Here is a 144,179-nt window from a genome sequence, read left to right as displayed (position 1 = left end):
CAAAGTAGGCCTAATAACAATTGATATCAGTTTCTATAAAGATATGAAGTAGATAGAAGTATAAATATAATTTGTTTTTCTTAGTAACAATTTGTTTATAAACAACGATCTAACTAGCTGACAGTGAAAGTATGGAAGAGAGAATACCTCCTGATTGTCCCTGGCTTTCTTGGCGTCATCCTCATCATATCTGTTGCAGTTGTACCTGGAGTAAGATATATGTCAATCTTAAGCATTGGTCCATTTAGAAATATTCAGAATCAATAGTCATGAAATCACATTCTTACAGCGTTTCTTTAGTTTTTAAATTTCTGTTTTTTTTCTTAACTCTCCTGTACAGTGAAACTTAAAGCAACAAACCACAAAGTTACTAATAAAATCCTGATGAATAAGGTGATTGAGATATTATGCTAAGCCTGTTACCATGAAGATCCATGAGGTTCCCAAGGGCCGAGACACACCCAGCAGAAGTCTGCTTTGCAGTTTTGATTCTTGCATATCATGTGGTTACACCCTCCATCCTTCTCTATCGTCACATGACACTTAGGACACTCCTGAAAAAAAGAGAATAAAGCATTGAACTTCATATGAAACTGGATATTTTGATTACTAACTTCTCTTTGATTAAGGAATCTGACCCACAGATAAGCTAGTTCTCCGATAGCTCCATTAATCCAAATTAAACATTTTGGATGCCCATATAAGTTTGGTATTGTTAGAAAAGAGTTTTGTAATACTTATATGTTAAATAAAACAACCAAAAGTACATAATACATTAAGTTATTACAGTGCATATATTTGTTTTATACTTCAAATAAAATCTGACGTAAAAGACCTATTTTGCAATCTTTGAAGGCCCCAAAGACTTTCGTAATATTTTTAGTATAATTTTGGTATAATATTTTGCTTCACACAGCATCCTTTCAAATGATACCAAATAAAGTGGGGTCACCAGGCATCCAAAACTGACATATTTGTGAATCAGATGTACTGACCTAGATCACATTTGCCAATATTGCATACACCCATACGGGTAAACAATATTACTATACAAGCTACAATCAAGTGATTATTATATACAACTGACAGGCTACATTGAACAGGAAATAAATGCAACAGTAACAATGACTTTACATATGAGGAAACATGCTTCACACTGAAGCTTATAAAAGTGTACACTTATAAGAGCTATAGTTTTCATAATAATTTTTCCAGCAGATACATGCACAAAATATTAAGCTTGAAGAGAGCCAGCTACAAAATATTCATTCAATAAAGTTTATGCAAAGTATGGCACAGCAATGGAATTAAGGGTTATTCCAGTAACACATAAAACGCTCGGAGGGAAAGCAATTATTTTCTTAGTATATGGGTGGGTGTGTGTCTTTCTTGCTAATTTGGACCCCAAAAGGGTTAATTTGCTTCTGTAGGGGTGTTGCACTATTTAAAGTGCCTTTTCCCTTGGGAGTAATATGTTTAGGGATTATTCTAGAGCGGAATAGCGGGGCGCTCCGCCCTGCCCTATTTCCGGTCCCCCACGCTGCCCCTGGCCTATTTAACCTAATTAGCGCCACGCTGTTTTAATCCCATCAACTGCCTTGATTGACACTCGATAATCAGCAATTATGCACAGCATGTGTCTGTCACACAGCACGCTATATGCTTTAAGCCTGGTTCCCGGTGTTAATGCTGTACTAATAGCGTATAGCGGTATAAGTGTGAACAACATGTCGGCATATATTGTTTGATGCCGTAGACAGAATTAAGAAGTTAGGAAAGTAATTATCGAAGCGGTATTTAATGATAGAGCTGGGGAGAGATGAAATAGATTTATAATGAGGTTAAATAACGATAATTAGACCGAATTACCTCGGCTACTTTTTAATGTTTTTAAATTACTTGAACTCGCTAAAAGACGAAAATGGAGTTGAGGAAAGGCAAGGAAAAGGTAAGAAAATGTGAATTACTGTCCCATATATTGGATTTAAGTCTGATAGATAACACTACTTGTACGTAATACGATATTAAGTTCTAGTGATGCTTTCCTCTAAACGGAAGCTTGTGCAAAAAGATCGTGATCTATCTAAAATAGCTAGGAATAATCGTTCGATTTCGGACTTTGTGAAAATGTGAACAATGTAGACTATGTTTTTCATAAGTTTTAGTACATGTCAGTCAGTACAATTATTTCCCACATTTTCACATAAAACACTACAGGCATGAATATTATGGGAATATGTGTGAAAGAATGGTACTGGCTGATGATTTGATAGCCAATAGATTGTCTTTTGATTAATGTTTTGAGGATTAATGCATCTACATGAATAAAATTCTTAATTATCAACAATTGCTTGTCAAGTTGTGTTTTGCTACTTTGATTTCTTGCCATTGTTTTAAAATGAGCATGTGGACATAACACTTAATATGTTTAACACTAAACACGTGTTGTATTTCTTAAACACTCTAACGACCGGCTGCCGCTACATATGCTACCCTGCCCTGATTTTGGTGTACCCTGCCCTTATTTTGGCCCCCCTGCCCCTTTTTGGTCTCTAGAATAATCCCTAATGTTTAAATGGAATAGTCTACCCACCTTTGTATTTGCAGCTATCCAGTTGGATGTTTCACTGTCATCATCACATTTCTTGATCCAGCATCTCAGCCATACACACTTTACTGGATCATGCCAGTTCTCTCCACACGCAAAACTGAAAACATGATCAAATCTAACTACCATATGTGTGAGAACAACCAGTCTTTACCAGCCTCAGCTAGCCTTTAAAGCAGCAGTTGTTCACGTACGTGCAAACTACAGAGATTATAGCCTCACTTTCAAACATGTATGTAGCCTAACTTAGCAAATCATACTTCTATTGAAAATTTAAGAGATTTGAGTTTTTTCTTAATTCATTGGCTAGATATAGTTTTTTAAACTTAGTTCAACGGCTTCTTCATTATAAATACCAGAATATGTGTCCACATGCACACTGAACCGGTTTCACATCAAAGTGCTGAACTTTGACTACATGACCACAGTCTGGGGCGGGGCACCACCTTAACATCCGGTTACACTAAAACATAGATCATCTTTTAACAACAAGTTTGCATATTCAAAGACAAGAAAATGAGTTAAGTTTAAATCCTGCAAAATGATCTTGAATATATCAAAATATTACATGAACAGCTGTACATTGAAATTTGTGTCAAAATTACTTGTACACAACTATCTTAAAATCAAAGATGCTTAAGCAGCAACAAATATCAAAGGATAAAAAATGAATTAAATGGAAAAAAATAAATATTACCTCAACAAAACTATTTGTGATAAGATGCTGGTACTTTAACCGAACCCTTGCATCAGTAATTAAATTCCTGAAATGAACAAAACATAAAGTAAAATCGACAGCGATGTTACCATTAATTAATCTGACAATAACAATTCATAAAAACTGTACTGAAAAATAACAAGAGCGGTCTTAGAACTGCGTGCTCGACTATACACCTGTTTGTCTAATAAATTTATACAATAATGATGTTATAATTATGTGCCTGTCAAAAGCAATAATAGAAAGTCAAATAAAGTTTAAACAAGAAACGCCATAATGCAACAAAACCAGGTTTTCAATTATTGACAGAACTTCAGCCTTGTTATGAGATTTAGTTTTAATTCGGTGCCGGAATGTGCCTGTCCTTTCATATCAATTCCAAGAAGACCAAAAATAAACAAGAGATGTTTGTCAAACATTATGCCCCCCTTGAGCGCCATGTTGTCAGGAATATTTGGACAATTGAATGAAATATGCATGGACCGAAATGAAAGATAATTTGAGGGCCATGGGTGCAGGTATTGTCAAGTTATCACCCGGACATCCTTTTCTCATTCAAGGTCTCTGTGACCTTGACCCGATGACCCCCAAAATCAATAGGGGTCATCTACTGGTCAGGCCCAACCTCCAAGTGAAGTCTGACACCATTGGCGCAGGCATTGTTGAGTTATCACTCGGACAAACTTTTATCATTCAAGGTCACTGTGACCTTAACCCTTGACCTAATGACCCCTAAAATCCAAAGGGGTCATCTACTAGTCAGGCCCAGCTTCCATGTCAGGTCTAATGACCAAAGGTCTAGGCATTGTTGAGCTATCACTCAGACAAGCTGTAAAACCCTTTACCATTGTGGCCTTGACCCGATGACCCCTAAAATCAGTAGGGGTCATCTACTAGTCAGGCCCAACCTTCATGTAAAATTTGATGACCATACATCAAGGAATTGTTGAAATATCACTCAGACAAGCTTTGGTCTACCGATGGACCGACATGTGCAAAGCAATAACAATAACATTTACAAACTGTTAAATCAAATCTGTTTGCTGGAAAATCCACTCACATGACAGTAACATCGTCCACGAGGATATCACAACCATAGGCTGCACAGGCAATAGTCTGTCCCATCCCCTCATCCACGATCTTTGAAGTGAGATAGTCAGTCCAGCAACCATGACAGAATTTGTGGCCACACTCAAGGCCAGTCATCTCCTGGTGGAAAAAAACAACACAGCAACTTGAGTCTGAGAACGGCTATGAGTAACAGTACTGTCATTAAACAAGATGCTAACAAGAACTGTTAACAAAAGTGTGTAACTTTGAGAAGATGTCCACAGGTTCCGGCTAATGGGTAGTTTGCACATTTGAATGATTTGATTGGGTTCATAATCATTATTAGATAAATATTGACCGATCAATTATCAACTCTGAGCATACTGAATAAATAACCATTTTTATTATTTACAAAAGTTTATAGAGATTTACCAGTGAAATAACAAGAGCTGTCACAGAGACAGCGCGCTCGACTATTCCGCCTCTTTTCAGTGTAAGGATTAAAAAGTCTAATAATAAAAAGCCATTATATGCAAAATACAGTTATCTTACTTGGTTATTCAGTTAGGTTGGGTGGTTGAATACCATTGTATAAAGTCTGAATGCAATACCTCAAGTAGTTGCTGAGATATAAACCTATGTGTGCTTGCACACAAAACCTTTACCAGAATTTCTAAGTCAAATAATAAAGGCCTATTATTTGCATTAAATGCAAACTAGAGGTATTTAACTTACTTATTTAAGTAGGTTGGATGGTTGAGTACCATTGTATTAAGTCTCAATGTAATACCTAATGTAGTTGCTGAGATATTAACCTATGTGTGCTTGCACGCAAAACCTTAACCAGAATTTCTAAGTCGAATAATAAAGGCCTATGATTTGCATTAAATTCAAATAAGTGCTATCTAACTTCATTAATTTAGTAGGTTATATATTTTGGAACACATACTGGGTATCTAAAGTTTCAATGCAATACATGATGTATTTACTAAGATATTGACTTAAAGGTGCTTGCATGCAAAACCTGAACCAAGGTGTGACGCCGACGCCAATGCTTCAGTGAGTAGTATAGCTCTCCTTATTCTTCGAATAGTCATGCTCAAAATGATATAAATGATATCTTCTTTCTAAATGAGAACCTACTGCTGATGGCTTAGTGAAGTAGCAGATCTCGCAGAGAATCTCACTGGATGAGGCCCCACCGCCTGATCCTCGGGTACTTCTCTATAAGGCAATATATCATTCCTTAATAATAAGACTGATAATTCGACAGCTACACATACATCATATGCACATACTGGGTGCGAATACATGGACATGTATTAATTAGTAAACCAATGTTTATTAATTAATTAATATATTGCTATATTGTTTTTTTTTAAATTTGTAATAAAATAGCAATTAATTTACATTTCTTATTTTTATTCACACTTAAGGCAATATGTTGCTTTATGATTTTTTATCTGTATGCGAACAAGTAATCAACAACGGTTGATTGAATCCTTGCTTGATATGATCACAGATAATTAACCTTGACAAAATTTAAATCAAGGTTAACTTTCCAATTAAGGATTGAAATTCATTGTGGTGCATTAATTCCATCTTAAATGCTCAGGGCCCAATTTCTCGTAACTTCTTAAGTCCCTTATCTAAGCTTGTTACTTTTGTTTTTCAATACTTTGCGTAATATTAACTTCTTGAAGAACTTTTATAATTTAGTTAGGAATTAATTTATGATTATCACAATAAACCATTTTCCTTTGATGAAAGTTCAATTTAAGCATGTATTTTAGCTAATTGAAATAAGGTACTTAAGCCTGTTAAGCTTAAGAAGTTTTGAGAAATCGAGGCCTGGTCAAAATGGCACTTCATCCAAGAAGTGCACCCCCAAAATGAATTTCAGCCTACATTTTTTCTCTGTCAATTTATGAATTAATGCTAAAATGTATTTTTATAATATTAAGAACCAAATTTATATTATGCATTTGAAAGTTGTGAAAAGGAATGGACGATATTCGACATGTTATTTACCCTCAGGCAAATGACGTCAGACTTGTCCAATCACAGTGCAGATGAGGTCCATACAAATTGAAAGATCATTTTTGCTCTATAGAAAAGGCTTTGGTAATGTAAATATCTCAATATAATCAAACCTTTTGTCTAGGGTCTTTCCTGTAAGGGCTTACAACATGTGCCTCAGAAAACAAACTATCCTGGTCACCATCGTAGTACCTATAAACACAAGACTAAAGTCCCACAAAAACCTAAATTGTTTTCCTAAATATCAAAGGCAGACACTTGCCCATTCTTTTTTTCAGTCATACAAGGGGTGTAACACAAGCTTTATTAAGGCCAATTTAGGGCTTCCTTATGCATGCTTATATTGTTTACAGTTACTTGTGTATCAAATTATATTTAAATAATGTTTTTTAGTCATGGCCAAATTTAAAGTTTATGTATGATGCTGATTAAAGAACCAAGGCCATCAAAATAGCCAGCCTTTTTTCTTTGTAAATAGACAAAACTATAAAAAATAAACCATGGAATTTTACATGTTTCAAACAAAGACCTTTTGTCAAAGCAGACATTAAATTGCAAGACAGTTTTTTTTCAAAAAGAATTATGTGCAAAGTTGGGATCTTGCCATATACTTTTATATACAAATATCAAAGGGCTTGAATTACCTTTCCATCAACTTTTCTTTGTCCCATCGGAAGTGGTTTAGAAGAATCCTGGTTATAGTTGATGGAATCTGAAAGAAAGTATTAAATTATAGCTAGTATTGTTTTCCATCAAGATGAAAAGGGCAAATTTTATCCAGCTGTAAAAAAAATTGAGGCATTATGAATTTGACAAAAAATGTTAGGGATTGTGTTTAATTAAACGTAAGTTATATTAGATTTTTAACTGCCAAATATTTGAAGTTTGAATGTATTTATAACCACATCATAAGTTTCAACGAAAACAAGAGAAAACAAGAGGGCCATATGGCCCTAAATCGCTCACCTGAGTAAAAGAGTTTAACCTTTGTAATCAATATAGCTTGATATTTGTTCTCAAAGAATATTGAAAAACATACTGATCAAACATGTTGCCTGAATGATCACTGACAGGACTTGTCAACGTTGCTTGCACACTGAAAGGACTTGTCACAGTTTCCTGCACACTGACAGGATTTTGTTCACTTGCCTGCACACTGACAGGACTTGATGATTGACTGCACACTGACATCTGTCATCACTTGGTACAGATACCTGCACACTGACAGGACTTTGTTCAATTGCCTACACACTGACAGAACTATGTGAAATTGCTTGCACACTGAAAGAACTTTTAGTATAGATACACTAACAACAAACAGTGCACCATCCAATAAAATCAATAAACTGCCTTAAGCTCTAAAAATCAAATATCAGAACACATTCAGCACCTTCCACTAATATCATTGCTTATTCCATCTAGGTAAACATCACCTTCCATCACATGTTCAAAATTTGATTTTCTTAAAAGACATTAAGCCTTATTCGCTATCCACACAGAAGATAAGATTGTAGCTTAGAATAATCTACATGAAGTTCAATGGAAGTCTGATTTTTAAATTTTTCATTAAGTAAAGATGAAATTTCTTCCAAAGGATTAAGTGTATAATAACTATATTAATCTATGAACCTATAAAAAGAACAATAATTACCTTTAAGTGTCTATGTTGAAGACTTTTAAACTAAGATTTAAAATCTATTCCTTTGTTACTAAAAATAGTGGAATCTCCAACAAAAAGGGAGACCATATAGCAAGACTTGCTGCCCTTGCTTCAAGAGTAAACTTCACATAACTATTAGATTTTAACATTTTGGCCATTTTGTTGTTGTTGTTGTTGATGTATTTTTGTAGAGGGTCACCCAATGAAGCTTTCTGTAATGTTTAATTGAATTTGGAGTGGTAGTTTTAGAGATGTGTTTTTTTTAAGCAAAATAGGAAGTTGGCCATTTTGTTGTTGTTGCTGTTGTTGTTTTTGTTGATCAATCGTGACCGCTTGTTGTATTTTTGTAGAGGGTCACCTAAGGAAGCTTCCTGCAAAGTTTCATTGAATTTGGAGTGGTAGTTCCAGAGGAGATGTTTTTTAAAGCAAAACAGGAAGTCAGCAATTTTGATGTTGTTGTTGTTGTTGTTGATCAATCGTGACTCCTTGTTGTATTTTTGTAGAGGGTCACCCAAGGAAGCTTCCTGTAAAGTTTCATTGAATTTGGACCGGTAGTTTCAGAGGAGAAGTTCTTTAAGCAATTGTTGACGGACGGAGGGACGGACAGACGGACGGACGGACTGACTGACTGACTGACGAACTGACTGACTGACGAACTGAAGGACAGATGCCGGACAAAGACCGATCACAATAAAAAATAAAAATAACAGATTAACATATTTAATTCTAAGAAGCCAGAAGAATACCCTTGCAGGCCGTGCTAATTTCCATGTGGGCAGAAAGGGTGCTTTCCAAAAAGGACAGGGTGCACCATTATTCGATAACTCTTAATTAAGATAAAACTTGAAAAAAAGACCTTTTTAACATTACAACACACGTCCATGGTCCACAAATGAATGCCTTCAATGGGCATTCTTTTTAGGCTATAATTAATCCAGGAAGTAGAACCACTGAACCTTTTAAGCTCTTTAAGTGTGTGCTTTTTTAATGTTAAATGTTCTTTAACGTGTTAATTGTTTTAACATTTTTCAGAATAAAAAAAAAAATAATACGCCTGCCATTCATTTTTGATAATTTGTACAAGGAATGTTGGCTAGCCAAGATTTGTCTGAATAACAGTTAAAATCTTGGCCATACTGGCTAAGGTCACAAATCTGAACACTTTGTGGAGTTTTTTTGCAATTATCTTAGGAAGCTTTAGTTGTAGTACGTAAAATTTAATATGAAACATCTTTGGTTAATGTGACAACATCCTTCAAAGTACAGATTCACAATCGCTCATTTTATGGACAGTAAATCACCCTCTAATTTAAGCTATGGAGGGCACAAATACCGAACACTTGAAAAGCGATAATACATGGTCATATAATTATAATTAATAAGTATGCTGTATTAAATAAATACTTAGCTTCAGTTATTTATTGTTTCAGCTGTTTTTCAAAAACATGCGATTTAAATGTATAGCGTGACTTCTTTTTATAAATATCTTGAACGTAGGTCAACATAACTGCAAGGCCTTAAAGATGTGCATGCGCCCTCTGACGTCATTCCCCCATGTGCTACATTTTGATATTTTATCATATTAGAACATTGAATGGCATTTCATGAAAAATACTCAATCTTCGCAAGTGTGTCCAAAGCAATCCTCTGTATTGATTTAGATCATTGAATAATCAATCTTGGTAAACCAACACATGTTTTAACAGGCGTTCAGGATTTGTGCCCTGTTTGGAAACATAGATTTATTATTGGTGGTTAAAAACAGCAACGACGAGCTGGGAATTTTCCACAGAAACTGAGGCAAGATTGCATTCAACCATGCACTGAGAACTTTGAACACATGTTTGACCTGGTGATTTTCCGAAAAAATGTAATTAGTAACCTAGCCTTTTTCGGGTGAAATGTGTTTATCAATGTACTCAGTCATTAGCAAAAAAATGTTTATAAAATTATGTGCAAGTAGTGAAATACGACTGCATTCTTGTGGTAAGCTAACATAGCAATTTACAGCAATTTGTAGCAGTCATAATCGGTAGAAAATTTTTGATAAAAATTTATAACTTTAGCATAGATTCTTATAAAATGTCAGCAGTTAACCCCTCTGAGAAACGCTGCATTGGTAATTCTTGGGTCGACTGATCACCTTCCGAGGGCCTTAAATGCAAACTTTGAGGAAAGCGGACAGTTAATAAATTCATTGTGTTGGCCACACTAGCGAAAATCCGCAGAGGGAAACAGAACGTGGGTTTAACTCGTCGTGAGAACTATATACCTTACATTCAATCTTAATTGATTAACATGTCCATGACTTTTAAATGAAAGGAATATTGGATAATGAGAAATATGTTATAGAATAGAATTAAGATTCACTTGAAATATATATATCAGGGCTCTCACTAGGCTGAAATTTTTGGGAGAAGTGACTTCTCTCTTCAGTCAATTTAGGGAGAAGTGGGGAGACTTTAGGGAGAAGTGATACTTTTCGTAACACCTGATACAAAAACTATGCCATACCACACACCTAAGTTTATATTCACATTCAAATTAATTGCTATAAGTATAACTATATAAAATGTTCACAAATAATGTATCATTTTTGGCTCAGCAAAAGTGTATTTGTCAATGTCACATAGTTTATCTCCAAATAGCATCTAAAATGAATCAAAAACCAAGACAGCTAAGGATTTGAAACAATCAAAATGACCTTATAAATGAACTGTCAATATAGTAGGGGGACGAATCTTATTTGGTACGTTCGGTATGGGTACGAATGTCACATTCAGCTATGCTGTTATATACTTGTCTCTGGCTAAATAATTTTCAATATGCTGACATTTAAGAACCAAATGACATTTAAATCACTGTTCTTGATGCAATTTTTACCAATACATAATGGGAGGTTGAGAAATTTACTTGGAAAATTGTTTTGACAAAATGGCGATCTAGCCGATTTTGTAGTCATAAACAGGAGAAAAATACTGTAAGTAAACACTACATAAAGCAAAAAAAGAAGATATTTTTGTGTTTACAAATCATTTTTTATCATTTCATTTTATCATGAACATTTCACTAAAACCAATCAAATATTTGTTGATACGTCATGTTATTGATTTTCTTAGCGCCACCTTGCCGATGGCCCGAGATGGCTATGACCGTCTGCTTCAAAACAACAATGTTTAAAATGTCTTGCATTGTTTGTTAATACATATATCAATTACTTTTTAACTTCTTTAATGCTTGACAATATTTTTCATAATTATGTCGCCTTTTCAATCCGATTAAGACGAACTTATATCATTTGATCAAGGACTTCTCAATGTACATTCTGATTGGACCATCAATAGCTCCGCCTACTGGCGATGTTTTGGTAATTGGATGGCACGGTCAAATTATCGGATTAGGAGATTACCTAATTTTATGAATGGCTAATTGCGGTGTTTTGACTAATGTGACAGTGGTCAAATACTCGCTGATTGACAGATTTACAATGTGCTATTTTTTTCGGCGAAGCCAATGTCGCTTTGATGATACAAATGGGCGAAGTCTGGGAAGTCGCCCCCTCGCGAGAGCCCTGATATATGCTGTAAGATATCTTTTTGGCGAGCACCATATCATGAGTTACCAAAAAAGATACGCTACATTTTCAATATACCTGAACAACTGCATTGACTTCTTTAATACATTCAACCATAACATGTACAATCCTGTCTGCAGTGAGAACTTCATATGGAAAGTGTTCTTGTTCCCTTGAATCAGCTGTTGTGGAAGGCTCTGGCTCCATAGCAATATCAACATAGTCGTCATCATTGCTGGCCTCCGCAGAGTCTTCGTCCTCTTCTTCATAGATCATATCATCTTCTTCACTATCCATACTTTAATTTAACAGATACTGCGCATAAAAATAAAAGTTATGTCACAATCTGTCAAAATCCGATGTCTCAACTCTTTATTTACGTTTGTGACGTCATATCTTTCACTTATACTTAGGTCTGTTCGTGGGCCATTTTCTGAAAAATATGACAGATATTAAACTTGAGATGTAACTGAAACAAATCTTAAATGGTTAATCTTTCACTCTGTTTCGCATTTAGTGTTTGATTCAAACGAATTAAGCTAGAAAATTACTTTTTTGTGGTCTATTTTTTTTCCTTCAACCTTGGAATTGTGGGATTTCTATTCATGTAACTGAATATGGTTTTCATTTGAAGAGCTATCTAAGTCATAACGTCCTGACAAACACGGCCATTGAGTCACACAATTTCATGCGAAGGCACGCTTTTACCATGGAATACCATGGTTTTATCTCGCAAAAGGCCGACATATATCATATTTTAAATATATTGTTTTCAATGGCATGTTAAACTATAGCGGGTGTCCTGGAACTTTCCAACCATCCCGAGTACTCCCACTGGCCGCGTCAACCCGGAACTTGACAGAGGTATAGTGCTTGGCTTTAGCTTTAAAATGTATACAGGAGTAGTTCAGACATAATAAATGATTGCCTGTATATCGTGACAGATGGTACATCATTTTTAAAAGGGTGTTCTTGCGATTAATTTATAAACGCTTGGGAAAGGTCTTGACAACAATCACATATCGAGTACATTGTAGCAAGTCAAAGCCGCAGTGTCCGGGTAAATATAACACTCAATTAAGTTCCACACACAGGACAAAACCATGGGTTGTATACAAGGGCGTGACAACGCAATTATTGTATTCCTTGAGAATGGAGGATTATATGACCCCGCCCCCCCCCTTCCTCTCTCTCACCGGCTCTCTCTCTCCGGGTCTCTCTCTCTCTCTCTCTCTCTCTCTCTCTCTCTCTCTCTCTCTCTCTCTCTCTCTCCGGCTCCCTCTCCGGCTCTCTCTCTCTCTCTCTCTCTCTCTCTCTCTCTCTCTCTCTCTCTCTCTCTCTCTCTCTCTCTCTCTCTCTCTCTCTCTCTCTCTCTCTCTCTCTCTCTCGCTCTCTCTTTGATTTTGTTTCTTCACCGTGGCGCTTGCTTCCTAAGTCCAAGGCGACGAAACACAATGCACTTAAGAAAGTAAAGAATAGGAACTGCATATACAACAATACGCTGCATCCATTCGTAGCCTGTGGGATCTGTCTGTCCATGCCATTGGCCAAACGATCTTACTCTGCCGGAAAATATTTTGAAAGAAAACATTACTCATGTTTGTCTCTACACATTATACTACAGATGTACGCAGACAATATTTGCCTTGTGATGTTAATATTCGTCGACGGCACCCGTCTGTTGTTATTCGCCAATGTCCAGCGCAATACTACAGAACATGTGAATAGTGAATCGTGTCCATCACTTCTGTCATGTTGAGTTGTGTCAGTTCCACTTGTTCACGGTTTATGCATATAGATGCAAATTTAAGCTTAAAGGCGATCAGTTCGTCGATCGTAAATGTTAAATACGAAAATCTTAGCTCATTGTTAAACTGCCGACCTTGATAAACGGCAAAGGACGCAAGCGTAGTGAAAAACGTTGTGGTTTGGTAATGGTTGCCTTCGACCAACAATGTTAGAATCTTTGCGAACGTACTGCAAAACAGTTTGAACAACATTTCAACTGCAAGGCAGTGAGTTCGGTATCCTGTGTTAAAGCACACCGGTGACAGCATACCTTGTGCGACCGCTAGCCTTAATTTGATCTAGTCGAGCATACTTTATATGGCATGCATATTTACAATGTTGCCTCACATAACTTGATTTAAAATAATATTCTAAAAGTGTCTTTGAAACAAAGCGTGTGCTCAAAGCATATTGATCAGCACATAACATAATTTTCTTGGTCAATATTTGAACAACTTCATTTAATAAGACGAGCACGAATATGCTAAGACAATATTTGATTTGTTTCCAGTTGTTCTCCTTATAAACATTTTAAGTTGCTTATTTCAGTGTTAATTTAGGGTCACAGATAAGTTATGAATACTACGAAGATAAGGTTGGAAAATATATTAAGATTTCAGCCGTTAATTCGTATCACGCTTACTCGGTAAAGGTGCACTCTTACTCCAAAATAAGATTAAACACAATTCATGATATTGTCTTAATATTAAAAAAAAAGATGAATAAATATCGAAAACAATGGTTCTTATGAAGGATACCGAGTTGAATTTGAAAGAAATGAACATAAAACACGGTATTTCTACCTTATAAAACTATAGAAGACCACAGTAAATCTTTTAGCATTCACCAATCATTTCATATTTCTGAGCTGTCTGCTATTAAATACACGGTTACACTCTTGCTATCAGTAATTATTTTTTTTCCATAAATGCATTATTTAGTAAGAAGTAAAAGGTTTATCAGTCAAATATTATGTTTGTTATACATCTGTATGTACGTATTGCCGGATTTTGAATAAGAGTGTCACTTTAAGATTAGTAGTGTTACAACAGACACGAGTTCATAATTTGGCTCCTCGCCTGTTTAAAAGATAATCATAAACGTTATCAGTGTGTGGGGAGTAGGACTTTTCAACCCCTTCTCAAAACGAAGACTTTCCAACCCCTATTTCAAAGACTCTTCAACCCCTACCTGTTTGGACTTTTCAACCCCTATATCAAAGACTTTTCAACCCCTAGTTGACATAATTTAATAGCAATATTGAAGACTTTTCAACCCCTAAATCAAAGAATTTCCAACCCCTATTATTTTTTGTCAGCCAGGTGTTGTCTTTTTCATTGTTTTTTTTTTGGCAAGAAAATTAACAAATTAACAAATTGTTTTTGAAAAACAATTAAAGATTTGTTCGTGTTATTTTTTACTCTTTACTACAAAGTATTGGATAAAATTTAGACAAAGGTGTTGCATTGACTAATCACTTGTTTTCTGAAGGCAAATGATACCATCGATTAAATATATGATTTTTTTAAACAGTGGATTTGCTTAACTAGAATATATATTACGCAAAATGGGCTCTAGCTTGCATCTAGCCATTAGTTGCAATACCTCACATGATGATGTGAGTATACATTTAAATACCAGAATTGAGAAAAACATTGCAAATGCATAGAAGGATTTACGGAGCAATCTTCATAATTTGCTAGTAGAACACCCATAAAAACCTCGACTTGAACATTTGTTAAACTTTTATTGCTTTTAAAAAAGGTCAGCGGTCAAAACATTTTGTTGTAGTACCATATTGCTATTTCAGTACAGTTCAATTTTAGTTGCTGATAATGAAATCAATAAAGTATTATCTAATAACTCTGGACACTGGGGGTAGGGTAAATAAGTTTAAATTATTTTTGTTCAGTTTTTAAATCCGGAAATCATACACAAAATTTAACAAGCTGCTCATAGTTTAAAATGATGGCCATCAGGGTATTACAACCTTAATTTGAACTGTCATTTTCAAGTCACTATAACCTAAATAAAAAGGTGTCATGAAGCCCCTTAATCCCTTAAGAATTTATGACCATGTCACACTTGCTGCCCATTAATGGATGTGCGACCTTCATCATAAGTATTCTTTAATTCCATAAAACAATACAATGCTTATAGCATTTTTTTTTACATATATACCACTTTAAGGTGCACTCTCACAGATATACCATTTTCACAACTTTTTTTTATTTTTTATATTAGAAATAGCAAATTTTTGCGTAAATATCTACAAACCAATAATAAAAAATTGCTGACAAAAGATCAGATCGCAGATTTACAAATTTCCGTTCGAAAATTAATATTTTGGACAAGCTAAAAAAAAAAATATTCTGTTTCAATAAATTGTGGGAGCAGTACCATGCACATACTATAATGTGTTAGAATTTCCTTAGGGAGAAAGAAGATTTATTGCTAAGCGACTAAACAGCTTTAAATGAACAGTCATTCTTTTTTATATTTATTTCCATGTAATATTTTATGAATTATTGTATGAGCATGGGTTCTTATGTATATTTTATATGTATTTCATATTTGTTATGTATTTTTTTTGAACTGTTTGTTGCATTTTTATTCTTACTATATTCTTGATTTTTAAAATAAATTTCAAAATAAATTCAAGGGCCATAATTTGTATTTAGGCATAACACGGAGTTATGTTTCTTGTTGTAAGATGGTCGTAAATAATTTTGAATTTTATTATGTGCATTTAATGAACGGTATAGAAGTTTTTTTTATTAAAATCCCAACTTGCCCTTAACTTTTACTTGCCTAAAACTTTAACCTAAGTCAATCAGGGGCCATAACTTGTATTAAGGATAATATGGAGTTATGTAACCTCATTGGGTGATGGTCCTGAACAATTGTGTGAAGTATTAAGTCAATTGAATGAAGGGTATAGAAGTTTTTAAACAATATCCCAACCTGCCCTAAAACTTTAACCTAAGTTCCATAGTCAATCAGGGGCCATAATTTGTATAAAAGATCATATGGAGTTATCTTACCTCATTATGTGATTGCTCTGAACATCTGTGTGAAGTATTACGTCAATTGAATGAATTGTATTGGAGTTTTAAGTGAAAATCCCAACTTGCCCTAAAACTTTAACCTAAGTCAATCAGGGGCCATAACTTGTATTTAGGATAATATGGAGTTATGTAACCTCATTGTGTGATGGTCCTGAACAACTGTGTGAAGTATTGAGTCAATTGAACAAAGGACATAGAAGTTATTAATAAATATTCCAACTTGCCGTAAAACTTTAACCTTAGTTCCATAGTCAATCAGGGGCCATTATCTGTGTAAAGAATAACATGAAGTTACCTAACCTCATCATGTGATGGCCCTTAACAACTGTGTGAAGTATTAAGTCAATTGAATGTAGGGTATTGGACTTATAAGTGAAAATCCCAACTTGCCCTAAAACTTTAACCGGACGCCGACGCTGGGGCGAGTAGTATAGCCCAACTATTCTTCGAATAGTCGAGCTAAAAAGGTGAGGATTTAAGGGGTTGAAAAGTCTTTGTTTATTAGGGGTTGAACAGTCTTTGTTTATTAGGGGTTGAAAAGTCTTTGTTTTGAGGGGGGTTGAAAAGTCTTAGCACTTTTAGGTGTTAAAATGACAAAGGGGTTGAAAAGTCTTTGATTTCACAAATCACAAAGGGGTTGAAAAGTCTTGGGGTTGAAAAGTCTGACAGCCAGTGTGTGTATATACCACGTGATGAATTACGTCATATATTCTACGTCGAAACGCAACGTTTTGCTTAAAATGAAGACTTAAAACGAAGACAATTTTCTTTTTTATCACAATTTTTAAATGGAAAAAGGGCAGTCTATGCCTCATAAAGAGCCCCGCCTTCGTTTCATTACCGGAGTTTAATAATGTGGTTACTTTACTCAAACACTTTGGGAAACCTAATTCCAAGCTAATGTTTTGACGGTGCGCCATCAGGCGGCGTTTTTTTTTGTTGAAAAGTTTGTCAAACTCTGGTTAAAGACAGAAGGCGGGGCTCTATAAGCGGTGTAGACTGCGCTATACTCCATTTAAAATGGTAAGGAAATAGTAGAGACACACACACACACACACACTGATATTACATCCTCGCGACTTGATTCGAGAAATAATAATAAAAAATAGTCCTTATGTTTAATCTACATTTATTTTGCTTTTGTTCATACATACTAAATGCAGTTACATCTTGATGTCAAGTTATCTGTCCCCCACCTCCTTCATACCTTTTCATCCTAAACATAATAATATATAGTATCTCTCTCTCTCTCTCTCTCTCTCTCTCTCTCTCTCTATATATATATATATATATATATATATATATATAGACCAGTTTATGTGCACAAACCTCACTCTTATCTCAACAATCCTTAATAAAGATAAAACGCAAAAGGTAAATCTCATCAAAAAGCCGAAACCAAGATATGACTCAACAAGTAAAGCTTTACAATAACGCGCATTTATTCTTATCGTGTTGTGGGTATTGATCTCACATTTAAATTTGCGAACTTGAAACAAGGTAACATGGAAAACATTTACGAAGGGAACGCACGTCACGCAGATCAACTTTTTAATATGACATAAAGTGTGATAGGAAAATATCTTTGAACTACAGAATGTATTCCCTGATAATCTGGAGTAGATATCTAAACAGAACCAATTCATCGACAATTTTTACAGAAGACATAAACTAGATCAAATATGAGTGTGGTTGTAACAGAAATCGTTTGTACACATTAGGAAACTAAAATACGGAAAAGGAAGTATGAATATCGAAGAGGAAAGGCGATTTTCTATGCATCTGTGCAGAGCACTGGAAGAAATATTGGGATCACTAACAAGATCATAGCAAGAAGAAGACAGATGGCCCGCACATTTGAAACAGTCCTTACACTCTATGACTCCATACATGGAAAGGAAACATACTGGTTCAATTTTGGGAGCCAAAGTGAAGGAACGACTACACTTGGCATGCGTTCCGATCTCGACACTGTACACTGCGAGTTCTTTGTCAACATCATGACCACAGCAGCGGACTGGGACACGGACAAAATTAATGCAACTATAGTGAAAACAGATAAATCCCCACCACAGTACTGCAGTCTTCAGCGATACAGTTCCGATGTATGTGAACCCGATACGGAATTAACAGAATACGATGCGTTTGATTTAGAGCGTAGAGTTTGTCTGAAAAATGATATTGCCGAGAAGTTCTTCAAAATTCCAAAATCCCGAATGAATGTCAATGGTCGCAATGATTCACATCAACAACGTGGACCCCACAGGCATGTGGACATCAGGATTATTCGTGCTGGACCATCGAGGAGCTCTTCAGATAATGTAGATCACGTGTTTGCAGTTCACTGTCGAGATCTGCCAGATGAATGCAAGTTTTTGTTTAACAGGCCTCGACCAGGTCACTGGCCTTCAGCAAGTTTGCTCGATGACGCAAGAGGTGTTGGCACGTTTGTCATTCCACAGGGACATCCAGAAAGTGACCAGGCTTCGATTGAATGGCGACTGTCCACTTCTGTCATTGAAAGAATGTTGATGTACAGTTTAAGTAAGTTGCAACTCAAGACTTTTGTAGTTCTCAAGCTAGTACGTAAGACCTTTTTCAAACCGTTAGTTGGGGATCGGCTGAGCACATTTCACTTTAAAACTTGCATAATGTACACGATAGAGGCGTATCCTTCTATGATTTGGAGAGAAGACAACATTATACAATGTATCAAGTACTGTCTAATGACGCTTCGTCGTTGGATGTGCTTAAAGTTGTGTCCAAACTTCACTACAAAAGGCGTCAATCTTTTTGTATGTAAAGTCAAAAACAATGAGTTTCCAAGGTTGATAAAAGAAATAGACAAACTTTTAGACACTGGTATGCGGCCTTTGTATTGCATACCCATGGACGGACTGGGTGAGAGACTTGTCAGATTAAACTCGCTTCGCGTTTCAGCTGGTGTCATCTCAAGGTACCAAACGCATTGCCAAACTGCAGCCTACCTGCTAAAGGTGTTCGGCTTGGGCTACCTCGAGATCCAGGCTACTTTGCAATATATTAACAATCTTCCTGCTGATAGAGCGCTTACCTTTTTGTTGAACGCATTAGTAAACCTTAAATTGGCGTTGTATCAGTCAAATGATGAAGATTGCGACAAGGCCGTCGTATCTGACATACTATCTACGGTTTCAACAACACTAATAGCAATAGTAATTTCGTCTGGCCTATTTTATGGCACGGAATTAATTGATCAATTTCCAAATGCATACGTAGACTTTGGATTTGATAAGCAGATCTCCCTCAAACTAAAGTTTGCCTCTTTGTGCATATGTAGCAACCGCCATGAAATAGGACTTCAGATTTTGGCACAAGTAGATCAACAGTTTCAAAGTACTCACATATTACAGAGTTGTAGTGGACATGGACGAAGACGCCGCTTTCCAAGCGAAGGGTTTTTGAGAATGGTTCTTGAGAATCGAAGCCATAATCTATTTCGTGATTATGTTGCTTCATGCGTGATCTTTACTCGTCACGAAAAACACTGTGTGCCACACCACCTCTGGCCGGAGGCAAATCGGATGGCAAATGCAGATGATCGACGGATCGGCAGGGAGTGGATGCAGCTGATCGTTGTAGACGCCGTTCCATTCCTATATTATCTTCACTGCTTAACACTTCATCGTCTGAACCTGCATGACCTAGCTGTTGGCAGTCGGGACATGATTAAACGCTATTTAGGACAGAACACACAGGGACCCTGCGGCCATATCGATACAACTTTAAACATGCTTGGTCATTGTTACGAGATGGAAGGCGACAGGCACCGAGCTCTACTATGCTACCAGCAATCTCTTCAACAGTTCCCGGATTGCAATGCAGCAAGTCACCACCTTGCAAGATTGGCTCAACTGCAGTGACGATAGACAAACAATGAGATGATAATTGTCTTTGACATACAATACATTATTAATTATTAAATGAACAGAAAATCAAGTTACCATTTTCAAAACACTCTCGTGTTTGACATTTGCAAGAGACTAGCGGACATCTTATGATATATGTTTTGATCATCCAGAAGTATTTGTATACCCTGTATTCAAGCTTTTGTGTCGAATGTATTTTTTTTATATCTAAAACCTGACGACTTTATTGTTTTCAATATTATTGCTTCTCTTTTTCAAAATGAAGAAATAAAATTAACAAATGCTTTAAGCTATTTTTGTGTATTTGCATGTACAAGAAAAGCGATTGAATGATAGTGAAATGTTGAGTGTTCTCAAAATCAAAGATACCAGTTAAAATCATTGCATATCATTTCATGACTTCAATGCTGTAAAAATGCCTTATGTCTAAAGACATTCAAAAGGAACATTTTACAACCTTACCACAGGTTTAAATAAATGAATATATCAATGTTTGATGCCAGACAGTGAAAGGTCTTCATTTAGGGATTGAATAAAAATTAATATCCGCTTAAATATGCGCGCAAGCGTCAGAATTTCGTTCGTAGATATTGCGTTCTAAGAGTATGACAGGCATAGTTTTGCCTTATAGCATACATCGTCAAAACAAATAAAATGTGTTTGGAAATATGTGAAGGTTTTCAGCCCGTAATAATGTCGTCTAACTTTTGTTATTTTAACAGAAATTTGGACTTCATTCTAATTGCATCCAGGAAAACGTGAATAATTTCTACATGGACGCATTGTATGATTTTGCAAAAGGTTATAAAGTACTTTACTTAATTTATCTCGGTAGAAACCAGTACCGATGTTCTTTTGGAAGGAACTGATAAAGAACCCTCGTGTGCGGATCGAACCAACATTAGGTGAAAGACATATTAAACACAAACAAATTCACCCAACGTAAAGGGTGGAATACCTTAAACGTCCAAACTTGCTTTAGGCCCAAACAAGTAATTTACTGACATCTTAGAATATCTCCGAATAGAGACATTTAATTAAATGTAAAGAAGCGACGCCAAAAAAAACATAAAAATAAAAATAGATAGTATCTATATATATATATATTCTAAGCCATTTATCGTGTGTTATTCAAATGTTTGTTTCGTGTATGCGACTATTCTTGTTTTCGTTGTTTGTTTTATATCAGCAGGAAGCAGTTAACCTTTTATAAGGACATAGGCTTGCAAACAACAACAGCCATTTGTTCACTTACAAAACGGACTGACGCCGGATTTCCTATATGTTATGTCCTGGAGGTGCTTTAATGTCGTTTGACCGGAATCGCTCCAATCTCGAGCAGAATAAGATCATCTTTCTCTCCTTCACTTAATAGTTCGGCGGAGTTGATATGTGCAGCGGCCGTAACGAAACTGATAACATGAGCGTGCATGACAATGTTTTCGTTTGTTTCTTCTAAAGATTAAGATGGGTGTTTTTTTTCGTCAGTGAAATTTTATCATTTAACGCGACACGAAACACAAATATGGACGAAGTTGCGTATATAATAACAAACGTTCAAAAGCAAGACGGAATAAAAAAAGAAAGAAACCGAATTGTTTATTCTACATTTATGTGGTTTCAATACGCTGATGCCTAAAACCAGTTGTTTCAGTAATCGCCGGACTCAAAAATCAAACCATTCGGATGCAGGGGCGGCTCCCGGGTTTGCCGTTAGAGGGGGTGTAACTTAGGGAGTGAGATCTTGTCCCCCCCCCCTCCTCAGAACAGAAATTGGTTTAAGTATGAGCATGGGGGCATGTCGGTACTCCCCCAAGAAAACTTTAACAGTATCTAGTCCGAAATGGTTCATTTTGGGCGTATTTTATTTGGAATGTGAATTCAAAGGCTGCAGTAGACGTTATCTCGATGGTAACTATCTCTTTGGAACGAGTTCGGTAAAGCCCTTCATTGGCAATGGTTACATACAAAACGCTGTGTAATTCTACTATAGCTGTTCCTTTGTAAATCTCTCCTCAAAAAAAGAAAATATTATTAAAGTGTTAATCAAATCAACTATTATCCGGCGACCGATTGAGAACAAACATACTCTGATCGATATGATTTCTGTCTCTGTCAAATAATCCCTTATGACTGAAACCAAGTTGTGGTAGGCATGAACTAATTCATCACCAAACCCTGGAGAGAGATTGGGGCCGCACATTATATGTGAGCCTAACGGTAAAAGGATTTCATAAAGAGGGCAATCGACAAGCTAAGATACTTTTTTATTTTGTCCAGTTTTCATGTCAAATAAGTACTTTCGAAAATAAAATTACGAAATGAAATGACCACATGTCGAAACTCCTTTTATGGTCATCACGCAATTAACTCCTTTGTTAAAGACCTTCGCATCTAGCACCATGAATACTTTGCCTTGTAGAGTTATGTATATCCAAATAAATATGTTCTCGATTCAAATTACATCAAAAGGTTTTCACGCTGCAGTCAAGAATAATGCTGAACTCTCTTTAGAACTATTTAGTAACAATTTTTCTATTTACATATTTTGAATCACTGCGCGCATGTTAACCATACATATTATCACATATCTATACGCGAATTATTTTCAATACGCACAAAAGAGTTCCAGCGAAAAAATACATTTTAAATTTACTTTGTTTAACTGAGGTGGGAGAAAAAGGTATACCATGGCCGCCCGTGTAAGATATGTTCATTTCAACCCTTGCGCAGGGTGTTTCTGCGGAAACTCGGCAAATCTCGTTTCCGCAAAATATCCTACGCTCGGGTTTGGATGAATACGAATCTTAAACGAGCAGCTATTATAGATAACGAAAAGAAAGAAAAGAATTTTCAATATCCAATAACAATACTCAAGACTTGTCCATGATACATAGCCTGTACAGCAAACACTAAGTGAATAGTTGCAATTTTATCAAAATGTTAAAGTCATAAACAAACTTGGATAAAACATTTGTTTTATGCCTTGTGAAATATTTGCACAGATTGTAACTGGTTACAAAGATATGAAAAACAACAACACAGTGAAACGCATTCTTACGCAACCACAATTGTATAAGTACGACTGATGTATTATCTAAATTGTTTATCTTTTTTGGTAAATGTCCCTTATAACATAAAATATGCATATTATAAATCTAGTGGAATGGAGAATAAAAACCAAAGGCAAGATAGGATCGAGTCATGCATTCTTTTAGGGTAATGCAATTTGATAAGATTGATACAGATGCGGACGTATCAAATTATTGAATATATCTTTGAAATACTATGATGAACCTAGCATCATCTCATATATGTATTTTGCTAAAAAATCAATTATAAATGAATTCTTAAATGCACACGTTGAATTACTCACACGTAATGCTTCCAACAACTCCTTCAATAATGAAAACACATGTATTTGTACAATGGAAATGAACGACCTTTAATTGGTTAGGTGATCGATTTCAGCTCAAAGAAGATACCATGTACGGACACTTGGTGACGGGATTTCATCTGCGTTACTCCTTAGGCAAATGATAGAGCAGTGATGTACCTTGTCAGACGTTCTTTTCTGATGACATATGAATTTCCGTAAATCAAAGATGATGTGATATTCACCATCTTAATCTTGCTTCAGAACTTACCATTCTACTGTTTTCACAGCATGCATACACATTCTGGTTAATTGAAAGCGAGTCTATTAAAATGAAATATAGTCCACTGGTGATAATTCGGGGTCGCTTATGGACCACCATGGGTCCATATCCACTAATTTCATGAATCTCAGACTCAAGACTAAGAATCTTAATTCCATTGCCAATTTCTATGAGAGAGTCATTGGTGGTGAAATTCGTTGAATATGTTATAAAGATATTGTTTTACATTTTGTCATTAAACCCTATCAAACATACTCCGCAAAATGTAAGGTTTTTGGTTTTCCGAGTGTAAGTCATACTCAACAGCCGTGTAAGCTCGAGTTACCCGATGGTAAGTGTAGCACCGAATACATATTTTTAAAAAGCCATGCATTAATGGTCCTGTTTTCAGTATATGTCACTGTGCAGAACTATCCCTCAACTGATCTAGGAATGGTTTAAATAATTAAAGTATACTATCTTAGATCGTCTCATCCTGGGATTGTATAATTCACATAATTAAACTTTAAAGAATGTTATGGAATATGTAATTGTCCTCCTGCCCATTTATTTTCCGTCTACACGTCAACCCTATTCATTTGAATTGTAAGCCGAAACCAAGATATGATTGAACAAGTATAGCTTTACAATAACGCGCATTTATTCTTATTGCGTTGTGGGTACTGATCTCACATTGAATTTAAATTTGCGATCTTTAAACATGGTAACATGGAAAACATTTACGAACGGAACGCACATCACGCAGATCAGCTTTTTAATATGACATAAAGTGTGATAGGAAAATATCTTTGAACTACAGAATGTATTCCCTGATAATCTGGAGTAGATATCTAAACAGAACCAATTCATCGACAATTTTTACAGAAGACATAAACTAGATCAAATATGAGTGTGGTTGTAACAGAAATCGTTTGTATACATTAGGAAACTAAAATACGGAAAAGGAAGTATGAATATGGACGAGGAAAGGAGATTTTCTATGCATCTGTGCAGAGCACTGGAAGATATTGGGATCACTAACAAGATCATAGCAAGAAGAAGACAGATGGCTCGCACATTTGAAAAAGTCCTTACAATCATTGACCACATATATGGAAAGGAAACAAACTGGTTCAATTTTGGAAGCCAAAGTGAAGGAACGACTACACTTGGCATGCGTTCCGATCTCGACGCTGTACACTGCGAGTTCCTTTTTAAAATCATGACCACAGCAGCGGACTGGGACACGGACAAAGTTAATGCAACTATAGTGAAAACAGATAAATCCCCACCACAGTACTGCAGTCTTCAGCGATACAGTTCCGATGTATGTGAACCCGATACGGAATTAACAGAATATGATGCGTTTGATTCAGAGGGTAGAGTTTGTCTGAAAAATGATATTGCCGAGAAGTTCTTCAAATTTCGAAATCCCCGGATTGATAACAATGGTCGCAATGATTTACATCAACAACGTGGACCCCACAGGTATGTGGATTTGAGAATTATTCGTGCTGGACCATCAAGGAGCACTTCAGATGTTGTGGATAACGTGTTTGCAGTTCACTGTCGAGATCCGCCAGAGGAATGCAAGTTTTTGTTTAACAGGCCCCGACCAGGTCACTGGCCTTCAGCAAGTGTGCTTGATGACGCAAGAGGTGTTGGCACGTTTCTCATTCCACAGGGACATCCAGAAAGCGATCAGGCTTTGATTGAATGGCGATTGTCCACTTCTGTAATTGAACGAATGTTGATGTACAGTTTAAGTAAGTTGCAACTGAAGGCATTTGTAGTTCTCAAGCTAGTACGTAAGACCTTTTTCAAACCGTTAGTTGGGGATCGGCTGAGCACATTTCACTTAAAAACTTGCCTGATGTACACAATAGAGGCGTATCCTTCTATGATTTGGAGAGAAGACAACATTATACAATGTATCAAGTACTGTCTACTTACCCTTCGTCGTTGGATGTGCTTAAAGTTTTGTCCAAACTTCACTACAAAAGGCGTCAATCTTTTTGTATGTAAAGTCAAAAACAGTGAGTTTCCAAGGTTGATAAAAGAAATAGACAAACTTCTTGACACTGGTTTGCGGCCTTTGTATTGCATACGCATGGACGAACTGGGTGAGAGACTTGTCAGATTAAACTCGCTTCAGGTTCCAGCTGGTGGCATCTCAAGGTACCAAACGCATTGCCAAACTGCAGCATACCTGCTTAAGTTGTTCGCAAGTGGCTACCTCGAGATCCAGGCTACTTTGCAAGAAATTAACAAACTTTCTGCTGAAAGTGCGCTCACTTTTTTGTTGAACGCATTTGTAAACCTAAAATGGGCGTTGCATCAATCAAATGATGAAGATTGCGACAAGGCCGTCGTATCTGACATACTATCTACGGTTTCAACAACACTAATAGCAATAGTAATTTCTTCTGGCCTATTTTATGGCACGGAATTAATTGATCAATTTCCAAATGCATACGTAGATTTTGGTTTTGATAAGCAGATCTCCCTCAAACTAAAGTTTGCCTCTTTGTGCATATGTAGCAACCGCCATGAAATAGGACTTCAGATTTTGGCGCAAGTAGATCAACAGTTTCAAAGTACTCACATATTACAGAGTTGTAGTGGACATGGACGAAGACGCCGCTTTCCAAGCGAAGGTTTTTTGAGAATGGTTCTTGAGAATCGAAGCCATAATCTATTTCGTGATTATGTTGCTACATGCGTGATCTTTACTCGTCACGAAAAACACTGTGTGCCACACCACCTCTGGCCGGAGGCAAATCGGATGGCAAATGCAGATGATCGACAGATCGGCAGGGAGTGGATGCAGCTGATAGTTGTAGACGCCGTTCCATTCCTATATTATCTTCACTGCTTTACACTTCATCGTCTGAATCGTCAGGACCTAGCCGTTGACAGTCGAGACATGATTAAACGCTATTTAGGACAGAACACACAGGGACCCTGTGGACATATCGATACAACTTTAAACATGCTTGGTCATTGTTACGAGATGGAAGGCGACAGACACCGAGCTCTACTATGCTACCAGCAATCTCTTCAACAGTACCCGGATTGCAATGCAGCAAGTCACCACCTTGCAAGGTTGGCTCAACAGCAGTGACGATAGACAAACAATGAGATGATAATTGTCTTTGACATACAATACAGTATTAATTATTAAATGAACAGAAAATCAAGTTACCATTTTCAAAACACTCTCGTGTTTGACATTTGCAAGAGACTAGCGGACATCTTATGATATATGTTTTGATCATCCAGAAGTATTTGTATACCCTGTATTCAAGCTTTTGTGTCGAATGTATTGTTTTATATCTAAAAACTGACGACTTTATTGTTTTCAATATTACTTTTCCAAAATGAAGAAATAAAATTGTTGTTAATTTGCATGTACAAGAAAAGCGATTGAATGATAGTGAAATGTTGAGTGTTCTCAAAATCAAAGATACCAGTTAAAATCATTGCATATCATTTCATGACTTCAATGCTGTAAAAATGCCTTATGTCTAAAGACATTCAAAAGGAACCTTTTACAACCTTACCACATGTTTAATTAAATGAATATATCAATGTTTGATGCCAGACAGTGAAAGGTTTTCATTTAGGGATTGATCAAAATTCATATCCGCCATGCGCGCACGCGTCAGAATTTCGTTCGTAAATATTGCGTTCTAAGACTATGATAGGCATAGTTTTGCCTTAAAGCATACATCGTCAAAACAAATAAAATGTGTTTGGAAATATGTAAAGGATTTCAGCCCGTAATGATGTCGCATAACTTTGGTTATTTTAATAAAAATTTGGACTTCTTTCGGATTGCATCCAAGAAAACGTGAATAATTTCTACATGGACGCATTGAATGATTTTGCAAAAGGTTATATAGTACTTTATTTTATCGCGATTATGAAAATACAAATCCCACTCGGCTCCAGTTTCTCGGTAGAAACCAGTACCGATGTTCTTTTGGAAGGAATTGATAAAGAACCCTCGGGTGCGGATCGAACCAGATTCTCTTAGGTGAGAGACACATAAAAAACTCAAACAATCTCACCCAACGTAAAGGGTGGAATACCTTAAACGTCCTAACGTGCTTTAGGTCCAAACAAGTAATTTACTGACATCTTAGAATATCTCCGAATAGAGACATCTTAATAAATGTAAAGAAGCGACGCCAAAAAACATGACCAGTCATCAAAATATGAGATACAAACCGCCAGAACTAAGGGGCCGAGAACACGCTGCCAGTAGATAGGACGAAAACAAACAGAACAAGATGTCGAAACAAGCTTACAGATCAAGGGGTCAAGAAAAATTGGTTGTGATCAAGAGACAAGGGTCAAGAACAAGCTGCCAGACAAGGGTCGAAAACAAGCTGCCAGACAAGGGTCAAGAACAAGCTGCCAGACAAGGGTCAAGAACAAGCTGCCAGACAAGGATCATGAACAAGCTGCCAGACAATGGTCAAGAACAAGCTGCCAGACAAGGGTCAAGAACAAGCTGCCAGACAAGGGTCAAGAACAAGCTGCCAGACAAGGGTCAAGAACAAGCTGCCAGACAAGGGTCAAGAACAAGCTGCCAGACAAGGGTCAAGAACAAGCTGCCAGACAAGGGTCGAAAACAAGCTGCCAGACAAGGGTCAAGAACAAGCTGCCAGACAAGGGTCAAGAACAAGCTGCCAGACAAGGGTCAAGAACAAGCTGCCAGACAAGGGTCGAAAACAAGCTGCCAGACAAGAGTCAAGAACAAGCTGCCAGACAAGGGTCAAGAACAAGCTGCCAGACAAGAGTCAAGAACAAGCTGCCAGACAAGGGTCAAGAACAAGCTGCCAGACAAGGGTCAAGAACAAGCTGCTAGACAAGGGTCAAGAACAAGCTGATAGACAAGGGTCGAAAAAAAGCTGCCAGACAAGAGTCAAGAACAAGCTGATAGACAAGGGTCAAGAACAAGCTGCCAGACAAGGGTCAAGAACAAGCTGCCAGACAAGGGTCGAAAACAAGCTGCCAGACAAGGGTCAAGAACAAGCTGCCAGACAAGGGTCAAGAACAAGCTGCCAGACAAGGGTCAAGAACAAGCTGCCAGACAAGGGTCGAAAACAAGCTGCCAGACAAGGGTCAAGAACAAGCTGCCAGACAAGGGTCAAGAACAAGCTGCCAGACAAGGGTCGAAAACAAGCTGCCAGACAAGGGTCAAGAACAAGCTGCCAGACAAGGGTCAAGAACAAGCTGCCAGACAAGGGTCGAAAACAAGCTGCCAGACAAGGGTCAAGAACAAGCTGCCAGACAATGGTCAAGAACAAGCTGATAGACAAAGGTCAAGAACACGCTGCCAAACAAGAGTCAAGAACAAGCTGATAGACAAAGGTCAATAACAAGCTGCTAGACAAGGGTCGAAAACAAGCTGCCAGACAAGAGTCAAAAACAAGCTGCTAGACAAGGGTCAAGAACAAGATGCCAGACAAGGGTCAAGAACATGCTGCCATAACAAGGAGTCGAGAAGAAGGAGTTGAAAACAAGAGGAAGAAAAAAATGGGTCGAGAACGGGCGAGATCAAGGGGTCGTGAACTAGGTTTCGAGAACAATCTGCCAAAACAAGGGTTCGAAAACAATCTGCCAGAACAAGGGGTCGAAAACAATCTGCCAGAATGAAGGGTCGAGAGCAAGCTGCCAGATCGAGGGTTCGAGAACAATCTGCAAGAACAAGGGGTCGAAAATAATCAGCCAGAACGAGGGGTCGAGAACAAGCTGCCACAACGAGGGTTCGAGAACAATCTGCAAGAACAAGGCGTCGAGAACAAGTGGTCGTGAACAAGGCGTCAAGAAATAGCTGGCAAAAGGGGGTTGACACAGAGGTCGAAAACAATGGGTCGAGAACAAGAGGTGGAGATCAAGCTGCCCAAACCAGGGGTCAAGAACAACCTGCCAGAACGCGGGGTCGAGAAGAAACTGACAGAACAATTTGTTGAGAACAAGCTGCTAGAAAAACCAGGGGTCGAGAACAAGCTACCAGAACGTGGGGTCGGGAACAAGCTGCCAGAACGTGGGGTCGAGGACAAGCTGCCAGAACTAGGGGTCGAGAACAAGGGTCGAGAACAAGCTGCCAGAACGAGGGATCGAGAACAAACTGCCAGAACGAGGGGTCGAGAAGAAGGGGTCGAGATCAAGCTACCAGAACGTGGGGTCCAAAACAAGCTGTCAGAACAAGCTGTCAAGTTCAAGCTGCTAGAACGAGGGGTCGAGAACAAGGGGACGAGAACAAGCTGAAAGAACAAGAGGTCGAGAACAAACTGCCAGAACCAGGGGTCGAGAAGAAGCTGCCAGAACGTGGGGTCGAGAACAAGCTGCCAGAACGTGGGGTCGAGAACAAGCTGCCAGAACGTGGGGTCGAGAACAAGCTGCCAGAACAAGGGGTCGAGAACAAGCTGCCAGAACGAGGGGTCGAGAACAAGCTGCCAGAACTAGGGGTCGAGGACAAGCTGCCAGAACGTGGGGTTGAGAACAAGCTGCCAGAACGTGGGGTCGAGAACAAGCTGCCAGAACGAGGGATCGAGAACAAACTGCCAGAACGAGGGGTCGAGAAGAAGGGGTCGAGATCAAGCTACCAGAACGTTGGGTCCAAAACAAGCTGTCAGAACAAGCTGTCGAGATCAAGCTGCTAGAACGAGGGGTCGAGAACAAGCTGCCAGAACGTGGGGTCGAGAACAAGCTGCCAGAACGTGGGGTCGAGAACAAGCTGCCAGAACGAGGGGTCGATAACAAGCTTCAAAAATGAAGGGTCGAGAACAAACTGCCAAAACAAGGGGTCGAGAACATGCTGCCAGAACGATGGGTCGAGAACAAGGGGTCGAGAACAAGCTGCCAGAACGTGGGGTCGAGAACAAACTGTCAGAATGAGGAGTCGTGAACAAGCTGTCAGAACGAGGGGTCGAGAACAAGAGGTCGAGAAGAAGGGGTCGAGAACAAGCTGCAAGAACGTGGGGTCGAGAACAAGCTGTCAGAATTAGGGGTCGTGAACAAGCTGTCAGAACGAGGGGTCGAGAACAAGAGGTCGAGAAGAAGGGGTCGAGAACCAGCTGCAAGAACGTGGGGTCGAGAACAAGCTGTCAGAACAAGGGGTAGTGAACAAGCTGCCAGAATGAAGGGTATTGGACAAGCTGCCATAACAAGGGGTCGAGGACAAGGGGTTGGAATGAGGGGTCGAGAACAAGGGATGGAGACCAAGCTGCCAGGACAAGCTGCCAGAACGTTGGGTCGAGAACAAGCTGTCAGAACGTAGGGTCGTGAAAAAGCTGCCAGAATGAGGAGTCGAGAACAAAGGAAAGAGACCAAGCTGCAAAAACGAGGGGTCGATATCAAGCTACCAGAATAAATTTAAGGTTGTTAGCAAACTGCTAAAACAAGGGGTGGGGAACGAACTGCAAGATCAAGTGTTCGAGAACAATCTGGGTCGTAACGTGGATTTGAAATGTTTGTTTTGAGTTTACTACGGTAATGCGACCAACAGATCAAAGTCGGATATATATTTTGGGTTGAATTAAGAAACAACGCTTTATACTTCAGGCTTAACATATTTATACAATGTCTTTTTTAATAAATTTGCATCTGACATAAAATCAAATTTCAAAATTATGTTTTACGGTAAGAAAATATGGGCGTTGATTGTTTAACTACAGAAGCACTACTGAATGTTCCGGACAAAATGTGACTAGGTGTTGAACTAGAGATCGCTTGAGAGGAATTACGTAATGCAGCACGAGATTGACCACGTGATTCTTCGGATGACGTCTGCTTTTCAATTCCAGAAAACGCTATGGCGGATGGAGTTTTGGGTGTCTTAGGTTTCTTAACTTCCCCTTGAATGTTTTTGTAAAAGCTGGTGTATGTGACAGCTTGTGGTTGTGATTTCCTCATCTTGTCAAATTCAATGTAGTCTTTTTCTGCCGCAACCGCTGGAATTAACAAAAAAAAACACGATTGTCGATGGTTGCTGATTTTAATATATATATTATTCCGTTTTGTGATGTTGGGGGCAAACACCGAAAAACAGGAAAACAACAACAGTGGCGTGAACTTGATATGACGATGAAAAGAGAAATATGGTTGCATATCAGTTGTAGATTTTTCTTTTTGTAATGATCGAACATAATGGGGTCTCGAAAAATATCTTGCCGTGAAGAAAATAGAACAAAATAATGTTTTGCATTTTACTATGTAAGGTAGACTATCGCATTTTTCCCTTTTCTCCGTGTGGTTGGCATATGATCCCTTGTGTCTGGCATAGATATCGAATAAATTATAATGCGCAAATGTCCATTTTCCAAAGCATGATAAGGAGTTTAAATCGAGAGACGATTTTTAGTATTTGTTTTTAAGTTTCGCTTAACTAATCGCATGTAATAACGATTCGCCTGAAATTATTACTATGCACTTCCTTCCACAAACATGCATAACATGAACTAATTCTTTTCTCCTTTTAAAGACAGTTGGTGAAGGTTACTTCCAAAAACTAACCGCCTGATTGTCCTATGTGGGATAAGACAATAGGTAACTATAGATATTTACTGATTTAGCAATTCTTAAAGGTCTCTTATTATTTCGCGTTTTTTTGCGTATTTTATATTTGTCGCTTTCGCTTTTTCACGTTTCATTTTTGTTAACCCACGACGTTACAAAACGAGCCTTCAAATCACGTATATTAATAATGTGTGTGGCACAAATAACATACATAATTATGATAGTAGAAGAAAACAATAATTATATATGCTTTAAACAGTAAACATACTTTCGGTGGTAGGAATAGTGTTGTGGATATGGGTCTCCGTTTTGTTAAGTTTCCCGAAGAGTTTAAAATTCTCCAACTCGAATGACAAGGTTGGACTGGTGATCTTATCAATGATGCGGAACTGCATCCGGTCCCTCTCGCGCATGTCCGCTTTTCGCCTCTTCATGTCAATATCCGTCAACGTCCTCTTCCACTGGAACGTACAAAGGATGCATATCTATCTATAGTATGAATACCATTTCCGACTATAAAGAGACATCAATAAATAAACGAAGTGAATTCTATAATGATATGGTTTGTTAAAGTTCATTTCATTTTGTTTTGAAACATTGAACATTTGTTTCGGTCTTTATCATTTCAAATGAAAACATGGTTAACAAATGAACAGGTGTAAATCATACAAAACTCCAATCATTTTCCTTTATTTAGTAATACATATAAAAAACTTTAAAATTCCAGACATTAATATATCAAAACGCTACAAATGTATAAAAAAGACAATGAAGCACGACAAACGTCTTCTTCGCAATCCAATGAGTGCAATAAACTCTCGACACGCAGTGGGCATCTTTTACAACAAGCACACACTGAAACAAAAGCTATCCATCACCGATTGAAACCTGCAGGAAGCCAACAGTCTGACAATGAAGGCGTGCATACCTGAGAAAGGAAAGTGTAGTCATTGAGAGAAAGGTTTGGCTGCTTTCGCTCCATCTCTGCTGGAAAAACACAACCGATATTCCCTTACTTCACCTCACCTCTACCAACACTTTTTAATGTATCTATAGGGATACCCTCATCAATACTAACAATAATCCGTTACACTTCAGAAAAACAAAATATGTTCGTATTCCGAACCATTGCCACACTCTGTCAAAGCTATTGTTGGCACAATGCTAGACAGCGTTCATAAATCTTGTTATTCAGTTAAACAATGCTCCTAGCGATCTTTTCAAAGCTTTCAATGTTGCAATTAATAGTTTCTATTCGTAAAAATATATGCTTATATAAATAACATATTTTCACTTTTGACACTTTTATTTGAACAAACATTAAAGAAGAAATAGATTATTTATTGAATATAAATTAATAACTGGTATTGTGCGTATCAACAGAGATCACGCGTTCTACAATGAGCGGTATAAAACAAACAGTATTGATCATTGCGTGCTTTTGTTTCGATCGAGTGTCAAATATCAAGAGAACTGACATGGGTTAGGATTGTATAAAATAAATCATAAGGCTTTAAAGCGTTTAAGATGGCGAATAAATGACTTTAATTTGCAATTTGAATGACTCCTTGGGAGCAATAAAACAGAAATAATATCGAATGTGATATAAACCGATGAAGCTATACGAAGATGTAAGAAGTACGAAACACGTGCGAGTACACTGTTGAAAGTGACTGAATAACACTCAACTCTACTCACTGTATTAAAATATAGAAACATAGAAAATATATACTGTTAATCGTTTGGTTAAATTATGTAATTAGTTGTGGTCTTGATATGTAGCAGCTTCGTATAAGTAACTGAACGCGACGAAATAAAAATAAAAACGGATAATGAAAAGCTCTGAAAAGGCCTTGTTCATAAAAAAACAAACTAGTATTGCCATTTTGGGTATTCTTACCTCAATAAACGATTATGGTTAATCCGCCCTAATAACAACATTCGAAGCGGTGAAGTACTTGATATTGAAATATTAGTTACTACTTGTAAGCCTTTAAACAAACGCTAATATTAAATTAGCTAAATTTTCGTAATTGCTTCAAAATCCCCAAGTTGGCCTCATACCTTGTCTCAGTAAAGCAGTGTCCTTTTAAATAAATTGATTTTGTAACTTATCGGCATGCAATGCCTTTGTGGACGTATTGATCATTCCTCGTTATCTCATCAAGAACCCGAGATGGGACCATGAAGACGTCGATATTTAACAATTAGATACGATACGAAGCTGGGTTATTTTAAAGTATGCTTTAGATTGATAAATAATTGTTCTGACATCAGAAGAAAACATGATTACACCAAAACTACTGTAGAGCAAGTGCTGTGCACAGTGCTTTGAATTTCTTCAAGAGAAGACTTCGATATAAGCAATAAACATGATTTGCTGTAAACAAATGTAGCTCCTAGTGGTTGATTAAACGTTGCGTTTATTGCCATATTCACACAGGCTGTATATAATTATATATCTTGTTCTAAGCAGGAACGTAAAAGATGAACATTAAAGAATGCTTACTTGCGAAAGTAAAAAAAAATACATTGCAAAGATAATAGCTTTAACTGTGTTGCCACTCTTCAAACATATTAGTATTGTTGTTGTTGTTGTTGTTGTTGTTGTTGTTGTTATTATTATAATTATCATTATTATCATCATTATTATTATTATTATTATTATTATTATTATTATTATTATTATTATTACTATTATTATTTTATTTATTATTATTATTATTATTATTATTATTATTATTATTATTATTATTATTATTATTATTATTATTATTATGCAAACTCGTAATTTGAATATCTTACATTTATCTGCGAGAGAGTAAACTCCCTGTCGAGTTGTATCGGTGTCGATGACGTCATTTTGTAAAAGGTTCTTCAGTGTTGACTTCCCTTTTACAGGCTGTTGTATTTCTCAGATTTATTTTCAGTTGACGTGTAAGTATTAAGTCCAGCGTGATTTTACCAAAAATCCATTTTTATGAGAAAAAAAAACGACTGTAGCTTCACGTTTGTTTTCCTATTGTCCTCTAACCAATGTTTTACAACCGGGCAACGACATGGTCACTTACAAAGGAGACACGCAAATTAAACTAAAGCTTTTAATAGTAAGAATGCTATTGTCCTTGTATTAAAGCATTTAAAGATTAAGCATAGATTAGTCTAGATATAAAAATCAGTGTATCTGCTGAATAAATATGATCTTAAGTACGACTAATCTTAAACGATTAGACTTTGCACCCATATCTATGAAATTAGACTCCAATTGCAATTTCTCTATTATAAATATATTTTGATAGATGAACTATCTCGTCTGCTGTAATCAGAGTCGTTCACAACCATTAACCGCAAATTAAAGCTACGGTGAAATTCGAAATACGATAATACGATAATACAATGATAATCGTTTATGAAACCTATGATATAATGCATTTGCATACTTCTAAGGTTGAAAAGACATTAGACAAGCAGACATCTTAAATGTCCAATTATGATCTGTCCGTATTGTGGAAATGATCTAACATATATCATTTATAAACACACACACACACGCGCGCGCACACACGCACACACGCGCGCATGCTCTCACTCACGCGCGCACGCATGCACGCACGCATGCTCTCACTCACGCGCGCACGCACGCACGCACGCACACACACACTAGTACGCTAACTCTGAGGTGACATCCGCAACACTTTATTCATATTGTGGCCACAGCTTAGTAACCTGTGGGAACAACTTTGTAAATTGTGGCCACAGCTTAGTAACTTGTGTGAACAACTTTGTAAATTGTGGCCACAGCTTAGTAACTTGTGGGAACAACTTTGTAAATTTTGGCCACAACTTAGTAAGTTGAGGCCACAACTTATTAATAAATTATGGCCACAACTTAGTAATTTGTAGCCACGACTTAGAAACTTGTGGCCACGACTTAGTTTATTCAATAAAAACACTCATTTCGTCTTTCCCACTTTATTGTAATAGCACAGTAAGCACCCTTGGTACTAAAACGCCATTTGTACCCAGCAAAAATTAACAATATGGACGAAGACAGGGACAGTCTCATATCAGATTGCTTTCAGGAAGGCCTTCCTTATGCTTATATTGTTACTGTTTTGGGAAAAAGTCATAAAGTTCAAACTAGTTTACGTGATATGCACAGATAACTGAGATCGTTGACGTTAAATAAGAAGAGAGTACAGTGACGCTCGTTCCGTTTGTGACTTTGTTGTTTGTCAACGCGATCAAGCATTCTAGACGACCGCATGGTTACAGGGTTATGCGACAACGATGCTTGCTATGAACTTAGCGTTAGGTTTGAGTTTATTATCTTTGTCCACACCATGACTCGCCACCATGACAGCGTTCAATCCTCGTTATTTTTCCCATTGCTTCCATCAGGACTAAATAAAGCCGGTATGTGCAGGCAAAATATACAGGGTATCCGTAATACCTTACCATCACCTGTAAAGGCCATAAAGTCAAAACAGCTGTTTTGATTGGCTTAACTTAGTTGTGGCCACAAGTTACTAAGTTGAGGCCACAATTTAATAAGTTGTGGCCTCAAATTACTTAGTTGTGGCCTCAGGTTACTAGGTTGTTGCCACAATTTACTAAGTTGTAGCCACACGCCACTAAGTTGTGGCAAATAAATACTGAGTTGTGGCCACAATTTACTAAGTTGTGGCCACAAGTTACTAAATTGTTGCCTCAAGTTACTAAGTTGTTGTCACAGTATAAAGAAAGTGTTGCGGATGTCACCTCTGTGCCATCGTACACTAGTCCATAACACGACCACTGTATTCAAAGCACACGCACTCATTTTATCGCAAATAATTGTTAAGCCATTGTTTATCATTATTAAAGTGCCCAGTATTTTATGATTTTTGTAAATAATGTTGGAATCTATTAGGCAAGTTGTTTTTCACACTCATCGTGTCAAATTCTGCTCTTCCTACTGCTACTATAACCATGAGTTTTCTAAAGCTTCAGTTTTGTTTCCAATTGTCTGCGGCTGTCATGTTGTTGTGTTGCATCACATTCCCAGTTACGACCATTCATCGCGAATGGAAGACACAATAAGGCAAGGATCGAACCCTCTCTTATGACTTTGTCCAATAGCTTACCATCAACTGACAATAAAGTATTTTTGTTTCAGCAAAAAAGCGTCTTAAGTTAATCATGATTCACATGTTTTAGTTTATAACGAGACAGTTATACTTGACATATATATGGCCTGGGTGGTAATCGATAAAACAACATATAGTCATACATCATTTACTTCATACACTGCATTAGTTGGTTATTTTATAACACGCAATCCGATACGCTACATCAAATTTAGATCCAGTTTATACCAATATTGAATACCACCCCTGGAATAATGTTTTTATCCCTTTTTCTGAAAATACACTTGGCTGGCGGACCGCCGAGGTCTGTTTGTTAATTTGAAAAAAAACAAAAAACTTATGAACTTCAGTATGCTAATCAAGGGCTTACGCCATAGCACGGTCACGTTTATATCTTTTTGGACTATCTTTATTATCTGTTTTGCACTATCGGCCATATATCGGCAGATTTCACAATGTTACAATTGTCGCAACTACAATACGTTAAATAAGCACGTTCCATTCAATCGCCATATGACTCCATATTTTGTTCGTCAACATTAAATTCACAAGTGACACTTCCGCATGCAGGTTGCAGACCTAATGTTAAACATAAAGTCTGTCTGCCGAACATCAGTTACTGGTGGGGTAACCGCCCCGGCAAAAGTAATTAATACTCAGTAAGAATCAATGAGGTTGTAGACCAAATCTTAAGTTAGATTAACATAATATAAAGCTTGTCCGTCCAAGCATCAAATTGAAAACAATAAAGTATAAGCTAAACAACTTATAAAGTAATAAACCGCCATTGCGAGATACAGACATCACCGTCTAGATAAATGATTCGAGTCTGAGCAACAGTGTTGACTCCTCAAAGGTATGTTATACAGACAGCTACTATGGCATACCGACAGCTATGGCATACCGACAGCTATGGCATACCGACAGCTATGGCATACCGACAGCTATGGTATACCGACAGCTATGGCATACCGACAGCTATGGTATACCGACAGCTATGGCATACCGACAGCTATGGCATACCGACAGCTATGGTATACCGACAGCTATGGCATACCGACAGCTATGGCATACCGACAGCTATGGTATACCGACAGCTATGGCATACCGACAGCTATGGCATACCGACAGCTATGGTATACCGACAGCTATGGCATACCGACAGCTATGGCATACCGACAGCTATGGTATACCGACAGCTATGGCATACCGACAGCTATGGTATACCGACAGCTATGGCATACCGACAGCTATGGTATACCGACAGCTATGGTATACCGACAGCTATTTGCAAAAGTAAGTAGTAATTTGTATGGTATACCGACAGCTATGGCATACCGACAGCTATGGTATACCGACAGCTATGGCATACCGACAGCTATGGTATACCGACAGCTATCTGCAAAAGTAAGTGGTATACCGACAGCTATGGCATACCGACAGCTATGGTATACCGACAGCTATGGCATACCGACAGCTATGGTATACCGACAGCTATGGCATACCGACAGCTATGGTATACCGACAGCTATGGCATACCGACAGCTATGGTATACCGACAGCTATGGCATACCGACAGCTATGGCATACCGACAGCTATGGTATACCGACAGCTATGGCATACCGACAGCTATGGCATACCGACAGCTATGGTATACCGACAGCTATGGCATACCGACAGCTATGGTATACCGACAGCTATGGCATACCGACAGCTATGGTATACCGACAGCTATGGTATACCGACAGCTATCTGCAAATGTAAGTAGTAATTTGTATGGTATACCGACAGCTATCTGCAAAAGTAAGTAGTAATTTGCATGGTATACCGACAGCTATCTGCAAATGTAAGTAGTAATTTGTATGGTATACCGACAGCTATCTGCAAAAGTAAGTAGTAATTTGTATGGTATACCGACAGCTATCTGCAAAAGTAAGTAGTAATTTGTATGGTATACCGACAGCTATCTGCAAAAGTAAGTAGTAATTTGTATGGTATACCGACAGCTATCTGCAAAAGTAAGTAGTAATTTGTATGGTATACCGACAGCTATCTGCAAAAGTAAGTAGTAATTTGCATGGTATACCGACAGCTATCTGCAAAAGTAAGTAGTAATTTGCATGGTATACCGACAGCTATCTGCAAATGTAAGTAGTAATTTGTATGGTATACCGACAGCTATTTGCAAAAGTAAGTAGTAATTTGTATGGTATACCGACAGCTATTTGCAAAAGTAAGTAGTAATTTGTATGGTATACCGACAGCTATCTGCAAAAGTAAGTGGTATACCGACAGCTATCTGCAAAAGTAAGTAGTAATTTGTATGGTATACCGACAGCTATCTGCAAAAGTAAGTAGTAATTTGTATGGTATACCGACAGCTATCTGCAAAAGTAAGTAGTAATTTGTATGGTATACCGACAGCTACTATGGCATACCGACAGCTATCTGCAAAAGTAAGTGGTATACCGACAGCTATTTGCAAAAGTAAGTGGTATACCGACAGCTATCTGCAAAAGTAAGTAGTAATTTGCATGGTATACCGACAGCTATCTGCAAAAGTAAGTAGTGATTTACATGTATTATATATAATATCGCAATTTCTTTGAGCTGTCTTGCTAATAGCAGAAACAAAATTAGCAAAAAGCACCTGTGAACACAATGGGGCAACATGGGTGGAATCCGCCGCCATGATAATTTGAAAACTACCGAAACTATCTGATTGATCACCACTCCCCTGTAGTTTAAGATGAATATGGAACACAAATGATTACTATCGTGCATGGATTAATCGGTGATAATTTAACTATCATATACCATTTTAGGCAACTTCATTAGTTACATGATTAATTTATTTCCAAGTAAAACAAAGATGGAGTTGATGTTCTGCTCCAAATATTGCAGATTTTAGAGCAATTTAAAAATAGCCATCCCAACTATCAAAATCGAATATTGCGGAAGAATGTGAAAAAAACATTAGCTCACCTGAGCAAAAAGTGCTCAGCATGAGATATTGTGACAGGGTGATTGTCCGCCGCCGTCCGTTCTTCCGTCGTCAACCTTTTATTTCGAACACCCATTACTCCTAAACAACTGGGACATTTTTAACCTAACTTCACAGGAATGCTCCTTGGGTGGTCCTCTTCCAGAATCCTTAAATAAAAGTGGTTCTAAGAAAGCGCTCCCCCGATTTTTAAATATTTTCACAGAAATGTTTCTAAGGCGACTCTCTATCAAATTGCTTCACCCATGTGAAGTTATGTGAAACCTCCGAGACTAAAAAAGGAATTAATGTGAAACCTCCCACACTACAAAATAGGTTAATATGAAACCTCCGGCACTACAAAAAAAACGACAATATGAAACCTCCGACACTACAAAAAGAATTAATGTGAACCCTCCGACACTATTTTTTTAAATGTGAAACCTTCAACACTACAAAAATAATTAATGTGAAACCTCCGACACTACAAAAGGTATTCATATGAACCCTGATACTATAAAACAAATTTATGTGAAACCTCCGACACTACACAACTGATTAATGATATGTGCATTACATTAAAGAATGAGTATATTTATGCATTATGAATCTTAAAGGTAATCTATAAGGATAAGATACCCTTACAACGTATCAATCACAATGAACATTGTTTGTTTTTTTGTTTTTCAATACTCCAACTCTTTGTCCTGTTAGGAGTATCACCATGACTTAATATGTTTGTGTCTATTCAACAATCTGTACAACCGTTCCATATATCGTTTTTAGGTTAATAATATTTAAAACGTTTTTAAACTGTTACGCTTAACAAATCATATTTTTAATGTTACCATTGCGGCTAAGCAGAAGGATATACAATAGTGATTATAACAATAAACTGACACTATGGAACCGTAGCGAAACTAAGAGGTCTCTTGTGTTACATACATGTTATGAGTTTTGTAAAGATCGGTGCAAGACTATGCACCCAATATCATATTTCCGATCTACCCGACGTTATAAATTTAAAATATGACCGGAGTGACAGTGAACCTCAAAATGGGATAAACAATAGATTGGATTTCGCAAAATGAATTCTAGATTTGTTAGACGGGTAAGTACCACATTTCGTATGTGTTCTAATTATTTAACCAAAAGAATGAATATTGATCAATAGTATTTCCATTTAGATGTATATTCTCTGTTCTAATTAAAACACTCAGACATATGCGAAATAAGTTTAAATTTACATTATATACGTACAGTATTTAAAGTACAAATACAAAGGAAATAATCCCCAGATTAATGTCATAATCTGGAAAGTGACAAAGAAACTACTGGAAGAAACTTCCATATCTCTATAAGAGTTAAATTCTACTATTTGTAGACAGAATATGCTTTGTATTCAATAAACTTTCGTTTCGCAGACAGTTTTAATATTATGATCAACAATGTGTACATATACTGTGTACCTAATATATTTGTCCATTCTATAGGTTGATACAAAGTTCAATATTTATTTTTCCCATGTCGGTTGAAAGACCCACATTTGTATCACTTTTGATTCACCATTTTAAAGCATGAATCATACATTTCACGACTATTTTGCTGTGAGATCTTTTTTGATTTGCTTCCTTGTCGCTTTATCAAAGCTCATTTACATGATAGTTTTGTAAAGCATCAGGAAATAACTGTGTTAGTTGGGCATATATAAAGCTCACCCCATGCATCAGGTATAAACTTCCAAATCTAGTTTCAAGTACCTAACATGGGCGGGGGGGGGGGGGTTTATTCCCCCCCCCCCCTGAAGCGAAGACACTGGCCGTAAATTACGCCCAATTCTGAGCAAAATATATATTTACATGAATACATAGGTGTATAAGTACATGGTTACCAAATGGTACCGTATCATAGCATTCACCTATAAACCACTTTAAAAGAGCATGTCGAAATGACATCATGGTTGTGAGTCGAGAAAAATTATAATTCTTAGTACGTTGATGAGAGCCCTACAAACATGTCCGAACGTCAAGTCAAATTATTGTAACTGAAATTGTGCGAATGCATGGGGATAGAAGTTGTCAAGTCTTAATAATTACCATTGTTTGCAGTCTAAACTATCATAACTAGCTCCGTCAAGTTTACAAGTGTTTAGTATAGGTGCATCGCATACAATTTCAACAGCAACAACGTCCAACCCGTCAGCAGAGCTTGAGTGTCATTTACTTCAGCAAAATAATATATACAGACAGTATAAATGACCCATTATCAGACATGCAAGATAAATACAGTGTACACATGTATCGATATGTTATATAAAAAATAAGTAAGTTCTGCTGCTTCTTCCCTGCTGAGTTCCATACTACGAGCATCTATACATACATGGCGAATGTAAGCTTTCTTTGCGACATCGGCTTTATTCGCCTTCTAAATAAATACGCTTCTTAAATACTGTGGTACCAAAAAACATGCCATTTGATCATTTCTACAAAATGCTTACTGGGAAGTTATTTTTGACAATGCTTCTGGTGGCTTCTGGTGTTGTTTACCTCGTTGTTGTTGTTAGTCTGTTCGTGAGCTTCTTCATATGAAGTGCAAAACATTTTTGAATTAAAAAAATGGGATATTGTGGTACACGAATCTAAGGGTGATACCCATTTAAAGGCAGGCTAAAACATTAATTAAATTTTGTGTACGGTTATTTGTTTGATAAGCATCTCTTTGAAGATCGCCAGGAAAACGGCTGCTTTGTTTGTTCCTGCGTTAATCGCTCGAGGGAAGGAATGACAACTGGTAGTTTTTAAGCCTGCGGAGGACGACAAAGGAATGACCTAATGTGTACATGTTCATCGTTTCTATATGCTATGATAAAGAATGTACATCAGTCCTTCGTCTTCTTTTTAAATCATCATCAGTTTTGAGTTTCATTGGTCACTCAGCAACTGACAATGATTGATTAACCGTAAAGCTCGCCGCTCGAAAGTGCTAGCGCGCCTCAATCTGGTTGATGTTTGTCTGGGTGTGATGTGTTCATATCGTACCAGAATAATTAAGAATTGGAACCGTTAGCGATCGTTGGATTGATGGAATATGTGTTAAGATGCTTCATTCTTTATCCTTTAACCTGTTTTGATTTTTCTAAGACTTCTAGCAAGGTTTCTTCTCAGACAGACAATTGGCGTGTTGATCCTCGTCGATGTTACCGACACACAAAGGCATTCCAGAGAAATTCCCTGATATATGTGAACAATGTTATTAAATTATAATTTGATACCATTTTAGGAGTGCTGCTAAAGATGGTGTAGTTGAATTTTATCGAATTATATCTAATGTAGAGCGTATCTTTCTGTACAAAACAAAATACTTCACTAAGCGGAAAAACGAAATGACTTGCTGAGGCTGAGAGAACTGATAAGCCTAAGAATATCCAGCAAAAGTACCGTGGACTCTGGTGGTGGCGACTCTGACATACATTAATATTCCAGTCTACCAAAATCAACTGTGCTTGTTCTTCAGCTTAGAAAACAACAACAACTTTATTCCGCTCAATGCGTACCTTCTGATTCCATGTTATATAAATGGTGCATTTAGTTTGGGGTTTAGAATTCATGTGGAACTGCATTTAACAGAATGACACCAACCTCACCATCGCCAATTAAGTGCTTGAATGGGTACTTGTAGTGGCGTGCAAACAGTAAAGCTAGATTCCCATGTTTTTGTTCTTTATTCCAGACTATATACTGTTGATCACTTAAGATTTTGTATCGATCAAAATGTCCAAAAATCGTTGAACGACATTCATTAGCTTACCTAGATATCTTCTACAGTCAGTGAAATGTGTCAATTCAACCTGCTTCGGCGGAGCGCATGTCTTGATAAATTCTGAATGTGGTGTCTGTTTAAGAGTCTTGTTTCGATAGTTGTGAATTGTTTCTTCATATGTATTGACGATTGAAGATGAAGTTTAATACTAAGAAGACAACGAGTTCATCTTAAACACAGTTCACAGTTTTCCTGAGGTTTGTCAGCCATTTTAATTTTCTAGGGGCATATGTCAGTTTCCATTTCATGCCTTTTTCTTTTGTCTCTGACGTTTCAGCTAGAGTTCTAGTTTAAGGATTTCTTAAACGGGTAGTAAAAACAGTTTCTAGTTTTCAAACAAAATATGATACAAGTAAAGTATTTAGATAAATGACACAGGGGCGCAAACGTTCTTTGAGACAGTTTCACGGACAACAAAATTGAAAAAAAAATGTTTTGAAAAGACGGAGGCATAAGCAAAACATATGAATTGTCGTTGTCAAAAATATCAGGTATACCGCCTTGGAACAGTGTTTGAAGAGAATAGCGCACAACGCCGATGCACGAGTAAAGCGTGATATTCGTACACCGAACTGCGATATTTTTATTGGCGCGCAACAACTCTTCTCAGAAGCCGTGACTATGTGACTGGGGGAAAGGCGAAGATGCAGAGATGCGGTCCGTGTTCGACCGAGTAGAGGTTTGGGTATTCATCGTACTTCCAGATGATGTTGAGTGCTGCCGCAGAAACGACCCCCACTGTTTTTTATTTCATAATTTATGGCTTCAAATGATACACAGTTGATGTGTTTTACCTCGCTTAAATGCAAAAAAGTGCAACATGTTCAAAAGGACATAAATATGAAACCTCTGACACTACAAAACAAATAAATATGGAACTCTGACACTACAAAACAAAATATAAATAGAACCTCCGACACTACAATACAAATGTATACCAAACCTCTGACACTACAAAATAAATTAATATGAAACCTCCGACACTACAAAAGAAATTAATATGAAACCTCCGACACTACAAAACAAATAAATATGGATCTCCGACACAATAAAACAAAATATAAATAGAACCTCCGACACTACAATACAAATGTATACCAAACCTCTGACACTACAAAATAAATTAATATGAAACCTCCGAAACTACAAAACAAATTAATATGAAACCTTCGAAACCAGAAATCAAATCAATATGAAACCTCCGACACTACAAAGCAAATCAATATTAAACCTCCAACACTACAAAACAAATCAATATTAAACCTCCAACACCACAAAACAAATCAATTTTAAACCTCCGACACTATAAAACTAAATAGTGATGCTTGCATTGCATTAAGGAACGAGTATAATAATGTATTATGTATATTAAAGGAAAAAAAAATATATGGGTAAGATGCTCCACAACACGTTAATCACCTTAAACATTTTTTTTCTATTTCAATACTCCCACTCATTATCCTGTTACCTGAACATCTGAATGGATATCATCCCATGATTTAATAAGTCGGTTTCTATTCAAATTGTACTATTTAACAACCCGTAAAACCGTTTACTATGTCGTTATTAGGTTACTAGGGTTTAAAACTCTTCTAAACTATTACGGTTAACAAAACCTAAGTTTTTTAATGTTAACATTGCGGCTAAACAGAAGGACATACAATAGTGATAATAACAATTAACTGAAACAATGGAACCGTAGCGGAACTAAGAGGTCTCTTGTGCTATATAAATGTTATGATTTTTGTAAAGATCGGTGCAAGAAAAAGTGCACCCGATATCATATTTCATAGTATTCGTCATGCGACGTTCTAAATTTAAAATTTGATGTGACAAACCTAACTTAATATGACCGGAGTGACAGTGAGCCTCAAAATGTGATAAACAATAGATTGGATATTGCAAAATGCATTCGAGTTTTGTTAGACGGGTAGGTACGACATATCGTATGCGTTCTAATTATTTAACCAAGGGAATTGCATAGTCACAGGTGATTAATCAATAGTACTGCTATTTAACTGAAAACACAAACACATATAGAATAAGCTAATTTATATTAAATACGTACCATAAAATACAAATACAATAGATGCCATAATCCGTGATGAGAAAATGAAAACAGTGGAAACATTTTTCATTTTATTATAAAAGTTTAATTCACGTTCTTGACAGAATGCTTTTATATTCAATAAACTATAAAGATTCACTTACAAGCTTAGTTACATATGATCAACAAATCTGTACATTCACTGTTTACCTTATTGTCTGTCCGTTCTTTAGGCTGATACAAAGTTCAATTTATATTGGTCTCATGTCTGTTGAAAGAGCCACATTTTTTATCACTTTTGTAATCATTATAATGCATATACATGAATTGTACATTTTACGATTTTTAAGTATTGTCGTGAGGACTTGAGCTTCATTGTCTCTGTTTTGAAGCCTAGTTACTTGATGGTTCAAAAGCATCAGGGATATACTACATATATATGTTAGTTGAAAAAATAAAAGCTTATCGCATGTATCAAGGATACTATCAAAATAAAGTTTCAAATACCTAGCGTAAGAGAGAATGTTATTTTCTTGAGGCCAGATATCGCCCAATCTTGAGCACAATTTATTCATATTATTAATACACAAGTAAGAAGGTTTTTGGTTACCAACTCTTCTTGGAACCCAATCATACACGTTCACCGTAAAAAGCCACTTAAAATAGTGCGCCTTAACCATCATTGGTATGAGTCGAGAAAGTTAATAATTCGAAGTACATTCATGGGGGACCTACATATATGTTCGAACGTCAATTTTCACTGTAATTCTGAACACTGTAATTGCGAACATTTATGGGGATGTAATTCGCCAGTACGTAATAGTTACCATAATTTGCAGCCTTTAGTTACATAAATGCCCCTGTCAGTACAGCTTGAGTTTAGTTTGATGTGGACATACAGCCGGTTGGGCAAGGTTAAGTTAACGCTGCAGTTTTCCACGAATAACTAACACCGTTGGTATACAATGAAGACCATGACTTCATTTTTGAGATTTTTAACGATATATATTGTGCATGGTACATTTTATTCCCATGTATACAAAGTATCAGTATCAGTATTTCATATTTGCATATCTTCTGTATAGGAGGAAAAAGATTTGATTGATTGATTGATTGACTCCTGTTGCAAAACAAAATCTCATTTTAAAAGATGGGCCACTGCGGTACATGGTTCGAAGTGTGATGCACACATAGTCTCAGCCTGCTCAAAAGCGCTAGAATAAGACATATTCGCCACCACAAAGAGCTTATATGAGGTTCTTGCAATGGCGTGTAAGAAGTACCCAGACTCCATACTGTTTATCTCTTAAGATTTTGTTTCGGTAAAAATGTCCAATGATCTAGCGGTGTACAGCACTCCCATGTTTACACAGTAACATTCTTTAGTAAGTGAAATCTGTGTATCGAACCCAGGTTCGACGGGGCGCATGCCTTTAAATTCTTGACGTGTGGTTGAATTTAGGTTTGTGGTTTTGGTTTATTTGATAATTGTATATTATTATTACTTCTAATTTATTGACAATTAAAGATAACTTATTATATTAACACAGAAGACATTAAGTTTATCTTAAACAAAGTTAATTGTCCCGGCGTTTGAAAGCCATTTTATTTTAAAGCTTTCTAGAGACATCATTGCACCGGCCAGTTTCCACACACCCACATGTATTGATAACTAAATACCAATCAATGTATAATGTAACATTGTTAGTATAACTTTACAAACGATTTCTAAACGCGCACTGTTGTTAGATATTGCTGAGCTCAACGTGTAGTAAAATAGCTACATTAACGTGTCATGGTAACGAATCAGGCGAATTCTAACGTATCATATCAACAATTAATTTAAGAGATAAGTGAAGTAATTTTCTTTGGGAAACGGTAATTGTTCGTAATAATTTAGTGTAAAATAGCCTTTTCTTTTCGATACTTTGATGGTAGTAAAAGAGCTTCTGATTGGCCCATGACTTGGGAGGATGAAAATGGCGGAAGTCGACTCCGAATCTTTATAAATGTCCTTTTAATGCCTATCCTAATGTTTCATGCTTTATATCTATGTTTCACTGACTTTACTCGATATTTTTATGCATTCAGTTGAAAGAGAAGTACATATTTGTGTGACACTGAGTAGTTTTACACATTTTGCCTTGTTGAGTCACCTGTGACACTGTTGTGTTTATTATTGTGTTGATTTAAATGACAAACAAAATGACGTCGTGAATGATGGCGGATAAAAAAGATAAACGCAATAGCTTTGTAAGTATATGCAGATTTCAAACATTTTTACCATGAAAACTACTTACTCTAAAATAATTATCTCTCAAGTGCAGTTATTTGTAAGCTATTGTATTTTGATAACTTCTAGATACTGTTTCTGTCTGTTTTACTCTTAACTCCGTGTGCATATTTTAATATCCATTATATTGTAAGAACAGGTGCCTTTAAACAATGAACTAGGATGTCCCACTTAATACTTGCACAGGGAAGTATGTTGGACAATGTTTTCATTGAACAGGTTACACCTAATCAAGTTGTCAGATAACACCTTAGTCTAAAATTATAGACGTGTTATACAGGATTATTCCAATCCCTAAGGTCTAAACGGGTTTGTGCAAAAACCGAGGGTGTTTTGAAAAATATTGAAATTGTATTAAGTGAAGTATTTTATGGTTAAAATTGATCATAAAGGTAAGTGAAAAGTTATTTTGCACAAAACTAGCATTTAATGCATTAAAACACATTATTTTCCTTTCCAATAAAACAATGAAAGTTGACTGACACAGACAACAATTATGCCAAGCAGAACAGCTCGACCCAATTGTAATAACTCGGCCACCTCCGACAAGCTTCGAGATAGACCTCGTAAATACAATCGTAACAAATTGGCCATGGCCGAAATGTTCCGATTGTTTAAAAATTGTGCCCTGAAGCCTTGCAGGTGCCCTTCATGTATATATCGCTATGTTTTGACAGCAAGAAATAAAAATCGTCCACATGCTTTTACATGGACTTGGGCAATGTCAGCCAAACTACAGCCAATCAGGGACGCTAGATCTTTTATAAAGTTTTAGTTTCTTATTTTTGTGAAGGATCTGTAGTTATTGCTTAAGATGACTCTTCATCATTAAGTAAATTACTATTACTGCCGATGCCCATATAGCCACACCTACTGTTTGCATATGCAAAGGCGCAATTTCACTGTCAATGCTGGTTGAAATGACATCACAGTATCTTGCAGTGATAAACAGGTAATGGCCCCAGAGACACCCCCCCCCCCCCAAAAAAAAAAAAATAATAATAAAAAAATATTTTTTTACCTGAAAAAAAATATTTGGTTGCTTTTAGTTGTTTAAGTTGATATACCAGTTTGCTTTAAATTCAAAGTCAGGAGAGCCCTCAAAAGAGCTTCTAAAAAGCCATTTTTTCTTCTACGGCAGTGTGCTTTTAACCCCCAAGAGCGCCCCAAAACCCATGGCCGAAAATGTTTCAGCCCTCCAGCTGCCATGTCAATCACATCCCTGACAGGTCATCATCCAAGAATAATATCGGTTACACAAAACATGTTATTTTAAAGATGAAGTTACGATTACTGATATTTTTATGCCCCCTTTTGAAAAAAGTGGGGTATATTGTTTTGCACATGTCGGTCGGTCGGTCGGTCGGTCTGTCTGTCTGTCGGTCGGTCGGTCGGTCGGTCGGTCGGTCGGAATACCAAATGGTTTCCGATCAATAACTTGAGAACGCTTTGACCGAGGGACCTCATACTTGGTATGTGTATTGGTCATCACCAGCAGATGAACCCTATTGATTTTGAGGTCAGTGGGTCAAAGGTCAAGGTCAGTGTGACCTTTACATGAAAAACGGTTTCCGATCAATAACTTGAGAACGCTTTGACCCAGGAACCTCATACTTGGTAGGTGTATTGGTCATGACCAGCAGATGAACCCTATTGATTTTGAGGTCAGTGGGTCAAAGGTCAAGGTCAGTGTGACCTTAACATGAAAAACGGTTTCCGATCAATAACTTGAGAACGCTTTGACCCAGGGACCTCATACTAGGTAGGCTTATTGGTCATGACCAGCAGATGAACCCTATTGATTTTGAGGTCAGTGGGTCAAAGGTCAAGGTCAGTGTGACCTTTACATGAAAAACGGTTTCCGATCAATAACTTGAGAACGCTTTGACCCAGGAACCTCATACTTGGTAGGTGTATTGGTCATGACCAGCAGATGAACCCTATTGATTTTGAGGTCAAAGGTCAAGGTCAGTGTGACCTTAACATGAAAAACGGTTTCCGATCAATAACTTGAGAACGCTTTGACCCAGGGACCTCATACTAGGTAGGCTTATTGGTCATGACCAGCAGATGAACCCTATTGATTTTGAGGTCAGTGGGTCAAAGGTCAAGGTCAGTGTGACTGTAAGCTGAAAAAAGGTTTTCTGATTGTCCATATTTTATTTTCTTATATAGTAGACAGTAGAAATTTATATGTCACTAAATGCATGAGTTGAAGTATCAGTTTTCAGTGAACATCTAGTTTAATTATGCCCCCCTTCGAAGCAGAGGGGTTATATAATTGCTTTGCACATGTCGGTCGGTCTGTTGGAAGACCAAAGCTTGTCCGAGTGATAACTCAACAATTCCCGGACCTATGGTCATCAAACTTGACATGAAGATTAGGTATGACCAGTAGATGACCTGCCTCATATGCATCCAATGACAAATCAGCTGTCATTTCAGTCCATGCATATTTCATTCAATTGTCCAAATATTTCTGGCAACTTGGCGCTCAGGGGGCATAATGTTTGACAAACATCTCTTGTTTTTGGATAAATTATCACAGTTTTACATGCTTTCAATTGTAAAACCTGTCATTAGTATTCTTCCAATATGAAATCCTGTCATTTCTTTGAAAAATACAGAGCATTCATGAAACATGCTTACATGTCAAAAAGTGTAGCAAACATGTCATTCCATTCCATCCATTGGAAGTCAAACATCACAGAGTTAGGTAATCTTGCATAGAGGTTTGGTAACTGTCATAGGTGGCAGTATCAATCAGGGACGATCATCTTTTACTTCAAAACATGTGAACTTATAAGTGTTACTTTTTATGCCCCCCTTTGAAGAAGAGGGGTATATTGCTTTGCACATGTTGGTTGGTCGGTCCGTCCGTCGGTAGACCAAAGCTTTTCCGACTGATAACTCAACAATTCCTGGATGTACGGTCATCAAACATGACATGAAGGTTGGGCCTGACCAGTAGATGACCCCTATTGATTTAAGGGCTCATCGTGTCTAAGGTCAAGGTCACAGTGACCTTGAATGGTAAAAGAATTTTAAAGCTTGTCCGAGTGATAACTCAACAATGCCTAGACCTATGGTAATCAAACTTGATATGGAAGTTGGGCCTGAGCAGAAGATGACCCCTATTGATTTAAGGGCTCATCGGGTCAAAGGTCAAGGTCACAGTGACCTTTAATGGTAAAATAATTTTAAAGCTTGTCTGAGTGATAACTCAACAATGCCTAGACCTATGGTCATCAAACTTGGTATAGAGGTTGGGCCTGACCAGAAGATGACTGCTATTGATTTTAGGGCTCATCGGGTCAAAGGTCAAGGTAACAGTGACCTTTAATGGTAAAATAATTTTAAAGCTTTGAGTAATAACTGAACAATGCCCAGACTTATGGTCATCAAACTTGATATGGAAGTTGGGCCTGACCAGTAGATGACTCTTATTGTTTTGGGGGGTCATCAGGCTAAAGATCAAAGTCACAGTGACCTTGAATGGTAAAAGGTTTTCCAAGTGTTAATGCAACAATGCCTGCACCACTGGCCCTCAAACTTGACTTGGAGGTTGGGCCTGACCAGTAGATGACCCCTATTGATTTTCGGGACTATTGGGCGAAAGGTCAAGGTCATAGTGACCTTGAATGATAAATGGTTGTTCGAGTGATAACTCAAAAATGCCTGCACTGATGGCCCTTAAACTTGACTTGGAGGTTTGGCCTGACCAGTAGATGACCCCTATTGATTTTAAGGGTCAAAGGTCAAGGTCACAGTGACCTTGAAAGCAAACTCGACAATTCCTGGACCTGTGGTCCTCAAACTTGATATGAAGGTTTGGCCTGACCAGTAGATGACCTATATTGATTTTTGGGCTCATCGGGTTAAAGGTCAAGGTCACAGTGACCTTGAATGGTAAACTAATTTTAAAGCTTGTCTAAGTGATTACTCAACAAAGCCTAGACTTATGGTCATCAATTTTGATATGGAAGTTGGGCCTGACCAGTAAATGACCCTTATTGATTTTAGGAGTCATCAGGTCAAAGATCAAGGTCACAGTGATCTGAATGTGAAAATGTTGTTTGAGTGATAACTCGACAATTCCTGCACCCATGGCCCTCAAACTTGACTTGGGGTTGTGTCTGACCTGTAGATGACCCCTTATGATTTAAGGGTTCATCGGGTCAAAGGTCAAGGTCACATTGACCTTAAACGAAAAAAGCTTGTCTGTGTGATAACTTGACAATGCCTGCACTCCATGGCCCTCAAACTTGACATTTAGGTTTTTGGTGACCAGCTGTTGACTCCTATAGATTTTGAGGTCAAAGGTCATGGACATAACACACTCTATCCTCACACTTTGATTGGTCATAATCTTAAAACTGCCTCAACGGCTTCCAATGTCAGTGACAAAATCAGCTGTCATTTCGGTCCATGCATATTATATTCAATTGTCCATATAATCCTGACAACATGGCGCTCAGGGGGGCATAATGTTTGACAAACATCTCTTATTGAATATTGAATTACGGATATCTATATAAAAGAATTTATTTTACTATTTCAGCTGTCCTTCAAGTCAAAGCCCAAGGACAAGAAGGATAAGAAGCCAACAGCCACTCTGCCAACTGGGCAGCGGCTTCCCTCATTCACAGAGGAGGCAAATGGACAGAACAATGGCCCGCCTGCGCAGGTGGTCATCGACCGTATGTCCAATGAGGAGGTGTTGGAGAAGTTTGAACTTATGCTGGTAAGTTCTGCAACAAACAGCATGTGGTTGATTTTGTACCAATTTTACATATGAAATACACTTTCTCAGCTACACTCTACCATTTGCCTAATTAAGGAATTGTTATTACATAGATAAGTGGTCAATGCCTATTTAAATTAAGTATATTCTTTGAAGAATAAATATGTTAAAGGTCTTTTGACTAAAAGTACCAAATACTGCAGGACATCAATATCTGCAAAGGTGTAGAATGGTGTATACACATATGGAGGCCACAAATCTCTTTCTGTTTTATTTTTCCATTTTAACAAGTCATACGGAATTTAACTATTTATTTTGTTTTGACATTGCCATAAAGTATTTGATATTTTTAAGTGATGACTTTTTAAAAAAAGGTTCATTAGGCCACTCCTTTTTTATTTTTTGGTTTACAAGAATTTTTGGAAAAAATGTCCACCGGGTGGTCGAAAAAAAAAGAGGAAAAAAGTCACAAAACATACTCTTAAATGGTTAAAATCAGAGAACAACATAAAAACATTGAAAATTTATATCATTTACTTGAGATTTTAAAGTTTTAAACGGCTATTAATGCATGCATGTTTTAATACACTCAAAGTTCTAATTAAACACACAGTTTAAATCTTACATACTGTGCATATAAAACATCAATGAAATTGACTATTAAACATGTTTACATGTATAAACTACACTTTTTATCAAAGATACATTGAATATCACTCAGCAAGACATTTGTTTAGCTTTAGGGGTATACTAAAGCAAAAGTGAATGCAGAACACTTAAAAACTGACCAATATTAAATTTAAAAAAAAGGGAAGGCGAATTTTATGCATTAAAATACACAAAAATTGCACTGTAATTAAGACAATACATTACATTTTCTAAACATTGTTTCAGTTATTTCAATATTGGAAAATGTCAATAAAGTGAAATAATTTCCAGTTTTGTAAATAAGGAAGTAACATTTTATGAAGACATTTGAGCTTTAATATTGTGAAAACAATTCCTGAAAAACTAAAAACCAAACTAGACCTAGATTTGAGTTTTAATAACTCTTCCATGCGGGGTCTTAGTTGTGTGTAACCCAATCCATGCTAAGTCCGGATATTTTCGGACCGGGATATTTACCATGGGATGTTCACCAAATCCATTTCAAAATCAAATCTTGCAGCAAATTACCACATCAGTACATAAAAAGCACATAGAAAAATAATAAATCTAGAATGTGACTTAACTTTATCTACCAATGATAGTAACAGAGAAATCCATAATTATGTATCGGATATTTTCATCTTCTCCCAACTCCGCCATTTTGTGTATCATGCGTTCACAGGGCATCTATACTTCATGATTGTTTATATTTCATTTTAAAGAGTTTTCCTTGGTTACAACAACAAATCTCATTTATAGTGGAATATCAAGCTCATTACAAATTAAAATGGATTTATTCAAAATAGTTTTCCGTGTTTGTTTTATCTAAATGTTTTGCACACAACTCCTGGCATTAGTAAATGTCATTGACACATGTGTTCAACTCTTTCATTGTTTTTACTCTAATATTAACCCAAACATGAATAAACATTTAATCTAGAATAAACACAAGCTTTACATTGACTCAATGACAAGTATTTCAAAACCATTTTGTGATTTAAAATCCATAAACCCAACCAAACGAACTTGTGAAACTAGGTCACCGGTGTCAACTTAGAAATGTTACTTTCGATTTCCCCACTCACACTAAGTGCACTGTTATTTGATATCTAACCATAAACTGTTATAAAGCGTTTTTTCACATATGATTTACAGATATTGGTGTCTACTTATTCGATGGCAGCCGCTGACACTTTTATTTTTCATCTATAAACAACAATATTTTCATGACCTAAATTGGCGGGGAAAAACAACAATCACGTGACAGTTATTGTTTGTGTCGGCTGTTAAATTTGCTAATGTATTTTGCTATTGTTATTTTAACAACTCCTGCATATTTTAATTAATTATTTCATACAAAGAATGACTGCTATCGTCAATTCGCCATTGCCAACAGCGCTGCCATAACAGTTGACTGGCTCACATGCTATCACTATAAATTGGCGAATACAGCTACGGAACAACAAACCAGTCGAGATCTACTGCATTCGTACTCTTATCTGTTCGTTTTTCTTTCGTTTCGCACCAAAATCAATACAGTCGGGAAAATAATTTTGAAAAAATAGTGAAATTCATTTTTATTTTTTTTGTACTTTTCGGAAAATTAGACCCGCCGGTTTTGTAAACCAATTAATATAAAAGTAGTGGCCTTATTTATTCTTAAATGTGAGATAAATAAACCAAACAGTTTGCTTGGCTGCAGTATACTTTGTAATTGCACTTCAGATAAAGGTTTATTCAGGATATTGGTACTTTGCATTAAGTTTGAATCTTTTGCCATTCATTTACATACACCATGGAAATACTTGTGTTGGTTGATATTGTCCCGGATTTGACACATTGCACATGCTGGCTTATTTGAATAAGAAAATTAATCCTCACAGTAGGGTGCCAAGAAAATAGTATTCTGTGGGCTGTTGACTCAAATTTATCAAAACCTTCCTCATATCAGTTTTCTTTATGATATGTGATTATAAACTACCCCAGCCTTGTTCATTTTCTTGATAGTGATCATTTATTATTCATAGTTTCCTTTTTTGTTTTATATGTGAACAAACTGTTGGCATTTACTTCCTAGACTGTGTTGAGGTACAGGCTGTGTTCAGTTTTACATGCAAACACTGTATTTTTATCATTAGTATAAATGGAACTCCAAACAGATTGCTGCTGATGTGGTGCACATTTAATTGACTTTCATGTGTAGAAAGGCTGCAGTGGTGATTACTCTCACAGTATGACTTGTGGCTGTGTGGGAGTAGGTTTCCTCTTAGCACACATACAAACACCAAGGCAATTACAAGTGAAATATTTGCCTCGCCCAAGCTGATTGTTTTCCCAGCAAGTTGTTACATGATAGCGCTGATCAGATTTTGAGATAAGTTTTATCTACCTGTCATTTCAAGTACCTGAGGAGAAATAACTTCTCTGAATGATATGAGTTTGTTTACTTTTAAAGTGCTATGCCATTTTGTAAATAAGTTATGTAACATCACTTTGATCATGCATTACTTTCAATAAATATTTTTTTATTATTATTATTTTTATTATACCTTGGTGTGTGCTTAAATGAATAAATTATGTAAAGCATGCCATGTAAAGTGATAGTTACTTTTATAGCTGTTATATCATAGCATGCGTCAGTAAATACATTTCATTAAATGTATCTTTGCATTGTATCTTGAATATTACTGCACAAAGCTGATGTGTTTAAAATATCTAAAAATAGTACTGCGTTACTTCATTGTGACCTTTCTTTTATGATGTTTAGATGTAATATATTTACAAATTGCAAGGTTTTTAAGGTGATAGTTATGTGAGGAATGTAAACACCAACCATATTGTAGGTCATATTTACTCCTGACATGATGATATTGGGTAAATCTTGGTGTGAGATATAAGCTGGTGCTCTCTTGTTGATCAAACTTGTATTAAATCAATGTAACATATGGATGAATCCATGATGACTAGAGATGAATTTGTATTGACATCAGGCAGATTGCAGAATTGTCTTACTAAGTTAACTATACCATTATTGCAAATGGTATTGTTCACCTGTTCACAATCACAAAAGCTGGTTTAGAATTTCAAACTCTAATTATTTTTAACAGAGATGGTAAAATATTGGGATTTTTGGGGCATTATGTTCATTAAAGTATGGTGAACTATTAATAAAAAACTGGTCATGAACATTTCTAGAACTTGTTGACTTTGCTTTAAAACTTTAAAGTTCCTATTTTTAGGTGGTCAAAACATTCCTCATATTGTAGGTAATACAATATTTCAGTATAGTTTGATTATATATATATATATATATATATATATATATATATATATATATATATATATATATATATATATATATATATATATATATATATATATATATATATATATATAGAAATATATGTGTTGATGATGTGGTGAATAATGTTTTATTTCTAAAAGCAGATATATTTCTGTAACTCTTATACAAAATGATTACCATATAAATGTTGAAAAATAAATGAAATGAAGGATTTTTTTTGCCTCTTGGGTAATTTCTATATCTAATCAATAGTTCTGAATTGGGGTTGGATTAAATGCTTCAAAGTCGTATTGGGTCTAAATGAATAGTTTTTGACCATCAAGTAACAGATATCATTTTGCCTGAAAGAGCCCATGACTACAAAATTCTATGTATGTTCCAGGACGACATGAACCTTTCCAACGAGAAGAAGGCGCCACTGCGGGACCGGGACTTCAGTTTCAAGCGTCACATGCTTGTCATGCAGTACAAGGCTCCTACCTCTGTATGTGAACACTTTATGTCATGGAGATTATGTACCTTGATTGGATATCTTAGTTTTCTTACATGAAAAGTGTTTTGATTAAAACTGTTGTGCTCAATGAGACAATAAATGTCTAGAATGATAATGCTATGTTACCATGCACTACTGGTATATGCTATAGAGTTCATTGTACAGTGGTTTCCATGGAAGCTGGAAAAAAACAAAACAACACTAAAGCATGGCTATTATATTAAGTAATCTAATGTTAAGTATGGTGGTATTTAACCTTCTAAATATAAATATGATTAAAAAGTTTGCTAAGTTTTTAATGATTTATTTAAATTTTCAAAGAAAAGTTGAAAAAACACACTATTATAGTCCTAGAGACTAGCCGTCTGTTTAATTTTGCTTTTGAATATGTCAGGGTACACTGGACTCGCCCTCCAGTTTTGTAACGGAGCTGCGGAATGCAGACCTGAAAGGGGAAAAGCGACTGCGAGTGCTTGAGTCCCTCCGCGTATCCCTTACCAGCAACCCCATCAGGTTTGGAACAATATATGTTAGTAGAAAACAACACTGGGGGTTCCAGACTTAACTAGGAGAACATGTCGGTCATTGATGTGGCTAGAACCCACAACCTCTTGGGTTGGAGTCCCATGCCTATATCACTGGAAAAAGTCCATTGAAGAGCTTTTAGTCAATAGCATGGAATAGAACATCTTATTATATCTTATCTATGTCCATGTCCAGTCTTAGTGCTTTAACTGACAAAAAACAAGTGCAGCCTCAGGATTATCATTAAATAAATTTTTGTCATGATTGAAGCTTTATACTTTTGACCCTTGTGTTTTTTTCAGCTGGGTGGAGGAGTTTGGGGTGAATGGACTGAACGCCATCCTGCGGAACCTCACATACTGCTGTGACTCGTACGTACAATATATAATAGCATGTTTTTCTTGCGTAGGAAATATTATAATGATTGCTATTTGAATGTTTAAATTTTTAAACATTTTAAATATGGCTGAACAGAAGTGCTTATTTGCTTGTGCTTTGAATGTTCATGGCTGGATGGCAGCAGGAATCCTTGTTCTTGATTTGAACTATTTGATCTATACTTGAACAACCTTTTAAAAGTAAAGATTGGTATGGCTTAATATTGAATGTACAAACTCTGTTGTTTGTGTATAGGAAGCAGAACCCTAACCAACCATTCAGGTAATCTGGCTGGCAGTTGTTGAGCAAGCGCAGCATGATCTAGTCGACAATGCTACTGTGTGTCTCTCACCTTGTGATTTTAACTCTGACAAATGTTAACAGACAAACTGACATTGCAAAAAAATGATGTTCACAGTGTTACTCATTATTTCTAACTTTGAAAAAGAAAGGATTTTTTTGTTTCTGGCTGTCTGTTCTACCTGCAACAATCAAGTTTTTTGTACACTATTCAAATATATAGCAATTTTCTATTTTGCACTATTCAGGAGGAGGCATATTTTGTAAAAGAAGGATTTTCCTTATCTTTGACTATTCCAATTTACTGTATAAATACTTTGGAATATCACATATTCTTAACACTTTCAGTAAATGTAAGCATGATCCTAGATATAAACCTGGTAGTGTTCAACATGTAGTTTCTTTACTGAATTAATGGCTTTGTTGGTGCAACCGGCATAAATCAAAATGTTTATCAGAAATTGGTGGTGGTAAATGCAAAACTTACATCCTGGTTTTCTGCATGACACCAGAATTAATATTTGGGAGTCCCTCTATCAGTTACATCATATTTTTTAAAGCAAATGACTAACAGTAATCTGTAAATTGAGTATTTAATTAAGTGCTGCATGTGTCATAATGGTTCTTAACTTATTACAGTTGAAAAAGTAGTGTCTCTGTTTCTATTTTTAGCAAAGTAGAGAGGAAAGCCACCTATGAGTGTGTTCGTTGTTTAAAGGCCTACATGAACAACACAGTAAGTTATGACATGGTGAATTTCCCTTCCATACTTGTAACGCATTTCAAAAGGTTTTTAGACAATCATATAAATACAAGCCCATTCTTGTTTCTGTTTTAAATTAGTAAAAACACATGATATGACCAAATTGATTGTAAAATAGCTTCACTTGAATTGTGACATTTATGAAGATGTTGACTTTGATAACTGACTTTATGTATGATCACTATAACAGTTTGGACTGATGGAGATAATCAAACATGAGGAGGCCCTGACCATCCTCTCTCGGACAGTGGACCCTTCTGACCCCAACACCATGTTGGAGGCTGTCCGTCTGCTGGCTGCTGTCTGCTTGGTCCCTCCCAATGGGTAAGTTGTGTTTGAAAATGAAATCTTTTATCATCTGTTGTCCTTTATAAAGTGATCGTTAACATTTACATTAGCACTGTTAAAGTGGTTTTTGCCTCTTAAAGATAAATTTGCACATGCCCATCATAGACCAAACCTTGTTGATAACTAGAGCACTCTTGGGCCTAAGATCCTAAATCTGGGAAGGGAGGTTGGTCATGACCAGGAGGTGATAACTAATGGTTTTGAGGTCAGTATGTCAAACTTTACAGTTGTGGTGACCTTGGACACATGAAACTTGTTTGATTGATATTTTGAGTTTGCTTGGTCCTCAAACTTGGCAACGAGTCATGAATGCCAGATGATCCCTACATATTTTGAGGTCAGTAGTTCAAAGGTCATGATGACATTGAACACATGGACACAATAACATTGTCCTAGTGATAAATAGAGTTTTCTTGGTTTTAGGGTCTTCAAAGTTGGTTGGGAGGTTGGTTTTGACAAGCAGATTGTTTTTACGGTCAGTAGGTCAAAGTCTTGGTGACCTTGAACAAATAAAGCTTGTTCAGTTGATAACTTGATAGTATGCCTGGCCCAACAGTCCTCAAGCTTGACAAGGAAGTTAGTTATGACAAGCAGATGACCCATATTGATTTTGAGGTCAGCAGGTCAAAATTCAGGGCCACAGTGACATTGAACACAAAAACCTTCTCTGATTAAAATAAGGAGAACACTTGGATCTACAATCTACAAACTTGGTGGAGGGGTTGGATATTACCTGAAATTACTTCACAGACATTTAATGTGAAATGAATAATTGGCTGCCATTATGGGGACAAAGATGTTTGACAGATATTTCATGTGCTCCAGTAATGGCTATCCCTACGACAAGGCCAACACTGAGGCATTTGTCACGTGACTGCTCTTGTCTTATATTTATTCTTTTAATTTTAAGCTGGATTCTATTGTTCAGTTAAGATTTAAAGGGTTGTTCACAAAGTTTACTATTACCACTAGTCATGAGAAGGCGCTGGAGGGTATCACAGTGTGTGGAGAGATTCGAAACCAGGAACGGTTTGTTCCTATTATCATGGGGCTCGGTATGCGGGACAACCAGCCAATGCAGGTCGCATGTATACAGCTCGTCAATGCCCTCGTGTCCACGCCAGACGACCTAGACTTCCGGTTTCACCTTAGGAACGAGATCATGAGGACAGGTCTTGTTGATCTGTTAGTTGTAAGTGGATGTAAAGATTTATTGAATTTTAAGTCGTCTCGCAAAAATCCTTTGATTAAATTTCTTGAGCAACAAGTTACACCCATTTTTGCAAGTCAGGAATGAAAATAAAAAAAAGCTTATTGTACTCATATGACATTTAAGACATTGCATGTTTGTATGATTTTGCAGTTATAAGAATTACCTTGTATTTTGTTTAGAAATGTGCCTAGAAGTTGTTAGTCTCAAAACAAACAATTATTGAATTGTTAATTGTTTAGTTGCCCATGTTTGCTGTTGGGAAGGGAAAGGTATCCATCTCACTCATTGTAATATGTACATGTAGATCCTTTTTCTCTATCTATTATATCAGTATTTCTTTATTAGGTGTAATCTAAAAATTGTTTGTTTCCATTTTCCAACTTGCTGTATTTTTGGCATCTGACCCTAATTTTTGTATTGACAGCAGACAATGATTTCTGACTGTTATTGTTTCGTCACCTTTGGATTTCATTTTATGAAGTTTGTTGCAAGGAAAAGAGGCATAAAGTACTAAGTCCAAATCATGACGTTTTTTAGTGCACACATGATGTTAAACAAAACTAAAAAGATGAAAATAATTCCTGACCTACCTTAGTCATGAAATAGGAAACAAACTATATTTATTTTTTAAGCTTAACTACAGTTTGTTTTAAGAACTGAACATTTCTGTGGTTATTGAACCATTTGAGAAATGATTTGATATACTCTCACTTATGGAAAAAAAGGTATTTCTGTTATTTTAATTGTTAGTGACCGGCATCAAGTTTGTGTTGTTGAAGAGTTAAAAGATACACTGTATTCACTGTGATAGGTCACTCAAACTTCATTTAAGGAATTACACATAAAAAACTCTGCCTCTTTTTTTTAAAGATATCACTAACTACAGTTGTTCCTTCTGATGTAGTTTCTATTCTCTGTAAATGTTAGTCTTTTCAATATCCATCAGCATTTGTAACTTTATAGTAAAAATACCCTTACATTCAGTGAATACCCTTACTTTGATACAGTTCTTACAAAGTTGCTCTATTTTAATGTGTAAAGCATGCATTGTACACTATGAAATACTACATGTATAAATTTTCGTACCTATCTCTGTCAGTTAGATTCCTTAGTTCAATGTTATTAAGTTAAAACTTGTATAATGACATATCCTTATTATACCCACAGAAAAAAATACCTTATTTCCATCTGGGGGCTTACATAGGAGTGGCATTCATCATGTTCTGTATTATTGTGTTCAGTTGCATTGTGTCCTGTCACAAAAATCTTGTGTCGTACGTAGCTCCAAGTTTAGTATTGCACGTACACTTGTGAAACTCCATATGTTTATGATCATCATGGGCTGTGGAGCACCTGTTCTTTTTTGAAACATTACGCCCAGGCTAACAATAGTTATGGCACTTGACTTCGTTAAAAATGGTATGAACAATCTTGTATCACATAAACATCCAAAAGAGTTGCATTAACACTCATGTAAGTTAATAGGAATGATGGTTATCATGGAATTCGCTCACCTGCAATTTTGACACATTTCGCTTTGGCTAATAAAAGCTATTGACTTTGTGACCCAGTACCCTAAAAAAGTTTCACTTACTCTCATAAAACTTCATTGAAATATTGGTCATCGTGGGAAATTATGCTCTTTGTGATATTTGACTTGTTTTACAAGCATTACTGGCCTTGAATAAGTAAAAAATGGTCTGAAAACACTGATGTCTCATGTTGATCCAAAAGTATTGCACCAACACTCATGGACATTCTTATAAAAACTTGTAATGCACTTGGTTTTTTTTTTTGAGATTTCATTTGTCAAGCAAGTGGTATGTCCTTTGACCAAGTTTTGTCTAGCATTTGGCTCAAAAAGTGTTTCACATACACACACGAAACTTTATAGAAATGTTGGTTAGAATTCATTTTTTGGTTGTTGTGCACCTGCTATTTCTTTTACATTCTACCCTTTTTAATAGTAGTTCTGGCTATTGAATTAGTAAAAGTGGTCTGAAAAATCTTGTGTCAAATGTACAGTACGAAAAGTATTGTGACTACACTCATGAAACTTCATAGGAATGATGGTCGGCAAAGGCTTTTGTGCCCCTGCCATTTCTTTGCCATTGTACTCCTTAATTCCACAAATCAACATTTAATCATGCCTGTTCCCAGGTTATGTATCGGGGTATTCATTACTTCTGTGATAGCTCTAGTAAGGTCTGTAGATATTATTTTCAGTGGTAATTTGTGAGAAAAAAGATAACAGTTAGCATAGCCAAAAACATTTGAATTTATACACTGTGTCTCTTTTATTTACATGTATAATCGTTATTAGTTCTGTGGATTTTAGTTTTTAAAAGTTATCTGTTTTGCCTTTTGGTATACTGCTTAACTAATTTATTTTAGACTACAGTTTCTGCTGTGCATTAAAATCTTGTACAATATCCTGTTATTTGATTGTTATCTCTGTTTACTTGACCAGACTTTGGAGACCCCCACGGACAATGAGCTGCAGACCCATCTGAACATTTTCCATGAACACACAGACGAAGACTATGAGGAATTCTCCCACAGATACGACAGTGCACGCATTGAGTTTGAGTATCCTTGCATATGAGTATATTTGTGAGTGATCAGGCGAAGGGTGTCTTGCTCAAATGATAAAGAAGGTTGTCTCTTGAATCTCAAAAATATGAGTCCCTTAATCTGGGTAAGTATATTGAGACCAGTCCTCCATGTTCTATATGTGATTTGTAAAAAGTGGTAGCCTCAAAGCAAAAATGTGAGATTAGGAATTGTCAAATATGAGATCGTAAACAATATTGAGTATTGAGTTTAGGAATATGTTTTTTTATCATATTCTTGGCCAGTAAAGAATACATTCACTTTCTATACTTAAAGTTTAGAAAGGAAAGTGCGAAGGCTTTTGACAGGAATGTGTATTGAAAGTGGATACTTACTTTGCTATAAGTACATAGATAAAAAAATCAGTCATATGCAGCATCTCATATAGAACCTTGGCCTATATTGTCATAAGACTTCATGTTGATCCTTGCAATGACCTTGACCTTTACCAGTGATCCTGAGCAATGCTTCCATCTGATAAACAATACTGTACGAGACACAGTCGCTGGACCGTACTTCATCTCCATACTTCAGCATCTGCTGTGTGTCCGTGATGACCTATATGCAAGGTTAGAAACATTTTACTTGTATATTTGTAAATAATATTTTTGGAGCCGTATTTTTGACAATTTCGGTGGTTAAATGTTAAGGAGCACTCTGTTTTATTTTTTGGCCCTTCAGCTGATGACATACCCAAAATCTGCTTTAAACATTGTTCAGTTTGGGGAAATAGATGACATAGTTGCACAATTGTGCTTATTTACACCTCACTATCGTTATACTAGCTTTAATTGTTTCATGTAAGCTTGACCTTTTTCTCTGACCATTCAGGCCGCAGTACTATAAGCTAATTGAGGAGTGCGTCACCCAGATAGTTCTCCATCGCAGTGGGGTGGACCCAGACTTTCGGGGAACCAAAAGATTTGACATTGATGTGGAACCTCTTCTCAGTATGGAATAGTACATTTATTGAATCTTTAACTTGTTTTAAAGAAAATTTATGTGTTGGAATTCTTAGATTTACTAACAATTTGTATAGATATGAAATTTTCATTAGAATTTTAAAAAAAATCATAAGCATTAAAGATAATATTGACTTGAAAAATGTTGCTATTTCAAATGTATTATATGGTAAGATTGAAAATCTTACAGTTTTAATTGGACATGTATGCCAATAAAGTCAATTAATATTTCAGATACTCTGTCAGAGAAATCAAAGGTGGAGGACAATGAGGTGTCTATTGTGGAGATGAATTCCAAGCTGGATAATGCCATCACAGCAAAGCAGGAGTCTGAGGCCAAGGTCGTCACCATGGAAACCAAAATGAAGGCTTATGAATCAGAGCTGACTGCTCTCAGAGAAAAGGTTGGTAGTGCATTGAGTTGATTATGTAAAATAAGGAGGTTCGAATGAATGAAAACATTTCTTGGAAAAAAGCAGTTAAAAAAATAGGATTTCTTTTTTCATTGATAGTAAAAGATTAAAGATCCATTGAAGAATTTGTAGAAATAGGGCAATATTGTGATAAAAAAAATTGAATTTGAATTTCATTTTTAGCAGGATTTTTAACTGAAAAATTAGGGCTTACAAAATTGCGAAAAACAAGGCAGGCAGACATATGTCGTTAACAATTCTGAGTTAAAGTTTTTATTTTGTGTCATAATTTCAATGGTTTTTATCCATTTGTTATTAAAATTGGCCAAAATACTTGTCTAAGATGTTGTCTTCAACAAGGATGAATATGGGTCACCTCAGGTCAAAAACTAGGTCACTTGATGCAATCCCCCTCATTAATTCAATAGTTTTTATCCAATTGTTATGAAACTTAGTCAGAACACTGTTCTGCATGTTATTAAAATGATTAATATGGATCCCCTCAGGTCAAAAACAATGTCACTAGGTAAAAAAACTAGTTCAAACACTAATCCCAATGCACAATTTCATCGTTTTTTTCATCTGTTCAACTTTTTTTCTTCATGACTTGTGGTCAGAATATTTCAATCCAAGACCAAAAAAGCCTATTAACAATACAATAAATGGTAGTAAAAACTGCCCACTAACCAAACATCCTTATTGAACAAATGCCATTGTGAAAAAAAATAATCTGTTTATGATGTGGCATTCTGCATTGCCCCTTGTTTTGTTATATGCAGACATAGTAACTTTCAAATAAACATGTAGGTAAAGTGTAGAATAGCTATAGTTTCTTGTATGTTGCCTGACATTGTCTCTTACTACGACTGCCTATCTATTAGCTTACCCACACTGAAAAGGTGAGACTTGCATGGTGTATTTTTGAGTTTTGAATGTAAGGGGCACGGATGGTTGCCTCTGTGCAATGCTTGGTTGTGATGTTTCTAGATCTTAGAGATTTTGGTTAATGAATAAGATGTTTTGCAATGTATTATAAAAGGAACTTAAGATTAATAATATGTGCCATGTGTTTTTGTTCAGGGTAAAAAATCAAACCCGAGGAAACCTGCGTTGCCAGTCAATGAGGCTTGCCGAATAACTGGCGACGCAGCATGCCCGAGAGTCAGACTTTTCTATTTGGACTTAACACATGATTGATATTTTTTAGCATATTTTAAATTAAATTTTGTGAAAAAATTGAAGTAGAAAAACATTTTGGTGCATATAAAGGCAATGATGTTAACTGATGTTGAGACATGCAGTAATTTTTATACACTGCATACTACAAGAAGTTACTTCAATATCATGTCTTTTAGGGGTTATTTTGTTCTGTTTTGAATTTTTGTAAAGCTGATGTGTATGGAAATCATCTATTGAAATATCATAATTATGCTTACCTTAAGAGTACATTAAAAGAGATAAAAAGTAGTGTGTCACTGCCCATGACTCATCTAGCATGTGGGTGCCAGATTCAATTTTTCAGCACGGCTGAGTTTACCGGAAATGACTTTCCCGTGTGCTAGCATATTATATCATTTTGTTATTTTGATAAATGATTTGTTCATGGTATTTTATTTTATTGGCCTATTTTTTAAGCCAACAATGCTAATAATAATATGCATATACGTATAGTTTATATAATTTGTTTAGTTTTGTGTATGCATATGAATATATAGGTTTGGCTGTTAAGTTTTTGGGTTAAGGTAAACTGCATGAACTCACTTTTTTAGAATTAAAGCTTTGATTGATTTTATTTTTTGTCTAAATAAGAAGAATTTTAATCAGTACATGTAAAACTGGATAAAAGTTCATATATGTACATCTAATAGCTTTAGATATATACCATAACACACGCTTTTTTTGGAAGGATAATTTATTTACACAAGTACTATTAATTGCAAAAGACATTAAAATGAGTTACACACTAAAGATTAATGCCTAACAGTATATATCACTGTGTGCAAACTAGATAAAAAATGAGCAGAAAGCTGCGCTGGAGGAGAAAATCAAACAGCAGGAGGCTGTCGCTCACGTTGCGCCGCCGGCGAAGACGGTGAACATTGTCTGCCCTAAGTGTGAGGCAGCAAGTAAAAGTTCGGACGCTGATGTGGTGTGTTTCTTGTGTGAGCTAATAACCCTCACCTCGCTGTATTCTTTCCTGCTGTGGTTTTATTGTTGGCTTCTGACTTTGCATGAGCTTGAGGTTTTATATCAGACAAGCTTTGTATTGATGATTTTACAAAATGTGCGATACAAACTTGTCCAAAATACTGCTAAAATGTTTAAATCAGAAGCCTTTCATTTATCCTTTCCTTTATTATATTAAAAGATTATTTTCCTTAAATTACCCCTGTGCATGTTTGCACTTCAACACCATTAAATATTGTCCTGTTACACAAATCAGATGTTAATTTATGGGCATTAAAAGTAGCACAGCATGTTTGCCTTTATTTCCAATGATTTGTTTATCATCAGGAAGGCTGCAATAGTTAACATTCCTTTTATCATAGATAATCTAGAATCCCTCTCTCCACCATACATGTTTTCACAACAAACTCAATGTAATACAGGACTTCAAAAAATAATCCTATCATAATATCCTTCATATATCAACATAAATAATCTGTATATTAGAATCCCTCTCTCCACCATACATGTTTACACACGAAACTCAAAGTAATACAATACTTCAGAAAAGAATCCTATCATAATATCCTTCATATATCAACATAAATAATCTGTATTTTAGAATTCCATTCTATTGCAATGACTTGGTAAAGGAATATTTTCTGTCTGCTGAATATTTTTTTTCTATACTTTCTACTCTATAAAAAGAATACATTAGTTAAGAAATTACTGTGCCATAGATCATACACCGGGCCTTAGATCATTCAACCTATAAGATAAGATGCTTATTACTAATATACTCATATACTTGTCTAGGTTGTTTGATGAGAATGATAACACATTAAGAATAAATGGGACAAGTGTTCCATTAGTTATCTACCTCAACAATTTACACTAGCTTTTCAACACAACAATATACACTAGTTTTTTAACACAACAATATACACTAGTTTTTCAACACAACAATATACACTAGTTTTACAACACAACAATATACACTAGTTTTACTACACAAACGAACAATATACACTAGTTTTACAACACAACAATATACACTAGTTTTACTACACAACACAACAATATACACTAGTTTTACAACACAACAGTATACACTAGTTTTTTCAACTAGTTTTTCAACACAACAGTATACACTAGTTTTTTCAACTAGTTTTTCAACACAACAGTATACACTAGTTTTTCAACAATATACACTAGTTTTTCAACACAACAATATACACTAGTTTTTCAACTCAACAATATACACTAGTTTAACTACACAACAATATACACTAGTTTTTCAACACAACAATATACACTAGTTTTTCAACACAACAATATACACTAGTTTTTCAACACAACAATATACACTAGTTTTTCAACACAACAATATACACTAGTTTTTCAACACAACAATATACACTAGTTTTTCAACACAACAATATACACTAGTTTTACTACACAACAGAACAATATACACTAGTTTTACAACACAACAATATACACTAGTTTTACTACACAACACAACAATATACACTAGTTTTACAACACAACAATATACACTAGTTTTACAACACAACAATATACACTAGTTTTTCAACACAACAATATACACTAGTTTTTCAACACAACAATATACACTAGTTTTACAACACAACAATATACACTAGTTTTTCAACACAACAATATACACTAGTTTTTCAACACAACAATATACACTAGTTTTATAACACAACAGAACAATATACACTAGTTTTACAACACAACAATAAACACTGTTTTACAACACAACAATATACACTAGTTTACCAACACAACAATATACAATATGTATTACAACACAACAATAGACACTAGTTTTATAACACAACGGAACAATTTTACACTTGTTATACAACTTAACAAAATACACTTGTTTTACAACACAGTAATATACACAAGTTTTACTATTCAACAATATACAGTAGTTTTACAATATAACACAACAATATACACTAGTTTCACAACACATCAGTATACACTAGTTTCACAACACATCAGTATACACTAGTTTTATAACACTCAACATATGCACTAGTTTAACAACACAGTAATAAACAGTTGTTTTACAATACAACATTATACACTACTTTTACAACTCAACACTACACTTAAATGTCCAGGGTAAAGCTTATATGATATTACGTCTGTTTGGCGCTAAGTCCTCGACATGTAGCTTTAGATATTAAGTTACATCTGTTTGGAGCTGAGTCCAAGAAATGTAGCTTTAGATATGTTTTACATCTGTTTGGCTGAAGTCCTGGACATGTAGCTTTAGATATTAAGTTACATCTGTTTGGAGCTGAGTCCAAGAAATGTAGCTTTAGATATTTTTTACATCTGTTTGGCGCTAAGTCCTGGACATGTAGCTTGATATATTAAGTTACATCTGTTTGGAGCTGAGTCCAAGAAATGTAGCTTTAGATATTTTTTACATCTGTTTGGCTGAAGTCCTGGACATGTAGCTTTAGATATTAAGTTACATCTGTTTGGAGCTGAGTCCAAGAAATGTAGCTTTAGATATTTTTTACATCTGTTTGGCTTAAGTACTGGACATGTAGCTTGAGATATTGATATAACTTCAGACTGCTTTAGAGTTTTAAACACTCAAAACATTTAACTACAAATCAAATCTGTTATACTATCAACTCATCCATTATTTTGCTCAGATACTGCATAGTTTTTGTGTGTGATGTGTATTTAGATTGGTTATTTTACAGTGTTCATGGTGTTGTGATTGGATGCAGTATGTTGATGTGGCCTATTATTATAATTTTCCTGTGGATAAAGTTTTCCAACAGTTGAATGCATTTATATATAAACTTGTACATATTGCACACAAATAGTGTGGACTTCTTCATTCTGCTGTATAACATCATTGAAATAAAACCTTGCATTTTGGTATACATAATTGCATAAAACGTAAATGATATTATAAGCATATGTAAAAAGTCTGTTTTCTCTTGCAGCCTAAAAACATTTTGTCTTCATGTGTAGTGAAATAATAATTATGATGGTCAAGTGAAGAAATGTTGTTTTTTTAAAAGTTGTTCTTAAAATCATTTTAATCTTTACTAACAAGAGCTGCTGTAAAGACAGACTTTTTATTTATAATGTAATGGTATGAACCCACATAAATTTTCACAGAATGTTGTGACTAACAAAACATTTTGCAGTGTGCTTTTATCATTTTAAGACCAAAATTATTCCCATTTCTCTTTTCCAGATTAAGGATGGTGTAGGCAGTCAAATCTCATCTGTGATATCTAAGGGCCCAGGGGGTGGACCCCCTGCCCCTCCCCCTCCTCCCCCACCCCCTGGTGGAGGGCCACCTCCTCCACCACCCCCACCCCCATTCCCTGGGGGTGCACCTGTCCCTCCCCCACCCCCTCCTCCACCAGGTGGGGGCATTCCTCCACCCCCTCCCTTCCCAGGTGGAGGTCCTCCTCCTCCTCCCCCACCACCTGGTGGGGGACCACCTGGGCCACCACCACCCCCAGGCATGGGGCCTCCATCCTTCATGTCCCCTGTGTCTAAAGCCTTGCCCTATGGGATGCAGCCCAAGAAGAAGTATGCGGTTAAACAGCCTATGAAGAGAGCCAACTGGAAAAAGGTAATAACTCTTGTAATATGCACTTTTTTAGACTAAGAGAAATGATTTGCTCACTAGTAAATGTTATGCAATAAATAAATGTCTGAATGTTTTGAAAAACTGCCATAAGCAAAGCTTGAATTTCTTGATGTAACTTGTACATCCCCTTCAGGTTGAGGCAAAACAGCTGGACAAAAACTCATTCTGGGTTCAGGCCAAAGAGGACAAGTTTGAGGATGAGGATATCTTTGCCGAGCTCAGGGACAACTTCTCTACCAAGGCTGGTATGATATAATGATGTGTTAAAATATCAGAAATCTGTGTTGTTTTTAAGCAAGGTAACCTTATGAATGTTTCCATTTCAGCCAAGGTTAATGTCGCCTCTGAGATGAATGTTTCCATTTCAGCCAAGGTTAATGTCACCTCTGAGATGAATGTTTCCATTTCAGCCAAGGTTAATGTCACCTCTGAGATGAATGTTACCATTTCAGCCAAGGTTAATGTCACCTCTGATATGGATGTTACCATTTTAGCCATGGTTATTGTGGCCTCTGAGATGGATGTTTCCATTTCAGCCATGGTTAATGTCACCTCTGAGATGAATGTTTCCATTTTAGCCAAGGTTAATGTCACCTCTGAGATGGATGTTTCCATTTCAGCCATGGTTAATGTGGCCTCTGAGATTAATGTTACCATTTCAGCCAAGTTTAATGTCCCCTCTGAGATGATTGTTTCCTTTTCAGCCATGGTTAATGTGCACTCTGAGATGAATGTTTCCATTTCAGCCATGGTTAATGTCACCTCTGAGATGAATGTTTCCATTTCAGCCATGGTTAATGTCACCTCTGAGATGAATGTTTCCATTTCAGCCATGGTTAATGTCACCTCTGAGATGAATGTTTCCATTTCAGCCATGGTTAATGTCACCTCTGAGGTGGATGTTACCATTTCAGCCAAGGTTAATGTTGCCTCTGATATGAATGTTTCCATTTCAGCCAAGGTCAATGTCACCTCTGAGATGAATGTTTCCATTTCAGCCAAGGTTAATGTCACCTCTGAGATGAATGTTTCCATTTCAGTCATTGTTAATGCTGCCTCTGAGATGAATGTTACCATTTCAGCCATGGTTAATGTAGCTTCTGAGATGAATGTTTCCATTTCAGCCAAGGTTAATGTTGCCTCTGAGATGAATCCAGACAAACCAGTTAAAAAGGGCAAGGAGCTTAAAGTACTAGATCCCAAGGCAGGACAAAATCTGTGTAAGTGGGTTTTGCATTGTATAGAAAAACAAGGATTTAAATTGGCCATTGTATGAGGGTGACTTATGTTAAGTTGGTAATTGTAGCATGTACATGAAAAAGTATGGACAAATGTTGCACTGATTTCTTTAGGTACTAATGGAAGAAAATTAGTAATTTATGTGTCAGGTGACAGCTGAATGGGACTTGGAGACTTCCCATATTGTTCAAATGTGTTGATGTTCTTATATGTTAAATCAATCTCCCGACAGTTGGTTGTATGCATATCAGGAAAAGGCTCTATAAAACAAATAAGTAATTTATTGGACAAAATTGTATTTCAGCTATCCTGTTGGGCTCAATCAAGGTTCCGTACAAAGAGCTTCATCGTCGTATCGTAGAGATGGATGAGGAGAATCTGACGCCAGAGATGGTGGAGCAGCTGCTGAAATACATGCCCGACCCCGAGTCCCTCAACCAGCTGGCCGGCCTCAAGGACCAGTACGACTCCCTCTCTGAGCCAGAACAATTCTGTGTTGTTGTAAGTTGTGGTCAAGGTTTATCCACACTTGCTCTATGTTGTGTTACTATAGTGTAGATATGAGGAGGCAATAAGACAATGTAGTGAAAGTACTTTTGATCATCTTTATTGATTTGTGTCAGTTGTTTGAACACTTTATCATGCATTCTTATATCAGTGATGTAAATGCTGTAAAATTGTAGATGGCAATTATCACCAGATGTACATTCTGACTATTCAGTAATGATTACCATGAGTGGTTCTTTAATACATGAAGTGGATCTGCAAGGTGTGTTTGGACCAGTCGAATACCATTGCCATTACTGTCTAGCTTTATATCTTCTTCATACAGTTCACATTTGCAATGATTTTAAATGACTAGGTGGAAGAGAATTCAATTGCAGTACAAATTTGAGCATGGTTTTCTAAGTACATAGTTTTATGACCAGGGCAGAAAAGGGAAATGGACTTAATGTTATGGAATATTCAGTATCAAAGTTTGGTGAAAACACTTAAATATCTGTAAAAACTTACTTGAAGTTTACTTCTTGTTAGGTCACATTTTACTGTTAAATTTTCAGCTGCTTATGTTATATGTACCTTAATAGTTGGTTTATCACTGTTTTTCATCGCTGCCAGATACCTGCATTTATCCATCTGTTTGCAGATATCATCCATAAAGAAGGTGGTTCAACGCCTGAGTGCGATGCTGTTCAAGATGAGGTTTGCAGAAAGTATAAGTGACATCAAACCAGTGAGTACAACATAGTTGTCTTCTTATAAATGTCAAGTTATCATGTTAAAGATCTAAAATAGCTTGACATCATGACATTTAGTGTAATAATACTAATGTAATTCTAATATAAAATGAATAGTTTTAGCCGTAGATTATCCTTTAGATTATGTATAGGACTACCGTAATGGTTTAGTATTAAGTATGCAGTCTTTCTATCACGCAGTTCATATAGAAATACATGTAAAAAAATAATAGTTTCATAGCCGTATCAAAATTCAGTGTGCTATCAAAGTACATATGCATTTAAATATTGGTAGGAAATTCGTGATTTTCAAAGTTTCAAAATTCAAACAGATGTACCAATTGTTTTGTTGTCGTATCATTGTGATTGTATGTTTTAGCTCAGTCTTTAGTTTTTGTTGTATCTTTCAATCAAACGTACACAGTAGTTAAATATCCATGAGAGCTTGGTCTAGTTTAACAACCAGTGATATCTGCCCTTGCTTGAATGGATATTGGCCCTTGGGATGCTACAGTTATTTTTGAGGGAGACAACTTTGTACAGATAGTTGTGTATTATTGTAGTAGGTTCTTTCCCTTGGCTCAATAGCTAATGAATTTTCATAAGGGAGTCAAATTTGTACAAAAGATGTACGTACTATTGTAGTTCTTTCCCTTTGTGAACTTTGAATGTGAGTTCAATTTACAACCTCCCAAAAAATCATGCTAGAAGAGCATATGGTTATGATAATATCCACTGAAATACCAAAAGAATAATAGCATATGTACCTCCAAAAAAATCATGCTAGAAGAGCATATGGTTATGATAATATCCACTGAAATACCAAAAGAATAATAGCATATGTTTGGTTATGTATGTACAACTAGCTCATTCACAATTGGTAAAAATTCCTCTACTTCCCCAGGACCTGGTAAACTCACGTGAGGCAATCGAGGAAATCAGATCTAGCTCCAAGTTCCAGCGCACATTGGAGCTAATCCTCCTCATTGGCAATTACCTCAACACAGGATCAAGAAACGAGCAGTCAATAGGATTTGATATCAACTTCCTCTCCAAGGTCTGTTTGACATATTAACTGTTTCCCTAGTTATCTTTAATAAGTGGTTAAAGAACAATATGATTTTACAAAGTCATGTATGTAAAAAAATCACTTTTTCCTCATGAATTTCTGCAGTTTGTTGGGGAATATTGGTGAATAGGCTTTTGTTGTATTTTATGAACTAAAAGTGTAGTAAAATGATACTGGCATGTATACCACATTTGCATTTCATATCATGTCACACTCATGCACACAATTTCCAGCTTGGGAATACGAAAGCCCAGGATGGCAAATCCACTCTGCTCCACTTTATCGCCAACATTGCTGAATCAAAACACCCTGACATTATCAACTTTCCCGAGGAACTGACACACCTTGACAAGGCTGCCAGAGGTAGGCTTTAGGAGATTGCTTGCATAGTCTGCCATTAATGTATGTTAGGTACCATTATGGTAAGAACATGTTTTACTCTGAAGGAATTTTTAATGCAAAGGCATTATTTTTACTATTTCCGTTCATAAATCTGTCATCCTTCTCTGTTATTTCCAGTATTTTCCTGATATTGTTTCAACCTTTAACAAAGATAATGCAGTTATGTAATCGTTGTAGCAACATGAGTCTCTCAGTAATGAATATGTTTGATGAACATGTATGACTGAATATCAAGCTTCAATGTTCTTTGAAATAATATGAAAATAATTCCTTACACTTTTCCAGGCAATAAATTCAGAACAGATATTGAATAACCAATAATGTTTACTGTACATTTGCTTTTATACACTCAATATTCCTCTCATTTTAGTTCATATTTCATTTCTGCAATATAAAGCCAAAAATACTGTTCTTAGCAATTCAATGAAAATGCCAAGCATTATTTATTAGACTTTTGAAATGAATATGATTTTTGGTCATCACTGATAATTGTGAAATCATAATTAGCCATACATGTGAACTCTCCCGGCGGTAGGTAAAATATACCGCTTTTGAGACCCTTCTAACACCATACCACTTTCCCGTCGAAATCTACCGATATTTTAAGCTTTTAAAAAACCTCAAACTTATATCAAATTGGCCTTAAATTTTCTTTTAAAAACTTCAAAATTCTATCAACCATGCTGAAATACCATATTAATCTGTCACTTTAAAGAACATGGTGCAATAAACAACTTATCAAATCTCTTCACGCTTCGGCTGAGATCATTGCTAGGTTACCAGTATGGTACAAAAGACCACTTATCAGCATTCTTTGTTAATTGGCATCCTACTAATCAGCATTTTAGTAAACATCAAAGACATTATAAAACTGTAAAACACTAAAGAAAACAACATTTCCAAGATGTTATTCATTATCTACAGTGTATAAAATTTTACGACATTTTTGCGAGAAAATTGACATACACAATTCTGCTGTCGTCTGCACTTACACTTACACCTGTTTTGGCAGTCTGATTTGATATTTTATCAGCTCTTCTGAATATGAACTTGTTTTTACAATATATCCGTCTGTTCCTCAATCAAAAACAGTAACATTATGACAAGTCTCTTAACCATGACGTATTTTATGCGTATTTTCCAAAAATCTAAAAATAGTAACAAATATGAAGTTTTTGTTTACATTGTTTACATCATTGTTTTTGACTTAAGATTAAAGGAATTAGAAATTCTACCACTTTTGAACCCAAACTACCGCTTTTGAGACCTAAACCTACCTCCCTGTCATTGCCAAAGGTTCACATGTCTGTAATTAGCTCATGTAGCAACTCTGCTTTGTAAAAGTTGCAATCTAGTCAAGGCCAATTTTCTTTGATCTATTCTTAAGTCAAAGTGCAGGGCAACATCTTAAGTAGCACAACAATTGCTAAATGTAAGAAACCATCATAATTCACCTTTTCCAGTAACTTTGAACCACAAGAAAGATTACAATTTTTGAGCTTTTCCACCATACGCCAATACATATTGACTTGCTCATCTCATTCCAGTGTCAGACGAACAGGTGAAGAAGAACATCAAGGGGATGGAGAAACAGTTCAAGCAGCTAGAGACTGACCTCAAGAGCATCAAGAAGTCAGTCGAGGACAAGGACCGGTTTGCAGACGTCATGAATATATCCTTGACTTTGTTAAGTTCAAGTCAAAATTATTTATTCATACTCGTACAGTTTACCTTTAATTCACAATATGTTTGCAAAAAGACATGGATGTTGAAGTAAATTGAGTGGTCAGAGAATTATGAAGGCAGTCATATCAATGGAAAAAATATTTAATCAAGGAATTTAAATGGATTAAGAGAAATTATTTGCTTGTCGGAATACCGTATCTGTTGTGTAAGTAGAAACTGAGTGATTCTGACAGGTAACAGAAGCATACTGTCTTAGACTGTCAGAGGAACTCCTTATTGCAGCTTCATTGAATTATTGAAATGAAAAGTCATATATCATAATATTTAATTAGACCAGGCAAAGCTTGGTTCATGAATTATCAAGTTCCTTTAACTTTATATTAGTTTACCTAATGGCCTTTGATATTAGTTCAAAAGACAAGAAAGGAAACGTGAGATTAAAATTCTGCTTAAAATAAACTTAGGGCTATTCCATTTTAACATATAATCCACGAGCAAGGCACTTAAAATATATCACCCCCCTACAGAAGCAAATTTACCCTTTCGGAGTCCAAATTAGCGGAAAAAGGCACCCACCCATATACTATTTAAATTGCCTTCCCCCTGTGGGTTATATGTTTTACTGGAATAGCCCTATTGTTTTTTAAACTATCTTTAATAGAGGTTTATTTTAAGCCGATTTTCAATTATTTCTTTTATGTGTGTTAATTAAAGGATTTTTCATGGATTAGGGAAATATCTTGCCTCTGACATACTGCTCTTTAAATTGTGTTTATTTGATATTTTTTCTGAGTATATTTATAAAGTGATCTTTATGCTTAATACTTCTCAATTAAGTCTTGAAATCAACATTTTGGTTTGAAGTTAGGATGAATAAAGCCTATTAAGTCGCTATTATCAAATTAAGTTTAGTTTGATAATAATGATTAAAAGTTTTTAAATAATTTGTCATTAAAGGAGTAAACAATTATATCAATGGTTTCCTTGACGGTTGTGCACCAGTTTCTAGGAGATGCATATGGGCAGTTTGAGGTATTACAGACGATGCACCAACAGCTGGAAACCATGTTCCAGGATATTGCAAAGTTCTATGCCTTCGACCCTAAGAAATACAGCATGGAGGAGTTCTTCCAGGACATCAAGACTTTCAAGGATGGCTTCACAGTCAGTTCTAGTTCATACATGCCATATTTTCTGGAGACCATTCAGGGGGATTTGTTCAAAAGTCTGAAAATTCAGGGGGATTTTGGTAGTATTCAGGGGGATTTTTTAGCAGATCTAATTCGGCAAAATTTCAAAGTATTTTAAGACGCAAGTACGAAAAAAAAACAAATTTCCATAATTTTGAAAGGCTCCCGAGGGGATTATGTCCAGAATTTAAGGGGATTTTGGACACATACCAGGGGATTTTCATCATCGCCATGTAGCATTACGGGCATGACACACATGCCATTTCACCTTGTTTACCCCTTTTTCCAGCACATCTATATTTTTATGAGACACAACCATATTGCATAATAAAATCACTCACTTGCAAAATAGAATACTTCACAGAAAAATATGTTTCAGAGACAATTTAATGGGCTTACCTTCCTCTAAAATTGGATACAAAATCTGCAGCCTATGATCATAAATGATGACTTTCAGACTAATAGAGAGAATGGGCCCAAATAGTCAGATTTGTTTGCTTCTGATAAAAAGCAAATGCATAATTTATTGTTTAAGTTCATAAACATATCTTCTTTTGGCATTCATCAAAAAATAAAAACATCACCACCATAATAAATAAAAGTCATTTCATCCGAATTGTCTACTTTCAGTTTCTCTTCTGGAAGTTCTGTTATTTTCCGATATTTGCGATGAAGGTCAAATTGTCATGTATGTAAACATATTAGTGAGGCATAACAAAGAACAGCATTGTCTATTAGTTATTTTAATCCTTTTCTTTACTGAATAATTTACTGTCACCTTTAAATTATTAATTCTTTTGATGACAATGACACATGTTATGAAGAACGCTTTAATTTGTTACATCCTCTCTGATTGGATAAAAATTATAGTTTTAACCAATGAAAATCGACCTTTTATCTGACCAGTCTAATTGACATTTCTTACGCAAATTCTGTCAGTTTCAATCAAAACAATGCATGAAATGTGCCCTGCTGATTTATTAAGTGTCACCCAATAGGTGTTGTTAAAACACACCATCAGTTGATAATCCAATTAAGCTTCAGGACAGAAAGGGCATTATAACTGTAAACAGGCATATATAATTAAACCCTGTGATAAATTTGCGTAATTTTAAACACTTTTTTTCCGGGGGATTTTCATCCCCCTCCGGGGGATGGGTCGAAATTCCGGGGGATTTTATCCCCCTCCGGGGGATATGGCATGTATGCTAGTTTCAGTCTATCAGAACTGTCTTGTCAATATAGACAAGAAGTCCTAAATAAGTTTGGTCTGGGAAATTAACGATGGCTTCTCAGTCAGTACATACTGTAGGTTATTAGAACTGTTTTGTAAATATAGAAAATAAGATTGTGATTTTGGTCCTGGAAACCAAAAATGGCATCTTGGTCAGAACATGATGTAGTTTATAAGAACTGCACTGTAAATAATCTTAGTGTATAAAAATAGAAAAATCCAGAGGAATCAGAGATGATTGAAACGTCGTCTTGTTTAATTACAGTTTCTTAAAATGACTGCAATTGTGTGATGTAAAACAGTTCAGCATGGTATCTTATTCATTATTATCATTCTCATTAAAGTACCATACCTTTACTATATTCTAGCCATTTTACTGATTTTCTTGTTTGCACTGCAGCATGCGGTGCAGGATAACCGTAAAATCCGTGAGACTCAGGAGAAGATACGGCGGGCCAAGGAAGCAAAGGAGAAGACCGAGAGGGAGAAACAGGCACGGCAGGCAAGACAGAGAGCCATTGTGGATATCACTACAGGTAAGGGACTGGCTTGTACAAGCCTAGACGGGGATCTGTTGTAGTTATCACCATAGAAAAGGGGCGGGGACTCGCTTCTACAGGCAACCAAGTCCAGATAAGGGGCTGTTGTGGTTATCACCTTAGGAAAGGAGCAGGGGACTGGCTTTTACAGGCAACCAAGTCTAGATAGGGGCTGTTGTGGTTATCACCTTAGGAAAGGAGCAGGGGACTGGCTTCTACAGGCAACCAAGTCTAGATAGGGGGCTGTTGTGGTTATCACCTTAGGAAATGAGCAGGGGACTGGCTTCTACAGGCAACCAAGTCTAGATAGGGGCTGTTGTGGTTATCACCTTAGGAGAGGAGCAGGGGACTGGCTTCTACAGGCAACCAAGTCTAGATAGGGGCTGTTGTGGTTATCACCTTAGGAAAGGAGCAGGGGACTGGCTTCTACAGGCAACCAAGCCTAAACCGGAGCTGTTGTGGTTATCACCTTAGGAAAGGAGCAGGGGACTGGCTTCTACAGGCAACCAAGCCTAGACAGGGGGCTGTTGTGGTTATCACCTTAGGAAAGAGGCAGGGGACTGGGTTCTACAGGCAACCAAGCCTAGACAGGGGGCTGTTGTGGTTATCACCTTAGGAAATGAGCAGGGGACTGGCTTCTACAGGAAACCAAGTCTAGATAGGGGGCTGTTGTGGTTATCACCTTAGGAAAGGGGCAGGGGACTGGCTTCTACAGGCAACCAAGCCTAGACAGGGGCTGTTGTGGTTATCACCTTAGGAAAGGAGCAGGGGACTGGCTTCTACAGGCAACCAAGTCTAGATAGGGGGCTGTTGTGGTTATCACCTTAGGAAAGGAGCAGGGGACTGGCTTCTACAGGAAACCAAGTCTAGATAGGGAGCTGTTGTGGTTATCACCTTAGGAAAGAGGCAGGGGACTGGGTTCTACAGGCAACCAAGCCTAGACAGGGGGCTGTTGTGGTTATCACCTTAGGAAAGGGGCAGGGGACTGGCTTCTACAGGCAACCAAGCCTAGACAGGGGCTGTCGTGGTTATCACCTTAGGAAAGGAGCAGGGGACTGGCTTCTACAGGCAACCAAGCCTAGACAGGGGGCTGTTTTGAATATCACCTTAGGAAAGGGGCAGGGGACTGACTTGTGGCATTGAATTGATGGAAGCATCGACCATGTTGCTTGAAAGAATTTGAATCAAGATCTCAATTCTTCATTGCTGTTTGGCATTGAACTAAATGATGTGAATTAAGTTCTTTTTCACATATGAAAAATCCAATATAGTTTTGTTAAAATAAAACATTGGAAATGTTTTAGTGAAAAATTATCAGGCATTGATATGTGCTTTGTGTTTGCAAGTTTTCAATGAAGTATACTGTTTTTCTTAATATGAAGTCAACTGGAATTGTACAAGTTATTGATGTTTATAATAACTATATATATACATGTGTATAATTATTATTTTCCCCTATTCTACAATCCATGTCTGTCTAGACGAGAACCAGGAGGGTGTGATGGACAACTTATTGGAGGCCCTCAAGACCGGGTCCGCTTTCAATGTGGGGCGTGAAAAACGGGATGGCAAACGACGGACACCACGTGCAGCTGGAGGTAATACATATATAAATACCTGTTGAACTGTTCATTCTAGTAGTGTTTAATGACAACTGTAGGATTTTTTCTCTTCCCTCAATATTAAACTAGTGTTCTTTGTTGAAAATGGATTTTCTAATTGCACATTTAAGTCATGTTCAGTTTATTTGCTCAAAATGAAGGTTGTCAAGTTAGTTAAAGTTATGTTTAATGATGTTTGTCTATACCTTTATTCTTCAAATAGCTTTATGAGTTTCTGAGAAAAAAATAGATTTGCTTTTCAACTTCATTTGAGCAAAACACAACTGAATCAGGCTTTGTATTCATTGATGATTGCACTCTTAATAGGTCAAGGTCAACATAGAATATTCTAATTGTGTGGAGAAATAACATTGTTGTACTACCTTTAATACTTGACTTAATTACTTAATGAAATGGCCATATTTATACACATAAAGAATTTTGTATATAAACTAGGATGTAAGATATTTGAGAATAACTGTAAACACTTGAACACAGGAGACTGGAAGCAATCCGCAGCAGGTATCTGCATACTTAACATGTTACAGCAAATGCAGTATAATGCATATACAATGTAAAAATCAGTATGCTTGTTACAGTTCAGCAAATAATAAAATGAAACGGCCATTGCTTGTATAGCAGCATTTACAGTATCATTGTTATGAAATCATACCCTTAATAATCTGTGAGACATAGATCATAGTTCTGCTTTTGACATGAAAATGAATGAGTCTTTTAAGGTTTTTTCAACAGATATAGTTCCATAAATAATATTATTATGATCGTTGACAAATGACAATAAATATCTTCATATAGTATGTTTTTGAAAATCTTAATTTTTGAGAGTACTTTAATTCCACTTCCTTCAAATTGTCTTAACTTTGGTATTTATATATTTATATTTTAATGTTATATACACTTTTATACAACTAAAACAAATACATTATATATATATCGGCTTTATATTCTAGCTCTTTATTCAAACACATAGTTTTGTAACCTTTGAATAATAGAATATCATCTTACTTTGATATTTTAGATACACATGCATAATCACTGAGACATTTTGTAACCTCATTGAATTAATGTTATTTCTGAAGTTTATGGCATTATAAGGAGGAGGCGTACAACACAAACATGTACTGACACAACATATCACTGGGCTACAGGGACAGACACAATGAGCAGCTTCATTCAGACACTGTGTTTAACATATTCAAATCTTCTATCATGTTATACTATTTAAGTGTATTTTACTAACAATCAACCAAGTTGACGACACATTTTCAGTGGTTCTAATGTACAATACTATTTAAGTGTATTTTACTAACAATCAACCAAGTTGACGACACATTTTCAGTGGTTCTAATGTACATTTTATGGTTACACACCACCAAATAAATACCCTGTAGATTCTATTGTCACATTCACATGACTTTTCACTGATCTCTGATCTCTAAGAGAATTATGCACAACAATACTAATATTGGCAGAAGGTTCCACTATATATTCAATACTGTGCCCAGATTCAGAAAAGGAGTAGAGCCTATGTGACATAAAAATGTAGACAAAGAAGATACAAGAATTTCAAATCACAAACCATTCAGCTTCAAAAACCTTCACAGATGGAAAGTAGCCCATGTCCTGATAACAAAATAAACTTGCTTTCATTCAGTTCCATGTGTTAGAAATAGGCAACACATGGAACACTGATTTTTAACTTTGGGTTAACGTTTATCTGCCATTCAGTACCTATTCATTGTGTTGCTGACATGAATTGATGTGATGTCCATGTTATGTTCTTCGTTAGGCCTTAATAGGGAGAGAAGGTAAGGATTTGGGATGCTCAATGGAAACCCTGGACAACTTGGTCTCGCAACTCTCCTTCAAAGCTTCATTAATTATCAGACTCAAGGGTCTTTTATTCTTGTATGAAAAATATTTCTTATTTTTTGCACAAACAGTAACATTGCTTCTCATATCTTATTTCATTTATACCTATCAAAATGCACTAATTATTTGGAACATGGTGGTTACTTTCAAGGAGCTCCTTGTTTAGTTCTGTGTAATCATCATAATCATTGTAATATATAATGTTATGCATATATTCATCCCTTAAATGTACCACGCACAGACCGTTTTACGAACACGTCTCGTTCCCGTGTATGGAAGAGAGGCCCAGGCAGTGAAAACACCCTGATAGATTCCCAGGTGACCATGGCAACGTGTAGCCCTGCCATCGATGTGAACTCATTATGCTTGTAGAATTGATTTGCTTTCTTTGTTATGGTGCATTTTGAAGCATTGGTCATGATGGAATCCTTTTGTATTATGTATGAAAATGATAGGTTTTAGTTTATTTGCTAGATGTCTGTTTTGAGGTGAAATATTGATATACATTTTATTTTCTGTTCTGGCAGACATCTGTTTTCTGGAAAGTGATTTCACAAGAAAGGTTGAGCCTGACATTGTCTTGTGGACATGAGTGTATATGCATGTGATGTTTCCTGGCGTTATTGTTTCTTGGCATGCTCAATTATTTTCAGGATAAATAATTAAGTACCAATGGTCTAGGAAATACTGAAAAACATGTTTATCTTTATTATGTTTGGAAAATGTAAAGGCCACTAAGATAGTCATGAAATAGACAAAAATGGTTTGAAATAAGGCCTTACATGACTGAAAAAACAATCATAACAAGATGTTAAAAAACCCCAATGTACATGTACTTAAATATTCTTATTTTAGCCTTCAAATACTGACCAAATATTCCAGAGACAAGATACTAAACAAATCGTAACCTTTTGCATGGCCTTAAGTTGCATGTTTTTATCTTCATTTTTGTTCTTATTATATCTCTTATTTATTTTCAATAAGCCATATCTATTTTGGATTGGCGCATTGTGACGTAACTAATGTTGTTCCACTCCCTTAATTATCGGGTCAAACAGACTGTGGATGCTTTCACTATAACATTAAAGTTAGATTTCACTGTTTCCCTGCTTGAAAGCAATTACAAATCATGTTTTGAGATGTAGAAAACATATTGTTTAATTTATGTGGACATTAATTAAATGTTAAAGATTGTTTGTATGTACAAAAGTAAAAGGTTTGATGTGATGCGACACAGGGTTTTTTGTGTAAGTACATACAGTAAGTATCAGTGTTCGACACTAATGGGGTCCCGGGATCCCGAGGACACCAATTTTTTGGGAGGGATACCTAAACTTCGAAGTCAGATATTCCGTCGGGAAACTTAAATTTCTGACCGATAAACGCAAAATATCAATAAATAAGTAGCATTTCATTAATTTATTACTTAAATTCAGGTCCCCCTAAATTTCTTGACAGTGCATGTCAAAATGATATTATAATTATTATTATCGGACACACCAAAGCGAAAGAAAAGGTGACTTTTTTACTATAGTTACGTCATGAATCTTTAAATAAACTGGTAATTTCACAGGGCGCATGAGGGCTAACGCTTCCATTTTGTTGTTTACATTTTCAACAAGGTCAGAGGTGACACAGATTTATTATCGGTAAAATACTTCTGTGGAATTGTTTGCTTATGTATCCGAACCGCCCCAAAAAGATGCCAACACTGGTGATACCTTTATGGTACGACCTTCGAGTATTTACAGTAACATTTACGGCACAAAAGACCGGCATCACACATTCAGCATTGTTTGTTAATTGGCATTCAACTTATCGGTATTCTTTGTTTATTTTATATTTTAATGCTATGATCAAATCATAATAGAAATAAAATTTGCTAAGTTTTCTTCATTATCTACAGTCAATTTATAAAATTTTACGACTTTTTGACGCGAAAATTAACATACACAATTTTTAATCGTCTGCTCTTCCAGTATGCACTACACCTATTGGGTAGTCTGATTGATTAATCAGCAACTCTACTAAATATTGACTTCAGTTTTCACACGCCAGATGTAATATTTCTACTGTTTCTTAATGAAATACACCGACATCTGACAAAACCCTGAAACATGATGTATTTTATGTATTTTCCGAAAATCTATAAAATAGTAACAACATCAAGTTTTTGTTTACATTGTATCCATCTTTGTTTTGACATTTTACCGCTTTTGAACCCAATCTACCAACTTAGAGACCCAAATCTACCTTACTGCCATTGCCAGAGGTTCACATGTCTGACATTCAGTGCTACTAAACTTGTCATTACATGCTGCTGAAAACATGTATAATATGTTGTATACTTGAATTACAAATTGAAAAGTAAAAGACACTGTATTTGTTTGTTGGATTTAATATTAAAACAGGCTCAACAATGAAAAAAATGTAAAAAGTAGAAGGGACTCCTAATTTCAGGAAGGGACACCTGATTTCAAATGTTGGTGTCCCTTCGCGGGATCCCTTGGAAAATTGGTTAGTGTCAACCCCTGAGTATTGAAAAACTTGAGAAATACTGTCGTCACACTGGACAAAATATTATGTGAACCACTAAAACTTTATAGTTTATATCATTTAAATTTGTATTTTCATCTATTTATTTCCTAAAATCTGTCAACCCAACAATAGTAGATGTTAAATTTTCAGCTGAGAAAGTTCATTGGAACTTGGGAAAACTTTCTTTTTATTCCTTTTTATATGCCGGTTCATAGAACAGGACATGTAATAGTTTCACCTGGGGCATACCAGCGTGCAGGTGTCATTCAGTATGTTGAACAATCAATAATTTTAGAAGCTTTCGTCCAATCATCACCAAATTTGGTCAGAATGTGTATGGGAATAACATCTTGGACGATTTTAATAATCAGCCATATTGCTTAAGTTACTCAAGAGTAATCGCCCTTGAATTATAGAAATTACCTAAAATCTTCTTATTCAATTAAATTTTTTAGAAACCTTTGTCCAATCATCACAAAATTCAGTCAGAATGTGTTTGGGAATTACATCTCAGACATGTTTAATTACCAGCCTTATGGCTTTAGTCACACAAGAGTTATCAGCCTTAAATTATAAAATTTGGTCATGTCTAACCAATATATTTAGAATCCTTTGTCCAATCATCACGAAATTCAGTTAGAATGTGTTTGGGCATTACATCTAAGACAAGTTTGATAACCAGCATATGGCTTTAGTCACTCAAGAGTTAACGCCATTTAGTTATAAATTTACGTAAAATCAGTCTTGTTCGATCAATAACTTAAACCTTTGGCCATTCATCACCAAATTTGGTCAGAATGTGTATAGGCATAATATCACGAACAAGGTCTATAACTAGCCACATCCCTCTAGACACTCCAGAGTTATGACCCTTGAATTGGTTAAACTGTGTCTTCTCTTTGAATTTGTCTTAATGTACAACCACTTTTCACCAAACTTGGGTGTCCTAAAAAGAGGACAGGCATTTTTTTGCGATAGTTAGCGCTCTTATTTAGTTGCTGTACATGCATTGTTGTTAATTTTTTTTTAATTAGATGCTGATATATATTGTGTAGTACTTAATAGTATTTAGTTACATTTGTAAACTTAGGTAGGCTTGTAAGCATTGGCCAGTATTTTCTACAATCTTGTTGGAAAATCCTTCCAATTGCGTCATTTTGTGAGCTAAAAAAACACTTTGTTTCTGTAAAGTACATTTTCTCTACATTTTTTAAGACATTGACTGACAAACTAATTATCGTTGTCATCTGTAATTCGTAGCTGGCGCCATTGTATCATGATTGAAATCATCAACCTTCAATGATGTGATAGTACTTTCTGTATTGCGAAGATCATCTCTCCAACCTTAATCAGTTTATTGATAAAACGCTGTAGCATACTTCTGTTACTGCTCTAATTGGATTGATTGCATTGAATTTTGTTTCAGTTATTTTATTTTTAATGAACTATCTGTTACATTTCAGCTGAACGACGTGCTCAACTTTCAAGATCCCGATCTCGCACAAACCTCTTCAATGTAGAGAATTCAGTGACCCGTGAAATATCATTTGAGGACACGCTTACAGACTCTCCTGTGGCCAAACCTAGCTCCGGTCGCCGCGGCAGCAACCATGAACAAGGAGATGAATCTGATGCTGAAAAACTGTTGGCACGGTTACGTGCATTGTGATTGGTTGCCATGGTGACATGATGCTGCGTTACAGAATGTGATAAGAGGGTCTAGATTTGTGATACAGTAACTGATGTCTGGATTTGCTAGTTAATCCATCGCTTAGTGTGCACATGTGTTCAGTAACTACTTTAACTTTAGCTAATCTAGGCATAATGTCAAAAGTGATGAAATCTGTTTTTAGTGTTTCATGTGTGTGATGAATTACAGGACTTGTGTCAGGGTGGGACCATATAACACATTATACTCGCTCATTATACATTTTTATGTATTTGTTTATGCTCATATTAGACTTAAAGCAAAAATGGCAAATGTCAGTAGATTGATGTATTTAACCTTTCATACATTTGAAAGAGTTTATGCAGCCTAGTCAACAATGTACATTAAAATTGAATGAAATTTAATTTAAGGTCTGGTCAAACTCAAAATTTACTAGACTGGTTTGGCTGTATGAAATATACTTAAGCATTAGATAGGGGTAAACCTTCGTATTAAAGATTCAACATCTTGCTGTGGCCAGATGTCAGTTATGATTGATTTCTATATCTGCTATTCAGAAACATGTTCCCATGTCTGTACATGTCTGTCCCTTTTTAGCTCACCTGAGCACGAAGTGCTCAAGGTGAGCTATTGTGATCACCGTGTCCGTCGTCAACAATTTGACTGTTAACAATCTAGAGGTCACAATTTGGGCACAATGTTAATTTAACTTGGTCAGAATGTTACTCTCAATAAAATCTTGGACGACTTTAATATTGGGTCATCTGGGGTTAAAAATTAGGTCACCAGGTCAAGTTAAAGGAAAAGCTTGTTAACTCTATCGAGGTCACATTTATGACTGTATCTTCAGGAAACTTGGTCAGAATATTAATATAAATAATCTCTAGGTCAAGTTCGAATCTGGGTCATGTGCTGTCAAAAACTAGGTCACCAGGTCAAATTGAAGGAAAAGCTAGTTAACACTCTGGAGGTCACATTAATGACTGTATCTTCATGAAAGTTGGTCAAAATGTTTATATTAATAATCTTGAAGTCAAGATAAAATCTGGGTCATGTGTGGTCAAAAACTAGGTCATAAGGTCAAATCATAGAAAAAGCTTGTTAGCACTTTAGAGGTCACATTTATGACTGTATGTTCATGAAACTTAGTCAGAATGTTTATATTGATTAGCTCTAGGCCAGGTTCAAATCTGGGTTATGTGCGGTCAAAAACTAGGTCACCAGGTCAAATTTAAGAAAAAGCTTGGTAACACTCTAGAGGTCACATTTATGACTGTATCTTCATGAAAGTTGTTCAGAATGTTTATATTAATAATCGCTAAGTTAAGTTTGAATCTGGGTCGTGTGTGGACAAAAACTAGGTCATTAGGTCAAATCATAGGAAAAGCTTGTTAGCACTCTAGAGGTCACATTTATGACTGTGTGTTCATGAAACTAAGTTAGAATGTTAATATTAATAAGCTCTAGGCCAGGTTCGAATCTGGGTCATGTGTGGTCAAAAACTAGGTCACCAGGTCAAATAATAGGAAAAGCATGTTAACACTCTAGAGGCCACATTTATGACCATATGTACGTGGAACTTGATCAGAATGTTATTCTCGATGATCCTTAGGTAGAGTTTGAAACTGGGTAATGAGAGGTCAAAAGCCAGGCCACTAGGTCAAATCATAGAAAAACTTTGTAAACACTGTAGAGGTTACATTCTCTCTTTGATCACCATGAAACTATGTCAGAATGTTTGTGTTTATGAAGTCTATGTCAAGTTTGAAACTGGGTAACCTGAGTTCAAAAACTAGGTCACAAAGTCAAATCATTGAAAACATTGTTAAAACACTGTTGAGGCCATATTTTCTACTTTATCTATATGAAACCTGGTCAGAATGTACTTATTACAGCAAGGATTTGGTGAGCGATACAGGGCCTTCAGGGCCCTCTTGTTAAAATAACTACGTATAGTATATTATAGTTTGCATAATGTGCAAATAAGCATTTTTTAAAATGTGTAGATAATTCATTAGCAATAAAATTACCCATGCCATTATGAAATCTTCAAATACATATTGATTAATATCAAAAGTGTATTAAGTATCGGTCAGTTTCCAATCAATTGTGGAGTTTTCATTCCATATTGTAAACATTCATTCCTAGAGATGTTATATCCAAGAGTCAGTTTATTTTTGTAAGGTTTTAATGTTGTGCTCTCTGTTACAGTTTTAAAAAATTTCGCATACATAAATCTAAATCTAAATCTATGATGTTCACCCTGTTGGATTTAAAAGAAACCGTTTATTTAAAATATTTTGGTGCTGATTATGTGATGTCATTTTCTTTTAATGTGGTCATTAATGTATACATCTAAAACTATTAATTGTATATAATTCCTATCATCTGCTATTTATTTCTGTATATCTGTTGTATAATTTGTATATAAGTTTTAAGATTGTTGTAGATATTGTACAGGATTTTATGTCTGCTTAGTACACCAAATGTAATCGCCTGTCTGTTTGTATGGAAGGTTTGACATATTTGTTGTTTAACGAAGATGCTAAAGTAAAAGGGTCATTATTACAACACAGTTAATTAAAGCTGAAAACTTTAACCGAGTTCATTAATATTTCATCTGAGGAACATCTGTTACAACTACCGGCACTATTATAAATGTAGTATAAACAAAAAGAGACAGACCAGTGGACTGGTAATATGTTTGATTAAAATAATCCTTATAAGAGCAGGCTTTTGAACTATTTTTATTACTCAAAAACTTAATTTTATATACATACTAAGTGCAATGTCAACACATTTATGATCTGCATTTCATTTATTTGTAGAAGTATTTAAACTAGCTTTTCATTCAAAACTTCTGCTGCAAGAAGTTGTTTAACATGTTTGTTTCTATTCTAATACAAGCATGTCTTCCTTTCAGTAAGCATTACTAAATGACATCTTTCTTTAGTGCTTTATACATTCCATGTATGTGTGGTGTTACAGAGTCATAGAGTTTATAAGTTAATTACAAGGCCCATCCCTACTCACTAAGGTCGAGTCTGAGTTTGAGACTTACGACTCAAATTATTTTTTTCTTTCACAAGAGTAGAATGTGCTGTATCCGTTTCAAGTTACTTGTTTCATAATTTTTTTTTACATCTTTTGTTCAAAACAAATATGCAATATATTTTGTGGCATTTAAGAATTAGTTTTTCTGATTCTCAGACTCAAGAGTGATTATGGACGCATGAGTAACTATGCAGATGTATGGCTGAATGTTGTTTCCACATTTGACATGTGTTCTTACCTGTACACTGTTTATTCAAGCTAGAGTTTTTGCATTGATATTTGTTAAGTTTTTGTTTGCGGACATATGCTTCTTCTGTTTTATTTTGATTACTTTCAGGATTTATTTTGATGAAGTTTAATTTTATTTTTCATCTTTTCTCGATACTAAATCACGGAGACAGTAGGTTGATTTCAAATGTGACTACATCTCCTGGCCCCAATTTCTCCAAACATCTTAAGTCTCTTATAACATGATCAAGCTCAGCACGCTATTTTTGATTTGGAATAAATTTTGTAACATTCTCTTTTTTAAGAGTTTTGTGGCTTTTAAAGTAAATAATAATTAAGATCAATAAGATAAACTAATTTTTGTTTTATAAAATCATGTTTAAGTAAGCTTCATGCTAAATGAAGAAAGATAATGAAGTGAGTAACACTTAAGAATTTGAGAAATTGAGGCCATATTGTTACTGGTATTCTTTCTTATGTTTACATACAATGATTTATGTTAATTTTACTTATTAGAATTAGTCTTCCACTTTTTTGTGTGTTTTTTTCTTTGACTTCTTTTCAATGAACACAAAAAGTATGCATCACTTATAATAACATAAGTGTGTGTCTGTCTGCAAGTCTGCAAAAATAATAGACAACAGAATCTGTCAAATGGTAGTTGAATGCGCGATCATGCTCGATTTGTGTTTACCTAGATAATATTTGAAATATGTTATACTCTTGACAGCTGTTTTCTTAATTATCATATTGATAACTGAAATATGGACGGTGTATGGGCATTAGTAAATGGCTGAATGTAACTAATTATTTTAAGGGGGGGTATATATCTTTACTTTTGTTTTTAATTGACATATTATTTAGTTGTTTTGCAGATTTGAAACTTATTGTATTTTATCACTGCTATTAAACAAGCTTATATGTAATGACAAATAAATAAAACAAAACTGACCATATTGTATTTGTTAATGTAGTAATAACTGTTTTGAAATTTGGGACAGTAAACACGTCCATTAAAATTTTGACCAGTAAAGCCTTTAGCCTTCAGATTGCATGAAATACATGAATTGTTTTTGAATAAACATTAGTACAACTCAACAATATGCAAAAGGTTGCCACTTTAAACATGTGTATAATATATATATAAACAGATATAATTATGCCCCCCTTCGAAGAAGAGGGGTATATTGCTTTGCACAGGCATGTCGGTCGGTCGGTCGGTCGGTCCGTCGGTAGACCAAAGCTTGTCCGAGTGGTAACTCAACAATTCCTGGACGTATGGTCATCAAACTTCACATGAAGGTTGGGCCTGACCAGTAGATGACCCCTATTGATTTTGGGGGTCATCGGGTCAAAGGTCAAGGTCACAGTGACCTTTAATGGTAAAATAATTTTAAAGCTTGTCCGAGTGATAACTGAACAATGCCTGCACCCATGGCCCTCAAACTTGACATGGAGGTTGGGCCTGACCAGTAGATGACTCCTATTGTTTTTGGGGGTCATCAGGCCAAAGGTCAAGGTCACAGTGTCCTTGAATGGTGAAAGGTCGTTCGAGTGATAACTTGACAATGCCTGCATCCATGGCCCTCAAACTTGACTTGGAGGTTGGGCCTGACCAGTAGCTGACCCCTATTGTTTTTGGGGCTTATCGGGTCAAAGGTCAAGTTCACAGTGACCTTGAATGGTAAAAGGTTTTCCGAGTGATAACTCAACAATGCCGGCACCCATGGCCCTCATAATTGAATTGGAGGTTGGGCCTGACCAGTAGATGACCCCTATTGATTTTGGGGGTCATCGGGCCAAAGGTCAAGGTCACAGTGACCTTGAATGGTAAAAGGTTGTCCGAGTGATAATTCGACAATGCCTGCACCCATGGCCCTTATAATTAAATTTGAGGTTGGGCCTGACCAGTAGAAGACCCCTATTGTTTTTGGGGGTCATCGGGCCAAAGGTCAAGGTCACAGTCACCTTGAATGGTTAAAGGTTTTCTGTGTGATAACTTGACAATGCCTGCACCCATGGCCCTCAAACTTGACTTGGAATTGGGCTTGACCAGTACATGACCCCTTTTGTTTTTTGGGGTCATCGGGCCAAAGGTCAAGGTCACAGTCACCTTGAATGATAAAAGGTTGTCTGAGTGATAACTCGACAATGCCTGCACCCATGGCCCTCAAACTTGACTTGGAGAATTGACCTGACCAGGAGATGACACCTATGGTTTTTGGGGGTCATCTGGCCAAAGGTCAAGGTCACAGTGACCTGGAATGGTAAAAGTTTGTCTGAGTGATAACTCGACAATGCCTGCACCCATGGCCCTCAAACTTGACTTGGAGTTTGGGCCTGGCCAGAAGATGGTCCCTATTGATTTTAGGGGTCATTGGGCTAAAGGTCAAGGTCACAGTGACCTGGAATGGTAAAAGGTTATCCGAGTGATAACTCGACAATGCCTGCACCCATGGCCCTCAAACTTGACTTGGAGGTTGGGCCAAGCCAGAAGATGGTCCTTATTGATTTTAGGGGTCATTGGGCCAAAGGTCAAGGTCACAGTGACCTTGAATGGTAAAAGGTTGTCCGAGTGATAACTCAACAATGCCTGCACCCATGGCCCTCATACTTGACATGGAGGTTGGGCCTGACCAGTAGATGACCCCTATTGATTTTAGGGGTCAAAGGTCAAGGTCACAGTGACCTTGAAAGCGAACTCGACAATTCCTGGACCTATGGTCATCAAACTTGACATGAAGGTTGGGCCTGCCAAGTAGATGACCCCTATCGACTTAAGGGGTCATCAGGCCAAGGTCAATGTCACAGTAACCTTTAACGCAAAAAAGTTAACAAATCTTCTCCCACTGATATCTCAACAATGCCTGACCCTATGATCATTAAACTTGACATGGATGCTAAGCCTGACCAGTAGATCACCCTTTTAGGATTCATAGAGCCAAAGGTCAAGGTCACAGTGATCTTGAATGGTAAAAGGTTGTCCGAGTGTTAACTTAACAATGCCTGAACCCATGGCCTTCAAACTTGACTTGGAGTTGCATCTGACTTGTAGATGACCCCTTATGATTTAAGGGGTCATTGAGTCAAAGGTCAAGGCCACAGTGACCTTGAACGAAAAAAACTTTCTGTGTGATAACTTGACAATGCCTGCACCCATGGCCCTCGAACTTGACATTTAGGTTTCTGGTGACCAGCTGATGACTCTGGATTTTGAGTTCATAGAGTCAAAGGTCATGGTCATAACACACTCTATCCTCACACTTTAATGGTCATAATCTTAAAACTGCCTTAACGGCAACAAATCAGCTGTCATTTCAGTCCATGCATATTTCATTCAATTGTCCATATAATCCTGACAACATGGCGCTCAGGGGGGGGGGGGCATAATGTTTGACAAACATCACTTGTTTATATATATATATATAAAAAAAATCACAAGGCTATTATTATTTTAGACTTTGTTATCAACATTTTCTATCTCATTTTATTGTGAAACGGGGTAAATATCAACAGCATTTTTCTGCACTTTATGAACTGGTCTGTCAGTCAAAGGCCTAGTTTAAGGAATGTTTGGCATGATAATCCCCTGCTGTGCATCTGCTAATTGCACTGGTGTCATAGTAGGGGCCATATTCCTGTATATTTAAAAAATACCATGCAACACGTAAATGTTTTTTAAGATACAATGCAATATCAAATTTACAACTGTACTTAAGACTAGAGAAATGAAACCATATCCAATATTTAGAGCTGTGGGACCACTCTAGATGTCATTCATCGCAGGTTTCGCGGCATTTTGGGTACAAAATTACTCCTTTAGCGAATATCCCATCAACCGATGGGGGTAAAACTCCCCCTTTGGATTCAAAATTCTACTTGTGTCACACTTGGGGATGTGACGGGGTCAAGCCATAATGCAGCCATTATAGGGCGCGGGCAGACCTTTATAAACTCAACAACAACAACAGATATAGTCAGAAACATCCCGGGGAGTCGAGCTGATTTATGACCTACTAGAGGTCAATTGGCCAGACTACCCAAGACATATTTATATGAAGTGTTTTTCTTTACATATCTCAGATGAGCGATTCAGGGCCGTGGTGGCCCTTTGTTCTTTAAATGTATTTTTTTTTTGGTTTTCAAAATATTTGCTTGGATCTTACAATCAAATGCTTAAACATTGATATACCAGAGAAGGTCCGTATTCCCCCTGACTTCTTGAGTCTAAGATTGTGACTCAGACTCAGAAATGCAGAACTGTAATTTGGTTGTAAAATGCTAGTATAGAAGCAAATACAGAGCCTGAGTGTTAAACTCGGACCCAATACGTTAGCGAAATGGACCCAGGATCCTTTCACAAAGAAACCCACTTTTCCTGTTGTTCATTTAACTCCCTCCAATGACACTTGCGGCCCTCGAAATCTTATTGTAGGGATCACAGTCAGTTGTTAACCGTTTGCCAGAACTCCCGTCTGACAAACATTTGCCAACTCTGGAATCATCTGTGAAAAGCAGTCACATATTCACAAGAAAGAACAAAACAACGCAATATCTTTTGGAAAGTAAACTGTAATTGAAAAGTGAATGTTCAAGTAGGTTAATCCAGCGCGAAGATTTGTCTAAAATGATCTCAAAAAGATATTTACTAGGGATGCAAACGAATATTCGAATATTCGATCAAACGTTTGACATTCGAATGTCACAATCGGTATTCGAATATTCGATGTGTTTTGTTTGATATGTTATTAAACCTTTTGCCTGCAAATGTGTTGTATATATACGCCTGTCTTGTTTTTACAACGACTGATCCCTAATGCCAGAGGCGTGAACGTGATGACACTATGCACGGGTCATATGTTAATTAGGGACATTTCGTCGCGACTATAAACAGTACCCGAAATTTTACGAAAATTGCCTATAACACAAGTGACATCAAGCAAGTTTCAATTATTTTCTGTAAATTTTAATGACTATGCCAATAAAGAATAAACGCAATCAGCCAACAAAGTGGTGTCATAGCTGCTAAATAAGCTTTGCAATATTGCTCAAACCTCCGTAATGATATGATTGAATAACATGTATTTCATGTGCTCTTAATTATTTTCCATGTTTCACTATAACGTCCGCGCTTTGAAGTGTAACATTGTTGTACAATAGATGAGTAAAATATTCAGGGTTTTTTTCGTTTTATTATTTAAATAATTCCCGGGTAGGTTTGTTTTTTCAATGGTTATTTTTAGTAGAGATCAATCCCAGAACGAGGCTGCGCGTCAGGCTACAGGATGACCATCCGCTGGTGCATTACGACATTCAACCGGGAATTTACGATCATGGCCTTGTTAACAAATATGAATGCTGTGGAATTTAAATTATTTTGGAGTTTTGTTTGTTCAAAATCTATTGCATTTTGTTGGATTTATTTAGTATAATTTTGGGGAAAATAAGGGTCCGTCGCGTGCTCCGGTTATATGAAAGGCCCCCGCTATTACTGTAGCGAACAATAACAGTAGTTTACTACATTTCTTAAATATTTATTTTGGTTATCGAATATTCGATCGAAAGAATTACCGAATATTCGAATATCAGTTTTGCCATTCGTTTGCATCACTAATATTTACGCATATTGAAAGGTTCTGAACGTGTAAACCCTAGAATATTAATAACTAGTCGAAGCTTTGTTCGTGTTAAATAACAGAACTTTCATAAATGTTGAAGGAGAGATGAAAGGGAATTTCATCTCAGAGCGCTTCAAACTCACAGAAAAGATTACCGACCTGGGAACGTGAGGCAGTGGGTGATTTAATACCCTACGATGAATGCCCCCTCCCTCGTGCGTTTGAACTGGGACCAATAACAAATCCTACTCCCAGGTTTGAAGAATTCCATGAATAAATTGGACGTAAATGGGACTTTAAAATACTTAAATTGAAATAAACTAAGTTACATGTTGCTTAATATTTAATAAGGTGGTGCGTTATATTCATGGTAAAGGATCTCCTCTGAATATTTTAAATATTATTATGAGAATGCAATGTTGCTGTGTATCTAAGGTTCTGAACTTCGTTTCTTTTCTTAAAACCATAAACATGTAGTCACACTGGTGATACAGTAGTGGCATTTGCCCTAGCCACCTTTGGAAATGTTGGGGGCATATACCCCTACTATAATACCTTTCTCAGCATTGACCGTTGATGTACAATCATGATGTTTGCCCAATTGTTAATGAAAATACTAGAATGATATTTTCATAATTGCGAAGCAAAGTAAATCAAGTGAGCTCCTGCGGGTCGAACAAGTATTTTGTTGTTATCAAATAAAACTGTACTTCTCAACATCGACTGTTGGTGTACCAACTTTGCCCCAGATATAGTTGCAACCAAACTTAAATCAAGTGTGCACCTACAGGTCATTTGTTTCTAACTGCTATCGGCAAAATTGCCAATTTGCATTGGTATCATTATAGAATATTTGAATTTAATAGACATCAAAATTAGGAACGCTCAATCCATCAGGACCATGCAAACCATTGAAGACGGATAACCAAGGCAACAAAAACACGAGGACGGAACCGGCAATGCAAATAAATGACCAATTTCTAATCGAGTGTATTACGTCGTAAACGAAGAGCTCTCCAAACACGACTAATTGAAATGTTTTTCTAAGGTCTGAGATGCTCAATGATGAATGGCTGACTTTATTGCATTACGGCAATGAATCGTGATTGCGTTCGAGATTTCCACTCCGTCAATTTGTTCTTTTTGAACGACGGTGTTTATGTATAAAATAATGCGTCGAAGCGAAGGCATGCCTAGCTATCATAGCGTTTTGATGAATCAGATTTGTGTGTAGATTAGACGGGTGCATTATTAAGAAGGACATTATTGAAAAAATAAATAACATCTATTCAACGATTCAAAGAAATACATCACGAAACAAACTTTTGTTCTTTGAAAAACTTAACTACATGTACAGTATTGTTTTTTTATTCTGGAAATAAAATAACCATTGAAGTTTCCAGTATTCAGTCAATGCTTATCGAGTTTTACAAACCAACGTATTCAATTGCCTCTATATTCCAAAGGCAATTTTCCTAGCAATGAAATTTTACTTTCCAAACCACGTATGATGGATAATCAAAATAACACAGACTTTTAATCGAAACATCTGATTAACAGCAAACTTCTGAATAAAACCCCTACATAAATTGAAAGAGCATGGCCCAAAAGACCGTGAATACACTTATTAGTACAATGAAAACTTCACAGACAAGCCTAGTGTTCAGTAAAGATGACAATAGCCATGTGTATGGATGTATATTTGCGGTGAACATTATCATGCAAGGTTCTGAACTTTGCTTCATTTCTTAAAACCATTTAGTCACACTGTTGATACAGTAGTGGCATTTGCCGTACTCGCCTCTGGAAATGTTGGGGCATATACCCCTGATATGGTACCTTTCCCAACATCGACCGTTGATGTGCCATCATAATGTTTGCCAAATTGTCTATGAAGAAACTAGAATGATCGTTTCATAATTACAAACCAAACTTAAATCAATTGTGCAGATACGGGTCGACCAAGTATGTTGTTGTTATCAAATAAAACTGTTTGTAGTTATATATTTTCGTCGGAAATATCGACAAATCAACATTTAACAAGTATAAATTAGTATCATTATTCAATATTTTGTTCAAAATCAGTGTAAGTGGACAAGATTGAATATAATTCACTATCTCAAATAATCACGAACAGGCAGGCAAAGCAGACTTCTCTGCCAGTGAAAATAACAACTAATAGGACGGAAGAGGTAAAAAAAATGAACGACAAATTGCGAATCGAGTGCATTACGTCGTAAATGAAGCAGTTTCCAAACACAACTAATTGAAAAGTTTGTCTAAGACCTGAGATGCTCAATGGCAAATTGCTGACTTTATTGCATTACGGCAATGAATCGTGATTGCGTTCAAGATTTCCATTACTTCAATTTGTTCTTTTGGGACGACGGTGTTTATGCATAAAAAAAGTCGTTGAAGCGAAGGCAGGCCAAGCTATCATAGCGTTTTTCGAACTAATGACAAACTATTTGAATACAAATACTCTCAAAATCAGTAAGCAGTTGAGATTTTTGTGTGATACTTTGGTAGTGGCCAGCATAGAAGTGGAATAGGCGGAGTTATAAAAAGGTTCTCGCAAGTTTTATCAATTCGATGAGTAGTTCGGAAAATAGCATGTCATTGTGTAACTGAACACAAATGCACATAAGTTTGTGGTTTAAAAACGTGTTGATGTGTTTCATCTACTTGAATTATGCATCTCATCTTGTCCTTCATGCCTTCAACTGTTTATACTTTAGTAATGTAAATACCGTAAATATCGCTAGGAAATTAAAATACTACTGTACTATCACATTGAACAATAGCATCCGTTGACAAAAAATCACTGCTGGTATGTTTTTTAACATGTCGTTGCACGAGGCGTTGACTGCTGATGTCGGTGCCCGGGCTTTGACTGTTGGTACATTTTAGAACATATCGACGCTCGGGCGTTGACGGTGTTGTATTTATTGTGACTGTTATTGAACTGTTTCAATCAAACCGAGACTACTGATGTCCTACTCCGAATGCATGTTGAGCTTTCAGAAGAAAGCTGTTTCGGAGTATATAGATGTATGGTTTTCTGAATATATTAACTCATATTTATGAGAAAAGATATAGCTTATGTTCATAACAACATAAGGAAACTACATACCCTGTTTAGGGGCAGAATACTAGGATCTAGCAGACACTAAACGAGAGACACCGAGCGTAAACAAATACAACAAAGCCAACCTCATATACAAACAAATATCTTAAATAATAAATGTTGGGGTTTCACCCATTGAAACGGTCGGCGAAACAGTTTAAACTACTTAATGAGAACTCACCCTCACATCAAACTCCTATTGTCGACGTACAGCCATATGCTTTTCGGCAAGGAGTGTTTTTAAAGGGAGCACGTGAAACAGTTTATATCTATTGGAACTACCGGCCGCATCAGCATGTTTGAAAAGTGATATCTTCGGACAAAATGAATTCATATTACAATAGCGGAGATACATCACCATACAAACACTAGGAAGGGGTCGGGAATGCAATAATTAACCGATTCATAATCGAGTACATTACGTCGAAAATGACGCAGATTAAAAACACGATTTAAAAAAAAATGATTTTCTAAGATCTGAGAGTCTCGAATGGCTGAAATTAGTGCGATTCGGCAATGAATCTTGTTTGTTTTCGAGATTTTATTCCGTCAAAACTACGAATAACTGTTAAGAAAACAGCATGTTGTCTTGTTCCTGGACGTAAATGCACATTTTCGTTTGGTAAACTCTCGGTTAATGTCCGACCTTAAAACTTGCAGACATTTATTTCATCTGTTTTTGGATGATTATATTTAAGTATCAAAGAAGTCGTTGAAAGTTAAGGCAAAACCAATTTTCCTAGCGTTTTGATGAATCAGATTGGTATGTAGATTGGACGGGTGCATAATCATGAAGGCCATAAGCAGGAAATAAATAAAGAACTATTCGTTCCACAAATCAAAGGATTACACCACGAACCAAACTATTATTCTGGGAAGAACTGAACTATTGTTGATTTTTTAAGATATAAAATGATCAATTATGTTGGCTGCATTCTGTTCAAGTCAATCGAAATTTTCCAAACATAACATATAAAATAGCTCTTTATTATTCCAAACTCAATTTTTGTTGCAACATCAATTGGCTTTCAAACAAAAATGCGCGGGACGTACAAAATGATGTAGTCTTTTACACATATCCTTTAATTAACGGGGTATATCTGAACGGAGAGCATCACATAAGTTTAGCAGTCATATTGACAAAATACCATCTCATAAACACGACCAAATAGTGTTCATAACTGCTGTGATGGGCCGACCGCAGGCGTATTTAAGCGTCATAAAAATCGTTTCATTATATTCAAAAAAGGTATCGTGTATTACCAAATATTCAATTTTAAAGCTGTAATATAATATAGACTGCAAACCGACTGATTTGGAGGAGGAGGAGGAGGAGAAGGAGGAGGTGGTGGAATTTAACGTCATAATCATTTGAAAGGTTATCTTGATTTACGCAATATTCAATTTAAAGTTGTTTCGTCAACCCGAAACTGCGCTTCAATGTCGCCAGTGTAATTCAGACCTTGTATATTGTTGGCATCGGTCTTTGATTGTAGCTACACAAACATTGTCCTTCCGCCGCGACTGATGTATAATTCATCTCCATTGGTTGGCTAAGCTGTTGATGATCCAAATGACCATTTTGTTTGCGACAGATATGTAATATTTGAAAAACTCTTTGCATACCAAAGAAGAGTATATAATGTAGATACATATATGCGTTGTATTAAATACTTGTTCATAGTGCAACAGTTTTAGATTACACCTTTTTAGCAGTCTAAATCACCGTAAACGATGTCCGAGTTTGGGCTTTTAAATGCTTTTTTTATTTTATTTTTAATTAGTACTCGTATGAACGTACGTTTTCAGTGAGTTAATGGCGACTTGTATTAAATTTGTTATCTTTGGTATAATTTATCTTTGATTTATTGTCAGAGCTGCAGCAAGAAACAATGTAGACAAAACTGGTATAGGAGAAATATCAAATTTATATGAGTCTGGCAGGCCATTTCACGGACACATTGCTAATTGAATGCTTATTTTACGTATTACTCATATTTTAAAGCTGCACTCTCACAGATTGTCCATATGTTATAACTTTTTTATTTTTTGTCTTGGAAAGAGCATTTTTTTGCGTAAATATCTGCAAACCAATGATATGAGATTGCCGACGAAAATCAGATCGTAGATTTTTATATTTCAGTTCGAAAATTAATGTTGTATGGCCTAAACCGTTACTAACGGTTTAAGAAAAATGCATAAAACATCAATTTTTGAACTTAAATACAAAAATCTGCGATCTAATTTTTGTCAGCAGTCTTATTTAACTGGTTTCCATGGATATTTGCAAAATTTGGCTCGTTCCAAGACAAAAAGTTCAATCTGTGTGAGTGCAGCTTTAAAACTATCCAACTAGCATGGTAATTTACATTTCATTTGAACTAGGGTATACTAGGGGGCATTTTGTTAGAACATTACGTGAGCTCGCGTATAAGACAGATTCTTGATTGAGTCCAAATAAGAGTCTTCGTTTAACTAAATCCTTCAGACGATTTGTTTTACTTTATACGTTTATAACATTATTAGGCATTACTAAACGTTGATTAAAAGGTTAATCTTTGGAGAGGCCACTACTAACATTAGAAATGTATAAATGTTAAATTATAACACCTGCGGGGATATTTAGCCCGAGTTTAATGGATGTTTCTATTTTTATTTGTTTTCCATTATTTTCACAACGATTCTTGTGTATATCTCTGCTTATGGAAACTCCAGCATGTCGCCTTCCTCGACATTCACTCCCGGATACGACCTCTGCTGCCGCTTCGCCAGAATCACATATCGCCAATATCTGATAAGAGGATGAAATATTAAATCTGAGCCTCCGAATTAAATTCCTCGGACCCTAATTCCATACATTGTGTTCTCATATAATGAACTGTCAAAAATCCAACTTCACGAACATGAGTAAACACCGCCTTTATTACAGGATGTGCCCAGAACAAATTGAATGTCATTTATTTGATGGATTTCTTCGCGTGTTATTTATTTTCAATCATAAGCCGATGTAAGCACCTATACTCTACCGTACATAGATGAAGAACTTACTTAGTCATAACACTCAAAGACCTACTCCAGTAGTGCACTTGAAATATCCGTGAATACATGAGGAATAATGAAGTTTCTCACCAAACCCATAGGTGTGCCTGTCCCTATAGTTTCGATTGCATTAAAACATTCATGTAACGGCATTCATTGTCATATTTGTCCTCTATACAGGTTATCGAACTGTGTAACGTACTTTATTATTTCAATAATGGACTGTCCCATATTTGAAGAATGGACGGTCTTTATCTAAATAATAGACAGGCAGGTGAAACAACGTTATAGAATACGATAACCTACATAGATGACAGAAGCGAATAATGGATGACGTTGGAGACATGATTTGTGTAGTATACTTGTATTTAGCTACTTTAAACTTTGTAAACACTTGTACATGGTTGTATTAGAGGATAAATATACGCTTGTAAGCATTTCGAGTTGTCATTATTGGTTGAAAAGTCCTTCCAGGTGCTGGTAAAAACTTTGTTTCATAAAAGTACATTTTCTCTGCATTTTGACATAAACATTTATATTATCACTTTGGCTACTGCTGCGGTTATTATGGTAACAATGTCAGCTGAAGTTGAAAGATGGCACTTAGATGTAATAGTACATTATACTTTTATGAAGATCATCTCTTCCAACACATAAATAGCAAATTTAAGAACGTAAACAATGTTTTGAAGTGATATACACAGTAAAGCAATAACAACTATTCAAGTATGTTTGAAACTATTTGGTAAAATGTTTCGTCATCTTATATTAGTGTTCACACGTGCCCATTTTATTGAAGTTGTGATAATTAATATTGTTTAGATTCTGATGTTGGAGTTTCTGGATACCTCCCTCTAATTTTATTTTCGAAGGTTTCAACTTTTTGTTTGGTTTCATAACATTTGTTTGGTTCTTAGATGCGTGAACATTGATACACCAGACTGTATAAACAGTTGTACATGCATTATGGTGTCTGTTGCAGACAGCCAGTTGAAGTCACATTAAACCGGGTTCCCAAATATTGTGTATATGCGTTTCCTGCAAATCTCTCACTTGCACACTTTCACAATTTTATTTGTTTGAATAGGCAGCGTCTCTCTAGACTACACATATACTCACCGTGATTCAACAAATGAGTTACCGAAACTACATAGCCCATAATCATGCGCATGTTTCTTAGCACTCTTATTCCTTTGACACAGAAACCAAATGTCCCTGTTGTTCATAGCTCCATTCTATCACACTTTCGACTTCATCAACTTATTGTAGGGATCACATTCATCCATTAACCGTTTGCCAGAACTCCCGTCTGACAGACATTCACCAACTTTGAACTCATCTGTGAACAGCAGTCCCATAATCACAATAAAAACGAGTTATGGAAGAAACTCCGTGGCTAAAAAGTGACTGTTCACTTAGAAGATTTTAGAGTAAAAATTGTTGAGTCTAAAATGATATCAAAATGGTAATTTAAACAAATATTGAAAGTTTATAAACTTATGATCCCTTGAACCTTAAGAACTTAGACAAAGCTCTGTGATAAAAACAAGACTTCGTTAAACGAAAGATGAAGAAGATTTTCATCAGATAGCGCTTTAAAACTCTAAGAAATGATAATCGACATGGGAATGGGTGAAGATGATCAAGTAGATGATTGATAATTATACATTTCCCTCCTGTCATTGAAGAATTTCATGGACGTTAATGTGGCAAAACTATGTTTTATTGAATTGAAAGTAGTCACATTTGGTAAACTATGTACTGGTTTAATCATTATTTAAGATCCCCTCTGAAAGTGTCCAATAAAACGATGCAAACTACGATAAAAGCAATGTGGATGGGTGTATAATTGCGGTGAACTTTATCAGGCACATTTCTTGTCTATTTAAAAGTTACTGTACACGGGTTCCTTTTTAAGAAGATTATAGTCACACTTGAAAAAGACCATGTGATACAGGGTGGCATTGCCCTAACACACAATTGAAAGGGTGGGGCATTTACCCTGCTATTTTACCTTTGATTGTTGATGCACCACTTTAACGCTTTTCCATTGTAATTGAATATAATAGAACGATCTTGTGGCAATTGTAACCAGACTAAAATTAAACGTACACCTTAGGGTCGAACAAGTATCATTTGTTTTCTAATTAACACTTGTAGCTGTTTGATGTGTTATATATCTGTCGGAAATATCAGCAAATCAACATTTAAAATGCATCTAGTAGTACCATTATAGAACATTTTCTTCAAAATCAGTGTATTTGAACAAAATTGAATAAACTTTACACTTATGAAGGCTTCAGTGTATTTGAACAAAATTGAATAAACTAAACAATTATGAAGGCTTAATTCATTACGAACATGCATGCAAAGCTGACTTCTTTGCACGTGAAAGGAGAAAATCACAACAACAAAGACTAGGATAAACCCGGAAATAAAAATAAATGACCAATTTCTAATCGAGTGAATTACCTCGTAAATGAAGCGATTTCCCATCACGCCCAATGAAATATTTTTCTAAGACCTGAGATGGTCAATGACAAATGGCTGAATTTATTGCATTACGGCAATGACTCGTGATTGCGTTCGAGATTTTTATTCCGTCCATTTGTTCTTTTTGGACAACAGTATTCAACTATAAAAGGCAGACCCAGTTATCATAGAGTTTTGATGAAATTATATTTGTATGTAGATTAGACGGGAACATAATGAATGGGTTAATATGTGGGAAATAAAGCGCATCCGTTCATTTCAAGAATCAAAGTAAAATATCACGAACCAAACTATTAGTCTTGGAATAGCTTAACTAGTCTTGACTATTTCCGAAATTAATTCAACTTGTCAGTATTCTGTTATTGATATCCGAGTTCTCCCGAACACAAAAGGATACAACTGTCTTTTTATCCCCAAAACTGTTTCGTATTAATGTAGTTTAACTTTCCAAACCAACTTCGAGGGAAAATATAAATAACGTACACGTTTACACCAAGCATTCGATTAATGGAATATTTTTGTGAAAATAAAACATGAACTTGTGAGTCCTGGCCCAAAATGTCATGAATTTACTTATCATGTCGCTTAACCTCAATCGCAACTCACTTTATCACATACTATCATAGTATGAGTAAAAGATAATATGCTTTTACTCTTTTTGAAAGTGCATTTTCACATATACCGTTTTGATATGAATACATGTTCAACATTCTGGTTTTCTATTCCATTTTCCCCAAATGTGTTTACATGTTTTGACATTGATAATTCAAATATAATATGCATACTATATATAACATGTATCAAATTGTTTTAACCATTCTGCTAGAAAAGTATAATAAACATACTGTAAGATAAGCATCATTTGAAAACTAATTACAAACAATTACAAACTATTACAAACTGTTGCTATGTCAATCATAAAATTGTAAAGCTGGTTATTGGAAATAGCTTGGGAGATAAAAACAAGAGAGAGAGAGAGAGAGAGAGAGAGAGAGAGAGAGAGAGAGAGAGAGAGAATTGGACAACACTCTTTAATTAGTAACTTATATGCTAACATACACATTTTCAATTTTCTCATTGTTTTTCGATATCAAATAATTGGTTGGTTCAAATCGCCTAATTTCTTGTCTTAGTTTTGTTTTCGAAGGTTTGGATAAACTTTGTATACGTGAACATATGTTAGGTAATTACCATTTTGAATGCTATCAAGGAATTTGATATTTACGAACGAATAGAAAGATTTTGATCTATTATCATTGATATGTTCTACAAATAATATTCCCTTATTTTATACCAAACATTATACAAATAGGTTACCCTTTTCTTATCTTTTATATTTGAATTATTCCAAACTAATCCCTTAGAAAATAAGTTGTTTCCTTTGAGTAGTAAACAATTACGAATGATAGGAGAACTTCTTTAAAAAATACCTGACATAAAGTCTTGTTTATTAATATCATCAGCATAAAGATATATTTAAATATATTGTCATCACCAACATTTGACAACACAGATTAATTCATTTCACAATATTTGAATCTTTCTGAACTAATACACGTTTTACCTAACTTGTTTTCAAACCTTCTACAAACAGTTTTATGTCTAGCATTTTAACCCCCATTCCATATTCATGTATTATTTGTTTTCTTCTAATATTGTCGGGGTTTCCATTCAATGTGTTTTATTGTATCAGTTGGACGATTGTTAACTACTTTGAAGGGATACACTTGTTTTGGGAACACAAAGCTTTTTAGTACATTTTACCATTACCATTTTTTTCAGTCATTTTACCAATCAATGATTGCAGTATCCTATGTTTCTGATGTGATCTTATTTTTAAGCACTGTGCATTTGTTTAAAATACCGGTCTAGAAATTTGCCCAAAAGTGTCCAGTGTTTGTACTAATGTTTGGAATATTGTTTTCAGATTCATTTTAAAAGAAGCTTGCATCATCTGCAAACAGTCTTTGTTTAATCTAAATATATTTTATATGTAGCACTTGATTTGATTTATTGGATTCTTTTTCAATTGACATAAATCTAAACACACCATTGGCACGTAGGGACAGGGACAGCATTGTCGAAAGCCTTTTGTATGGTCCATATTCTATAGAAAGATTCTAGAGTGAAGTATGTACTTGAATGCTTGCTATGACAAGGAATTTTGGTCAACGTTTATATTCACAGTTAATGACCTAATTAAGATATCATACAATAATCGTTCCCATATAATTTTGATTAATTAAAATATAAATATAAATTTGAAACAACGGTATATATTTCCTTTAAAGTCCACTACATGCAATATTTGAAAAAAAAATCAAAATAAGGAATTACCTGAGATGTTTTTTGTTACTTTGGCCAGCAGTCATCGTCAGGGTGGAACAGACGATGTTGGCAAAATAGCATTAACCAAATGCTTCATAATGCCGTGCGAAGGCGGGTTGTTTTGTGGCAGAATGAATGAGGAGGCGAAGGAATAAGTAAGCATTAGTCTTTTTGATAACCCAAAAGGTGTCATGTTTTGCACATTTGTTTATAAAAAGTTGTTTTAATTTCCTGAAACTGCGCCATAATTGATCCACTGTAATTTAGGCCATTGATTGCAGCTGTACACGCATAGCCCTCAGTGTCTGATGTATAACTTATCCTCATTGGCTGTTTGACTATCATTGAAGTTTACAGCCTAACAGAAAGTAAGCGAAAGACATAAACTGTTACAAAACAACACTGCCATAGAGGTAACCGCCTTGGAATGTTTAGTGGAATAGATGTGCAATGGGGTTTAAACTATTAAATGAATACTGGACTAAAAACAAAACTCCTTTTGACAACGCTCATCCAAAGTTTCTCTGCCAGAAGTGTTTGAAAAGGAACACTTGAAACTGGTTATATCCGTTTGAACTATCGGCAATATCAACATGTTTAAAAACAAGTATAACAATAAGATGCTTCGTTTAAAATGTATATTTGGTCAAAATGAATTACTATTACAATGATAAAGGAACAGGGCCATGCACGTCCGACTCTTTTGCCAGTGAAAGGCGGGTAATAACAACATTAAACACAGAGTCAGAGCAGGGAATATATTAAATGTCAAATTAAAACGGAGTGCATTACGTCGTAAATAAAGCGAAATCGAAAGGCAACTTATAGAAATGACCGAATATCTGAGATGCTCAATGATGAATGGCTGAAGTTGTTGCATCTCAGCTAAGAATCGTGAAATGAGATGTATTTTTTTCCGTCAGAATTGAGTTCTTATACCTTGGCAGAAATGCACTTTTTCGTTTGGTTAACTCACGGATAATGTCTGACATTGAATCCCAAAGACACTTGTTTCATCTGTTTTCTTTTGGACGATTGTGCTCATATATGAAAGAAGTCGCTGAAGTGATGGCAGGCCCAATTATGTTAGCGTTTTGATGAATCAGATGTGTGTGTAGATGAGTCGGGTGCATAATGAAGAACATGACTGGGAAATAAAACAAATATTTTCTTTACATGAATCAAAGTTATACATTACACATCTTAACTATACGTATTGGAAAAAAAACTAAACTATTGAAGATTATTTATGAACATAAAATGATCATTAAAGATGTCCGTATATTTTAAAAAAATACCCTGTTCTGCCGGCGGAAGACGTATAAAAACCTTATCGATTATTCCTAAGACAATTTCGTAGCAAAAACAATTGGCTTTCCAAAAAAGCTGCGAGAGATGCCTATTCTGACGTCGACTTTTACACCTGATTAGCCGGATCATTCTGAACATAAGCTCAGCAATCACCGTAGGAGTCGAGCATGGGGAGTTGGCAGGACGAAGAGACGATTAAGCGTCACAAGGATTCCTTTCATTCTAACCAAAACGCTCACAAGTTTTATCCAATATTTAGTTATAAAGCTGTTATGAAATTGCAACAGTAGACGGATTGATTTTGAGAAGGGATGGAATAAAGCGTCATGAGCATTTGTTTTTTTTAACTGAAAGGCGCCGTGTATTACACAAATTTTAATTCAAAGTTGTTTCGATTACCTGAAACTGTGCTTTAATTTCGCCATTATATCCAAGGCCTTGTTAAGTGGTAGTAGAGGGCGTCAGTCCGCCATCTCTGGTGTAAAAGTCATCCTTATTATTTGTTTCAGTTGGTGCTTAGAGAGTATAAATGAAAATAGCAAAGGTAGTAACTTATGTCTTGTAAAGGCGTCGCATTGCTACGCTATGTCTTTATTAAAACACTTATTATTTTACGTTTTCATATTATTCATTTTAATATCACTTCAGGTGAAGAATGCAGGATACTGTGTATTTAATAGCTGATACACAAAAATATTTAATGATTGATAAGTGCTAAAATATTTACTACGTTCTACTAACGTCTCATAAGGTAGAAAAACCTTATTTTCTGCACCTTTGATACAAATTAAATTGGTCTCCTTCATGAAAATAATTGATTTTGACATTTTTTCATCCTTTCGCACTTATTTTATGTCACAAAAGTTAACTTCAGAATAACCGTTATATACAAGAGGTTAATAATTCTTATTATGATAATTTGACGCTGATTAACAAATTGCTGTGTGGATGATTCACCTGAATGTTTTATCTTTACACAAGGTTTGTTGTGTTGCCCTTTCTTATGGCCTTATGTATAGTCTAAGTGCCATAAAACTAGACATTGTCTCGTCTGATTCAGAATGTAAAATGTTAGACTTGAAGAGTGAACCTTTTTGCGTCTCCCATGAAGACAATTCCTACTCGTAGTCTAGGAACGTAACTACAAAAAATATGCTATATTTTGTGCAGATTTTATTTGATAGATCAGAATGTTAACACAATTAGGATTCCTTGGTGCGCACTAGTATTCAGAATGACACAATAAGAAGGCAATAAGTCTGTCATTTCTGATTTTTTTTCTTCAGTAGGTCATACATTCTTTTATTGCTTTAGTCAAATTATACCTTTCGCACGTGTTGCGAAAATAGCTGATTCATAACATTCCTGGTCTCACATTCAAATATAAAAGTCCATAACGCAATCATTGAAGATTTATGCTGTATGACTTCGGGATCAAAGTGAACATATGGGCATTTTCAGTTTTAATTCAACTACATGTTACGCTGAGATGGGTTGTAATTGTTTTTGTACTATATGTGCATTATTAAGTTATAATTACATGTAAGAGGTACGGTTTATTTTTTCCACACTATTTTCGATTCGCTCTTTCATGACCATCTGTTTCCTACTTTAATTAATATTTGTTTAAAACTTGCACGATTATGTCATTGTGTTTGCGTCTACATCTAGCAGAATGTGATGTTTGCATCCAAAACATATGTCAAAAAATGAAATTCTGATGGATGAAAACATCAGTTCTTGTCTGATGAAGGTCTGAATATCTAAATATCATATGCCATAATATCATTAATCCTCAAAGAGATATAGCTGATTTTCTAGGCTTCCTCGCCACTAATAATCTTTTCTACCGAGAAGTATTTCCATGGTTTACACTATGTTAATACGTGTTCAACCGTTTTTTTTTTATCTATTCCTTCCCTCTATCCATCCGTATTTGTAGATTGTTGTCACCGGTTTTGTCGCTGTAGTCCATTTGTGAAATTAATAAATGGCCCAAATCTTGTAGAAATCAAAGGACAGAACATGTCATTTGGGAACAGAACAATGAATAGGAGTTGTGTCTGTGTCTTGGTGTTAAAAACAAGGAGGAATTAGTTTCGTACCTTCTACGCTCCCCGTACTTTCATTTTAATTGATATAGCCTGTCTTAATAAAGTTTTTATCACGGTATGTCATTTCGAGGTTAACTTAGATATTTTCCTAAATAAAATGGTTTAAAAAGTAACCATAGTTATATAAGTTATATCAATATCGGAAAGATCTATTCAAAGCCGAAACATGGACGCCTCGTTATAGACATATCATTCATATTGATACAAACACATTTGCCCTTATTGTGTTTTTTTACCATGCCAGATATTGCCTATTATTTTGTGTTAAAAATATGAATAAATAATTAACTTTTAAAACGTCGAATGCCACTACACTTAGAACTAATGTTGCAACTGACCTTGATATAGTACGGTTCAGTTCTTAACAAGTGTGCTATTTGCGTTAAAATTAATCATACCCGACAACGCGTTTGTTGAAGAATATTTCAAAGTTAATATTTTTCTTTCGTATCTGCTGTTCTTTTTTGAAAATTGCGAACCCTTACAACCACAATGAGTTAATTAAAGGCTATTTATAATGTATTTTCAGTGGTAAACACTTTTTCTATTGCAATATGAAAATGAATTTGAAACGCAACATCAATGTATCGTGTGTGTACATGTCTTCATCTGACTAATTTTAATGCGCCTTGAAACGAGAACCCACGCCTGTGTACCGCTTGATAATGTGTTTGAAACGACGAAGAATCCACGCCTGTGTACCACTTGATAATGTGTTTGAAACGACGAAGAATCCACGCCTGTGTACCGCTTGATACTGTGTTTGAAACAATGCAGAATCCACGCCTGTGTACCGCTTGATACTGTGTTTGAAACGACGAAGAATCCACGCCTGTGTACCACTTGATACTGTGTTTGAAACGACGAAGAACCCACGCCTGTGTACCACTTGATACTGTGTTTGAAACGACGAAGAATCCACGCCTGTGTACCACTTGATAATGTGTTTGAAACGACGAAGAATCCACGCCTGTGTACCACTTGATACTGTGTTTGAAACGACGAAGAACCCACGCCTGTGTACCACTTGATACTGTGTTTGAAACGATGCAGAACCCACGCCTGTGTACCACTTGATACTGTGTTTGAAACGATGCAGAACCCACGCCTGTGTACCACTTGATACTGTGTTTGAAACGACGAAGAATCCACGCCTGTGTACCACTTGATACTGTGTTTGAAACGACGAAGAATCCACGCCTGTGTACCACTTGATACTGTGTTTGAAACGACGAAGAATCCACGCCTGTGTACCACTTGATAATGTGTTTGAAACGACGAAGAATCCACGCCTGTGTACCACTTGATACTGTGTTTGAAACGACGAAGAACCCACGCCTGTGTACCACTTGATACTGTGTTTGAAACGACGAAGAACCCACGCCTGTGTACCACTTGATACTGTGTTTGAAACGATGCAGAACCCACGCCTGTGTACGACATGATAATGTGTTTGAAATGATGCAGAACCCACGCCTGTGTACCGCTTGATAATGTGTTTGAAACGATGTAGAACCCACGCCTGTGTACCGCTTGATACTGTGTTTGAAACGATACAGAACCCACGCCTGTGTACCGCTTGATACTGTGTTTGAAACGATACAGAACCCACGCCTGTGTACCGCTTGATAATGTGTTTGAAACGATGCAGAACCCACGCCTGTGTACCGCTTGATAATGTGTTTGAAACGATGCAGAACCCACGCCTGTGTACCACTTGATAATGTGTTTGAAACGATGCAGAACCCACGCCTGTGTACCACTTGATAATGTGTTTGAAACGATGCAGAACCCACGCCTGTGTACCACTTGATAATGTGTTTGAAACGATGTAGAACCCACGCCTGTGTACCACTTGATAATGTGCTTGAAACGATGCAAAACCCACGCGTGTGTACCACTTGATAATGTGTTTGTAACGATACAGAACCCACGCTTGTGTACCACTTGATAATGTGTTTGTAACGATGCAGAACCCACGCCTGTGTACCGCTTGATAATGTGTTTGAAACGATGCAGAACCCACGCCTGTGTACCGCTTGATAATGTGTTTGAAACGATGCAGAACCCACGCCTGTGTACCGCTTGATAATGTGTTTGAAACGATGCAGAACCCACGCCTGTGTACCACTTGATAATGTGTTTGAAACGATGCAGAACCCACGCCTGTGTACCACTTGATAATGTGTTTGAAACGATGTAGAACCCACGCCTGTGTACCACTTGATAATGTGTTTGAAACGATGCAAAACCCACGCCTGTGTACCACTTGATAATGTGTTTGAAACGATACAGAACCCACGCCTGTGTACCACTTGATAATGTGTTTGTAACGATGCAGAACCCATGCCTGTGTACCACTTGATAATGTGTTTGAAACGATGCAGAACCCACGCCTGGGTACCACTTGATAATGTGTTTGAAACGATGCAGAACCCACGCCTGGGTACCGCTTGATGAAGAACCCACGCCTGTGTACCGCTTGATAATTTATATTGACATAAGTGTCAGTGTGTGTATACCACGTGATTAATTACGTCATATATGCTACGTCGTAAGGCAACATTTTGCTTAATTTGAAGGTTAAAAATAATGATTACCCTTTTCCCTACACCATTTTAAATGAAACAAAGGGCAGTCTATGTCGCTTAAAGAGCCTCGCATTCGTTTTATTTTACCGGAGGTTGATTAGTTTCATCAAACACTTCGACAAACCTGTTTCCAAAATAATGTTTTGACAGTGCTCCGTCAAACTGCCGATTTGTGAAAAGGTTTGTCGAAGTGTTATAAGAAACTTAACTCTCAATCAAACTCTGGTAAAATACCGAAGGCGGGACTCCTTAAGCGGCGTAGACTGCACTATGTTTCATTTACATTCGAAAAGAAATGCAAAATGTTGCCTCCCGATGTAACATTTATTACGCAATTTATAACGTGGTATACACACACACTGAGTGTAATGACTGTTACAAATGGAACACAATTTCTTAGCAACACTGACTTTAAATCAATGGGATTTCCGGATCCAATGCTATCATTCATGACAGTTTCCAACTAGACCGTTTAATTACCATCCGTTTTGCTAGCTTACGTCCTACAGAAGCATACTGAATCCTTAAGGATGTTGTTGTCGTGTGACCATCATTGTATTGTTGTCATTCATTTAAATGTTAGTTATGCGGGTGTTATTTTGTGACGTTCCATCTCCTTACCTTTTGTGTTATAGAGCAAAAAGGAGATATTGTCACTTTCAAGAAAATATTTCGAAACTTCTTGTCAAGTTGACCTATAACAGACTGAGATTCTTCCCTCATGTGATCTATTGCAAGACCAGATTGTCTTTTACCTTCTACAAATATTCGTCAGTTTTGTAACATTACGAAGGACATGTTTATGCATAGAAGTGATCATCATTATTTAAATTCATTAGGTTTGAACGTTTCTTTTTACTGACTTGCATGATTATTGGGTTATCGTGTGTTTTCGAGTGTTTTCGAGTGTCGAGTGTGGGTTCGTTCGTGCATATGTGTTTGTGGGTTTGTGTGTGCGCGTGTGTGTGTGCGTGTGCGTGCGCGTGTGCGTCTGCGTGTGTGTTTCACTTAATGAAGGCATTATCGCTCACATATTTAGTATGAACTCGATGACATGTATTATCGATGGCAATACCAAGGTATTGTTTTTGCTTCTTTCAATCAACAATGCCGACTGTGGTATGTGTTTAATAGCATATGGCTCAAACGCAGCAATACGGGAACAAACAAACACTCACAAATGACAGGCATATCGTGACTTTCACCTAACTAACATATGAAAACACCGTTCACCAACAAACATATAAATTACAGTGTTTGGATTTTCTCCATAGACAGAAAAAAAACCTTAGGTGGGTAAAGGGGTGGCCTTAACCTCGAATTTGTCCCAACATTAATGTATACGAATATAGACACCAAACACATTTACGATGAAGGACAAAAGCAAATAAAGCAACTCGTTTATTGATAATTATTCGAGGTTTTCCCAGTGCAAGGCTGGTAATAACAACAAAATGCATGTAGACAGAGAAAGGAATGAATTAAATAACAAATTTAAAATTGAGTGCTTTACATCATATAACTCACTTTCCGAACACGACATATAGAATACCTGATATTTGAGATGATCAATGTTAATGGCTGAAATGATTGCATCTCATGAATCGTGTTTGCGCGCGTAAATTCTATTTTGTAAACCCCGTATCTATGTGTTAGACACAAATGCACTTTTTCGTTTGGTAAACTCACGTTTAATGTCTGACATTGAAACCTACAGACACTTGTTTCTTCAGTTTTCTTTTTGTGCAGTTATATGAAAGAAGTCGTTGAAGTGATGGCGGACTCAATGGCGTATAACGGTTTGATTAATCCGAGTTGTGTGTAGATTAGACGGGTGTATAATAAAGAAGAACATTACTGGAAAATAAATTAATCTTTCGATGCATGAATTTAAGTTATACATTACAAATCGAACTATCAGGAAAAAATCTAAAATAATGTGGATTATTTTTGAACATAAAATGATTATTCAAGTAGCCTGTTTTCTTTAAAATTCTACTTGCGTTATTTTGACTACGTAGACTTATACACCAAGGCCAGAGTTTTTTATTTTTCGTTTTACGGGAAATTTTTCAAAAATAAGCGCCAGGAGGAGGGAATAAAATAAAGAAAAAGATGTCGAAAAATGAGCGTCGAGAATAATAAATAAAAATAAGATGGATTTTTCGTATTTTTTTCCTTTTTTTCGGAAACATTTATAGAATGTATGTTTTAAAGTTGTGCACACTTGTTTTGTACTCCATATTGCCTGTTGTATAACAGATCTGTATAATAAAGTCAAACAAAGATGTCATATTCAAGTAGGCACAATAATGCACCAGTCAATTGTAACCACGCCCCCCCCCCCAGGCCCGGAGAATTGAGGAGATTTTGAATTTCAGTCCAGCCAATCCTTGGTAAAACCCCGCCCTGCAGAGACAAGCTACTGGTCAAATCGCCGCCAAAATTCCCCCGCACCCCGAAATATTTAAGTGATTTTATCCTTTGGTATAAAGAAAATACAATTCCGTTCCGAAATATCACAAAATGACAAACGCACTGATCGTAACACTTACTACTTACTACTTCAGTCTTCAAACTAAATCCACTTTAAAATTTCGTAAAAGGCGGCCATTTTCATATGAGTTGCAACAAATATCTTTTCAAAGTGTTGCAGTGTTAAAAATACCTTATTTAACATGCTAATTATTGTACATATTCAGATTATTTTTTAATATCACTTTAGGTGGAGATATAGGAAACAGAGTGTTTTGTTAACAAAACACAGACTTTTTTTTGTTTTAAAATGTCCTACCTGGAAAACGCATTTAACTGGTTCAAAAGTGAATTTTGTTATTTCTGGTCGAATTTGTTATATTTGGTTTATTGTTAGAACTGCTGGTAGAAACATTTGTAGGCATTACTGATGTACGAAAAAAGAAAAAAAAGGAACAGTTTATATATGTCTGGCAAAGTCATTGTGTTTATTTAATTTTAGACACTTATAAAATTGAACGATTATTTCACGTGTTCCTCATATATTCAAACTATCCAACATGCTGAATTGTCTTCCTCCGTCTGCAGATAGAGTTGGGATCTCGAAGTACTTGGGTTTTACCTATACGTTTATTATTATTATTTGCTTTATTGATAAGTTTCCTCAATGCATACTTTGATAAGATTTACCTTTTGCGTTTTATCTTTATTAAGGATTGTTGGGATAAGAGTGAGGTTTGTGAACATAAACTGGTTTTAACCCCCAGTAAATTTTCATTTTACTGACCGTTCCAAGGCGGTACCTAACAATTCTTGAGTTTTTTTATATATATATATATAGTATGTATGCACTGTGCTGTTTGTGAAGTTTTGTGCTGTTCTTCTATGTTTTTGTTTTTGATTTTACGTTCTATGTCTTTGGCGTTTACCCAGTGCCATTAAACCGGGTTTATGTTTCAACTTTTTGCTACTTAGCTTGTTTCTGTAGCTTTTTGCATAAATATTGGTCATTCAATTTTTCATTTGATAACTATCTTAGTCAGCATTTCTTATGGTATCACATTACGTGACGTATAAGGCAGATTGTTGTTTATTATTAAGTCCCAATTCTTTCCAAATAAATCCTTGATAAGATTCGTTGTACTTGACAAAAAAATAAAACTATCAGGCATAATTTAACGGTTTGTCTGAGAAGAGGACACTGTTACCGTTTGAAGGTTTTGGATCAATCACTTTAACACACGTGAATATTTGCTTGTATTTCCATTTTGATTTGCTTAACATTGTTTTCATAAAATCATAATGTGGTAAAACATTCTAGTATATTTATTTTTCTTATGTGACATTTTGCATATATCAAATTCAGCCTCTCCTTAACCTCGTCTATCACTCCCGGATGGATACGATCTCTGTCGCCGTCTTTCTAAAATCATATCAGGCCAATATCTGATATAAGGATGAAATATTAAGTCCGAGTATCTGAATAAAATTCCTGACACCCTAATTCCATATATTGTGTTCTCATATAATCAACTGTCATAACTCCATCTAAAGGAACATGAGTAAACAACACCTTTATTACAGGATGTGCCCAGGAGAAATTGAATGTCATTTATTGGATGGACTTTTCCCCCGTGTTATTTATTTTCAATCCTTCGGAAATGTAAGTGACAAAATGATATAACTATTCTGAAAATATACAGTACGTAGTTGAATAACATACTTATTCATATTGCTTAAAGTCCGTTTTCCAGTATTGTACTTTTCCGAGCATCTTTGAATAAATGAAATATAATGCAAGTTTTCAAACCAACTCATATATTTACATGTCCTCGTAGTTTCCATTGCATTTGGAATGTCTACGGACAAACCAAGTATGTACTTTCTTTGTGGAAGCAATTTTTAGTTATTGAGCGGAAACAATTATTTTACCTCAAGGTCACCGCGACCTTGACATTTGCCATTCTGTTTGCAAAATCAATAGGGCTCATATACTAGTCATGACCAACTCGAATACCAAGTATGAAGTTCCTGGGTGCAACCGCTTTGTAGTATTTGAGCTGAAACCACTTTTTAGCTTAAGTTAAGCGCAAACATAGCGTTTTTAAACTGAAGGTCACCACAACCTTGACCTATGACTGATCTCAAAATCAATATGGTCATCGACTTGTCATGACCAACTCGAATACCAAGTATGAAGATCCTGGACCCAAAGGAAGGCCGTATCGCTTTAATGATCTTAAGTGTGAAATCAATGGCATCCATTTGCAAAGGCTTTACCTAGGTATTGTCTTTGTTTGACTTACAAACAACAATGCCTGTGATACTTTGACATGGCTCAAACGGAGCAATACGGAATCAAACAAACACTCAGACAACGTTTCTGTCTAGACAAAGAAATTCACTTATGTGGATGAAGGAAGGGGTGACCGCAACCTCATTCGAAAATACAGACACCAAATACATTAAAGATGACAGCCCACATCAAGAGCAATATCTCGTTTATTGATAACTATTTGGGGTTAACAGTGACACGGTAAATATAAGCTTGAAATTACAACCTAGTCTTCGAGCACTTATCCGCACATCCAGCATCAATATATGTATGTTTTTTATAAATGTATATACATTGTATTAATTATCAGCACCAGCATCAGTTTGAGAAAAACACACACTATAAAATGCAGAACGAAGTCAGTAGGAGTATCAGTACTATCACCTCTGAGGTAAGCCGCCAATTATTCATAGACACTTGTTCTTAATAGCACAACATAATCAATATTTTATTGAGAATTAAACTAGAATTATAGCTTGCGTATGGTGCTTTTATTTGTGCTGTAATAGCAGGCCTCGGCGGTTTTATCCATTAAGCATAACTGGCATTTCTTCTGAATATAAGCATATGGAAAATTCTGAACATTATTATTCTTCCTTCGAATATCGATTAAATTGATCATATATTGTACTGGTTGTTCTTTACTTTTCATAATCAAAGTGCTGAAAGCACTGATGGACTAGGGCTACATTTAGGGGAATGTTGATAACCATGTTCTAAGCATTAAACAAATCGGCTCACATCATAAGGGGTCACTGTTTAATGGGCTAGCTTAAACTTTAGACTAAAACTGCTTGCAAGTTGCAAAGGAAATTTGAAAAGTCTTGTTGAGTGTGGGTGGGGGGGGGGGGGGGCTAAAGCGTTTAATCAGATAAAGCCATAGTTCTTTTGAATTTCTCAAAGTCTTTAAATCAGACCTATACAAATTAATTTACGTGCTTGGTGTATGTTAACCAAAGTACACATACTTCTTTAATTTGATCAAATCATTTTATATCAAAGGTCTGTTATTTGCAGTTTCAGAGAAGATTTTCAATGATGTAATTATATCCTATATAGAAAACCTGTCACCTCTTTTTCAGGGGAGCTTTAAACCACAGGCCCATACTTTGGACACTATTTGTAAAAGACATCAATAAATGCAACAGTTGGCCGTTCTTGTATTGTCCTCTGTCTCTGTCCTGATAGCTCCCTATCTCAATAGTTGGAAATGGTTGTAGGTTCATGGTTCTCCTGGTCATTGGTCATACAGAAAGAAGATGTTGAATGTAGAATCAAGAAGCTTTCATTTCAGGCACTCTGAATTGAATAGAACTTTAACATTTAGAGTGCCTAGAATTTGTTGGATTCCTAGGCAACATGTATCAGGTGTTGCAGTACATTAACTTTACTACAAATACTTTTACCAGTCCTTGTAAATCTAAAAAAGCTTTCATTTCGCAAAAGTGGTTAATATATTAAACTATAATAAGGTTGCTAAATCAGAGTTTGAATAATTCTGATATCTAGATGTGCCTTTAATTGCAGCAATTTAAACTCCAACTCATGATGTCAATTGAGCTGGTTAAGCAATACTGCAGTTCCCTGGTATTGGGATTGCTTTATTAATTTGAATAAACAAACAGTTCTTGCGTTGGAAAGTACAATGTATTAACAATGTTATATGCAATTTTCTTGCCCTGACTCCATCCAAGCCTTAAATCTTAGATCAACATGTACTTGGGGCTATGTGTTTTATCAATGAGAACTATAAATTATGTTCAATTTAGTGCCACTTGATATATCATTCCACATACAAAAACACTAGCATTTTCTTTAAAACCAATAGCATTAATATCTTATGTTATGATAAAACCATTGCCAAGTTGGTAATTTGAAAACACTAGAAATTTTATCTGGTAAGGGTTTGACATAGTCTTTCTAGACAGCTGGATTTGTTTTGCAGATACTTTGAAAATCTTCAAAAGTTAAACTGATCAAGACTGGAGCAAAAAACTCACAATACCAAAAGGTGTTTTAACGACTTAAGAGATCATTCACACATCACTTATACCGTTAGTTTTTATCTACAAACTTAAGTCAACATAAAAATGTTTTACATTAATATTGCAATGGATAAAACATATTGCAATAACATAAAGATCAAGTATGATCACTATAGGCCTAAACATGAGATGTCAACATTTTCCTGATAAACAATAAATAATTTTACTTAATAATTTTCTCAATACTTACACAAGCTGAAAAATGGTCTCTTTTTGAATACTTCACATATTTCATGACTTTGATCCTTCAAACTAACATTTCGCTTGTTATTTCAATATTCAATGATTTTGTAAACATTCATAAATGATGGTTAAAATTAAGGTTCATGCTAATCATGCCTACCAAAAACACCTGACTGACCAATCAGTATCCAATTTCGGCAGTGCTTATTGGTGGTTCAGTGAAATCAACCATGACCTCCCACAATCTGCACTGATCAACAGTAGTAAATGCATTGTTTCCATTGTTCTTATTTTCATAAAGTTAGAAAACAACTGCAGTGAATAAATTTTATTCCTTATCACTGAGAGAAAGTTTCGAATGAACGAAGCCGACGGTTACATTTAGTGGGATATCAAATCCTACAAATGTATTCATCATTTTATGTAACAGTATTTAGTAAATGTTAAAGTTTTGAAAGTCTAAAAAGTTTCATTTTTAGCTCTACTGGCCAAAGGCCAGAAGAGCTTATGCGATGGTAATGTGTACGTAGTATGTGCATCCGTGCGTCCGTGCGTCCGTGCGGTCGTGCGTTCGTGCGTCTGTAAACAATTGCTTGTGAACACGATACAGTCTTCAGTTTTGATTGTATCTTGATGAAACTTGTACAGTATCTAGATATCCATTAGAGCTGGGTTCCTTTCGAAAACCAGCCAGATCCGCCCATGCATGCCTAGATTATGGCCCTTGATAGTATAAAAAATGCTATTGTGTAAACAATTGGTTGTGAACACGATACAGTCTTCAGTTTTGATTGTATCTCGATGAAACTTGTAAAGTATCTAGCTATCAATTAGAGCTCGGTTCCTTACGAAAACCAGCCAGATCCCCCCATGAATGCCTAGATTATGGGCCATGAAAGTTTCAAAGAAATCCTTTTATTATTTTTAGCCAGGTCTGCATGAGTGAATTCTATTTTTAGCCAAGTTTACATGTACATGTAAATTCAAGTCTAGAATTAAGGGAGACAATTTGCAAGTCTAGGATTTTGAGAGACAATTTGCTTTTTGCTTCTGCAGCTGATTTTGTGAATTACTCTGCCTTGTTCTTGTTGAAAGCCCAAAGGCCATTTTTTAGCTTTAAGTTCTGTAGTTTGCGCCTTCATCTTAACAAAATTGGTTGTGAATGTTTAAGTTATGCACCTGGTGTCATTACTGGCCACACCCAGGGTATACAGGTTTGGTAAACATAAATCTGGAAAGGTTTGAAAATCTTTTTGTGTGTTCGTGCATCCATCTCAGCACAATTGATTGTGAATGTTTGTTCAAATTGATCAATGTTGTCCTAGGATGCCCTTGACTTTGACCAACTTTTTTTAACTTTTAAAACTACAGAAATTTTTACTGATGAGTACAGTTTTGAAAGCATTTTTTTTTTGGTCAGATGACTTCTGTTGGCACATATTAAAATAGTTCATGCAACTAATCTGCTTACAATACTTTCTGGGCTCAGATGTTGAACGTGCTACGTTTTCAGGTAACCCAAACACAAAACATAAACTATATGTCTGTTGCCTTTTACCCATACATACATGCTCTGGATTGATATGACCACAAAAGCCATGCCAGTAGAGCATAGGCCCTTTTGGGCCTCTTGTTTTGTATATCAAAGATATTTTGTGCTTCATTTAATTTCATTCTTTGAAATGTGTTTTCCTTAGTGTTTAATCCCAAGCATACTTGTTCACATTTAAGTGCAAGAAAAAGCACTAAATTATGATCTGAATAATTCATTATAATGTTAGGTCACATAAAAGATACACAATGTATTGTACTTTTTAAAAATAACAGTTTTTCATCTGTTTAAAATTATTCCAAATGCTTGCATTGAAATTTGATTATGAGTTTAAACTATGACGGGAATAATTCAAGGGAAAGTTTTTTTTGTGATTTCTAGCATTAAAATCGTCTGAATCGCATGAAAATTTATAAATTATGTCAAGGTATTCTCAAATTGGTCACACTTTTTGAACGTTGTACTGTCTTCTTTTTGTTTGTCCCAAATTTAATACAGCATTGGCTTCACTTGTTGTTTATTAAAGGGACTGTACACCAGATTGGCACCAAAAAAGTTGTTTTTTTCTTTAACGAATGTAAGGACAATTTTTTAATAAACTATTTTACTCTTTGATTTTGTTATTGAAAATAAAATACCAAAATGTAAAAAAAAATGCAGTGCAGTGTCAAATCCACTATGCTGCGCAGACTTACTCTTAATGGGTGGAATTTCCAGATATAAACCTAACTCGCTTATATCACGTAATAACATCAACGACAGATTACGCATAAGGAATGAATTCTACTCGGTAGACATACCTAGTAATCTTTTTTAATGGAAAAAAACACGAAATAACTGCTATTAATAAATCATTTGTAAACTATGTGGATCATCAGTTAGTAAGTTTCAATCCATTAATTGTACACATCGATACCAAGTTTATGTCAGGTTTCTATAAAAAAAAAATTCTTTTTCATTATTAACGGAGTACAGCCCCTTTAAAATGTACCTTATAATGTCTGTGACTTATCAAATATTTAATAGTAATGGTGTGCAACCAGGAATTGTTTGAATTATCAAGGTTTCAAACTGCATTGTGTATGCGATTGGAAAGCTAATCTTGAAAGCTTCCTTAGTATAATTTTTAAAAATATCATTGACCCTGCAAGGTACTCATATTTGGATAATTCATAAAGATTTGCACAGTTATTTATGTATAATTGCATTTAATGATACAGGGTACCTTTTTCAAATCTATGATTTAGATTGCAAAGTATAACTTATATAAATAAATATATATATTCTTAACTTCTAATAAGTAATTAGTTAATTTGTCAACTGCGCACCAAAACCTTGAATCTGAATGTATACGCAAGCTTATGCATCAGTCAATTGTAACCATGCACCCCCCGGTCCAGGGAATAGCGGGGCCTTTTCTTTCGGTCCAGCCAACCCAAGCTAAAATCCCCGCCCTGCGGAGATGATCTGATGCCAAAGTCCCCACCAAATCCCCCCAGCACCCAAGGGACATTAGGTAAAGCCACATCCACGCTGTATTTTCCACGAAGACCCGGCACTGCGGGGCCACCTGAAAGGTAAAAACACGGCCCATTTCCCCGGTATACCCCCGGATGTGGGGGCCGTGGTTACAATTGACTGGTGCATACTGATCCATAGTGATCCAATATCATGCCAAGACGATTTCTGGTCTGACATCGCCAGGTAAGTTATTATTAAGCATAGAAAAGCCTGGACAGCATTTGAGAAAGACTGTTGTGAGGTTAAATCTTCATTACTTCACTATGCCACAACATTGGGTGATAAGGGAACTTTATTGAATATGTTGATTTTCATTTTGTTCCCTAAATGCCACAAGCCAGATGATTTATACAAGTTCAATTCTTTCTCCACAATTTTCAGCACTGCATTGTTAAAAAACCCTTAAAAGTTACATTTGTAAATTATTTCACCAAATACCTTTCCCTCAAATATTTCACAAATTTATATTGATCTATCAACAATGCATCACCATACTGTATCTCTGACTGATTATTGATTTTCATTCTTGGCTAGGAAACAAAAAGTGAGCTCAAAGCGTCTTCAGAAAAATAACTTGTTATTTATGCACCAGTCAATTGTAACCACGCCCACCAGGTCTGGGGAATACTTTGACTTTCAGTCTAACCAATCCCCTATAAAATCCCTGCCCTGCCCTGCGGAACGAACTGGTGGTAAAATCCCTGCCAAATAATCTCGCACCCCAAGGATCTTAGGTAAGGGTAATTCCCCGCAATATTTTGCAAAATCCACCGCAATCATCAGGCACTGCGAGGACACCTGAAAGGTGAAAACACTACCCTTTTCCCTAGTATACCCCGAGGGGGGGGGGGGGGGGGTAACAATTGATTGGTGCATTATAAGAGTGGAAATCAAAAGTGAGCAGGCAAGATTGTCTTACAAATGGCGATGGTTTATCACAATGTCATTGAACAAAATGTACTTACACTGAGAATGGCTCCAAGACTTTTCTATGCACATAGGTAAACACTCATCATATTCATAAGCCAGATGCTGTGCACTTATTCATACCTTTGGCTTCATTTAGAATGAAACTTCATAAATAAGTATGCGCATATTTTGATATATCTTTATCTCCATTTTGCAAAATTGAAATCAAATGATTTTATCAAACGAACTTGTATTGCTTGAAATTCTACGTGTCAAATTAAACATGCTACCCACGGTAAGATGACAATAAATCCGTTTAATGGTGGTAATCATTCAATGGCGACTTTATTGATAAATTTCTTCAAAAAAACACGTGTAAAATTCACATCATCAGCATCCGGAAGTAGTGATAACATGTGTGAATCATTCGGCCGCTCTGATTAGAGTGAATGAGTCAATACAGTAGACTGGTACCCGAATTTACTTTTCCTCAAAAACACAAATAATAACGTTATACAGGTACGCGGCATATGGTTTTTATTTTACATTAATAGTATTTAAACAATCAATACCAAAAATCATGCTGTATTTAGAAAAAGTGCTGAGTGCCATGCAATGGTTAGTTAAAAAATAGACTTTGTATTTGAATAGAAAATGTCACGGAAACATGCAAATTATGTCAAAAAAATAACAGCCCTGTTAATAAATTAATACCAACATTCTATACAAAGGATAACAATACTTTTTTTTAAAACCAAATATCCTGGTTGTTGACTACTTAGACCGCACGCTTGATTCGGTTTACATACCCACAACACATTTCGAATGTGCGACAGGCACCGTGGTTAGCTGATACTGGTCTCTATTCGGATAAAAGCGAAAGCGGCTACCAGTCTATCAATAAAGAGCATTGAACGGAAAAATGTCGATGCGTACACTCCAATATGTTCATATTCTTATTGCATTTAATCTAACCGTATGCAAGAACATTCATGTAGTTAACCCGATTAACTCACTCGCTACGTATCCATTTCTTGTGCTTCATTAAAAGAACATACAATTAGCTTGTCTTGTTAGGAGAACTATTTTTATTGGATGTTTTCATTGTAATCAGTTCTGGTACTACTTTGATTATTCAAATTCGCTAACGGCAATCCAATCAAAATACAGCGTATGAATACATTACGTCAGTGAACCCCCAGATTAGGCTTGAAAATGCAGATCGCGTGTTTACCGCTATGAACTAGGCCACAAGTCCAAAAACAAATTAAAGGCCAGTAAAAATACGGATTATCACAATGAAGGTACTTGGACTCCATCTTAAGTGAAAGACGAGAGTTATCACAACAAACACCAATACGGAACCGGTAATAAATACCTGAGATGCCGAATAACGAATGGTTGAAATTATTGCATTACTGCAATGAATCGTGATTTCCGTTCCGTCAACTTGTTCTTGTTGGAGGACGTTGCTTATGTATGAAAACAGTCTTCGAAATGAAGGAAGCCTCAGTTATCATATCGTTTCGATGGAATTCGATTTATATGTAGATTAAACTCGTACAAAGTGAAGAAGGACATAAGCGTGGAATATAATTCATCTATTCGTTCCACAAATTAACGTAAAAACGAAACAAACTGAAAGTCTTAAAGAACTTAGCTTTTGTAGTAGACTGATAACAAAATTATTCAAACCACAAACGGATTGAAACTGTCCCTATATCACAAAGACTATTTGCGTTTCCAAAACTAACAACGAGGGATAATCAAAATAACGTAGACGTTTACAGGAAATATCTGATTAACGGGATATTTCTGAAGGGGGAATACCCAAATATAACGAACATACTTAAGTCACTTTTTATCACAATCTCAAATCATTTTACTACACAACAGCATAGAACGAGTCGAAATATAATATTACACTTTAACTCTGAAAGTGCATTCACTGATAGATTGTGATGATATAAACATGCGGACAATATTCTATATAATAGAGTAAAAAAACATACTTGAGTTATAGCTTAGATAAAAAATGATTTAAACTCAATGTTCGCATGCCTTGTTAATGACTTTATTTAGACATACATTTAGACAGCCTTTTTCCTATATAATTCTGATAAAATAAAATAGAAATAAGAATTCGGAACAACCGGAATGTTTTCCCTTTACAACTCAATTCGATACAAAAGTTGAATATTATTCTCACGTTCAGTAAGTAATGGAGAATTGTTGTGGTTGAGTGGGCGAAGATGACAAAACAACATTTCCATAACACATCGATCAACACCTTCGATTTGCCGATCGCAGTCTGATTGTTTGGCAGCAGATTGGCAGGGAAGGAGTAGGAGTGTATTTATTTATTCGTTTAATATAACAAATAAGGTCTCGTGTATAACACAACTTGTTTAAGTTGTTTCGTCCACCTGAAACTGCGCTTTAATTTTCTCCATTGTTCTTTAGTCCATGCTAAGTGATACTACACACGCATCTTTCCGTATCTGATGTATTATTCGCCTAATTGGTCTATTGACTTCATTTGCCAGAGCTGATGGCGGTCCAAATTACCATATTTCATTTCAGGATAGTACTTAAATATACCCCTAAAGAATAGAAAATGCATTATATCTTGCCGTGCTGTAGCAGTGTTACATTATACGCGAACTTTATAATGAGGACGTGCACAAGTTTTATCAGCTTGATTAAGAGTTTTAAAAAAAAGTTATCCTGTAACTGAATTCAAATGCACATACTCTTGTGGCTTACTCTCCTATTGTCCGAACTGGGAACACCCAAACACGTGTTGATGTGTTCCATCTGCATAAACTATGCATCGCATTATTTCGCTGAGGCCTCGAAATGTTTATTTTATACTGGCATGCATATCTATTTTCATCTGCCTGAATTATGCATCACTAGCTGTCTTTATATATATATGTATACCTATTGCTAGGAAATTAATATACTACTGTACTACCACATCGAGCAATACGTTGACCATAGACAAACACACTATTGCTGGTACATTTTGAAAAAAATGTCGGTATATGAGGCATTGACGGTGTTGAACTAAGATTAACTGTTTGAACTGCATCAATCGAAACGAAACTATTATTTTTATACTCTGGGTGTATTTCATTCTTCTTAAGGATAGCTCTTCCAGAATGTTAAACTTGCATGTTTGTTGAGTATTTCAACTACTATTCACGAGACCCCGTTTTCGATCGGTCGCATTCGGTGAATGTCCGCGACCTTGAAAATCCTAGACATTTGTTTCTTCAGTTTTCCTTTCCAACGATTGAATTGATTTATGCAAGAAGTCGAAAGAAGACGTTGAAGTGAAGGCAGACCCACTTATTATAGAGTGTTGATGAATAAGATTTGTATGTATAATAGAATTTTCGTTCCATAAATCAAAGAAATACATCAACTTTGAGTCTTGAAAGAACTGATGTTTTGCTTATTTCTGAATATAAATTGATTAGTCAAGTTGCGTGTTTTCTATTAAAACTTTTTCTTTCAAACACAAATGTATCAAAACTAATTGTTATCATTCAAAGGACAATTTTCATAGCAACACCACTTGGCTTTTCTGAAACAACTGCGAGGTTTTCTCATAATGAAGTAGAATTTTACACCAAACGGTTATTTCTGAAAAGAGAATTTCACATAAGCTCAGGCCGAGGAAGGGATTGATCTTGGAAACAAACCCTTCTATCTTAACCGAAAAAGGTCTCACATGTAACTTAATATTCAAATTTAAAGCTGTTATTTACTAACGACTGCAGATTGACGATGAGGATAAAATTTAGCGTCATAAGCATTTGGTTTTTTAAATCTAAAAAGATATGATGCACTTATTTATTCTTAATTTGAGGTTCGCTCGTTCATCTGAAATTGTGCTTTAATTTCTCCACTCTAATTCATGAACCTGTATCCGTTGGAATCGGGTCTTGATTGTAGCTACACACGCATATTGTCAGTCCGCCGTGTCTGATGTATTATTCATCCTCATTGGTTGTTTGACTTTTTTTGCCTGAGCTGGTTGCTACCCAAAGGGCCATATTTTCTGTCCGTATAGGTAGTTTTTCCTTTACGTAATAACTTAAACACATTTGCTTACTAACACCTGTCTTGTCATAGCAAAGTGTAACAGTTCTATAGTACACATCATTTAACACACTAAATATTGTACATACATATTTATTTATTTACTATTTTTTATTATCTAATTAGCTGGAAAATGCAGATAATAGTGTTTTTGTAGTAAAATTCAGACATAGTTTTGGTTTAAAATGGGATGACACTCTTTCAAAACTTACGTCATACATAAGTCATCTAAGTCTGCTTCTACCTAATGATATATATATATATGTATATATATGCAGATTTTGCTATTCTGATTTCGGGATTTACATTTTTTTAAATGTATACTCGTATGTAGAGTTTACAGTGTTAAAGACGACTCATAGTTAAGTTGATTTTGTTATTTTTTGGTCAAAACAATTTATATATGTCTTGCAGGCAATATGTTCATTATTTCATAGACACATATCCAATTGAATATGTTTTTGCACGTTTTATTCATGTATTCAAATTATCATACATACCTGGTTATTTACATTTTATTTGATAACTACCAGCAATTTCTAATTGCATCACATTTCGAAACGTATAAGGCAGATTCTTGTCCTTCAACATAGACCTTGATTAATATCGTTTTACTAAATAAGATAATAAAACTATCTGACATAACTTAACGAAGATGTAACGGTTAGTCTGAGAAGAGGCCTCGTGCCTTGTATTGCTTATGTGACTTTAAAGTAGACACCCAATCCATTCTCTCCCACTTCCTCAACATTCAATTCCGGATATCATCTATGCCGCCGTCTAGCCAATATCTCATCTCGCCATCGGATGAAATATTAAATTCGAGATCTCGACTTAAATTCCTGAAACCCTAATCCCATATATTGTATTCTCATATAATGAAATGTCATAAGTCCATCTAAACGAACATGAGTAAACATCACCTTTATAACAGATGTGCCCAGGGCAAACTAGACGTCATTTATTTGATGGATTTGATTCCCGTGTTATTTAGTTTTCAATCATATGGAAATGTAAGGGACCAAATGATTTTGAACTTTTCTGAAAATACATCCTGAAGTCTACTGAAGTCTACCGAACATAGATGACGCACACACTTGCCCTCTACTAGTATTGTACTTTACGAAATATCCTTGGAAGATGAGGTAAAATGTTTTTAAATTAACTCAGAGTGGCTCCTGTCTGTTAAATTTGTAGCTACATTCACCATTCCATTCGGTAATCAAACGCTTGCGTGAATGTGTTTTTGAGCGCACGTGCGTGTGTGCGTGCGTGCTTGCGTGTGTGCGTGCGTGCGCGATTTCATTTTCAACGTCAAATCGATGCCATTTCTAAGGTTAACTACAAACAACAAAGCCTACTGTGTTTTGTTTTTCCAGCACAAGGCTCAAGCACCATATTTAAGGAAAACACATTCACAAAAGACAAACATATCAACACATGCACTTTACATAAAAAGATGAATACACAGTTCACCGACAAATGCTTTAACTACAGCGTTTATATTGTCTGCCTAAACACAGGAAGTCTTTTGGTTGGTGAAAGTAACGGTCACAGCTCTATCTATATTTGTCCAAACATTTAGGATTGAAAATGCAGACACTACACATATAAACAATCTAGGACAACAGCAAATGCAACATCTCGTTTATTGATAGATATTCGGGATTGACCTTGACACGGTCAGTAAAAATTAGAAATTTCAGAGCCAATCTCGAGAGCTTATCTGCACACTCAGCATCAATCGATATAAACAAATTTTAAAAGTATACGACATGTGGCGTCAGCATCAATTTAAGAACAATGAATAATATGTGATAAACAACAGAAACACGCTTAGTAGCCAAAAGTTTAAACATAAACCCCGTAGACATAGAACACAATTTTTTTTGTTAGGTACTGCCATGAGACGGTCAGTAAAATTTAACTATAGAATACACGAATTCAGTAGTAGTATCAGTGCTATCTCGTCAAAGGAACGCCGAAATCATTTCAAGACACTTGTTCTTTTGGGCACATTTTCGTGTAACATTGTCAATAGTTTATTGAGAATAAAAAGAAGTATATTGCTGGCGTTTTATGCTTATATTTGTGTTGTTATGACAGATTCCGGCTGTTCGAAACAGAGCTGGCATTCTTCCTGAATATAAGAACGTGAACAAGTCAGAAACGTCCCAATATGTTTTAGTTATGTAAACTTACGTTTTCGTATTTACATCAAAATGACTTGTCTAAACCTATTTGATTTTTTAACACCAATATTTATGTTAAAAAACTAAACAAACAAGCTCAGTAGCCAAAAGATAAAACATAAACCCCATTTAATGGCACTGGGTAAACGCCAAAGACATAGAACACAAACATAAAAGAATCACAAACAAGAAACATGGAACAACACTACAGCACTCCACAAACAGCACAGTGCATATATACTATATAGAAAAACTAGGTATAGTTATCAAGGATTGTTAGGTACTGTCTTGGAACGGTCAGTAGAATGTAAATTTACTGGGGGTTAAAACCAGTTTACGTGCACAAACCTCACTCCTATCCCAACAATTCTGAATAAAGAAAAAACCCGCAAAGGTAAATCTTATCAAAGTATGCATTAACTTGAGGAAACTTAATAATAATAAACTTATAAGTAAACCCCAAGTACTTCAATGATTAGATATCCCCGCTCTATCTGCAGTCGGAAGAATACAATTTAGAGCACCTAATGCAAAAACTTTTCAAAAATACGATGCAGTCATTGTTTGAATCTATGAGCATCACACACAGTCTGCCTTATAAAATGAAAGGTTTAAATCTGTGTGATCTTAGAGTTTCATATTAAAAAGCATCATTGTACTAAAACTGGTAACAAATAAAGAAAACATTATAACAATAAAAGCGACATATATGAGCTAATCTTTTCTATTACCTATGTAATTACCAAGTTTGAAAAAAAAAATCGCAATTAAAATAATGCCACAAAAACCGAAAGTATAATCTAAGTTTAGCGCACAAATGGTCCTTATGAAATTTGCATAACTCGTGGCTTTCTTAATGCCAGACATTCAATATTGCCTTATATACTCATTATTTCCATTTCATAACTAGGAAATAATTGGTTGTAATATAATTTAAACAATTAAATGATATTTTCACTGTTTTTTTTATCAACTATTTTAATTGGAAGCTTAATTATATTCAAGTGAAGAAAGGGAGGAAAGTACTTGCATCATATCAATTTTAGAAACAGGAGCCTTATCTTCGTTACCTAAATATAGTCCGGCAACTGTTCAGGTACTGTTTGCAAGCGCTATGCTCGGTCCACTGATATATGTACCGCATTAGAATGAGACAGTGTCGAGCTATGGATTTCGTTGGTATTTCCCATACATTTCTTTTTAATACAGCATCGAGTGGACCTCGGAATTATATCAGACATTATCTGAGACTCTTTTATAGTTATACACGCACTTTTTGTTTTCTCTAATTAATTAATTAACATTCTTGTTCTTTCTGTGTATATTAATTGAATTATCATAACATGTATTGTACTGGTTGGTATTTACGATCCATGCCGACCATGCAAGGTCAACAGTAAATATATCAATACACTCTTGGACCCAAAATAAAAAAAAATATATGACCAACTTCGAATCAAATGAATTACGTCATAAATGAAGCAACTTCCAAACACGCCTAATTGAAAAGTTTTATTAGACCTGAGATGCTCAGTGGCGAATGACTGAATTTATTGCATTACGACACTGAATTGGGATTGCGTTCGAGATTTCGATTCTACCATTTTTTTTTTGGACGGCGGCGTTTATGTATGAAAGAAGTCGTTGATGTGAAGACAGGTCCAGTTACCATAGCATTTTGATGAAATAAGAATTGTATGTAGATTAGAATGGTGCATAATGAAGGACATTACCGGGATATAATTACATCTATTCGTTCCACAAATCAAAGAAATGTATCAGACTATCATTCTTGGAAAATCTAGCTAGCTAGGCTATTGTAGTTTAATTTCGAAAGGAAACTGATTACTCTAGGGTTGCCAGTATTCTTTAAAAGCGGATCGAGTTCTTCGAACCGTAAACGTATCAAAACTGTGTCTTTATCCCAAAGAATTTTTTCTCATCAGTAAAGTTTAACTTGCAAAATCAACTACGAGAGATAATCAAAAAGACTTTTCCACGATATCATAATGCGAAATTTGTGAACGGATAATATCACATACATTGATAAGCCTGGCCCAAAATAAAATGACTATAATACTAATAAGTCACTTATTCATCATCATTGGTCGTTTGACAAATTATGCGGGAACTGGAGGTGGTCAAAATTACCATATTCAATTTACGGAAAGGACTATAAAACCAAAAGTTTTTTTTTATATAAAAATGAAAAAAATCGCATACTCTACTATAAACAGGTTGGGCAAGTATGATCAACTGACCGAAGGGTTAACAAAAGAGCATGTGGTCCCGTAACTGTACTCAAATGTACATAATCCTGCGGTTTATTTTGGGCTAGTGTCCAACAAAGAACGTGTTGATGTATTTCATCTGCATGAACTATGCATCTCGTAATTTCTATAAGGTCTCGACATCTCTATTTTATACTTGCATGCATATCTATTTCCAGGAAATTGAACTACTACTTTACTTCAATCTCGAATAATAACACAATTACACCAATGTACTAAAACCATTTCTGCTAGTATATTTCAGATAATGTCGTTGCACAAGACGATGACATCCGAGACTACTGTTGTCATATACTGGATGTATTTTATATTTCCAAATGATAGCTCTTCAGGAATGTGTAATATTAATATTTTCTGAAAATATTAACTCATATTCATGAGGAAAGGTTTATTTTTATAGTATTACAGTGGACACTACATGGACACGCCATAAACCTATTAAAAGAAACACTTTCTAGGCCTAGACGAGAAATACAAATCTTACAAAAACACAGCCAACCGCATATGCAAACAAACATATGTCTCAATAATTGTTGAGTGTACCCATCATAACAATCAGCGAATCAAGAGTCCATGTCCCTTTTCCCTTTATTATTACCAAAAAAGGTCTCGTTTTATAACCAAATATTCAAATTTGAAGCTGCAAATTCAATAACGTCTGCAGACGGACGGATTTGGAGGAAGAAGATGGAATTTATCGTCATAAGCGTTTTACTTTAAACATTATACATTTTACAACGATTGTGAAGGAAGCTATGATAGCTTATACTAAGTCACTCTCGTTGGCACGATGTTGCGCGAGAGTGTGGTCTTGTGTTGTGGGGGAAACCGGAGTACCAGGAGAATTCCCACTTGTCCGGCTTGGTGACCACTAACCATAAGCGTTTTGTTCTTTTATAACTGAAAATGTATCCTGTATTACATTTGTTTTAATTCAAAGTTATTTCGTTCTACTGAAATTGCGCTTTAATGTACTTATCGTGATGTATGCGTTTTTATCCGGTGGCTTCGGGTCTTGATTGTAGCTACACATGCATTGTCAGTCCGCCGTATCTAATTTTTGGACTAGGGCACTTGTGGCCCAGTTCATAGCCGTAACCGCGATGTCTGCATTTTTAAGCCGCATCTGGGGGTTCACTGACGTAATGTATTCATACGCTGTATTTTAATTGGATTGCCGTTATTTGAATAATCAAAGTAGTACCAGAACTGATTACAATGAAAACATCCAATAAAAATAGTTCTCCTAGACAAGCTAGTTGTATGTTCTTTTAATGAAGCACAGGAAGTGGGTACGTAGCGAGTGAGTTAATCGGGTTAACTACACGAATGTTCTTGCATACGCTCAGATTAAATGCAATAAGAATATGAACATATTGGAAAAGTACGCATCGACATTTTCCGTTCAATGCTCTTTATTGATAGACTGGTAGCCGCTTTCTCTTTTATCCGAATAGAGACCAGTATCAGCTAACCACGGTGCCCGTTGCGCATTCGAAATGTCTTGTGGGTATGTAAACCGAGCGTGCGGTCTAAGTAGTAAACAACCATGATATTTGTTTGTTTGTTTTTAAAAGTATTGTTATCCTTTGTATAGAATGTTGGTATTAATTTATTAACAGGGCTGTTATTTTTTTCGACATAATTTGCATGTTTCCGTGACATTTTCTTTTTAAATACAAAGTTTATTTTTTAACTAATCATTGCATGGCACTCAGCACTTTTTTTAAATACAGCATGATTTTTGGTATTGATTGTTTAAATACTATTAATGTAAAATAAAAACCATATGCCGCGTACCTGTAAAACGTTATAATTTGTGTTTTTGAGGAAAAGTAAATTCGGGTACCAGTCTACTGTATTGACTCATTCACTCTGATCAGAGCGGCCGAATGATTCACACATGTACATGTTATCACTACTTCCGGATGCTGATGGTGTGAATTTTATACGTGTTATATTGAAGAAATTTATCAATAAAGTCGCCATTGAATGATTACCACCATCAAACGGATTTATTGTCATCTTACCGTGGATAGCATGTTTAATTTGACACGTAGAATTTCAAGCAATACAAGTTCGTTTGATAAAATCATGTGATTTCAATTTTGCAAAATGGAGATAAATACATATCAAATATGCGCATACTTATTTATGAAGTTTCATTCTAAATGAAGCCAAATGTATTAATATGTGCACAGCATCTGGCTTATGAATATGATGAGTGTTTACCTATGTGCATAGAAAAGTCTTGGAGCCATTCTCAGTGTAAGTACATTTTGTTCAATGACATTGTGTGATAAGCCATCGCCATTTGCCTGCTCACTTTTGATATCTAATCTTATTATGCACCAGTCAATTGTTACCACCCCATCGGGGTATACTAGGGAAAGGAGCAGTGTTTTCACCTTTCAGGTGTCCTCGCAGTGCCTGATGATTGCGGTGGTTGTATCTTCCCGCTAAATATAGCGGGGAATTACCCTTACCTAAGAACCTTGGGTTGTGAGGTTATTTGGCAGGGATTTTACCACCAGTTCGTTCCCGCAGGGTAGTGCAGGGATTTTATAGGGGATTGGTGGACTGAAAGTCAAAGTATTCCCTAGACCTGGGGGAGGGCGTGGTTACATTTGACTAGTGCATCATGAAGTTCTTTTTCTGAAGACGCTTTGATCTCACTTTTTGTTTCCTAGCCAAGAATGAAAATCAGTAATCACCCAATGTTGTGGCATAGTGAAGTAATGAATATTTAACCTCACAACAGCCTTTCTCAAATGCTGTCCAGGCTTTTTTTATGCTTAAGAATAACTTACCTGGCGATGTCAGACCAGAAATCGTCTTGGCATGAGATTGGATTACTTTGGATCAGTATGCACCAGTCGATTGAAACCAGGGCCCCCACATCCGGGGGTATACCGGGGAAATGGGCCGTGTTTTAACCTTTCAGGTGGCCCCGCAGTACCGGGTCTTCGTGGAAAATACAGCGCGGATGTGGCTTAACCTAATGTCCCTGGGTGCTTGGGGGGATTTGGTGGGAACTTTGCCATCAGATCATCCCTGCAGGGCGGGGATTTTAGCTTGGGTTGGCTGGACCGAAAGTAAAAGTCCCTGCTAGTCCCTGGACCGGGGGGGGGGGTGCATTGTTACAATTGACTGATGCATAAGCTTGCGTATACATTCAGATACAGTGTTTTGGTGCGCAGTTGACAAATTAACTAATTACTTATTAGAAGTTAAGAATATATATTTATTTATATAAGTTATACTTTGCAATCTAAATCATAGATTTGAAAAAGGTAACCTGTATCAATAAATGCAATTATACATAAATAACTGTGCAAATCTTTATGAATCATCCCGTACCTTGCAGGGTCTATGTTATTTTTTAAAAAAATTACTAAGGGAGCTTTCAAGATTAGCTTTCCAATCGCATACACAATGCAGTTTAATACCTTGATAATTCAAACAAATCTTGGTTGCAGACCATTACTATTAAATATTTTATAAGTCACAGACATTATAAGGTACATTTTAAATGGGCTGTACTCAGTTAATAATGAAAAAGAAAAAAAAAAACTTTCTTTTTTATAGAAACCTGACATTAACTTGGTATCGATGTGTACAATTAGTGCATTGAAACTTTCTAACTGATGATGTACATAGTTTACAAATGATTTATTAATAGAAGTTATTTCGTGTTTTTCCATTAAAAAAAGATTACTAGGTACATTTAAAACATCTGCCGTTGATGTTATTACGTGATTTAAGCGAGTTAGGTATATATCTGGAAATTCCATCCAGTAAGAGTAAGTCTGAATAGCATAGTGGATTCGACACTGCACTGCCTTTTTTACATTTTGGTATTTTATTGACAATAACGATATCAAAGAGTAAAATAGTTGATTAAAAAATTGTCCTTAGATTCGTTAAAGAAAAAACCCAACTTTTTTGGTGCCAATCTGGTGTACAATCCCTTTAATAAACAACAAGTGAAACCAATGCTGTATTAAATTTGAGACAAACAAAAAGAAGACAGTACAACGTTCAAAAAGTTTGACCAATTTGAGAATACCCGGTACCTTACCTAATTTATAAATTTTCATGCGATTCAGACAATTTTAATGCTAGAAATCACAAAAAAAAAAAATTCCCTTGAATTATTCCCATCATAGTTTTAACTCATAATCAAATTTCAATGCACAGCATTTGAAATAATTTTAAACAGATGAAAAACTGTTATTTTTAAAAAGCACAATACATTGTTTATCTTTTATGTGACATAACATTAATATAAAAATTTATTCATAACATAATTTAGAGACTTGTCTTGCACTTAAATGTGAACAAGTATGCTTGGGATTGAACACTAAGAAAAACAAATTTCAAAGAATGAAATTAAATGAAGCACAAAATACACAAAAAATGAAACTTTTTAGACTTTCAAAACTTAAACATTTATACTAAATACGGTTACATAAAATGATGAATACATTTGTAGGATTTGATATCCCACTAAATGTAACTGTCGGCTTCGTTCATTCTAAACTTTTTCTCAGTGATAAGGAATAAATTTTATTCACTGCAGTTGTTTTCTAACTTTATGAAAATAAGAACAATGGAAACAATGCATTTACTTCTGTTTATCAGTGCAGATTGTGGGAGGTCATGGTTGATTTAACTGAACCACCAATAAGCCCTGCCGAAATTTGATTCTAATTGGTCAGTCAGGTGTTTTTGGTAGGCATAATTAGTATGAATCTTAATTTTAACCATCATTTATGAATGTTTACAAAATCATTGAATATTGAAATAACAAGCGAAATGTTAGTTTGAATGATGAAAGCCATGAAATATGTGAAGTATTCAAAAAGAGACCATTTTCCAGCTTGTGTAAGTATCGAGAAAATTATTAAGTAAAATTATTTATTGTTTATCTGGAAAATGTTGAAATCTCATATTTAGGCCTATAGTTATCATACTTGATTGCTATGTTATTGGAATATGTTTTATTCATTGCAATATTAATGTAAAACATTTTTATATGTTGACTTAAGTTTGTAGATAAAAACTAATGGTATAGGTGATATGAGAATGATCTTGAAGTCTTTAAAATCCCTTTTGGTATTGTGAGTTCTTTGCTCCAGTCTTGATCAGTTTAGCTTTTGAAGATTTTCAAAGTAACTGCAAAACAAGTCCAGCTGTCTAGAAAGACTATGTCAAACCCTTACCAGATAAAATTTCTAGTGTTTTCAAATTATCAACTTGGCAATGGTTTTATCAAAACATAGGATATAAATGCTAGCTGTTTTAAAGAAAATTCTAGTGGTTTTGTATGTGGAATGATATATCATAAGTGGCACTAAATTGAACATAATTTATAGTTCTCATTGATAAAACACATAGCCCCAAGTACATGCTGATCTTAGATTTAAGGCTTGGATGGAGTCAGGTCAAGAAAATTGCATGTAACATTGTTAATACATTGTACTTTCCAACGCAAGAACTGTTTGTTTATTCAAGTTAATAAAGCAATCCCCACACCAAGGAAATACAGTATTGCTTAACCAGCTCAATTGACATCATGAGTTGGACATTAAATTGCTGCAATTAAAGGCACATCTAGATATCAGAATTATTCAAACTCTGATTTAGCAACCTTATTATACTTTAATATATGAACTACTTTTGCGAAATGAAAGCTTTTTAGATTGACAAGGGCGGGTAAAATATTTGTAGTAAAGAAAATGTACTGCAACACCTGATACATGTTGCCTAGGAACCCTACAAATTCTAGGCACTCCAAATGGTACAGTTCTATTCAATTCGGAGTGCCTGAAATGAAAGCTTCTTGATTCTACATTCAGCATCTTTCTGGATGACCAATGACCAGGAGAATCATGAACCTACAACCATTTGCAATTATTGAGATAGGGAGCTATCAGGACAGAGACAGAGGACAATACAACAATGGCCAACTGTTGCATTTATTGATGTCTTTTACAAATATTATCCAAAGTTTGGCCCTGTGGTTTAAAGCTCCCCTGAAAGAGGTGACAGGTTTTCTATATAGGATATAATTACATCATTGAAAATCTTCTCTGAAACTGCAAATAACAGACCTTTGATATAAAATGATTTAATCAAATTAAAGAAGTATGTGTACTTTGGTTAACATACACCAAGCACGTAAATTAATTTGTATAGGTCTGATTTAACGACATTGAGATTTTCAAAAGAACTATGACTTTATTTGATTAAACACTTTAGCCCCCCCCCCTCCCTCTACCCACACTTTTCAAATTTCCTTTGCAGCTTGCAAGCAGTTTTAGTCTAAAGTTTACGCTAGCCCATTAAACAGTGACCCCTTGTGATGTGAGCCGATTTGTTTAATGCTTAGAACATGGTTATCAACATTCCCCTAAATGAAGCCCTAGTCCATCAGTGCTTTCAGCACTTTGATTCATTATTGGTTGTTAGACTTCTTTAGCCTGAGGTGGTGGTTGTCATTTTATGTGGTAGACTGATATGTAACTTCCGTAAAGGTCTTAAATTTAACAAACAAAGAGACAAAACATTTAATATACATATGCGTTGTATCAAATATCATGTCATAGTGCAGCAATGTTACAGTAGATATTATTTAATAAACCAAATATAGTGCATGTTCAGACTTATATATATACACTCTCTTTAAATACCACTTTAAGAGAACAGTGCGGTGTGTATTTTACAGATGCTCGTTTGGTTTAAATGGCCTACCTGGAAATCTCATAAAACTCGTTTAAAATATCTATCATACAATCTCCATATATGTGTGCTTTAACATCATGAGCTATACAGACTACTGTGTCAGAGTTTAAAATGTGCGCTTAAAATGTTCCTTTTTGGAAAATTAATACAGCTGTGCATATGTATTTTCAGAGAGTCAATAACAACACGTGTTTAGAATGTTTTGGTTATTTCTAATCTTATTTATGTTTATTATTAGAACTGTTGCCATAAACATAGGCAAAAAATGGTTTAAGGTCAACTAAATGCGAAAGAAACTAGAGCCATCATTGGATGTGATTTATACTCCCAGGACACCACAATCTTGTAATTAGAAGTATCACTGGGATTGGTCTATGCTGATTGAATTGCCTATGTCGTTGAGAAGGCATCAGTTAAGTTAATAACCTACTTTATAGAAAAAAGGACTATAACATCTGGGAAATAAGGCATGGAATTGTTTTTAATTGAGTTGACCAAACACAATGGTGTTTTTGTGCAGTCAATTCTTCAACAAAACAAAGAGTATAGCAAGAGCAGTCACAGACTGTCAAAAACCCCGCCGAATTAATAACAGAACCATATTCGCCTTACGACAAAGGAACAATTAAACAATTGATTTACTAAAAAATTTTACTGAAGATTTTAATCTTAGAGTCAACACACAAAAAACTAAAGTGATGGTATATAAAAACGGCGCCATTCTGTCTAGGCATGAAACATGGTATTATGGGGAACACCAACTGGAGACTGTTAATGGATTTGAATACGTCGGTGTTTACTTCTCAAGCCAGCTTTCCCTATATAAAATGGCTAGTCAACAAGCACTTAAAGGAAAACGTGTATTGATTGCATTACTATCGAAATTACACAAATTCGGCCAACTATCCAATTCAGCGTATTTCAAAATATTCGACACACAAATTATGCATATTCTCTTGTACGGCAGTGAAATATGGGGAACGGAAAGACAGGCTTCCATTGAAAATATCCAAAATGATGCCTGTAAGCGATACATGTGTGTGCCACAGAAAACTAACAACCTGGCTGTTCTTGGAGACTGTGGACGATTCCCCCTACACATATATGCGGTAAAACGGTTGTTAAAATATTGGATTAAAATTCTCAGTATGCCAAATGACAGTTATGTGAAGTTGGTTTATCAGATGCTTATAATGCTTCATGACGCGGGCCAAAATAATTGGGCATCTCGTGTGAAGAGCGTTTTAAACCATTTAGGATACGGACATGTATGGATTGAGCAAAAGGTTTACAATGAGAACAGTTTTATAGCAGCAGTGGTACAGAGGCTTAAGGACCAATACATGCAAGAATGGATAGCTCTCACTTCGGATAGTTCTAAACTTAAAATGTATGTTCACATAAAAAAACAATATTGAGCAGGAGTACTATTTAGACAAATTAACAATTAGAAGGTTTAGAAGTTCACTAGCTAAATTAAGATGTTCTTCACATAAATTAGAAATTGAATACGGAAGATATTCAAATACTCCATCGACTGAAAGACTATGTAAACTATGTTTTGGGGACGTAGAATCAGAGTATCATTTTGTAATTAAATGCCCTGCCTATTCTGATTTACGAAAGAAGTATTTACCGGCTAAATATTTTGAAAACCCAAGTATACATAAACTTTACAGTTTGCTTAGTACAAAATCAGAAAGCCTGTTACAAAATCTGTCATTGTTTGTATATTATGCTTTTATGTTAAGAGACGATCTCCTCAAATAATAGGAATTGAGGTAGCTGCACATGAAATCCAGGAAAATATATACTGTGGAAGGATTCTTTTAACAGGACTATTGTTTATCATGATAACATGTATAAGATATATGCAATCTAGAAATAACCTTTTATAAAATTCAGTGAAATATAATTTATGTATTAATAGCAAACTACTACGCTACATTAATGCTATATTTGCCCTTTGATGTACACCTATTTTGTTATGGGCCGGTTGCCTTTGTCAAATAAACGTATGAAATTGAATTGAATTGATAACAACTCAAAAATGTTGCATTGATAGTTACTGGTCATGTGAACTGCACTCCTGAATGAAATCTATCTGTATATGATGTTTAAGTGAAAACCTCAAAGACTTTTCAAGGTATGCCCGGAAAGTAAATAAGTATGAAAATAACACAAAATCACAAACAAGAAACATAGAACAGCACAAAACTCTACAAACAGCACAGTGCATAAATACTATATATATATAATTGGTACGTTTATCAAGAATTGTTAGGTACCGCCTTGGAACGGTCAGTAAAATGTAAATTTACTGGGGGTTTAATCCAGTTTATGAGCACAAACCTCACTCTTATCCTAATTCTTAATAAAGATTAAACGCAAAAGGTAAATCTTATCAAAGTATGCATTAACTTGAGGAAACTTATCAATAAAACAAACAATAATAAAAAACGAAAAGGTAAACCCCAAGTACTTCAATGATTAGTTATCCCAACTCTATCTGCAGACGGAGGGAAACAATTCAGAGCAACTAATGCAAATACTTTTCAAAGATACGATGCAGTCATCGTTAGAAACCAAACACATCACACACAGTCTGCCTTATAAAATGAAAGCGCTGAGGAACGGTGGCCCCGAGAGAGTAAGCAATTTATTCAAATGATGGCGGGAATTTCAGAAACGAATTGATAGGAACACACAGGGAAGTTGAAAGGTGGGGTTCATATGTTTTACAACAACGTACGAGTTGACAGGCTTCAATTTTATTAGGCGTGATATATACATATAGAACATATATATACAGTGTAAGATAAAAAATAATGTATGTAGAATATGTTTGAACGTTCTCTAGGGATAAGTTTCACAATGGAAATGAACATCACGTTAATTTTGAAATGCTGAGAAATTTACCTATGTATGCTCACACGCAAAACCTTAACTAGAATTTCTATGTCGAATAATAAAGGGCAACTATTTGCATTTAATAAAACTAGAGCTATCTTGCATGGGGAAGTTTGATGGTTGAGTACAATTGTATGAGTCTCAATGCAATACATCAAGTAGTTGCTTTGATATCTATATAATGTGTGCTTGCACACAAAACCTTAATCAAAATATCTAAGTCGAATAATAAAGGCCTATCATTTGCATTAAATACAAAGTCAAGTTATCTTACTTGGTTAATTAATTAGGTTGGATGGTTGAGTACCTTGTAACATGTCTCAATGCAATACCTCAAGTAGCTGCTGAGATATTAACTTAACCTGAATTTCTAAGTCGAATAATAAAGTCCTATTATTTGGATTAAATGCAAACTACAGTTATCTAACTTTGTTAATTCAGTAGATTGGATTGTTGAGTACCATTGTATCAAGTCTCAATGCAATACCTCAAGTACTTAATGAGATATTTACCTAAGTCAAATAATAAAAGCCTATAATTTGCATTAAATGCAGAGTAGAGTTATCTTACTTGGTTTATTAAGTAGGTTGAATGGCTGAGTAACATTGGTTCAAGTCTCACTGCAATACCTCAAGTACTTAATGAGATATTTACCTATGTGTGCTTGCATGCAAAACTTTAACCAGAATTTCTTAGTCAAATAATAAAAGCCTATAATTTGCATTAAATGCAAAGTAGAGTTATCTAACTTGGTTAATTAAGTAGGTTGGATGGTTGAGTACCATTGTATCAAGTCTCAATGCGATACCTCAAGAAGTAACTGAGATATTAACCTATGTGTGCTTGCACGCAAATCTTTAACCAAGGTGTGACGCCGACACTTGGGTGAGTAGTATAGATCTCCATATTCTACGAATAGTCGAGCTAAAAATTGATATGATAATACCATCTGTATGCAGATAGAACATGGAAACAAACAACATAGCAAATGAAAAGTGTTTTGTACAAACAAGCAGTACAATGTTTTATTTACATATCAAAATCAACGTAAAGTAGTAATACATTCAGTAAATGTCTGTTTTGGAAATATGTATGTGAGCAAACTATGCATGTTTTGATGAGGTTGGCAATAAACACATGTGTAAATGTACATGAAATATGTCAACATTATCAACACTGAAAGAACATGTACAAATGTATGAACGTAACATTGATGTGTTGTCAGTGTTTATGCACCATTTTCAATAAAAGTTTCAGTATAAAGCAACAACTGGTACAAAAAAATGTGGACATTGCAGCATTGCTATATTATGAT

The 144,179-nt window shown here is 35.8% G+C and overlaps 5 protein-coding genes across 29 annotated transcripts in view; 2 read left to right on the top strand and 3 right to left on the bottom strand.

The window, feature by feature from the left end:
- Positions 1-12,266, bottom strand: part of LOC128227851 (E3 ubiquitin-protein ligase arih1l-like) — a 22,265-nt gene extending 9,999 nt beyond the window's left edge. The window contains exons 1-11 of one of the 2 annotated variants that reach the window (XM_052938748.1): positions 12,202-12,266; positions 11,729-12,083; positions 7,061-7,128; positions 6,530-6,608; positions 5,520-5,600; positions 4,387-4,535; positions 3,306-3,372; positions 2,965-3,071; positions 2,594-2,708; positions 424-554; positions 148-205 (exon numbers count right to left, since the gene is read on the bottom strand). In XM_052938748.1, coding sequence (XP_052794708.1) covers positions 148-205; positions 424-554; positions 2,594-2,708; positions 2,965-3,071; positions 3,306-3,372; positions 4,387-4,535; positions 5,520-5,600; positions 6,530-6,608; positions 7,061-7,128; positions 11,729-11,947 — 1,074 coding nt within the window. In that variant the 5' untranslated portion in view covers positions 11,948-12,083; positions 12,202-12,266. Of the gene's footprint in view, positions 1-147; positions 206-423; positions 555-2,593; positions 2,709-2,964; positions 3,072-3,305; positions 3,373-4,386; positions 4,536-5,519; positions 5,601-6,529; positions 6,609-7,060; positions 7,129-11,728 lie in introns of both variants that reach the window. The other variant, XM_052938747.1, reaches the window with a different exon arrangement.
- Positions 12,267-29,932: 17,666 nt separating this feature from the next.
- On the top strand, positions 29,933-31,346 carry LOC128226278 (eukaryotic translation initiation factor 3 subunit A-like). Its single transcript, XM_052936159.1, has 3 exons — positions 29,933-30,245; positions 30,290-30,678; positions 30,987-31,346. The coding sequence occupies exons 1-3, from the start codon at positions 29,933-29,935 to the stop codon at positions 31,344-31,346; spliced, it is 1,062 nt and encodes a 353-aa protein (XP_052792119.1).
- A 279-nt stretch (positions 31,347-31,625) lies between these two features.
- LOC128228632 (uncharacterized) lies at positions 31,626-35,795 on the bottom strand. Of its 6 annotated transcripts, none has more exons than XM_052940048.1 (4): positions 35,390-35,795; positions 33,513-33,571; positions 32,853-33,045; positions 31,626-32,019 (listed from the first exon to the last, which is right to left on the bottom strand). In XM_052940048.1, exons 2-4 carry the CDS (start codon positions 33,564-33,566, stop codon positions 31,697-31,699), a joined length of 570 nt encoding a protein of 189 aa, XP_052796008.1. In that variant the 5' UTR covers positions 33,567-33,571; positions 35,390-35,795; the 3' UTR covers positions 31,626-31,696. The 6 variants fall into 6 exon arrangements, with proteins under 6 accessions (XP_052796008.1, XP_052796011.1, XP_052796010.1 ...); XM_052940051.1 differs by having other exon boundaries at positions 33,513-33,568; XM_052940050.1 differs by lacking the exon at positions 35,390-35,795 and adding an exon at positions 34,485-34,658.
- A 5,885-nt stretch (positions 35,796-41,680) lies between these two features.
- On the top strand, positions 41,681-91,924 carry LOC128228947 (protein diaphanous homolog 2-like). Of its 19 annotated transcripts, XM_052940520.1 has the most exons (31): positions 48,537-48,816; positions 53,418-53,600; positions 57,935-58,036; positions 58,440-58,558; positions 58,873-58,941; positions 59,204-59,230; positions 59,921-59,984; positions 60,202-60,335; positions 61,332-61,551; positions 61,812-61,841; positions 64,043-64,161; positions 64,638-64,754; positions 65,017-65,135; positions 65,382-65,551; positions 66,442-66,459; positions 67,569-67,709; positions 70,989-71,375; positions 71,527-71,638; positions 72,518-72,613; positions 72,937-73,133; positions 73,780-73,866; positions 74,775-74,927; positions 75,173-75,302; positions 76,889-77,013; positions 78,027-78,191; positions 79,852-79,987; positions 81,472-81,588; positions 82,090-82,113; positions 83,402-83,420; positions 83,726-83,802; positions 87,486-87,621. In XM_052940520.1, the coding sequence occupies exons 1-30, from the start codon at positions 48,781-48,783 to the stop codon at positions 83,778-83,780; spliced, it is 3,471 nt and encodes a 1,156-aa protein (XP_052796480.1). In that variant the 5' UTR covers positions 48,537-48,780; the 3' UTR covers positions 83,781-83,802; positions 87,486-87,621. The 19 variants fall into 19 exon arrangements, with proteins under 19 accessions (XP_052796470.1, XP_052796471.1, XP_052796480.1 ...); XM_052940518.1 differs by lacking the exon at positions 83,402-83,420 and having other exon boundaries at positions 87,486-87,681; XM_052940524.1 differs by lacking the exon at positions 83,726-83,802 and having other exon boundaries at positions 87,486-87,623.
- A 51,993-nt stretch (positions 91,925-143,917) lies between these two features.
- LOC128229262 (uncharacterized) overlaps positions 143,918-144,179 on the bottom strand; it is a 7,754-nt gene continuing 7,492 nt past the window's right edge. Inside the window, exon 5 of the mRNA XM_052941068.1 lies at positions 143,918-144,179. This exon is cut by the window's right edge and continues 269 nt beyond it. The gene's annotated coding sequence lies outside the window, so the exon portion shown is untranslated.

The sequence above is a fragment of the Mya arenaria genome, chromosome 3 (assembly GCF_026914265.1).
Source record: "Mya arenaria isolate MELC-2E11 chromosome 3, ASM2691426v1".
Classification (NCBI taxonomy): domain Eukaryota; kingdom Metazoa; phylum Mollusca; class Bivalvia; order Myida; family Myidae; genus Mya; species Mya arenaria.
The sequence above is the reverse complement of the archived record's forward strand: the minus strand, read 5'-3'. Positions and strand labels throughout refer to the sequence as shown.

Excerpts from the sequence above, each read along its gene's own strand:
- LOC128226278 (XM_052936159.1), top strand. The coding sequence starts at position 29,933 with ATGGGTCGAGAACAAGAGGTGGAGATCAAGCTGCCCAAACCAGGGGTC. Across the intron at positions 30,246-30,289 it reads CGAGATCAAGCTACCAGAAC|CTGCTAGAACGAGGGGTCGA; the intron begins GTGGGGTCCAAA and ends GTCAAGTTCAAG. Across the intron at positions 30,679-30,986 it reads CGAGATCAAGCTACCAGAAC|AACGAGGGGTCGAGAACAAG; the intron begins GTTGGGTCCAAA and ends ACAAGCTGTCAG.
- LOC128228632 (XM_052940047.1), bottom strand. The coding sequence starts at position 35,446 with ATGACGTCATCGACACCGATACAACTCGACAGGGAGTTTACTCTCTCG. Across the intron at positions 33,046-35,389 it reads TTACTCTCTCGCAGATAAAT|TGGAAGAGGACGTTGACGGA; the intron begins GTAAGATATTCA and ends TGTACGTTCCAG. Across the intron at positions 32,020-32,852 it reads CACTATTCCTACCACCGAAA|CGGTTGCGGCAGAAAAAGAC; the intron begins GTATGTTTACTG and ends TGTTAATTCCAG.
- LOC128228947 (XM_052940508.1), top strand. The coding sequence starts at position 48,781 with ATGATGGCGGATAAAAAAGATAAACGCAATAGCTTT. Across the intron at positions 58,037-58,439 it reads AGTACAAGGCTCCTACCTCT|GGTACACTGGACTCGCCCTC; the intron begins GTATGTGAACAC and ends TGAATATGTCAG. Across the intron at positions 58,559-58,872 it reads CTTACCAGCAACCCCATCAG|CTGGGTGGAGGAGTTTGGGG; the intron begins GTTTGGAACAAT and ends TGTTTTTTTCAG.